At 42.5% G+C, this 116918-nt stretch overlaps 1 protein-coding gene across 1 annotated transcript; it reads left to right on the forward strand.

Moving 5' to 3' along the window:
* The first annotated feature begins 19505 nt into the window (after positions 1–19505).
* On the forward strand, positions 19506–82336 carry LOC134602921 (A-kinase anchor protein 8-like). Its single transcript, XM_063448397.1, has 14 exons — positions 19506–19630; positions 25319–25354; positions 26566–26598; positions 28329–28428; positions 33964–34156; positions 34913–35054; positions 50761–50807; positions 64065–64101; positions 64217–64289; positions 66514–66721; positions 66806–66887; positions 66963–67093; positions 79381–79476; positions 80274–82336. Exons 1-14 carry the CDS (start codon positions 19615–19617, stop codon positions 80508–80510), a joined length of 1431 nt encoding a protein of 476 aa, XP_063304467.1. The 5' UTR covers positions 19506–19614; the 3' UTR covers positions 80511–82336.
* Positions 82337–116918: the final 34582 nt, after the last annotated feature.

Genomic DNA, 116918 nt, shown 5'->3' on the forward strand with positions numbered 1-116918 from the left:
CTGACACACCCGCTTGAAGACAAGTAACTGCTATTCAATCTATAACAGTGAAAAAAAAAATTTGTTTTTAAATGCACGCTATTTTGACACCAGATATGAGTGGCAATGTGCACTGGCAGAGGTTGGCAGAGTACACGCTGTTGGCCTGACACACAGATGCTTGCAGACAACTAACTGCTATTCAATCTATAATAGTGAAAAAGGTTTTTTGTTTTTAAATGCACGCTATTGTGACACCAGATATAAGTGGCAATGTGCACTGGCAGAGGTTGGCAGAGTACACGCTGTTGGCCTGACACACCCGCTTGAAGACAAGTAACTGCTATTCAATCTATAACAGTGAAAAAAGTTTTTTGTTTTTAAATGCACGCTATTGTGCCACCAGATATGAGTGGTGGCACTGAGCAAGTGGGCACAGTATCCAATGTGAGCCTGACACACAGACGGTTGCAGACAACTAACTGCTATTCAATCTATAACAGTGGAAAAAGTTTTTGGTTTTTAAATGCACGCTATTGTGACCAGGGGTCAAGTCCTGGGGAAAAAAGTGTGGGAACTCACCCAAGATTCCGCCTCCCCCCCCCTTAAAAAAAAAATTACACTCCTATGCATATAGTGCAGTGCAGGATGTGTATAATGAATGTAGTGTGTTTGTAGTGAATGCAGAGTATGGATAATGAATGTAGTGTGTTTGTAGTGAGTGCAGTGTTTATAATGAATGTAGTGTGTTTGTAGTGAGTGCAGAGTGTGTATAATGAATGTAGTGTGTTTGTTGTGAGTGCAGTGTGTGTGTATAATGAATGTAGTGTGTTTGTAGTAAGTGTAGAGTGTGTGTAATGAATGCAGTGTGTTTGTAGTGAGTGCGGATTGTGTATAATAAATGTAGTGTGTTTGTGGTGAGAGCAGAGTGTGTATAATGAAGTGTTTGTAGTGAGTGCAGTGTGTATAATAAATGTAGTGTGTTTGTAGTGAGTGCAGAATGTGTATAATGAATGTAGTGTGTGTTTAGTGAGTGCAGTGTGTATAATGAATATAGTGTGTATAGTGAATGTAGTGTGTTTGTAGTGAGTGCAGAGTGTGTATAATGAATGCAGTGTATTTGTAGTGAGTGCAAAGTGTGTATAATGAATGCAGTGTGTTTGTAGTGAGTGCAAAGTGTGTATAATGAATGCAGTGTGTTTGTAGTGAGTGCAGAGTGTGTATAATGAATGTAGTGTGTGTAATGAATGTAGTGTGTAGTGAGTGCAAAGTGTGTATAGTGAATGTAGTGTGTTTGTAGTGAGTGCAGAGTGTGTATAATGAATGTAGTGTGTTTGTAGTGAGTGCGGATTGTGTATAATAAATGTAGTGTGTTTGTGGTGAGAGCAGAGTGTGTATAATGAAGTGTTTGTAGTGAGTGCAGTGTGTATAATAAATGTAGTGTGTTTGTAGTGAGTGCAGAATGTGTATAATGAATGTAGTGTGTTTGTAGTGAGTGCAGAGTGTGTATAATGAATGTAGTGTGTTTGTAGTGAGTGCAGAGTGTGTTTAATGAATGCAGTGTGTTTGTAGTGAGTGCATAGTGTGTTTAATGAATGCAGTGTGTTTCTAGTGAGTACAGAGTGTGTATAATGAATGCAGTGTGTTTGTAGTGAGTGTAGAGTGTTTTTTTAGTGAGTGCAGTATGAATAATAAATGTAGTGTGTTTGTAGTGAGTGCAGAGTGTGTATAATGAATGCAGTGTATTTGTAGTGAGTGCAAAGTGTGTATAATGAATGCAGTGTGTTTGTAGTGAGTGCAGAGTGTGTATAGTGAATGTAGTGTGTAGTGAATGCAGAGTGTGTATAATGAATGCAGTGTATGTAGTTTGTTTGTAGTGAATGCAGAGTGTGTATAGTGAATGTAGTGTGCAGTGAGTGCAGAGTGTGTATAATGAATGCAGAGTCTATATAATGAATGCAGAGTGTGTATAGTGAATGTAGTGTGTTTGTAGTGAGTGCAGAGTGTGTATAATGAATGCAGTGTGTATAATGAATGCAGTGTATGTAGTGTGTGTGTAGTGAATGCATAGTGTGTATAGTGAATGTAGTGTGTGTAGTGAGTGCAGTGTGTACAGTGAATTTAGTGTGTTTGTAATGAGTGCAGAGTGTGTATAATGAAGGTAGTGTGTTTGTAGTAAGTGCAGATTGTGTATAATGAATGCAGTGTGTGTGTGCTGGATGAAGTGTGTGTGTGGGTGTGTGTGTGTGTGTGCTTAATGAAGTGTGTGTGTGTGTGTGTGTGTGTGCTTAATGAAGTGTGTGTGTGTGTGAGCTGGATGAAGTGTGTGTGTGTGTGTGTGCTGGATGATGTGTGTGTGTGTGCGCTGGATGATGTGTGTGTGTGTGTGTGTGTGTGTGTGCTGGATGAAGTGTGTGTGTGCTGGATGAAGTGTGTGTGTTTGTTTGCTGGATGATGTGTGTGTGTGCTGGATGATGTATGTGTGTGTGTGTGGGCTATGATATGTGTGTGTGTGTGTGTGTGTGCTGGATGATGTGTGTGTGTGTGTGTGTGCTGGATGATGTGTGTGTGTGTGTGTGCTGGATGATGTGTGTGTGTGTGTGCTGAATGATGTGTGTGTGTGTGTGTGCTGGATGATGTGTGTGTGTGTGTGCTGGATTATGTGTGTGTGTGTGCTGGATAATGTGTGTGTGTGCTGGATTATGTGTGTGTACTGGATTATGTGTGTGTGTGTGCTGGATGATGTGTGTGTGTGTACTGGATTATATGCGTGTGTGTGCTGGATTATGTGTGTGTGTGTGCTGGATTATGTGTGTGCTGGATGATGCATGTGTGTGCTGGATGATGCGTGTGTGTGTGCTGGATTATGTGTGTGTGTGTGTGCTGGATTGTGTGTGTGTGTGTACTGGATTATGTGTGTGTGCTGGATTATGTGTGTGTGTGTGTGCTGGATTATGCGTGTGTGTGTGTGCTGGATTATGTGTGTGTGTGTGCTGGATTATGTGTGTGTGTGCTGGATTATGTGTGTGTGTGTGCTGGATTATGTGTGTGTGTGTGCTGGATTATGTGTGTGTGTGTGTACTGGATTATGTGTGTGTGTGTGTACTGGATTATGTGTGTGTGTGTGTGCTGGATTATGTGTGTGTGTGTGCTGGATTTTGTGTGTGTGTGTGCTGGATTATGTGTGTGTGTGCTGGATTATGTGTGTGTGTGTGCTGGATTATGTGTGTGTGTGTGTGTGCTGGATTATGTGTGTGTGTGTGCTGGATTGTGTGTGTGTGCTGGATGATGTGTGTGTGTGCTGGATGATGTGTGTGTGTGCTGGATGATGTGTGTGTGTGTGCTGGATGATGTGTGTGTGTGTGCTGGATGATGCGTGTGTGTGCTGGATTATGTGTGTGTGTGTGCTGGATTATGTGTGTGCTGGATGATGCGTGTGTGTGCTGGATGATGCGTGTGTGTGCTGGATGATGCGTGTGTGTGTGCTGGATGACGCGTGTGTGTGTGCTGGATTATGCGTGTGGGTGTGCTGGATTATGTGTGTGTGTGTGCTGGATTATGTGTGTGTGTACTGGATTATGTGTGTGTGTGTGCTGGATGATGCGTGTGTGCTGGATTATGTGTGTGTGTGTGCTGGATTATGTGTGTGTGTGTGTGCTGGATTATGTGTGTGTGTGTGTGCTGGATTATGTGTGTGTGTGTGCTGGATTATGTGTGTGTGTGTGTGTGTGCTGGATTATGTGTGTGTGTGTGCTGGATGATGGGGGGGATGCATTTGCTTTTTAACCTTTATGTTTTTATGTTTTTTTTTACTTTACTCCCCCCTCCCTGCTTCTTACCTTGTCAGGGAGGGGGGAGATCGCCTGGTGGTCCGGTGGAGGGTAGCAGCCGCTGCACACAGGGGCCATCACACGCGGCGTTCTTCTCCAGCTCCCTCAGCTTCAACTCTCGCCTGTGCGGAGCGTTGCCATGGCAACCCGTGGCACCGCTCTTACAGCTGCGGGTCTCGCGAGAGTTAGAGCTGGAGAAGAACACTGCGTGTGATGGACCCTGTGTGCAGTTAGCAGGGCAGGTCCTGCAGGACTGGGAACGGCGTTCCTGCTTTGGAAAAAGTGCAGGAACGCCGTTCCCATGCGTTCCTGCAGGACTCGAGCCCTGATTGTGACACCAGATATGAGTTGCAATGTGCACTGGCAGAGGTTGGCAGAGTACACGCTGAAGGCCTGACACCCACTTGAAGGACACTGACTGCTATTAGCTTACAGTAAAAAACTTTTTTGCTTTTTAAAGGCACGCTATTGTGACACCATATATGAGTGGCAAAGTGCACTTGCAGAGGTTGGCAGAGTACACGCTGAAGGCCTGACACCAGACGCTTGCAGACAACTAACTGCTATTCAATCTGTTACAGTGAAAACATTTTTTTTTTGTTTTTAAATGCAAGCTTAAGCTATTGTGACACCAGATATGAGTGGTGACACTGGGCAAGTGGGCACAGTATCCACTGTGAGCCTGACACAGAAGCTGGCAGGCAGGCAACTGCAATTACATTACAACGAAAAAAAAAAAGCAGACTGATGTTCTAGCCCTAAAAAGAGATCAGATGAGTCCTTCAGGACTGTAGTGGACACTGAATACACTAGCCTAGCTATCAATTTCCCTATCAAATCAGCAGCAGCTACACTGTCCCTACTCTCATTAAGAATGCAGCTTCACAATGAATGTAAAATGGATGCTGTCCAGGAGGTGGTAGGGTCTGGGAGGGAGGGTCTGCTGCTGATTGGCTGGAATGTGTCTGCTGACTGTGAGGTACAGGGTCAAAGTTTCCTCAATGATGACGAATAGGGGGCGGACCGAACAGCGCATGTGTTCGCCATCTGTGGCGAACGCGAACAAACGATGTTCGCCATGAACTATTCGCCAGTGAACAGTTCGGGACATCACTATTTATGGTGTCAAGGTTAGCAATCACTGCTATAGACACCCACGCCCCTTAATTTTAATAAAGCAGTCTTGGTTCCTAGTCCCTGTAGTTTTAACCCTGCAACTGAAAGCATTGCAATTTTGCAGAATGACAAAGTTTTCATTGCATGGGTAGCATGTCTCTAGTAGCGGTCTTCCTGACAGCCACTAATAGTGTTTTCACCCCAATAGTCAAGTTAAAGAATAGGAACTTTGTTAACCCTTGAAGAACAGTGCCAATTGTCCAAGTTCTGAACCAAAATTAAACCCAGAAGTTGTGCTATGTCTTTGTTCCAACATAATTTAAGGATTTCTCTTCAAGTGTCTTTAAGTGCCCTCATACGTTATATATATATTTTTAAAAGATAAAGGGATTTCTTTTAATATCCTATATGTATACCTAACAATATATAAAGTGTGAATAAAATGTTAAAAATGGGGATTTTTTAAAAAAAATTCTTATAATAATTTTACACATCCAGTGCAACTAAATATAAACAACTCAAAATAGATTAAAGTATGAATCTTAATTGTAAAATTCCTAATATGTCAGCGATCCAAATTAATGATTGGTAGTTAAAGGACCACTCTAGTGCCAGGAAAACATACTCGTTTTCCTGGCACTAGAGTGCCCTGAGGGTGCCCCCACCCTCAGGGACCCCCTCCCGCCCGGCTCTGGAAAGGGGAAAAGGGTTAAAACGTACCTTTTTCCAGCGCTGGGCGGGGAGCTCTCCTCCTCCTCTCCGCCCCGTCGGCTGAATGCGCACGCGCGGCAAGAGCTGCGCGCGCATTCAGCCTGTCGCATAGGAAAGCATTCATAATGTGGTGGAATCTCCGTAAAAATAAATTTAGTAGGCCAAGATTTCCACGTGGCATATGTGTATGTTGGTGTATCAGTTAGTCAGTTACACGTAGCTAAGATACAATCAACAGTGTACTGAGCAAGTGTAGGAATACAGGATATACGAGTATTTCCCCTCCTCCATTGTGCTGGGCAAGCCATGTGGTCAAACAGGAATTTAGTCTCTATTCGGTTGATGGATAAGAGTATGTGTAGGTTGAACTGCTTATGGGAGGAGCTACATGCCTATATAAGGGACCTACACTGTATGATCAGGGCTCAGACTTTGCTGTTTTTTGGTGACATTAGTCCCTCTGAGTCCCGGTCGGTGAATCGAATAAAGAATCTCTTCCTTCCTGAAGAAACCTGTGTCCATCTCTCTGTGCTCGGCTTCCGTCAGTTTCTCATTTGGTGCATTGGTCGGGAAGCTCATCGTTCAACGGTAGCTGAGAAGCAGAGGCGTGAGACGGTCTATCTTTGCCCACGCTCTCTACGGCTGCACCCCTGAACTTCTGCATGGACCTCCCTTCGTCTCGGCGCCACTGGTCTGTTGTCCAGGAGATCATCGGCCTCTACGTAGTAAGTGCTGGGGTGTCCCCGTCGATGAGTGTGAACTCAGGTTCAGGAACGAGGAGGTAAGACGACCACTGTTTTAGACGGTGGACCCACTAGGGGTATTGGATACTGATTGTGCGGTAGGCCCATTAGGGGTTATTTGTGTATGGAATCTGCCCCCTCTAGTGGAGGGAAGGAGCGAAGGCGCACCGCTCAATTAAACGCCCTGTAGTCAGCCCGTTTAATTTTGGTTTGGAGTCAGGCTGGGTTCTGTGTAAATAGCCCAAGCCGGACACCGGTGTCTTGTCTAGACTAGCGTTCTAGGGTGTATATTACATTCGCTAGGCCGGAGGGACCGGGAGACTAAGCGGCGTCTGTGTAAATTCGGTCCGCTAGATCTCAACCTATCTTGGCTAAGTGGGAAGGCGTGTAAATTTGGAACCCACTAGATTTTTGATAGAGTATATAGACTAAGAGGGTGCTGTTGTAAATTCCACCCTCTAGTTCGCTATATGTGGTGCTTGGGCAGCGTGGCTAACCAAAACGGATGTAAATAGTTTTAGGTAGTCCATCGAGGTACTGGCCAATAGATTAGTTGGGAATTGTAAATGTGTTAAAGATTGTTGTAGTAGTGTGTATATCTTGCTAGATAGCGTGAGCTCTGCCGTCTAGCGAGAGTGTGAATAGTGTGTAACTGTATTATAGCGCACGGTACCATAACCATGTATAATAACTACTGATATTGTAAATAACTACTAATAACTGTCGTCTATGTTGTATGTTTAACACCATAACCACTACTAATTGAACTGTGACTTTAAATTGTACTCTAACCAATGCTAACCGTACTATAACTACTGTTTGTAAAGACGATGTTACTGGGGTATGTTATAGACGGGTAATTCAGATATAGGGAATAATAGCGTGGGTGACTGTATAGTTTCGCCAAAAGGCACAGTAATAGTTATTTAGTGACTGGTGTAACAGCTGTGTGTGTACGGGAATTCCCTGAGTGTTTTGTTGTGTGCGTTTCACCTAGTAACTGTACCACGTGGTGCTGTTGCCAAGGGAACGGGTGTGACCGTTGGAAGTGTGTTTGTTTAGTTTCTGTTGGAGACGACGCTTCATTGTTAGTATGGGTGCGTCAGATTCAACGGTTATGGATCCCTTAGGATGTATGTTGAAAAACTTTAAAAAGGGATACACTGTGTATGATTTTGGGGTAAAGATGTCTCCAACACGCCTGACTACTTTATGTAGTAGGGAATGGCCTACTTTGGTGGCTGCATGGACACCACGTGGCAGTTTGGATCCTAATCTGGTACAGCATGTACACGTGGCTGTATCAGGTAGGCCTGAACTTTACGGCCAGTTTCCGTATATTGATTGTTGGAAGCAGGCCGTAAATGACTTGCCAAAATGGATCCGGGTATGCCACGAGGAACAATGTCGCCTCATGGTGGCCAGAACTCGCTTGTCCACTAAGGCTGTAATTACGCCCATTTTGGACACGCCTCCTGAATCCGAGATCCCCATGCCGCCCCCTTACTCCTCCTCCACAGGAAGAGGAAGAGGAGGTGCTGTTGGTAACGCTACTCCCCTTGCCCCATTGTCCCCACCTACCCCCTCCTCTAGCTCAGAGCCCAGCCCTCTTGTTTTAAACCCTCCCCTTCCGGTACCTACCTCCGTTAACCCCACCTATCCAGATATGACGTCATATCTAGTTCCTCGTCAGGCTCCTCCTAGCCCGGCCCGGAATATTTTACTCACTGATCTCCCCCTCAGTAAAGCGTCCCCTTCCCCTCGTCTTACTACCCCTCGACCGGAACCCCTAACTGACATTTCTAAACGAAGCCCCATACTAACCCGACAACTGACCGGTACCCTCCAACCCCGACATTATCAAATGCCTCTCCAACTGACACCAGGCCCGACACACATTAACGGTGACGGCCAGTTACAACACGCTGATCCTGTATTCGTCTATGTTCCCTTCACTACTACTGATCTATTTAACTGGAAGACCCATAACTCCTCATACACCGATAAACCTCAAGCCATGACGGATTTGTTTACCTCCATAGTCCAGACACATAATCCCACTTGGGCTGATTGCCAGCAACTGCTTATGACCTTGTTTAACAAGGAGGAAAGAACACGGATAAACCAAGCGGGAATTAAAGCGCTGGAAGAAGTGGCCCGTACACAAAATCAGGCCAACCCAGTAGCATGGGCCGCAGCACATTATCCAAATACTGATCTGGAGTGGAATGTCAATGGCGCAGATATGGCCCATTTAAAAGCATACAGGGACGCTATTATTGTTGGCATGAAAGCCGGAGGAAAAAAGGCGATTAATATGTCTAAGACGGCTGAGGTATTGCAGAAATGTGATGATTCGCCCAGTGCCTTTTATGACCGATTATTGGAGGCATACCGTTTGTATACCCCCTTTAATCCAGAGGCTCCTGAGAATTCCCGAATGGTTAACTCTGCCTTTGTCAGCCAAGCCTACGGAGATATAAAACGCAAGCTACAGAAGTTAGAAGGGTTTGTAGGGATGTCCATAACCCAACTAATGGAAATAGCAAATAAGGTCTATATGAATAGGGAGAAAGAGACGAAGGAGGAGGAAGAGCGAAAGATGCGTAGGAAAGCAGATATGCTAGCAGTAGCTATCGCAGGCGTAGATAGAAGGGAAAAGGAAGTATATAGGGGAACAGATAAAGGTGAGAATAAGTGGAATGGGGAACCTTTGAGTAGGAACCAATGCTACCCTTTTGCCACAACCTACTGAGAGTCAACATGATTGCCTGGAGGTGATGGATGAAGTGTTTTCAAGTAGACCGGACCTTCGTGATTTTCCCATCCAGAACCCTGATGTCCAGTACTATACGGACGGCAGTAGTTATGTGAAAGAAGGGATTCGCTATGCAGGATATGCAGTGACAACCATAGACAAGGTGATAGAAGCTCGGCCATTGTCAAAAGGAACATCGGCACAGAAGGCAGAACTAATCGCACTCACACGAGCGTTACAATTGGCTGAAGGTTTAAGGGTGAACATCTACACGGACTCCAAGTATGCGTTTTTAACCACTCATGCCCACGGAGCCTTGTATAAAGAAAGAGGACTACTGAACTCAGAGGGTAAAGAAATCAAGTACGCAGCTGAGATATTACAACTACTGGAAGCCGCGTGGGAACCGAAAGAAGTTGGTATCATACATTGTCGAGCGCATCTGAAAGGTGATGGTGATGTAACAAAAGGAAATCGGATGGCAGATAATGCAGCCAAGCGTGCCGCTGAATCAGGAAAACAGGAGTATGTGGAACGTATAGCTGCTCTCATACCGACCCCTCTGTCTCAATGGACTCCAGTTTATGCAGCTCAAGAAGAAGAGTGGTTAAAGACTGAAGCTGGGAAGTACCTGGAGAACAATTGGTATCAGTTAGAAGATGGAAGAATAGTTATTCCAGCATCGCTAGCTGTAGAAATTGTCCAGAATTATCATAACGGGACACATTTCGGAAGAGATAGCATGGAAGAATCTCTTAGGAAGCATTTCTACATACCAAGATTGTCCAACTTGACTCAAGCCATTGTACGAAGATGTGTGATATGTGCCAAAAACAACGCAAGGCAAGGTCCAGTGAAACCACCGGGAGTCCAGTATATGGGAGGACTCCCTATGTCCGATCTCCAAATAGACTATACGGTAATGCCTAAATCCGGCGAACATCGCCACCTACTAGTAGTTGTGTGTACCTACTCAGGATGGGTAGAAGCATGTCCTACTCGTACAGAGAAAGCAGGAGAAGTTGTGCGATTTCTGTTGCGAGAAATAATACCCCGATATGGACTACCATGTTCTATAGGATCGGATAATGGTCCAGCCTTTGTTCACCAGTGCCTACAACAACTGACTCATATGCTTGGTATTAAGTGGAAGCTTCATACGGCATATAGACCTCAGAGTTCTGGGAAAGTGGAAAGGATGAACAGAACTATTAAGAACCAATTGGCAAAGATGTGTCAAGAAACTCAACTTAAATGGAATGTTCTTTTGCCAATAGTTTTGTTACGCATTCGTAGTACACCTACCAGAAGGATGGGTCTCTCACCTTTTGAAATTATGTATGGGCGTCCACCTCCTGTACTTGGTAACTTAAGGGGGGATTTAAGTCAGTTGGGAGAAGGAATTACCCGGCAGCAGGTTGTAGAGTTGGGTAAAACTATGGAGGAGGTACAGAAATGGGTACAAGATAGATTACCTGTGAATATTTATCCACCTGTCCATTGTTATCATCCAGGAGATCAAGTTTGGATAAAGGAGTGGAACAGTGTACCTTTGGGGCCAAAGTGGAGGGGTCCTTATGTTGTTCTTTTGTCTACCCCTGCAGCTATAAAGGTGGCTGAAGTGACTCAGTGGATTCATCACTCCAGGGTTAAACCAGCAGCAGTAGATTATTGGCAAGCTACACCAGATCCAGAGAATCCCTGCAAGATCCGGTTAAAGCGTGTAACTCAGTCGGAGCGACGAGGAGATATTGGGACTTCTAGAGTAATCAAAGAGATCAGCAAGTAGGTGTTTTGACGGCCATAATAAAGCCTGACCACCTACCCACGTTACATAGCCAGAGTGTCTTGGAGGGACCTCTGTGAAGGGAAGAGAGGACTTGAAGGACTCCATTCCTTGCAGCCCTTACATCCTGGAAGCTGAGGTGCCATCGCACGGACGAAGAATTAGGATAAAGATGTCAGGAGAAATGCATTTGATAATGTGTATATTTGTGTTTTTAATTATTCAGGAAGGTAGAGGTACCGACACACCTGGCTGTGAGGTTTGCATTAAGACTACAAAAACAGGTAATCATATTTCCCAGACCCTTATTTGGCATTCACAATATGAGTGTATACTCATACTTAGGGATACTTAGGTATAGATTATAGTGTATGCCATTTAGGAGTAGGAGAACCTAAGTGTTTTAGTCCAGAGTATCAACCCCGTACAATTTGGTTGACCCTTCAGAATGGAGACTCACAGGGGACCCTAATAAATAAGACAATACTAGAAACCGTACATTCTTCGGGTGTTCTGCTATTTGATGCATGTAAGGCGATATCAAGTGGTAGAAAACCGTGGAATGTATGCAGGGATCTCAAATGGGAAAGAACGTCTGGGTCTAATGATAAGTATATTTGCCCCAATAGTAAGAACAAGTATATAGATCCAAAATGCCCAAATAAGAATTATAATTATTGTCCATATTGGTCTTGTGTAGGGTGGGCAACTTGGGGACAGACAGTAGATAAGGATATGATTGTTACTAAGTTGCCTACCAAACCATATTATAAGTCTATGGAGTGTAACCCAGTCCATATACTTATTAATAATCCTGAACAGTTTATAGATAGGTTCGGAAACTTATTTGGGTTCCAGATATATGGGACAGGTTTGGATCCTCGGACAATATTATTTATAGGGATAGAGACCGATACTGTGGCAGCCCAGACTCATCAGGTTTTCCATTCTTTCTACGAGGAGATGAGTGTAGAGAATAAGATCCCCCATAATGCTAAGAACTTGTTTATTGATCTAGCCGAGAGTATTGCCGGTAGTCTTAATGTAACCAACTGCTATGTGTGTGGAGGTACTAATATGGGAGACCAATGGCCCTGGGAAGCAAAGGAGGTAATGTATTCCGGTTCTGAGACAATTGAACAGATAACATCTTCTCAAGCTGATTATCAAATGAGTGTTAGAGGTAAATCTGAGTGGCGATTAAAGACCTCCATTATAGGTTATGTTTGCATAGCAAGGAAAGGAATAATGTTTAATACATCTGTAGGAGAATTGACTTGTCTAGGGCAAAAAGCTTATGATGATGATACAAAGAATACAACTTGGGGCTCCCTAGTCTGCGTCAAATTACATGATGTAAGAAGAGTGCGTCAGTGTCCAGTTATCCCGTGAGTTGAAATGATCACGGCGGGGCCTGACCTCTGAGCAGAGCAGCCGCACGGTATCACAGCTCCTGCTCCCGGGGGCGGTTTTTACCCACTTACCGACCGAAACAAGCTCCCATTGACCCAAAGCCTGCTACCGGGAACCAAGGGACAGCATAAGCTACCCACTCATGCCAAACACGACAAATTTCTAGCCGGCTCCTACCACGCGGCCTTTGCGGCCTACAAGCCTGGCCAGCGCGGGAGAGGCGGCCGCTCTCCTGCCGCTGCAACCAACGAAGACTCTCGGAAAGGGCACCCGTCCCCCCCCTCAGACCGGTGGGGGTTATCCCGGTCCACACGGAGACAAACAAACTCACCACACAAACTTGCTCGGTTTAAGCAGCACCCATGCGGTACAAGATGGCAGCCAACAACCCAGTCACTCAGCGGGGTGAGGGGGTTCTCGCCCCTGACTGGGAGACTCGGTTCCTGAAGAAATTTGACGACATCTGCCAGCAGTTCTGGAGGAGAGTGGAGGCGCGGAGTCGGCAATCGACCATACCGGCTCCCAAGACGCAACCGACAGGCAGAGCTCTGGAGCGGCGCCCTACTCCCAAACGGAGGACAAAGTGGCCCCGAGCATCAGCCTGTAGACCGCATAAGCGGAGGATTCACCGCCGCCCGAGATCACGGGACTTTCATCCCAAAGCGAAAAGTCGGCGGATCCCTCCAAGGACAGCACATCATCCCAGCATGATCCAGGGTGGAGAGGGTGAGAGAGCATGGAACAATCAAAGGCCCACTGGGTCTGGCGGCAACACCCCTCCCAACTGCCTTACACTACCACACTTAGGGGTAGATGTGCTCCCCCCTGCAGGTATCGGCTGAAGCACCCGGCTGACAGACAGCAGGAACTCCACGGACCTAATGGTCTCATGGGACAATACCCTGCCGGCACTACACTCTGGGTCGGACTCTGACTCCAACTCCTATGACTATCGACCAGCGGCCAACACACAGAGTATTGGTTACTCCTTGGCCCCCACAGGGGTGTCTCACACAGAGTCGAACTATATTAATCTTTGTTTTAATCTGGATCTTGCTTAATAGCTTATGGCACCTCATGTATTTACCTACCTAGCTTGTTTGCTCTGCCTAGTCTACTACATATGACAAACTACTACTCCCACCATACTAGCTTGACTCTAAACTTTGATCATTAACCCTGATAGCACGACACTCGTTTTTATTGCAAATGTTAGCAATGATGTTTTACGTGTTAGGTTGTATATAATGTTATGATATCTCAGGCCACACTAGAACGCCCGCCTTGTACGGTCTACACCTACACCGAGCACCGAGTAGCGTTTAGCGGAGTGCGAATATATAGCTGAACCTGCATGTCTTGATATGACACTACTCTACTCTAACTAAACTACTAATCTCAGAAAAGCGAATATATATAAGCGTCCTAACTAAACTACTAAGCTTAGAAAAGCGACTGTATAAGTGATCTAACTGAACTACTAAGCTCAGAAAAGCGACTTTACACATGACAGTAACACAGAAACCATCTTGATGATTAAGCGATGACACTCTACATAATCACTATCTATAAGCTACTGTTACTAATCGACAAATTAATTCCTTATGACAAATATAGTCACCCAGCTTGCGCCTAGATTGTATTAATATATATGCATATCTCTCATTTACTAACGATTTAGACATAAACCTGTTTGCTAATTTACCTTTAAAAAATGTGCAATGTTAATCTCTATTGCCATATGTTATCTTATGTATATCACCGGGTTGCACCTGCTGTTGTGGCAGTGCCAAACCACATGTTTCACCTTTGCACAAACAAAATAAAGAATTAAAAAAAAAAAAAAAAAAAAGAATACAACTTGGTGGTCAGCTTCAAATGTCTCAGAACCACCTAACCCGTTTGCAAGTTATACCAATTTAAAGGATGTGTGGTTTGACCTATCTGCTACATCGAGTTGGAAAGCCCCAGCAAATTTGTACTGGATCTGTGGTAAGAAAGCCTATTCGGAGTTACCACAGGACTGGGAAGGGGCATGTGTGTTAGGTATGCTCAAACCATCCTTCTTCTTGTTGCCTATTGAAACCGGATGTGAATCATGGAAAGAAAAGGAGACCCCTAGAGATAGGTACCTGGGAAGATAATGAGTGGCCTCTCCAGCGTATTATAGATTATTATGGGCCAGCTACGTGGGCAGAGGATGGTACTTTTGGATATAGAACCCCAATATATATGCTCAACCGTATTATAAGGTTACAGGCAGTGGTTGAGATAATTACCAATGAAACATCGCAAACGCTCAATCTCCTAGCGAAACATAATACTAGGATGAGGACAGCCGTTTACCAAAATAGATTAGCCTTGGATTACCTATTGGCAGTAGAGGGAGGTGTATGTGGGAAGTTTAACCTAAGCAATTGTTGTCTTCAAATAGATGATGAAGGGCAAGCAATAGCTGAGCTTACTAGCCATATGGTTAAACTAGCGCATGTGCCTACCCAGGTATGGAAAGGGTATAATCCAAGTAGTTGGTTTGAGCAGTTTGGAGGACTTAAGGCATTGATAGGTGGAGTCATGCTAATCTTGATGCTGTGCCTTCTCCTACCATGTCTGATTCCTTTGGTAGTTAGGTCTGTGCAGAGCATTATAGAGAATATAGCAGAGAGAAAGGCTGCTGCACAGATAATGGCTATATATAGGTATGAGGCTCTAAATCAGGGAGAATTAGTACAGGAAGAGGAATGTTGAGGGATTCATATCGTTAGGGAGTCGCAAAGTCTGGTCTGGTTCATAGCAACCTGAGGTGTAAGCAAACTATGGTTAAGTGATGCATCTGGAATTGTGAAATATCAGAAGCATCAAAGGGGGGAATGTGGTGGAATCTCGGTAAAAATAAATTTAGTAGGCCGAGATTTCCACGTGGCATATGTGTATGTTGGTGTATCAGTTAGTCAGTTACACGTAGCTAAGATACAATCAACAGTGTACTGAGCAAGTGTAGGAATACAGGATATACGAGTATTTCCCCTCCTCCATTGTGCTGGGCAAGCCATGTGGTCAAACAGGAATTTAGTCTCTATTCGGTTGATGGATAAGAGTATGTGTAGGTTGAACTGATTATGGGAGGAGCTACATGCCTATATAAGGAACCTACACTGTATGATCAGGGCTCAGACTTTGCTGTTTTTTGGTGACATTAGTCCCTCTGAGTCCCGGTCGTGAATCGAATAAAGAATCTCTTCCTTCCTGAAGAAACCTGTGTCCATCTCTCTGTGCTCGGCTTCCGTCAGTTTCTCCGGTATCAATAATGCTTTCCTATGGACGCTTGCGTGCTCTCACTGTGATTTTCACAGTGAGAATCACGCAAGCGCCTCTAGCGGCTGTCAATGAGACAGCCACTAGAGGATTAGGGGGAAGGCTTAACCCATTAACCCCTTAACGCCGTTACGACGTTCCATGCCGTCGCGCTTTAAATGGGCTTTAAAGCCGTTGCGACGGCATGGAACGCCGTAACGGCTTGCAGCCCCAGGCAGTGGTGTATCCTGGTTTTGTGCTGCCCTAGGCAGGACAAAACTCAGGCGCCCCTTTCCCCCCCCCCCCCGCGACACCCCCACCCAACCCTTCCCCCCCGTCCCGCCTTCTAAATACACACACAAATTCACTGACAGATACGCATACACTAGCTAACAGACACACACACACACAGTCAGACACACACACAGTCAGACACACACACTGACTAGCAGACACACACACACACACTCACTGTCAGACACACACACTCTCCGTCAGACACAGACACTCTCATATATATAATATATAATATAATATATAATATAATAATATATAATATAATAATATAATATATAATATAATAATATATAATATAATATAATAATATATAATATAATAATATATAATATAAAATAATATATATAATATAATATATTAATATATAATATAATAATATATATAATATATATATAATATAATAATATATATATATATACAAATGGAAAGAGTGCACTCGAAAGGTCTTCGTAAAAATATAAACAATTTATTGTGCCAAACTTCAAAGACATATAAGTCGACGTTTCAGTCCTCGTAGGACTTTTTTCAAGACCATATATATTAATATTTAATATATATATAATATATAGAATATATAATATATATATAATATAATAATATATATAATATATATATATATAATATAATATATATATAATATAATAATATATATATAATATAATAATATATATAATATAATAATATATATAAAACATATATAATATAATGATATATATAATATAATATATAATATATATAATATAATAATATATATAACATAATGATATATAATATATATAATATAATAATATATAATTAATTTAACCTACCCCCCAGCCTCCTTACCTTTGGGAATGCTGGGGGGAGGTCTCTTTCTCCCTGGTGGTCCAGTGGCTGCCGGTCGGGCTGATGGGCTAGGCGGGCGGCTGGCGAGGGAGCTCTTCCTCTGAGCGCTCTGCTCAGCTCCCTCGCGCCGCACAGTGAGGCTGGGAAGCGGAGCCGGAATATGACGTCATATTCCGGCTCCCAGCCTCACTGTGCGGCGCGCGAGGGAGCTGAGCAGAGCGCTCAGAGGAAGAGCTCCCTCGCCAGCCGCCCGCCTAGCCCATCAGCCCGACCGGCAGCCCAGTTAGCCGCAAGGCTAACAAGGTATTTGCCCCAGGCATTTGGGGGCGGCGTTTTTTGCCGCCCCCTGGAAAATGCCGCCCAAGGCAAATGCCTTGTTTGCCTTGCGGCTAATACGCCCCTGGCCCCAGGAGGAGAGGTGTACTTACCTCCGCCGCGATCCTCTTCTGGGGGGCTGCCTGACAGCCCAGGCAGCCCCCTTCCGGCAAATGAGGCCCCCGGGGGCCATGTGATCGCTCTCAAAGAGCGATCACATGGCCCCCTATAGCTGGCTGTGGATCTGCCAGCAGGGGGACTGTTTGAAATATCAGACAGTCCCCCTGCTGGTGGGAAGTATAAAAAAAAATATATTAGACATTGTGTAAAAATAAATTAAATATATTTTTATATATATATATAATATGTATATATATTATATATATAATATATATACATATTATATATATGTAACGTCATACAACGTGTATTTTAATATTAATATAAGTATATATATTAATATTAAAATACACTTAGAATGACGTTACATATATATATAATATGTATATATATTATATATATAATAGATGTACATATATATATTATATATAAATACGTATAATTAAAATAATAAATAAATAAAATAAATAAATAAAATATTGAAACAAAATTTAATATAAATTATATATGAATATGTAATTTCATTCTAACTCTATTTTGTTATTAATATATATATATCGGTAACAAAATACACTTAGAATTACATTCTATATCTATCTATCTATATATAAAATACAAATAACGCAAATATATATATATATAGATAAATACATATAATTACATAAAAGATTACATTAGTATACACGTAGAATTTAAATACCTATAAATGCATATATATTAAAATTCTACGTGTATATATAAATAATCTTTTAACGTAATTATGTGATTAGATTAATAAAAATTTGATTGACATGCCTGACAACACAGGGAGAAAGTGCAGAGAATTTAATTTGCAAGCACTATATTTGACCCTGTAACTCTCCAAGACACCATAAAACCTGTACATAGGGGGTACTGTTTTACTCGGGAGACTTCGCTGAACTCAAATATTAGTGTTTCAAACTGGTAAATTGTATTACAACGATGATATTTTAAGTAAAAGTGACGTTTTTCACATTTTTTACAAGCGAACTGCACTTTTATGGTCTATATTATTGTTGTAATATGTTTTACTGTTTTAAAACACTAATATTTGTGTTTAGTGAAGCCCCCTGAGAATAACAGTACCCCCCATGTACAGGTTTCATGGTGTTTTGGAAAGTTAGAGAGTTACATATAAGGCTTGCATTTCATTTTTTTCACATTGAAATTTGCCAGATTGGTTATGTTGCGTTTGAGAGCGTATGGTAGCCCAGGAATGAGAATTACCCCCATGATGGCATACCATTTGCAAAAGTAGACAACCCGAGGTATTGCAAGTGGGGTATGTCCAGTCTTTCTTAGTAGCCACTTAGTCACAAACACTGGCCAAATATTTGTTTTTTGCTTTTTTCACACAAAAACAAATATGAACGCTAACTTTGGCCAGTGTTTGTGACTAAGTGGCTACTAAAAAAGACTAAACATACGACACTTTCAATACCTTGGCTTGTCTACTTTTTCAAATGGTATGCCATTATGGGGGTAATTCTCATTCCTGGGCTACCACTCCGTCTCAAAGGTAACATTACTAATCTGGAAAGTTTCAATTTGAAAATGGAATGTTCTATATTTGACCCTGTAACTTTCCAAAACAACATAAAACCTGTTAATGGGGGGTACTGTTGTACTCGTGAGACATCGCTGATTACAAATATGTGCAGTGTTATGACATTCACAGTTAAAATGTCAGACGGAAATGCAAATTTAAAAAAAAATCTTATTTTCTCACATTTTTTTTAATTTTATTCATAATAAATTATGTTCCATATATGAATAGTTAATGATAGATTAAAGCCCTGTTTCTCCTGAACAAAATGATATATAATTTGAAAGAGGGGAACTACGGGTGAACAGACATGTAGCGCAAATTCCAGTTTTTGTTTACGTTTTGTTTTGATCAGAACGTGCACTATTGACTCCGTCCTGAAGGGGTTAATAAACATAGCAGTTTCTCTGAAACTGCTATGTTTATAAAAAAAATGGGTTAACCCTAGCTGGACCTGGCACCCAGACCACTTCATTAAGCTGAAGTGGTCTGGGTGCCTAGAGTGGTCCTTTAATGCTAACCGTTTATCAATCCCCTCTAACACTACATCAGCCCTACCCCTGACCAAATGCTTAGTACTACTCTAACTGTATAAGTGCCCTAACCTTCTCGATTACAAAATGGAGTCGCTTAGCTTTGCTTTACTTTACCGCAAGAGAAATGGCGTCGCCCTCTCTCTTGCCCTTCTTTGACGTCACGTCGATCGCTGAGCCAATAGCGTGCGAGCTTTCATTAATTCGCCGCTTAGCCCCGAGCGAGCAACCAGCCAATAGAACGTGTAGCGGAAGCGACGAGGCGTTCCCCGTGTGTGGCTCTCAGGGTGGAAGACTCGCACCGCTCACTTGTCACCCGGAAAGACGATGGATTGTTACAGGGGTGAGTTATATAGATTGTAATGAAACCTTCCGCCAGGCGTGTGGATAACCAGCGAGGGCGGGGCTTGATGACCTGGGAAGAAGGATGTGAGCTCACGTTGTGGCAGCAAGGCGCAGAGCTCTTTAAATCCCTGAACAACTGAATGCAGGAGAGCTATGCTATCAATAACTGTATGCAGGAGAGCTATGCTATCAATAACTGTATGCAGGAGAGCTATGCTATCAATAACTGTATGCAGGAGAGCTATGCTATCAATAACTGTATGCAGGAGAGCTATGCTATCAATAACTGTATGCAGGAGAGCTATGCTATCAATAACTGTATGCAGGAGAGCTATGCTATCAATAACTGTATGCAGGAGAGCTATGCCATCAATAACTGTATGCAGGAGAGCTATGCTATCAATAACTGTATGCAGGAGAGCTATGCTATCAATAACTGTATGCAGGAGAGCTATGCTATCAATAACTGTATGCAGGAGAGCTATCCTATAAATAACTATGCAGGAGAGCTATCCTATAAATAACTATGCAGGAGAGCTATCCAATAAATAACTGTATGCAGGGAAGCTATCCTATAAATAACTGTATGCAGGAGAGCTATCCTATCAACTGTATGCAGGAGAGCTATCCTATAAATAACTGTATGCAGGAGAGCTATCCTATCACTGGCCCTATAACTGTACGCGGGAGAGCTATCCTATCACTGGCCATACAACTGTACGCGGGAGAGCTATCCTATCACTGGCCATACAACTGTACGCGGGAGAGCTATCCTATCACTGGCCATACAACTGTACGCGGGAGAGCTATCCTATCACTGGCCATACAACTGTACGCGGGAGAGCTATCCTATCACTGGCCATACAACTGTATGCGGGAGAGCTATGCTATCAATAACTGTATGCAGGAGAGCTATGCTATCAATAACTGTATGCAGGAGAGCTATGCTATCAATAACTGTATGCAGGAGAGCTATCCAATAAATAACTGTATGCAGGGAAGCTATCCTATAAATAACTGTATGCAGGAGAGCTATCCTATCAACAACTGTATGCAGGAGAGCTATCCTATCACTGGCCCTATAACTGTATGCGGGAGAGCTATCCTATCACTGGCCATACAACTGTACGCGGGAGAGCTATCCTATCACTGGCCATACAACTGTACGCGGGAGAGCTATCCTATCACTGGCCATACAACTGTATGCGGGAGAGCTATGCTATCAATAACTGTATGCAGGAGAGCTATGCTATCAATAACTGTATGCAGGAGAGCTATCCTATCAACAACTGTATGCAGGAGAGCTATCCTATCACTGGCCCTATAACTGTACGCGGGAGAGCTATCCTATCACTGGCCATACAACTGTACGCGGGAGAGCTATCCTATCACTGGCCATACAACTGTACGCGGGAGAGCTATCCTATCACTGGCCATACAACTGTATGCGGGAGAGCTATGCTATCAATAACTGTATGCAGGAGAGCTATGCTATCAATAACTGTATGCAGGAGAGCTATCCAATAAATAACTGTATGCAGGGAAGCTATCCTATCAACAACTGTATGCAGGAGAGCTATCCTATCAACAACTGTATGCAGGAGAGCTATCCTATCACTGGCCCTATAACTGTATGCGGGAGAGCTATCCTATCACTGGCCATACAACTGTACGCGGGAGAGCTATCCTATCACTGGCCATACAACTGTACGCGGGAGAGCTATCCTATCACTGGCCATACAACTGTACGCGGGAGAGCTATCCTATCACTGGCCATACAACTGTATGCGGGAGAGCTATGCTATCAATAACTGTATGCGGGAGAGCTATGCTATCAATAACTGTATGCGGGAGAGCTATGCTATCAATAACTGTATGCAGGAGAGCTATCCTATAAATAACTGTATGCAGGAGAGCTATCCTATAAATAACTGTATGCAGGGAAGCTATCCTATAAATAACTGTATGCAGGAGAGCTATCCTATCAACAACTGTATGCAGGAGAGCTATCCTATCACTGGCCCTATAACTGTATGCGGGAGAGCTATCCTATCACTGGCCATACAACTGTACGCGGGAGAGCTATCCTATCACTGGCCATACAACTGTACGCGAGAGAGCTATCCTATCACTGGCCATACAACTGTACGCGGGAGAGCTATCCTATCACTGGCCCTATAACTGTACGCGGCAGAGCTATCCTATCACTGGCCATACAACTGTACGCGGGAGAGCTATCCTATCACTGGCCATACAACTGTACGCGGGAGAGCTATCCTATCACTGGCCATACAACTGTACGCGGGAGAGCTATCCTATCACTGGCCATACAACTGTACGCGGGAGAGCTATCCTATCACTGGCCATACAACTGTACGCGGGAGAGCTATCCTATCACTGGCCATACAACTGTACGCGGGAGAGCTATCCTATCACTGGCCATACAACTGTATGCGGGAGAGCTATGCTATCAATAACTGTATGCAGGAGAGCTATGCTATCAATAACTGTATGCAGGAGAGCTATCCTATAAATAACTGTATGCAGGAGAGCTATCCTATAAATAACTGTATGCAGGGAAGCTATCCTATAAATAACTGTATGCAGGAGAGCTATCCTATCAACAACTGTATGCAGGAGAGCTATCCTATCACTGGCCCTATAACTGTATGCGGGAGAGCTATCCTATCACTGGCCATACAACTGTACGCGGGAGAGCTATCCTATCACTGGCCATACAACTGTACGCGAGAGAGCTATCCTATCACTGGCCATACAACTGTACGCGGGAGAGCTATCCTATCACTGGCCATACAACTGTACGCGGGAGAGCTATCCTATCACTGGCCATACAACTGTACGCGGGAGAGCTATCCTATCACTGGCCATACAACTGTATGCGGGAGAGCTATCCTATTACTGGGCATATAACTGTATGCGGGAGAGCTATCCTATCACTGGGCATATAACTGTATGCAGGAAAGCTATCCTATCACTGGCCATGCTGTCTACCTCCCTGATAACATCATTATTAGTGCTGTATGTAAGAGAGCTGGGTGGCCTCTCTCTCTCTCTTTTTTTTTTTATTAGAATGTACGTATATGAGGATATGGGCTCTGCTACACAGATATGTAACTGGATATGAGCAAAATGTGTGGGCATCTATGCCATAACTGCAAGAAACGAGGCTGACTGGATCTCTGCACTGTTTAATCAAATACAAGTATAAAGGTGTGTAGGCACCTGACCCCTGTCCTTTCAATGACACTGAGGGAACAGATTCCTTAGGGTTGCTTACATCCCAACTGTCCCTATTTAGGATGCAAATCCCTTTGTCCCTTCTTTCTAGGAGCTCCTTACTGTTTGTATGTCGTGTGTGTGTGTGTGTGTGTGTGTATATATAACAGAGCTCCACAGCAATAATACTGACAGTAATGTGTCTTTAAACTACAATAAATGTGCATAGAAATCAGTCTGTGTAAAACGATACATTGTTCTTGTTTGCAATTACATTTTAGTTGCATAAAAGATTATTCACCTAATATTATACAGAACAGCCATGCCCCAGGCCACAACCCTAAAATTAAAGTGTCCCTCTTTGTCTGTTTGGAATATCGGAGGTATAGGATTGGGTTTTGGGATATAATGGCCACCGGAAGGCTACCATATCAATCGACCAGAACTGCCTGTATACAGGAAGAGCATTTGAGCAAATCGTCCACAGGCAATAAACCACTTCTGTATCTGTGTTGAAGTGTCTTGTCTATAGGTCCGGGATTTGGGCCTGAGATGCGCTAACTAAGTCTGCAGCAGAATAGCTGAATACTGCCTGTATTCACAGTGTGGGGAAATATGTTTGTACATAATGATATTTTTAAAAAAAGCACTTTGTGGGTTTTCCACCCGTGTGCTCCAAGCATCATCAAAGTGTCTCAAAGGCAACATAGGCCCAGCAAACCAATCTGGAAAATTTCAGTGTGCAAACATGGAAAAGAGAAAAGTACTACATTTGACCCCTGTAAGTTTGCAAAAACCCATAAAACCTGTATATTGGGGATACTGTTGTACTCAGATGTTGCCGAACACATATTGGGGTGTTCTTTGTCAGTAACACATAAATGGAAAAGTTTGACAAAGACTGGTGGTAGAATTAGTGCATGGAAAGTGTTAAAATACCACCACTTGAAATACCCTAGAGTGTCTACTTCTCAAAAATATATGGTTTGATGGGGGTAAATTACATTGGGCTGCTTCAAAAATGTCCCCAATAGGACATGGCTGCATGATGACCAGCTGTGAAAATTCCAAGTTGGAAAACTGGAATGCGCACCCTCCAAATAAGGTCTTTTACACCCCAGAGAACCCGACACACCTTTACATGGCTGCTATCGCTGTACTCCGGAGATGTTGCTGAACTCATATTGGGGTGTTCTTTGGCAGTAACCCTTAAAGTTCCTAGTACATGTATTTTTTAGTTATGTGCGTCAAAAACATCACCAATTATTTTATTTTTAATTTGGCCTAAATTGGTGGTAAACCGCATGAAGAGTCAAAATACCCCAAGTTTAATACCTTAGGTTGTCTTCTTTTAAAGGACCACTACAGGCACCCAGACCACTTCAGCTCAATGAAGTGGTCTGGGTGCCCGGTCCATCTAGGATTAACCCTTCCTGCTGTAAACATAGCAGTTTCAGAGAAACTGCCTCTAGTGGCTGTCTCTTTGACAGCCGCTAGAAGTGCTTCCGTGCTTCTCACTGTGATTTTCACAGTGAGATAATGCCAGCGTCCATAGGAAAGCATTGAGAATGATGCCGATGATGGGGGAAAAGAGGCGGAGAGTCCCCACTGCCGGGGATTAACACCTTTCTCCCCCTAGAGCCCGACGGGAGGGGGACCTAGAGACCCTATAGTGCCAGGAAAACAAGTATGTTTTCCTGGCACTTTAGTGGTCCTTTAAAATAAATATATAGATATATACACATGTGAAGGGTTATTCAGGGACTCCTGAGAGATAGTGTTACAATGTAACTTTAGTAAATTATGGGGAAAAAATGGTTTGGAAATAGCAAAGTGCTACTTGTACTTATTGCCCTATGACTTGCAAAAAAAAAAAAAAGAAACATGTTAACATTGGGTATTTCTAAACTCAGAACAAAATTTAGAAACTATTTAGCAAGGATGTTTTTGGCAGTTGTAGATGCGATGCGCAACAGATTTGGGGGGTCAAAGTTAGAAAGTGTGTTTATTTTTTTATTTTTATAGTCCATGATATCTGATGAAAATAAATGGTATCTTTAGAAAGACCATTTAATGGTGAGAAAAAACGGTATATATGTGTGGGTACAGTAAATGAGTAAGAGGAAAATTACAGCTAAACACACACACACCGCAAAAATGTAAAAAGAGCCCTGGTCCTTAACGGTAAGAAAATTGGAAAACGATGTGGTCACTAAGGGGTTAAACAAAGTAGACTAAGCGCATACTCCTGTAAAATGAGTATTGCACATTCAATATTATTGTTCTATGGAAGCTGTGATTTATTATCCAGTATGTAGAAAGTTTCTGAATGTATTGAATTATTCTGCTACTGTTTAAAATGTACCTCTCATGTCTTTAGAGTTTACAATGCTATCTGTGTAGACTCATCAGCTAATACTTTTTTTTTTTTTTCTTTTTGCATGTTTAGGGTTTGGAAAGTGGAACACTATGGTGCATCCACAAGGTAATGGGGACTATGTCTTAAAATTACAATTCAAGCAGAATAACTACTGCACATGTTTTGTTATGGTGCAGTGAAGTTGTCAGTATAATCACCGCATATAAATGTTTCTATTTTTGGCCTTGATTTAATACTTTTGCGTAAGCTTTTAAAATGATTTAGTATTTTTATATCCTCTTAATTTCCTTTCTTCTGGCACTAAAATCATTAAAGCAGCTCTGTCAATTAAGGGGGTTGCAGAGTTTGCTTTGCATCCATTGTACAGCACTACGGAATTTGATGGCACTATATAAAATAATAATATGCCCACAAGTGGAACACTTGTGCTGAGGTGATTGTGGGAGTGGGGCAGGAGGTGCAAAAGGTAGACACTTAACTGAAGCTCTGCCTTGCACTTGTCTGCCAGGAGGCCTGTTAATAGCATTTATTTTTACATATGAGCAAGAGTACAACACATATGTCTGTGGAGGATAATATAAGTTGTCCTAATACTCTAATGTACTGGGGGTGTACCAGTTTCTGAACCAGTATTGCATCTTTCCAAGATTAAGACAGCCCAGCTATTCGAGAGCAAAATAACGCCTAAATTGTGCATAGAAAAAAAACAATATCTTTGTTTCCTGATTTAAAATTTGTGGCTGGGGTTGTACAACAGAGGGAAGACACTACTACAATGATGGTTAAGCATTTTATGTCTCTGATGAAATGCCTGTGAATCCTTTAAGTGGCATTTGTGGTGCTTTGTTTATTTTTTTTATTTATTATTATGCATAGTTTTTTGGGTGTTTATTTTCTCTCTGATTACTTGGTTGTTTTAATCTTGGGTCTGTTGAGGGGGGCCACAGCATTCTCTATAGATCAACTCTTCTGATGTGGGAAACAAGACATTTTTGCACAAGCGTTCCTATAGATGACTGTGGTGATTATGAAACTTAACAGTGGAGGCAACAGTTGGCAACTTAAACTTTGAACTTAAGACAAAGCTGTCCATGCTTTGTCTTCAGATATCTTTTGATTGTGATGGAATTTTAGTCAAATTGCAATACATTCAATTTGAGTATTTCGTAGAGTTTTAGACTAAGACTTTGGGAAATGTTCAAAAGTGACAGCCACTTTAAAATGACACACAGGCTGTGCATAGTCCATCACATGTTATATTATGACTTGTTTACAAAGTTGCTAATGGTATTTTTATTTTTACACTTTTTTTTTAGCATCTTATATGGAAACTTCTGTGCGATGGCAAGGTAAGAAATTACACATTTCATACTGCATTTGAAATATATATAATTCAGACCTACGAAAACACAGAGAATAAGTGTAAAATTATTTATTAGTCTGGACCAGGATTTAAGTGATTTGCAGTAGCAGTATGGAGAGGAACGCTTGGTTGTTATGATGATAGTTGCAAAAAGGGCCATTGACAGATTTATTTAACCAATTATTGTTAACAGGACTAGTCCCAGAAGATTGTAAGTTAGCGAATGTTATGCCCATTCACAAGAAAAGGTAGTAGGGAGGAGTCGGGCAACTAAAGGCCAGCAAGCCTTACTTCAGTAGTGGGGAAAGTAATGGAAACCATGTTAAAGGATAGGATTGTTGAACATCTAAAAACACATGGATTTCAAGATCAGAGACAACATGGGTTTACTTCAGGGAGATCATGCCAAACTAATTTCATTGATTTTTCTGATTGGGCAACTAAAATAATAGATCAGGGTGGTGCAGTAGACATTGGTTACCTAGATTTCAGTAAGGTTATTGACACTGTTGCACACAAAAGGCTCATCAATAAACTGCAATATTTAAGTTTGGATTCCAATATTGTTGAATGGGTAAGGCATTGGCTGAGTGACAGGCAACAGATGGTTGTAGTCAATGGAGTATATTCCAAGCAATATCTAGTTACCAGTGGGGTACCTCAGGGATCTGTACTTGGACCCATTCTCTTTAATATTTTTATTAGTGATATTTCAGAAGGTCTTGATGGTAAGGTGTGTCTTTTTGCTGATGACACTAAGATATGTAACAGGTTTGATGTTCCAGGAGGGATAAGCCAAATGGCAAATGATTTAGGTAAACTAGAAAAATGGTCATAGTTGTGGCAACTGACCTTTATTGTGGATAAGTGCAAAATAATGCACCTTGGATGTAAAAACCCAAGGGCAGAGTACAGAATATTTGATAGAGTCCTAACCTCAATATCTGAGGAATGGGATTTAGGGGTGATTATTTCTGATGACTTAAAGGTAGGCAGACAATGTAATAGAGCAGCAGGGAATGCTAGCAGAATGCTTGGTTGTATAGGGAGAGGTTGGCTGAGTAGAAATGCTCATGCCATTGTACAGAACATTGGTGAGACCTCAGTTAAGTTGAGCATGCGTGGGATAGGCATAAGGCTACCCTAGCTATAAGATAAGTCCATAAACTAATGAAAGTATTTATAAAATTGTGCAGACTAGATGTGCCGAATGGTTCTTATCTGTCTTCACAGTCTGTTTCTATATGATGCTTCTCCCCTGTTGGGAAAGGGATGCGTAGACAGAAATGGATGTTTTTGGTTTAAAGAGATACTCTAACCACCAAAACAACTTAAGCTTAATAAAATGGTCTTGGTGTATACACCATGCTTGTCCCTGCAGTCTCATTGCTCAATACCCTGACATTTAGGAGTTTAATTACTTTTGTTTCTGTCCATGCAGCAATAGCTACACCTCTTTTATAAATCATGTTTTATTGTAATGCAATTGTCAACTTCATAGCAGTTTTGTTTAGTTACAAAAGTCATTGGTACTTCTGACAATACAACACAAAATGAACAGAAAAATTACAGTTTATCAGAAAGGAAACACTAACATACCAAATCACTCCTATGGAAGACAAAGGTAAAATGCTGTTCTCCATATAAGCTGCCTCTTATTATTGTGACGGCTGATTTGTCAACATTTTTGTGTTTTCTCTCCTTATTTCTTGTAAGGTTTTAATCTCCCTCCGTTTGGAAATGTGAATAATTTTTCATGGAGTCAAGCTGGAAATTTTGGAATGCCAGTCCATGACAATAGATACTCTTCAGACAGGTCAGTGATCAGTGGCTGGGCTTTGTAGACCCTGCATCTTTTTTGTTCTGTATTGTTACTTTCTTTCTCATCGTATTATAGATTTATTCACCAAGCAGTACATTTTAGGACATGAGGATAAGTAAATCATAAGCCAGTGGTTTCCAAACCAGTCCTCATGGCACACCTACCAGTCCAGGATTTAGCGATTACCCAGTTGTGTGAAGGTGTTGTTTTTTTGTTTTTTGTTTTTTCTCTCTAAAAAACACCTTGGGGGGGCGGGGCCGGTCCGCCGAGCTGGACGGTCGCAGCTTGAGCAGCTCCTGAAAACTACTACTCTCTCACCCTAAAAAAACATGTTTTTCTCTCGAAAACACAGACCGGCAGCATGGATCTCCGGAACAAAAGGGGCACTGACCCCAGGGAGAGGCTGGCTGCCCGAGCTACAGTCCCCTGGGGGAGAGGACTTCGTTCCCCAAGATGGGGCCTTCTCAGGCGGTGAGCGGAGCGGACGGCCGCTGCCCCGCTATCCTGCCCAGCAGCACCCGACCGGAGGTCCGGATCGGCGCAGACCTGGCCCCGTTCCCCCCCCTCTGGGCCGGGGGGGTGATCCCGGTCCAGTGGCAACAACAACAGGCCACCCAAGACCTAGTAGCTTCACCACCACAAGCTGCGGCCTCAACCTTAAGATGGCGGACGCCACGCGCGCCGACAGCCTGCAACAACCCAGTGCCCCAACGCGAAGCACTCACAAGCACATGCTGGCCTGTCACCCACTGCGCCCAGAGGTGAACCCGTGCTCAGGCGCCCCGACGGGATAGCTAACCTCTGTGCTCTGGGGCTCCGACCCAGCTCCACGGCGGGTCTGAAACCAACAAAAGAGAATGATGCACAACAAGCCAGTACCTGCATTGCCAGGGACCACACGGACGGCACACGAGTAAGCATAGCCACCTCAGACGTGCCGAAGAACCAATTTCCCACACGGAGAGCTATCCATGCCGCAATTTACACCATGACGGAAGACGCTGTAAAGCATACAGACAGCCGGGCTGCTACTCCAACACACTGCCATCACCACACCAGTGGAGTACCCAGAATTAAAGGACTGCTCTATCGTGGCGAAGTGTGGCAGGGGCTAAAAGCAACAACAGAGCTCCCTGATGCTAGACTCTGTATCTGTATTTCATCACACACAGACCTTCGCCTGGCCGACGTGGAACCCACCTAGGGTGGACATTTTACAGTCTAATCCTAAGTGTTAAGGCTGCTTTAGAGTTTAATATAGCCACTCATTCACTAGCTCTAGCCCAGCATAACCTGCAACCACTCTCACTAAGTTTAGGCAGCCAAGACAGATGTTTACTCATTATTGCAGTCAGCCTCAGAAGAGCTTAACAACTAGCATGCAAAACTTTATCACTAGCAGTTATCAACTACTTGAATGGTAATGTGGTATTTAGCGGGATAAAATAAGCATACTTATTTACTGCAGTCACTAGTATGTAGCATATGTTAGCTTAAACAGTCAGTAAGCTCAATAACGACGTAATGACAATCTACTTAAGTCTGTATAGTCTAATTAATCTATATAAATGCTGCTCTAGTACTGCAAGCGTGACTTTTTAACTCACCTATAGTTAATCTATGTACACCCGCTGGCTATTAACAGAATCTTTTCACTCTATGTTCTCCATGAGGGTTCCAACTCTTCCACCTCACATGAGATACAGATGTGCTAGCCAAATGATGTCTTTAGCGTTTTTACTGCTCTTCGGGTATTTAGCTATGTTGCTGCTGACCTGGTCAACAGGTGAGACAGGACGGCTTGCAGGATACATTTACACTTGAATTGACGCATTAAAGTTACACTACTTAAGCTTGTTAGCTAAAAACACATCTCTGATTCATCTCTCAGCAAATTAAGAATATTCACACTTGTGCATTGGTCTGTGGGTCTCTGTGCAATCTTTAAATCTACGTACAATTAAACGCACACCACTTAGAACAAGCATAGTCGTTTAAAGACTCAGGCATCATGACTATACACGTAGGTTATACCAATCCAACTTGCAAAGTGTCGTGAACAGCTAGTTTAATTTACTATGTATGTGTGGTGAAAACATGGCAGGCGAATTCTGTCTCATTGTTATCTATCATAAGTTAAAAACTTGTTGATTTTACGTGATGCCTCAAGCTAGTATACTAATTTTGTTTTATTTTTATTCTAATGTTTAACCTCTGCATGACAACGATATCAGGATGCCGTAAGCAAGCTCGAACACAAACAAATAGATATCGTTTAGACATGTCTGCATAGCATGTTACGTTTAAAAACCTAAAATTGTGCAAAATCTTCCAAGCCACTGTTTAATCTATGTTTAAATATATCTGTACGCTGTTGTGGCGTTTAAATGCGCTTTGTACCTCCATGCACAACAAAAATAAAGAATAAAAAAAAAAAAAAACAAAAAAAAAAAAAAAACAAAAAAAAAAAAAACACCTTGGACACAATTGGGCATCCCTAAATCCCGGACTGGTAGTCATTCCTTTAGGACTGGTTTGGAAACCACTGCCTTAAGCCAGCTGCAAGTACTGTAAGGGTCTCTGGTGAAAGTGTGTAGTACATTTTACTGTTCTGTGAGCAGCTTTAATGTTATCTTGCATTCCTGAATTAGGTCTCCTTTAATGGCCTTTTTTCATGCCGGTAATCAGCTGGTATTGTTAAAGGACCACTATAGGCACCCAAACCACTTCAGCTCAATGAAGTGTTCTGGGTGCCAGGTCCATCTAGTTTTAACCCTACAGCTGTAAACATAGACGTTTCAGAGAAACGTCTATGTTTACATTAAGGGTTAATCCAGCCTCTAAACAAAGAAGCACAGGGCGCCACAGTCACTATATGAATAATATATATGGGGGTAAAGAAGGAAAAATTAGATCAAGAATTTATTAAATAAAAAATCCACAATTCATAGCACAAAACATGTGCAATTAGAATGTATATATAAATGCCACAATAGGCCAGAGACCCATAGGTATAGCAGCTTAACACAATAAATACTGGACTGAATACACAAAGTAAAAGTGCAAATAGAAATTAAAGTGCATAAGTTGAACCACTTCATAATCCAAGTAAAAACACAGTTCAGATAATAAAGCCAGCACTTGATAATCCAAGTAAAGACACAGTATTGCACAAATAGTAAGGCCAGCACATATGCTAAAAAAACGCTGATACCAAATTGCAGGGCCTCCTGATATGCTCAACGCGTTTCGTCTTGCGACTTCCTCAGGAGCATCTTCTCTCTTCAGAATCCTTTTCCTTTTTGAATTCGCCGGTCTGGAAACGTCATTCTCAATGCGCGCGCCGCATCACGTGCGCCGTCATACGTCATGACGCACGCGTGATCGGCCTGCGCATGTGCAACCAAGCACAGTCGCACAAAGGACGTTCTAAAGAAAACGTCCATAAATGATGCAGTCTGAGTGTACAGATCCTGACTACCCCCCCCAGCTGACCCCTAACATTCAGTACTAACAGCCTAAGGGGAAGTATAAATAATACCAGTTAAGGAAAAAAGGAGAAGAATATAAAATAAATAAATCCTTTTTTATGAAGTAATTTTTATGCATGTTTGTTGTTTTGGGGTCGAGAGCAATTGATGCCTTTTTATACTGTTATGTATATATATTTTTATATATATATTTTTTTTATACCGTATATACTCTAGTATAAGCCGACCCGAATATAAGCCGAGGCCCCTAATTTTACCCCAAAAAACTTATTGACTCGAGTATAAGACTAGGGTGAGAAATGCAGCAGCTACGGGTAAATCTCTAAATAAAATTAGATCCTAAAAAAATTATATTAATTGAATATTTATTTACAGTGTGTGTATGAGTGCAGTGTTTGAGTGTGTGATGCAGAGCCTTGGTGGGGGTGGGCATTTTTATTATTTTTGTATTTTATTTTAATAGTTTTTTTTGTTATATTAATTTTTTTTAAATTATAATTATTTTATTATTATTATTCATTTTTTTTTTCCGTCCCCCCTCCCTGCTTGATACATGGCAGGGAGGGGGGCTCTCACTCCCTGGTGGTCCAGTGGCATTGGCAGTTTAGTGGAGGGGGCTGGCCGGAAGCACTTACCTCTCCTGCAGCTCCTGTCAGCTCCCTTCTCCTCCGCGCCCATCCATGCAGCTCTTCTGTCAGCTCACAGTGTAAGTCTCGCGAGAGCCGCACTATGACCCCGCGGCTCTCGTGAGACTTACACTGGGAGCTGACAGAGGTGCTGAACGGACTGGCGCGGAGGAGAAGGGAGCTGACAGGAGCTGCAGGAGAGGTAAGCGCTTGCTGCCAGCCCCCAGTCTGTATTATGGCAATGTAAATTGACATAATACAGACACTGACTCGAGTATAAGCCGAGTTGGGGTTTTTCAGCACAAAAAATGTGCTGAAAAACTCGGCTTATACTCGAGTATATACGGTATATACATTTTATATTTGCCTTCATTGTTTTCTTGTTCATTCATTTTGTTCAGTTAATCCTTGTAAGAAGGAATATTCATGTGAAAGATGACTTTCGTTAGTCTGAAGATTCTTCTATGGACTTTGATGTCCCTTTATACGATGCTCTTATTGTGTACCGTTATATGTATACATTTTTTTAATGTCTCTACCTTTGATGTATTTATAGAACAATTAATGTACTTTGTATGTTTTTGTGTTACCTATTGGGAATATAAATAGACTTCTCTTCCACCCACCACATGTATCTATTTACATTCATGTATATATTTTTATATTTATTTTATATTCTTCTCCTTTTTTCCTTAACTGGTATTATTTATACTTCCCCTTAGGCTGTTGGTACTGAATGCTAGGGGCCAGCTGGGGGGTAGGCAGGATCTGTACACTCAGACCACGTCATTTATGGACGTTTTCTATAGAACGTCCTTTGTGCGACTGTGTAAAGTACCAATAAAGATATTCTGCGTTCCAGCTTGGTTGCACATGCGCAGGCCGATCACACGTGCGTCATGACGTATGACGGCGCACGTGATGCGGCGCGCGCATTGAGAATGACGTTTCCAGACCGGCGGATTCAAAAAGGAAAAGGTTTCTGAAGAGAGAAGATGCTCCTGAGGAAGTCGCAAGACGAAACGCGTTGAGCATATCAGGAGGCCCTGCAATTTGGTATCAGCGTTTTTTTAGCATATGTGCTGGCCTTACTATTTGTGCAATACTGTGTCTTTACTTGGATTATCAAGTGCTGGCTTTATTATCTGAACTGTGTTTTTACTTGGATTATCAAGTGGTTCAACTTGTGCACTTTAATTTCTATTTGCACTTGCACTTTGTGTATTCAGTCCAGTATTTATTGTGTTAAGCTGCTTTACCTATGGGTCTCTGGCCTATTGTGCCATTTAAATTCTTCCCTTGAGTTATTTTCCTGTATGTTTATGGGTTGGCAATCTACAACTGGGGAAAAAAAAGAGCAAAAAAAACATTTTTTTAAGGTGCCTCTTATAATCCTATATTTTCTTTCTTAGACTTCCATTCCACTCAGGTTTTGAAGCTTCAAATGGATTTGGATCAAATTCAGGATGTGGTATACCTCCCAGTCTTCTTCCAGCGCCTAGAAACTCCACTTGGGATCCAAACTCAAGGCCATCGTTGGCATACACGAGACACAAAGCCATTACCCAAGATAAAAATTGGTCAAAAAACTGTTCTACCGAAATGGTATTTGCTAGTGTGTGTTAAGTTTTTATTGGTACTCTGCTAGCTGCTCGACTGCTTCTTCTCCAGAAGCCAAAGTGTGTTTCTTTTTTTTTTTTCATTTCTTTTTCTGCTGTAATGATGGGGATTTGGAGACACATTAAAGATGTACAGTGCACTATATCTAAGATGAATATAGAAAATATATGTGAATAGTTGTTTTAATTTGTGACATAAAAATAGATGCATTTTGTAGTGTGTGTGGAACTGCACTCACTCCCATCAGTCTGAGCCAGGGTGCTTGCTGTACCGGAACCAAACACCAGATTCCCAATTTGATAGAGTAAAATGAAAGAGGTCCAGGCACTCCTTGGTTCAAGACAGGCACTTTATTGGAACCACAACAGCTGTTGTGGTTCCAATTAAGTGCCTGTCTTGAACCAAGCAGTGCCTGGACCTCTTTCATTTTACACTATAAAAATAGATGCAGACTTTCGCACAGTAATGACTGGCATATGTTTAATGTTAGGCATAGTGTATTTACACTTTCTTACCCTAGTCCAGACCTTGACAAACAAACGGTTTGATGCTGCATGATTTGTTCACTAAAGCTGGAATTGGGAGAATTGACAAGGTAGTTGCAAAAACAGCTATTTTTACATAATTCTTGAAACTTCTGCAACATTTTCTTTCTGATTTGAGATTAAACGTGTAAAACACATAAAGAATTAAGAGTGTAACTAAAAGCAACATGAATAACCAAAAACTTCTTTCTTCCAGGGAAGTAGTGGTGTACCTATAAACACCATAACAGGTCAATTTAAGAAGAAGTACAGAAAGAAGAAGAAGAAGCCACTTTCCATTTACATAAACGCATCGTATACACGGTCATTTGAAGAAGCAAAGAAAAAGGACTCACCTGGTATGGATATGTGTGTGTCAATATACAAAATATATTGATATAATAATGTGATCTGGATTTTCGGATCTCCAAGGTCACAAAAAATTATAAATGTTTAAATGTGAACTCTGCATAAGAAGTGAACTAACCTATATACACTTGTAAGCCAGGGTCTCCTTCTTTCAATTTGCATTTTACAGCCCTAGGCGGGAAACCAAGTGAGTCATTCCAGTTCATTAATTGAGGCAGAGCAAATGAAATATGCATATTATCTGTCTCCGCTTTACAGATTCTTCAATGTATCTGCCCTTTTGCTGTAATTGTAAGTCTCTTAAAGAACCACTAAAGTCACCTACGCTACTTCGTCTCTATGCAGTTGTCTGGGTGCAGTGTCCCCTTGACCATGCAATGTAAAGCAATCCATTATTTTTTTTTAGAAACTGCAGTGTTTACATTGCATGGCTAAATCATCCTCCTAGTGACTGTCATACTACCAGTATAGAGATGTTTCCGCATGATGGGGGAACCCTTATATGAAAGCATTGATTCAGTGTTTTCCTATGGGGAAGTTTGGATGCACGCATGGTGCTTGCCATGCATTGAGCCCCCAATGCTCCTCTATGCCTCCTCCATGGTGTTGCAGAAGGCAGAGAAAAAAGCAGCGCCCAGGAAGCCTCGATGCTGGAAAGGGGAGGGACGGGGGACTTTTTTTTTTTTTTTAATTGGGGTTACTAAAGTGTTTGGCACACATGTAGGTAGTGCAAACATACATAAAATGTAACTTTTAACCCCTTAAGACCGGAGGGCGTACCATTACGCCCTATTTTAAGCGTCTCTAAGCGCCGCCGGGCGTAATAGTACGCCCTCCGTTTTTTTTTTTTTACTTACCCGGTCGCCGGCGATCGCGGTTGGGGGGACTCCCAGGGAGCCCCCCGCGGCACGTCCGTCCTCCAGCAGCCCCCCCGGCCATGTGAGAGTGAGGTCCTTGTGAGGCCGGGTTAGCTGCCTGCTGCATTGCCAGCAGGGGGGCTGCCTGTAATGACATAAATAAAATAATGGAAATAAATTAAATTAAAAGTTAATCAGTGTTAAAAAAATAAAATATATATGTATGTATGTGTATGTGTATGTATGTGTATGTATGTGTGTGTGTGTGTGTGTATGTATATGTATATATATATATATATGTATATATATATATATATATATATATATATATATATATATATATATATATATATATATATATATATATATATATATAAATGCAGACAGCTCTTGCACTCTTCACTATTTGTAAAGTACCTGGTGCTCTGGTAGCTCATGCACAGCAATAGAAAAAATATACCAGCACTCCTAGGATTTTCAAATGAAGTTTTCCTTTTATTCCAAAGTACAATATCGACGTTTCAGCTCTCCCTCAGAGCTTTCATCAGGACATATACAAAATTCTAAAACATAAACAGACTTATATAGGGAGCTAAAATCAAGGTAAGTACTCACTTTTACAGCTGATTGTCATTTCCCATTCCCGCCCGATTGCTCAGGTTGCCTGTGCATGTACTTCCGGGTATGGTCATGTGACCACCATAAGGAGTTCCGATTCGCCGAGCACATCACGTTTCCTGGGCAACCATGGGCATATTACCTCATTGGTTAATCCCCCGTGTACTGGTGCTGTCAAGGCTCAAAATACATCATTGCCACGGACTTCCTATTTACACGTCACCATGGTAACCTGATTGCAGCCGGGCTGATTTTCTGGGAAGGGAAATGTACAAAGAAACAAACAAAGGGGGAACACACTTATTTATATGTTAATATACCAGGGCTGTGTGAAATCTACTCCTAGAATGTGCATATTAGTAAGGATTATCTACTTAACTGTGCACAATAGTGTGTCTTATACAAAAAGTGCAAATTTTAATCTGCTCATACAAATAAATGAGAAACAATCAACATATGTAAATATATTACAAAAAATTAGTGAAAATATGCTAAATCACTTAGCAAATGTAAATATGTGAAAAAAACGTGTTTAACAAATGTTGCATGAGTTGTTGATAAATGTGATTACATTAAATATGAGGAATTATTATGTGAAAAAAATTGCAAGTGCCACAAACTATTTTACAATCCCCATATTTAACAATTAAGTGTCTGATGTTACCTCTATGAATGAGTCATTATTATATTCCAAGAAATCCTGCTTTTGCGAGCCCACCTTGAATCATTATTTAAAAACATTATTAATATGGAATTCTTAGTTAACAGTAGTAGTAGTATATAACTAAGTCTAAATCACGTCACATATTAAATCACCCCAAAAAAACTGTTAAGGAGTATTTTTCGTTCAGGCCCTTGGGTGCCAAGGTGTTCAGTTGTGTTATCCAATATATTTCGCGTTGCATCAGGAATCTGCCTCTGTCCCCTCCTCGGGCCGATATAGGTATATGTTCAATTGCCACACATCTCAGGGAAGATAGTTGATGTTGGTGTTCCAAAAAATGTCGGGCCACAGGTTTGTCCGACTTGCCATCACGATAGGCAAGCCGGATACTAGATCTGTGGCCCCTAATTCTCTCGCAGAGTGCCGTCTCTGTTTTACCTATATAGTTGAGGCCACAAGGGCATGTCAACTTATAGATAACATGATCCGTCCTGCAATGGATTCGTTGTCTGATTTTATAGATTTTACCAGTGTATGGGTGACTGAAGGTTTTGCAAGGTATGATGTGCCCACAAGTGACACATCCCAAGCACCTAACGCACCCAACATTCTTACTCTCTTTGGCTGCAGGATTATAACAATGTTGCGGATCAGTTCTCACCAACAGATCACGCAAGTTTTTGTTCCGTCTATAACAGAATAACGGTTTTTGACGTAACTCATCTGGGAGAGTGGGATCAACTTCAATTATATTCCAATTTCGACGTATGGATGATGTCAATTCCTTAGATGCAGTGTTAAAATTCATAGGAAAAATGGGTCTGGTGTTAACCATTTTTTTATTAGAGGATGTTGGTGAGGACAACGTCGTTTTAGCCTTCAATACAGCCTTATCAAGGATACTCCTAGGGTACCCGCGTGCCTGGAATTTCTTATACATGTCCCCCAATTGTAGGTCACCTTGGAAGCTTTGAGAGTTGTTACGTAATACCCTTAGAAATTGTGTATAGGGCAAAGACTCTTTAAGATGCTTTGGATGAGCACTTTCAAATCGCAGCAAAGTGTTGCGATCCGTGGATTTAGTGAACAGTTTAAATTCCAACTTCTTATTGATGTTCATAATTTCCACATCCAAAAATTGGACACTCCTCTCATCAATGTTGGCGGTCAGTCTTACCGGTGTAGGTAGCTCGTTGAGATTTTGTACAAACTGTATTGCTTCATTTTTAGAGCCTCGCCACAGAATCAAAATATCGTCGATGAATCTAAAATATTTAACAATTGAATGGCCATATTGTTGAAAGATGTGTTTCATCTCGTATTCATACATATACGCGTTAGCATACATGGGGGCCATCGCTGCCCCCATGGATGTTCCCGCTATCTGGAGGTACCATTGTAATTCAAAACGAAAATAATTGTTCTGTAAAGCAATCATAAGCAATTCCAAAGCAAACTCAATTGATGGACCTTTGTAGCTTGAAGAATGGGTGAGGAGGTCCCGCATGGCCTGCACACCTTCCTCATGTGGGATGATCGTGTACAGGCTCCCTACATCCATTGTAATGAGAACCCCATCGAATTCCTCAACTTGCTTAAGTTGTTGCAGCAGATCAGGGGTATCTCTAATGCAGGTGCTGAGGGACGTTACAGGGTCTTTGAAGATGTAGTCAAGGTACTTAGCTATGGGTTCCAGCAGGCCTTGTACTGCAGAGACTATGGGACGACCCGGCGGTGTTTTTAAATTTTTATGTATTTTTGGTAGTGTGTAAATTATCGGGGTTCTGGGATGTTTCTTTTGTAGGTATTGGAACAGGACCAGATCAATGTGTCCAGCTTGTAGACCAAATTGTAGTGTTTCACTGATTCTGTTGGCAATTAGAGTTGTGGGATCACTGTCCAGTGGTTTATAGGTATCAGTGTCCATTAATTGTTGTTTGATCTCCTTAGCATATTCAGAGTAATTCAAGATCACAATCCCACCACCCTTATCCGCCGGTCGTATTACTATCTCAGGATCCATAGCCAAGTTTTGTACCAATTCACGTTCTTTCTTTGAAAGGTTGGAATGCGTCTGTTTGTGTTTCTTCAACATAGTATCAGTTTCATTTTGGACCGTTGTTAGAAAGGATTTAATGGCCACCTGAGTTGAAGGAGGGTCAAAAGTGCTAGGTGTTCTAAATCTATAAGGTGTCCCAGTAGTTGGTGAGGGAGTCAGAGATTTTGGTTTCTGAAAAAAATCTTTCAGTCTGATAGTGCGACCAAAATTAAACAGTTCTATGTCCCATTGAAAGTGGTTGGGGGGAGTGGTAGGTATGAACGACAGACCTTTACTCAAAATATTCACCTCTAAGGGTGACAGTTCCCTTGTGGATAGGTTGAAGATTGGGATCATTTGCGTATCGGTGGTTTCCCTTTTTGACCAATGGAGACGTCCCTTGCATCCACGTCTGGTATTTGTCCTTTTGCATTTTTGAATTTGCTTCTTGTGACCGTTGTCGGTTGTTTCTCCGCACTCGATTCCCCTTCTCTGTCTAAAAAATGTACAGAGGGTCCTCGTTGACTGCCCTCACCCTCTGATGCAGACTCACCAGATGTTATATCGATGGTGGTGATATTCGGTTTCACTATTCTCTTACGGAACCTTCTCTGTTTCCCCCTCTGCTCACCTGATAGCCATCGGTAGACTGAATGTTCTTGATAGTCCAGTTGCACCCTCTCCATCTTCTGTCTCTTAAATTTGATCAGCTGGTTCTTATATTTGAGGATTTCTTCACTCAATTTCAATGCCGTATTGTTACCCTCCTGTGTATTGAGAAGTAATGCATATTCAGATTCAACATTTTGTATTTTCCTCCGAATTTCCACCAGATCCTCCTTGACATCCTGTATAGTTATAAGCATCAGGTCTAATGAACACTTATTAAGGACTGCTGTCCAGTCCCTGCAAACTTTTGCTTTTACTCTCCCAATTGTAGGGATGTTCCTCACGCGGAACCCCCTTGGTACTTGTTTCGCTCTGTGGTAGTCGGAGAGAAAAATTCCATGGAGGTCTAGATCAACCTCTTTTTTCTTCAACTTCAGAAGTTTGAAATATACATCACGTAGTGTGGTAGTGGTGGGTAACTCTATGCTGGACGTACTCCATAGTATTTCCTCAGCCTGGGCATCGCTGAATTGGAGCGTGGTGGCTTGTGGGGCACATGCCCCTGATTGCTGTAAGAAATCCTCCATCAGCTTATATATTATATTCCTAGCGAACTTGTATCAGATGGTGTGAGCACCTCCAAGCCTCTTCATATGGACGCAATTCAATATAAAAAATAACTTTTATTAGTATGCCTTAAAAAATACTGTTGCTTTAAGAAATGCCAAAATTAAAACAAAATGCTACCGGCAAAATACAAGTGTACTGCCGTTTGCAAGAAAAAATGTCCCAAAAAAGTACAGTCTTTTCCCTTCAATAGTGGGGAAATTTTGCAGTTATTTGCAATAATATTAGTGGGTGCATAGAGAGAGGGATAGCCAGGCCCTCAATAATAACATAAATGCAGACAGCTCTTGCACTCTTCACTATTTGTAAAGTACCTGGTGCTCTGGTAGCTCATGCACAGCAATAGAAAAAATATACCAGCACTCCTAGGATTTTCAAATGAAGTTTTCCTTTTATTCCAAAGTACAATATCGACGTTTCAGCTCTCCCTCAGAGCTTTCATCAGGACATATACAAAATTCTAAAACATAAACAGACTTATATAGGGAGCTAAAATCAAGGTAAGTACTCACTTTTACAGCTGATTGTCATTTCCCATTCCCGCCCGATTGCTCAGGTTGCCTGTGCATGTACTTCCGGGTATGGTCATGTGACCACCATAAGGAGTTCCGATTCGCCGAGCACATCACGTTTCCTGGGCAACCATGGGCATATTACCTCATTGGTTAATCCCCCGTGTACTGGTGCTGTCAAGGCTCAAAATACATCATTGCCACGGACTTCCTATTTACACGTCACCATGGTAACCTGATTGCAGCCGGGCTGATTTTCTGGGAAGGGAAATGTACAAAGAAACATAAACAAAGGGGGAACACACTTATTTATATGTTAATATACCAGGGCTGTGTGAAATCTACTCCTAGAATGTGCATATTAGTAAGGATTATCTACTTAACTGTGCACAAGTTCGCTAGGAATATAATATATAAGCTGATGGAGGATTTCTTACAGCAATCAGGGGCATGTGCCCCACAAGCCACCACGCTCCAATTCAGCGATGCCCAGGCTGAGGAAATACTATGGAGTACGTCCAGCATAGAGTTACCCACCACTACCACACTACGTGATGTATATTTCAAACTTCTGAAGTTGAAGAAAAAAGAGGTTGATCTAGACCTCCATGGAATTTTTCTCTCCGACTACCACAGAGCGAAACAAGTACCAAGGGGGTTCCGCGTGAGGAACATCCCTACAATTGGGAGAGTAAAAGCAAAAGTTTGCAGGGACTGGACAGCAGTCCTTAATAAGTGTTCATTAGACCTGATGCTTATAACTATACAGGATGTCAAGGAGGATCTGGTGGAAATTCGGAGGAAAATACAAAATGTTGAATCTGAATATGCATTACTTCTCAATACACAGGAGGGTAACAATACGGCATTGAAATTGAGTGAAGAAATCCTCAAATATAAGAACCAGCTGATCAAATTTAAGAGACAGAAGATGGAGAGGGTGCAACTGGACTATCAAGAACATTCAGTCTACCGATGGCTATCAGGTGAGCAGAGGGGGAAACAGAGAAGGTTCCGTAAGAGAATAGTGAAACCGAATATCACCACCATCGATATAACATCTGGTGAGTCTGCATCAGAGGGTGAGGGCAGTCAACGAGGACCCTCTGTACATTTTTTAGACAGAGAAGGGGAATCGAGTGCGGAGAAACAACCGACAACGGTCACAAGAAGCAAATTCAAAAATGCAAAAGGACAAATACCAGACGTGGATGCAAGGGACGTCTCCATTGGTCAAAAAGGGAAACCACCGATACGCAAATGATCCCAATCTTCAACCTATCCACAAGGGAACTGTCACCCTTAGAGGTGAATATTTTGAGTAAAGGTCTGTCGTTCATACCTACCACTCCCCCCAACCACTTTCAATGGGACATAGAACTGTTTAATTTTGGTCGCACTATCAGACTGAAAGATTTTTTTCAGAAACCAAAATCTCTGACTCCCTCACCAACTACTGGGACACCTTATAGATTTAGAACACCTAGCACTTTTGACCCTCCTTCAACTCAGGTGGCCATTAAATCCTTTCTAACAACGGTCCAAAATGAAACTGATACTATGTTGAAGAAACACAAACAGACGCATTCCAACCTTTCAAAGAAAGAACGTGAATTGGTACAAAACTTGGCTATGGATCCTGAGATAGTAATACGACCGGCGGATAAGGGTGGTGGGATTGTGATCTTGAATTACTCTGAATATGCTAAGGAGATCAAACAACAATTAATGGACACTGATACCTATAAACCACTGGACAGTGATCCCACAACTCTAATTGCCAACAGAATCAGTGAAACACTACAATTTGGTCTACAAGCTGGACACATTGATCTGGTCCTGTTCCAATACCTACAAAAGAAACATCCCAGAACCCCGATAATTTACACACTACCAAAAATACATAAAAATTTAAAAACACCGCCGGGTCGTCCCATAGTCTCTGCAGTACAAGGCCTGCTGGAACCCATAGCTAAGTACCTTGACTACATCTTCAAAGACCCTGTAACGTCCCTCAGCACCTGCATTAGAGATACCCCTGATCTGCTGCAACAACTTAAGCAAGTTGAGGAATTCGATGGGGTTCTCATTACAATGGATGTAGGGAGCCTGTACACGATCATCCCACATGAGGAAGGTGTGCAGGCCATGCGGGACCTCCTCACCCATTCTTCAAGCTACAAAGGTCCATCAATTGAGTTTGCTTTGGAATTGCTTATGATTGCTTTACAGAACAATTATTTTCGTTTTGAATCACAATGGTACCTCCAGATAGCGGGAACATCCATGGGGGCAGCGATGGCCCCCATGTATGCTAACGCGTATATGTATGAATACGAGATGAAACACATCTTTCAACAATATGGCCATTCAATTGTTAAATATTTTAGATTCATCGACGATATTTTGATTCTGTGGCGAGGCTCTAAAAATGAAGCAATACAGTTTGTACAAAATCTCAACGAGCTACCTACACCGGTAAGACTGACCGCCAACATTGATGAGAGGAGTGTCCAATTTTTGGATGTGGAAATTATGAACATCAATAAGAAGTTGGAATTTAAACTGTTCACTAAATCCACGGATCGCAACACTTTGCTGCGATTTGAAAGTGCTCATCCAAAGCATCTTAAAGAGTCTTTGCCCTATACACAATTTCTAAGGGTATTACGTAACAACTCTCAAAGCTTCCAAGGTGACCTACAATTGGGGGACATGTATAAGAAATTCCAGGCACGCGGGTACCCTAGGAGTATCCTTGATAAGGCTGTATTGAAGGCTAAAACGACGTTGTCCTCACCAACATCCTCTAATAAAAAAATGGTTAACACCAGACCCATTTTTCCTATGAATTTTAACACTGCATCTAAGGAATTGACATCATCCATACGTCGAAATTGGAATATAATTGAAGTTGATCCCACTCTCCCAGATGAGTTACGTCAAAAACCGTTATTCTGTTATAGACGGAACAAAAACTTGCGTGATCTGTTGGTGAGAACTGATCCGCAACATTGTTATAATCCTGCAGCCAAAGAGAGTAAGAATGTTGGGTGCGTTAGGTGCTTGGGATGTGTCACTTGTGGGCACATCATACCTTGCAAAACCTTCAGTCACCCATACACTGGTAAAATCTATAAAATCAGACAACGAATCCATTGCAGGACGGATCATGTTATCTATAAGTTGACATGCCCTTGTGGCCTCAACTATATAGGTAAAACAGAGACGGCACTCTGCGAGAGAATTAGGGGCCACAGATCTAGTATCCGGCTTGCCTATCGTGATGGCAAGTCGGACAAACCTGTGGCCCGACATTTTTTGGAACACCAACATCAACTATCTTCCCTGAGATGTGTGGCAATTGAACATATACCTATATCGGCCCGAGGAGGGGACAGAGGCAGATTCCTGATGCAACGCGAAATATATTGGATAACACAACTGAACACCTTGGCACCCAAGGGCCTGAACGAAAAATACTCCTTAACAGTTTTTTTGGGGTGATTTAATATGTGACGTGATTTAGACTTAGTTATATACTACTACTACTGTTAACTAAGAATTCCATATTAATAATGTTTTTAAATAATGATTCAAGGTGGGCTCGCAAAAGCAGGATTTCTTGGAATATAATAATGACTCATTCATAGAGGTAACATCAGACACTTAATTGTTAAATATGGGGATTGTAAAATAGTTTGTGGCACTTGCAATTTTTTTCACATAATAATTCCTCATATTTAATGTAATCACATTTATCAACAACTCATGCAACATTTGTTAAACACGTTTTTTTCACATATTTACATTTGCTAAGTGATTTAGCATATTTTCACTAATTTTTTGTAATATATTTACATATGTTGATTGTTTCTCATTTATTTGTATGAGCAGATTAAAATTTGCACTTTTTGTATAAGACACACTATTGTGCACAGTTAAGTAGATAATCCTTACTAATATGCACATTCTAGGAGTAGATTTCACACAGCCCTGGTATATTAACATATAAATAAGTGTGTTCCCCCTTTGTTTGTTTCTTTGTACATTTCCCTTCCCAGAAAATCAGCCCGGCTGCAATCAGGTTACCATGGTGACGTGTAAATAGGAAGTCCGTGGCAATGATGTATTTTGAGCCTTGACAGCACCAGTACACGGGGGATTAACCAATGAGGTAATATGCCCATGGTTGCCCAGGAAACGTGATGTGCTCGGCGAATCGGAACTCCTTATGGTGGTCACATGACCATACCCGGAAGTACATGCACAGGCAACCTGAGCAATCGGGCGGGAATGGGAAATGACAATCAGCTGTAAAAGTGAGTACTTACCTTGATTTTAGCTCCCTATATAAGTCTGTTTATGTTTTAGAATTTTGTATATGTCCTGATGAAAGCTCTGAGGGAGAGCTGAAACGTCGATATTGTACTTTGGAATAAAAGGAAAACTTCATTTGAAAATCCTAGGAGTGCTGGTATATTTTTTCTATTGCTATATATATATATATATATATATATATATATATATATATATATATATATATATATATATATATATATATATATATATATATATATATATATATATATATATATATATATATATACTTAGATCATGTATATATATTGTGTGTGTGTGTGTGTGTGTGTGTATATATATATATACATATACACACTCACACATACAGTCTAAATATATATATATTATCAAATTACACGTATACTGATTAAATATATATATTTATATATAATATAAAAAATATGTAAATACGTAAAAAAAATAAAAAAAATAAAATCTATAGATGTGTTATTTCGTTTTAACTGTATTGTAATATTAATATATATTTATATCAAAATACACGTAGAACGAAATAATATATATCTATATACATAAATATATACGTATATATTTATGTATATAGATATATATTTCGTTCTGTGTGTGTGTGTATATGTGTGTGTGTGTGTATATATATATATATATATATATATATATATATATATTTATATACATACACACACACACACACATCCGTGTGTGTGTGTATATATATATGTGTGTGTATGTGTGTATATATATATATATATATATATATATATTCTACACATATATGTATGTAATATTTTTCATTAATTAGGTATCTTGATTAATTACAATTAGCCTGACAACCCATGCTGAAAGTATAGGGAATTTAATTTACTAGCACTATATTTAACCCTATAACTTTCCAAGACACCATAAAACCTGTCCATGGGGGGTACTGTTCTACTCGGGAGACTTCGCTGAACACAAATATAAGTGTTTTAAAACAGTAAAATGTATTACAACGATGATATCGCCAGTAAAAGTGATGTTTTTTTCATTTTTCACGCACAAACAGCACTTACACGGACGATATTATTGCTGCGGTACTTTTTACTATTTTGAAACACAAATATTTGTGTTCAGCGAAGTCTCCCGAGTACAACAGTACCCCTCATGTACAGGTTTTATGGTGTTTTCAAAAGTTACAGCGTCAAATATAAGGCTTGTGTTTCATTTTTTTCACATTTAAATTCGCCAGATTGGTTAAGTTGCCTTTGAGACCCTATGGTAGCCCAAGAATGAAAATTACCCCTATGATGACATACCATTTGCAATAGTAGACAACCCAAAGTATTGCAAACTTTTTTTAGTAGCCACTTAGTCACAAACACTGACCAAAATTGCCGTTTTTTGTATTTTTCACTCACAAACAAATACTAACGCTAACTTTGGCCAGTATTTGTGACCAAATGGCTATTAAAAATGACTGGACACACCCCATTTGCAATACCTTGGGTTGTCTACCATTGCAAATGGTATGCCATTATGGGTGTGAATTTTATTCCTGGGCTACTATACAGTCCCAAAGGCAACGTAACCAATCTGGCGAATTTCAATTTCAAATGTAACGTGCTGTATTTGACCCTGTAACTTCCCAAAACACCATAAAACCTGTACATAGGGGGTACTGTTTTACACGTGAGACTTTGCTTTTACTGCCATAAAATACACATATTTGTATTCAGCAAACAGTATTATGACATTGACAGTTAAAATGTCATGTAGAACTAAAAAAAAAATAACAAAATGTCTTATTTTCTCCCATTTATATCATATTAAATTATGTTTCATAGCTAAATATTTGAAATTAAATGAAAGCCCTGTTTCCTCTGAATAAAATTATATATAGTAAGGGGGGTGCATTTAATATGAAAGAGGTGAATTACGGTTGGACAGACATATAGCGCAAATGCCAGGTTTTGTTTACGTTTTGTTTTGTTCACAACGTGTACATTTGGCTCCGTCCTTAAGGTGTTAATCTCTACTATGTTTATATATACCATGTTTGAATACACAAAACATAGTTATTTAGTTTGTTGGCATTTAATTTTGTTAAATATATACCAATTTCATACAAAGAAATCCTTCAAATATGCTATAAACTTCTAATGTCTCAAACTATTGCGTCAACTATACTGCAACTTATTGATAATGATTACATCTAGACAAAGCAATTTTTCCCAAGAGAGAATTTAGAATAGGGCTCCCACAGCAACCTGGGTGCCATGGTCAAGCTCCTACAATACCTAATAGTTAACCACCATCCAGCATCAATTCAAAGCCCAGCAGCTAGAATCAAGAGTAATCCACTAAATATTGTATTCACCAAAACTAGAGAATGGGAAACAAACACTGTCGACATCTCATACAAACAACTATCTCTTATCCAGATAAATATTTCTAACAGAAGGTTTGTAAATAAGTGAGAAAAGGACAACAGGGTAAAGTAACCAAACATAATGAAGGAAAATAGTAATGAGCTTAAGTCTGCAGAAAGAGAATACCGAAGCTCCTAACTGCATCTGTCTAAAGATACCACACTAAGCTCCGTCTAGGCTTGGCCCCAATGCGCATTCCACCAATCTCAAGGGGTCGGATCAGGTTTGTGTTCCTTTGACTTCTACTTCGTTTGTGATATTAAGTTTTTACCATGCCATCCATCTATTATGCTAAAAGCCGTGTGCAGACCTGCTGGTTGGCTGAGAGCAGTCAGCTGATGCTCTCAGCCAATCAGTGAATCCCATTTAAACAAAACTGGCTTGGAAAGAAACATACCTTTTTTCCAAGCCAGTTTAGTGAATGGGGAGTCTCTGATGGGTTGAGAGTGTCATCTGGCCACTCTCAGCCATTCAGCTGCACTCCCTTAATCTTAAATTTCAGAAGCCAGGTGCCGCCAGTGGGAGGGAGCTGAGATCGGCGCTAGAGGCGATTTTGGGTTAAAAATGTTTAACCCACTGAAGGTAAGAATGTGCCTGGGGCCTCCTGGCACTAGAACAATTTAATTTATTGTCAATCTTTCTTTTATTGAGGCATAAAATTGCAAGGATACAGAATGAAGAGAGGGAGATGATACAGTAAATACATGTAGGGGTCATAACAGCTCAATATATATCACCTCAGATAGTCTTCTGCCTCTTTTTTTTATATATTAAATAGATGGATCAATGGCTCACACGTGACTGCATAACAATAATATAGAACAATAGAAACAATACAAATTTTGTGTAACTAGTAGATACGTAAGGAGGATTAGCCAGGCAACAAGTAGTAAGTAGTTAAGCATTAATCCGAGTTGCTGCACTTTTTATAATTAAGTAGAAATGTTTCCGGGTCTTAGACCTATGTGCAGAGTGACAGAGAATTACATGTTTAGGTTTAGGACTAAAGATAAACTGTAAAACATTTAGACCACTGGGCCCAAGGACACAACAATAGATCGAACAAGCTGGCACCGCCACAGCCACTGGTGCAGGCAGACACCCTGATGGATTTTAACAGTCGTATGGCATAGAATAACCGTGCACATTTTTAGTATTATACAGAGTAGGTGACAGGTTGAGAGACGAACAGGCTTATATATTTTACCTTACTGATAGCTTAATGGTATGCTTGCTTGCTCAATGACAGGTCAGATTAGCCTATGCGAGAGTAGACGGGTTTTAAGCAGTATATAGGCATGCAGCAAACCTTCTACAGCAGTGATATCAAATGGTGCTCAGTGGGAAGTACTTTTGAGGATTGTGCATTAGATGATAACATTGACATTTCTGTGTATGGTTATAGCGGGTTGGACTTAGCATGCTAGGTACAACTCCCAGGCGCACAATAGCATAATATACGTTATATTATGGTAGTCTGCTCTACTGGCATATCCCGCTAGTAATTGCAGAGCTAGCCTACCCTAACCATCATTGGCATACAAGTCAACCTTTTATTAGTACTGCAGTTAGGCTTAAATATTTAGGCATATATGTGTAGGACTAGGTAAGCTAGGATCTGTACTAGTCTACAGTAGTGAATAAAAATCCAGAATCAAAAACAAAACATATTAGCCATATAAATCACTGTAGCCCTATTAACCCATACGCTACTGGCATTGCAGTTTAGGGCAATCCCTTCAACGTTTAGACTTGTAGGATAAGGTAATGAAAGATAAGAACTCAAGTCCAAGTTAGTGCTGTGCTAGGATATAAATGGCACATTAGCATACGGTGTCTGTGTAGTCCAACTAGGCAACAGTCTGGATAGGAATGGGGGCCAGACCTGCAGTTTGAGTCCAGTTTCAGCCGACGCCAGTGCGTGGGAGCCCGCTGAGGCAGGTATGGGGCATCGTGAGACAGGCGCAGAGCTTGGCATCCCTCCAGCCCCAGGCTCTAAGGAGAGCTCGCATCTCATTGCCACGGAGTCGGTTGCTCACGTTTGAGTCCGGATCCTTCCTCTGGTGGGGATAGCTTGAGCTCCAGGTGTTTCTATGCCGCCTGCGGCGTCTGGGCTTCAGCTGCTGTGGATGATGCTGGGAGATTGCCTCCCTGTGTGCTCCCTGCCCGGGTGGGCCTTTGAATGCAGGTACTCTTTGAGGCTTGATAGTTGAGCCCAGAGGGGGCCCGCTCTTCCCCTGCCTCTCTTCGCTCCGCTCACCTCTCCAGTCCCGGGTTGATTCTGCCACGGTGCGAGCCTCCAGTTTGGCCCAGAAGCGCTCGAAGGCTGCGTCTATACGCTCAGCTAGGGAGTCTATTGTGTTCCCCTGGGTCGCTGCCAACAGGGTGGACTTGTGTTGGGCCTGTTCAGCCGCCATCTTGCGTGTGGGTGCTGTGGCCTGTGCTTGTGTCTTATTACCGGATTACTGTGTGCTCGGGTCTGCGTGATGGGCCAGTGGGGACCGGGATAACCCCCGCCGGTCCAAAGGGGGGGGGGGCAGCTTCAAGAGGGGGCCACACCTTCAGCCCTCGAACCAGGAGAGCGGCCGTCTCCCCTCGGCCCGAGCGTGGGTAGGCCTCTAGCCTCGTGACGGGTAATCCAGCGGGAGGGACCCTTACATCGGGTATCCCCAGGTGCAGTGTCGTCCCGTGGGTAAGAAGGTTGCAGGCTGCGGGTTGCCAGAGTGAGTGGACATGGATTAGTCCCCGAAAATTGAAGCTTGGCCCGGGAGCTCTAGCTGAGCACGTCCAGGCAGCATGGCAGTCAAGCTCCGCCCCCGAACAATTTAATTTAGATGAAGTTGTTATAGTGCCTTATAATTCCGTTTAAACAGTGTTACTGCAAAAGTATGCCATAAAGCTGTGTTGGCTAGAAACCTTTAAACCTGACTAGCAGATAATAACTTGACACTTTTAACCTCTCCCTGGGAAAAAAATACATTCTCAGTTCTTACATGTTTTCTACTTGCCTTTCTTTCTCTTTTAGCAGAACAAAAGATACTGGATCAGTCAAAGACACAGAACAAGACAGCTGTGAGTATTATGCAGGAGTAGCCAAAATGTTCCACTGATTATTTAGACTGTAAATAGAGGCATATTTAAATGTGGGTCTTCCTGTTTTATTACATTAACACATAGTCAAAAGTGCTTATTTGCTGGGCAGTTTTTGTAAGCCATACAAGAATTTATAGTGCACTTGTCCATACAATCTGTGTGAGTACCACCTAGTCTCGCACATTTGTGGATTACATGTCATCTTTTCTTAATTGCTACGTGTTCATATTTTGTTTTCCCATTATCGTATTACTCTTTTGAATTACTTGCAAGTTAAATACATAAATATATCTTTAAAGATGGATTCTAAAGTATACTTAAAGGACCACTTCACAGGCAAAAACATGGGAAAACAAAATAATTGCAGTTTAGTAGCTATAATCCAATGAATGCATACATACATGTATTCATTGGGTGTATATCTTACAAAAAGCTGCAGTTTTATGAAGCCTTTGCAAGCCCTCCCCTTTAAAAACCAATCAGAGTTCATGTGCCTGCTTGTACACGTGTGCAAATAGTGTTCAGAAAGAACACTGGTCTGATATTGGGTATGAGAACAACTATGTGAGGGGAGGCATGAATACTGAAGTAGAGCGCTCCTTCCACTTCCGTTAGCTCAGGGGAGCAAGTGGAAGTTGGAAGGAAAACCAGGAGGGTGTTCCATTTTTTAATAATAGAAGGTCAAATTTGTCCTAGAACGCCTCACTTAAGGTGGATCTTTAAACTGTTGCTATAACCAAAAAACAGTGTTTTAACAAACTATTCCTAGCCTGAGATCCAACCTCAATCCAGCACAGCGTTGTCCTCTCAGTCCAATCTTCCTCTGCTGACATCTTTTCCGTACGTCGCAATTGACTGTCCGGCACCAGCATGTCTTGTGCCAATTTTGCACAGGATTGATATTGGGCAGCCCAGAACTTTCAGACTGGCTAATGATGCCCAATGATGCCAGAGGTGACGTTGCACTTCCAGAATCAGAGGGGTTGCATTTGATGCAAATCCCCAATAATTACATAATCACCATTGATCTATGTCTTACAGGAAGTAGCTTAGACAATTAGAACCCTCCCAGTTTGGAATCTTAACTGTTGCTGGACTTGTTAGAGGAGGAGAGCGGAAAACTATTAACACACTGCTAAAATGCAAATATGAACTACCTAGCAATTATTTTAACATAATGTATAGATTAAATGTTATGTTCCTTTCAGTTCAGCTTAAATTTGTGTACTCCTGGCAAGTGCACATTAAATAGGTAGGCAAAGATATTGGGATGCTGACTAATTCACAGCAATAATTGCAGCAACAAATGTAAAAAGGGACATCTCTAGTTTGTTTGGTGTCAAAAATTTTATTGAATTGTGTAAGATGTGGCCACACCCCGGATGTAGTTAGCGCGAGACGCTAGCGGGCGATGGCAGAGGTCGGTCGAGCAGAATGAGATGCAGTCTGATGGCGCAACACCAGGCCTCTCTGATTAAACGCCGCTGGTGAAGTGAGACTCGTGGAAGTGTTCTCTGATGCCGCCGCGAGCAGAATTGGAAAAAAGAGAAGATTAGAGGTTAAAAGTGTGAAGAGGAAGCAGGCTCAAAAAGAATTAAAGTAAAGGTCCAGAGGAAAAAGAAGGTTTGAACTAAAGAGAGCAAAGGAGCAAATGAGAATAAAACAGCCGGTGAGAAAGTTCCGATAAAGTAAAGCACGGCATTGAAAGTGGAGAAGTGAGAGGGGGTAAGACAAAGCAAGAGGAAAGAGAGCAGAAGAGAGGGGAGAATACCCCCCAATTATCCCCAACTCATCATTCCCGATATCCAGCTAAGAATTAATATCTCATAAGGCTCATTATTGCCTAAGCATCGTTGCTCTGCCATTCCTTATGTCCGCCGACCGCAACAATCTGCAGAGGGAAACGTGGGTGAGACCGCTTCAGTATATTATATACATATTTGTTTTCTATCTCCTATCTGTTTTTTGGAGAGGTGGTTCTGAAATGATTCCTCAGTATTGCTGTTAAGCTCTGCGAGGTCAAATATCGCCTAAATATTGCCAGAGGGGATAATCTGCTATGTGGGTTATTTTATACCCTGAATCTAAAGGCTGGTATAAAATAAGCAAATGAGTGGTTTTTTTTTTGGCTATGAAATTGGGACATCATTGGAGCTTTTTTTTTTTTTTTAAATTTGTCACTTAGTCTTGATACGTTGATACGTGAAAGATTTGCTTCCTGGAATTCTTTAAACAGGACCCACTTTTTTGACTGCTTATGAAATAAAAGTGGTTTAAGGCTTAAAGTACAAATAGAATATAAGAACGAATTAAAGGGCCAATTTTGTCTTACATTTGGATATGCATCCAGTCTCCCTATAGAGCAGTGTTTCCCAACCCAGTCCTCAAGGCACACCTACCAGTCCAGGATTTAAGGATTACCCAGTTTTGTCGAAGGTGTTTTTAGAAAAAAAAGAAAAAACACCTTAGACAAAACTGGGTAATCCTTAAATCCTGGACTGGTAGGTGTGCCTTGAGGACTGGGTTGGGAAACACTGCTATAGAGAACCCAGACATCTGAGTGATCAGTATATATACATAATAAAGGTCTTGTGACTGAAGTTGGCAAAAGGTATAATTTAAGGTATAATTGGAATATAAGAACTGATCGAAGGGACAACTCCGCTTCAGGCTCTCATATTTATCCAGGTTCCTACAGAGAATTGAAGACCTAGTATACATAAATAACAAGGGACCTGTGGCAGAATTTGGCAGAAGCCGGTTGTAATACAGCATAACCGGGGTTCTCCCCTCCTCTTTTCTTTTCTTTCTTTTTTTCCCCCCAACTACTAGTGTATATATGTGCTTTATAGTGTTTGCAAATTGGGATTTTTTGACCCTCTCCTCTTAGTACTTTATAACCACTGGTAAAAGAGGGAACAAAATGAAAAATAAGCATAATCAAAGCATAAGGGGTAAAGGGAAAGGTAAAGAAAATGGAAATCCGACAAGGAATCTTTTCTATCCAATTAATAAACGTAAAAACTCTGAGGAGTTAGTTTTAACATCAGGATTGCAAAAAAATTTAGAACATTCAGACAGCCTAATGACATTAGCTGAGTCATCATTAGTAGATGAGCCAGGAGAGGTGGAGAGTCAGAGGGAGGAACATCTTACGATAGCCAATCTGAAAGAAGTAATGATCGACCTATTGAAAGATTTAAAGAGCTCAATTGTACAGGAATTTACAAAGGAGCTTGCTAAAAACATCTTAATACTTTATCAAAGAAAGTAGTAGAGTTGGGTACCCAACAGGACTCTGTAATAAAATCACAGAATCACTCCAAGTTGGAAATACAGAAATTGAAAGAGGAACTTTTAGACCTGAAACAGAAATATAGTAGATTGGATAATTTCTCTAGACAAAATAATATTCGTATAAGAGGGATACCTGAAACAGTAGGGCAGGCGGAACTCCATAATTACGTGATAAAATTTTTGAACTGTCTGGTCATCCCAGAATTCAAGAGGGCCCACATGCTAGACAAAGTCCATAGATTACCTCTTTAACGTAATGCTTCAAGGGAATTGCCTTGAGGTGTGATAGTGAAATTACATTTTTTTACAGTCAAACATAAAATATTACAGAAGACCTTTGAAAGTAAAATCTTTGAGAATCCATATGAGCAATTGAAAATTTTCCCGGATATATCAGGAGAAGTGATTATGGAACGTAGAAAATTTAGAACGATAACCAAAGCATTAAGGGAAAAAAATATTTCTTACAAATAAACTAATTATTAAAAGTGAAAGGGAGATTAAAGTAATCAACTCCCTGCAAGAGGGGGAGAGGTTTCTTAAAGACATAGATCCTTCGGTGAAGTCTTAAGATATAGCTAAATGGAGAAAATAGGGAGAAGGGACAGAACCAATATAGAGTTGTGTCAAGATGCTCATCTTGAAGGAGGTGTAACTGGGGTTAAGATGAAGAACATTTTGGCTATTTTGTTAGAATGTGGAATACTTTGGGTTAAAGGAATCCATTTATAAGTAGATAACACTGGTGAATAGGTATTTTTTTACATTAGGGTGCTTTTTTATTAATTACATTTGTATAAATTAGCTATAGATGACTTTTTGGATAAAAATATAAGGTTATCTATTATAATGCTATAATACATTTGGAGGATTGCACAAAATGAAGTGGTGTTATTGGATAAATGCTTATTTAAATTAAAATGGAGGGTATTAGATAGAATGAAGTGATTTTATGATAAGTATAGTATTGGTGAATATGCAAATGAATGAGGCCAAAACTGCACAATGTTTGAAACAAATGTTAATGGAATGGCCATATAGGGCCTTGTTTGATACAATGTTAAGATTATATTTAATGTTGGTGATAATATTAATTGCTATATTGAAACATTGCACAAAATGGGATATTCTGTATTGGATAAATACTTGTAGTTAAAAGGAGAAAATATAGAGGTTTTTTGAGTAAGGATGACACAATTGACAAATCACACTAAGGGTCTGTATTGGTTCACAAAGAATGTTATGCTTATATTAATGATATTAATTGTTATATTGAAAAATGCACACAATAGGGAATCTTTATTGGATAAATATTTATGGTAATAAAAGGAGGATAATATAGGATGTCTTTAAGTAATAAAGATATATTTTATAAATTTCACAAAATAGATAATAAGTAAATGGGAAATTGCACAAAATAGGATATTCTCACAGGGTAAAGGTTTGGGAGATTTAAGAGGCTTTATTGTATTATAGAAGTGATTTAGGTAATGAAGGTAATTCACATTTCCTAACATGCTGAATTGAATGTTCAGAATAGGGAGGATAACAATCATAAAGCACTCTCTCCTATCTCCAATTGCTTTCTCTATTTAAAGTAGTAACAGGGCCCATAAGATTGGGAAAGTTAAGTGGAGCCTATATAGGGGGCGATAAAATAAGCTTATATCTTGGGGCGGCTACACTTAGGGATTCTTTTTTCTTTCTCTTTGAACATCCTCCCTCCTCTGGTTCTTGGATGTTTGATTTCATGCCCATGGCCATACCTTTTTCTTTTTTTTCCTTTATGGGTCTTTGTGGGCCCGTATGGATTGCTTACCCATACTACTCTATTAATTGACTTTGTGTTATAGATAAGAGAGGCCTTTTAGACCTGGGCTGTATTAGGTTGTTTAATATAAAGACCATTGGAATGCTCAACTGGTGACCTCCGCCAAGGTTAGTTTGAAACTTAGTTTGATTCTCCACTTTTTGGGAGGTAGAGGGAGGAGTGGGAACTTTCTAAGTAGGTAGATCTTCTAAAAAGATGATATCCGTTTCTTTTAATGCTAAGTATGAATGGTTGTGAATGTGTTTGTCTTGTTTTGTGGGAGGGAAGGTGCAGATGAAGGTGGATTAGAGGGTCCTCAGAGTCGTGGCTGGATTGGTCTATGTCTCTGAGGATTATTAGCCAAAATGTTAAGGGGTTAAACACAGTAGGGAAACTGAGTATAGCATTTAAAAACCTGTCTAGGGATAAGCCGGATGTAATTTGTATCCAAGAAACTCACTGGCAGACCAATAAAATTAATTTTTTTTGGTAAAAGATATTATTTTTTTTTTTTAATTCTTTATTTTTGTTGTGCAGGTAGGTACATTGCTAGGTCAAGCGCCACAACAGCGCACACATTGTATACATGGTAAACAGTGGCAGGGAGTATATGCACATTTTTTGTTTTTGATACTTAAACAATCCTATCTTTGTGTTATTGAGGCATGTGATAAAACAATACAGGTTGTTAAACAAGTGAGAGCAATTACACAGATATTAGACAAGGTATGCAAGGTATGTGCACTCTAGCGTATATCAGCCTCTTTTTTTTTTTTTTTTTTTTAACATGAGATACCAATGCTGGTTGGACTACCAGTGGTGGTGGTAACAATACGTCTGTCTAGGTACAGGGGAGAACAGAAATTACAAGAATAGAGAAATAACACTAGTTACTGTACTCCCTTTCAAGCATGTAGGTTGCTATGTCATTATATAGGTGGTAGTGTTGGTTGGGCAACTTGTGTGAGAGGGTCTCTTCGGTTCTGCGTATACGAGAATGGGGTGGGGTGAGGAGACTATTATTAAATGGGTCCCCGCTGTGCCTTTTAGTGATGGTGTTGTTTTCTCCATGAAGTGTTGCCGTGTGTGCTATATATGCTTCTCCGGGTATGTGATGGCTACGGATCTTGAAGTGGGGCATGCTTGGACATATAGGGGGGGACAAGTGCATGTCGGAGTGATGTGTGTATGACCTCCTAATCAAAGGGGGCCAGGGGATTTTCAGTTGATGGTGATTCTGTTCGTGAGGAGTGCTTCACTCTCCCAAGATTTAGTGGAGCTGCCGTTGATGGGCAGGTGTGTCTAGTGTACATGTGCTCAGTTGGGTGGTGTGTGCAAACACTGCGAGAAAGTAACGGCTGATGATTATAACAAAAACTTAACAAAACCTAAATCAGAACTGTGAGGTTATTGCTAATCAGAGGTACTCTGACATGTGAGTCTCTTTTGGTGACGATCGTTCAAGTGTTGGCTCCTGGGTTCCCTCTCGTACGGGGGACAAAGGGAGCAATTTGTGCTGGGTCCCAGTTGGACGACGTGGTCTGCGTCTCAGGAGTTGCGGGTCCCATTGAGATTCCTAGGGCTTGGAGAAAGGCATCAGCATCGGTCAGTGACTGGCAGCGGGTGGTAATGCCATTTTTCTCTACTATGAGTGCTCTTGGTTGTGACCATCTGTACTCCAATCCTGCCTCCCGAAGTCTCTGGGTGACCGGGCCAAGGGATTTCCTCCATATTAAAGTGTTCTTAGTTAGGTCCTGGTAAAAGCTTAATTGTGCCGATTCAAATTCCAACGTGTTTTTTCCTCTGGCCGCAGCCATGATGCGGCTTTTGTCAGCAATGGATTGGCATCGGACGATCACGTCCCCGGGTGCAGCTGTTGGTGCTTGCCTGGGCTTGCTAATACGGAAGCAGCCTCTTAGTGTGAGTTTTTTGGTTATCGTGTGGGGTAGTAGGGTGATGAGAAGGCGTCGGAGGTAGTGTGGTAATTCAGTAGGGTCAATCGCTTCTGGGATGCCCCTGATCTTTATATTTGTGTGGCGGTTTCGGTCGTCATCTCGTTGTGGGCAGCCTGTAGTTGCATTACTGTATCTCTTAGCCCCTTTACCTCTTGCTGTACGTCCATGATGTCCTCCTCTGGGGCCTGGACTCAGGCAGTCACAGCTTGGACTTCCGTTTTCATTAAGTCCATCTCTGCTGGTGACATTTGCTTTAACTCCAACAGCAGGTTTTTTATGTCCAGCTTAGTGGCTGGGGTCAGATCATCCGGGTCTGTAGTCATTGTGGTGGCTGTCTTTGGGTTTGCAGGTTCCCCCTGTTCTCCGTAGGCAGAGTCCGAGCTGCTGGAGCCCGTCTCATGTTCTGGCGGGGCCGCCATTTTGTGGGCCGGCGGGCGCTGCAGCAAGGTTCCTATGGCTTGGGAGTCTTTAGTCGCGCTGGCCTGAGCCTTTTGGGATTTTCGGCCCATCGTTTTCCCCACTGGGGGGTATGCCTTCTGGCTTTGTGTGGGTACAAGTCTGCTTCGTCCGGGAAGCCGAGGAGGACTGATGCAGCTTGTGAGGCCGATAGCGTGCTAAAGGCCCCGACTCTGCGGCGTACTTTCCTGCCCGTTTGTGGGAATAGAAAGGGCATCTGGTCTCTGCCTGTGCCACTGGAGTGATGGGGTACGTACCCTAGTGTATTTGTAGTAGTCTGCCTGCAGCGGTACACCGATATTCCGTGATTTTTGTCGTATTTGGCAGGAGCTCGGAAGATTTGCGTCCGTCCAGTTCAAGCGTTAGGCTCCTCCTCATAGATATTATTCTAATCCTTATAGTGCTACTTATTTGAAAGGTAAATCGAGAGGGGTTTCAATAATATTTAATAAAGTATTATTAATAAAAGAAGAAATTATCATAAAAGATAAAGAAGGGACGCTATCTTCTTTGGGCAGGTTTGATCAATTCTCAGAAATTTACAATCTTAAATATGTATGCCCCCAATAAAGGGCAAATGAAGTTTATCAGTGAGACATTTTTTGCAGGTACTTTGGTTGTATACAGAGATTTTAATTTACCTTTGAATCCATCTATGGATAGAAACTCTATAGGAGCAACAAAAGCTGACCCCCAGTTAGTCCAAAACTCTAAAAGGTTTTACAAACTGCTACTTAAATACCGGTATATATTTTATTTTTTTTCTCATAAAATGTACAGTAGATTGGATTATATTTTTATGGATGGCCAGGGCATTTCTGAAATTAAATATGCAGAAATAGGAGTGATCACCTGGTCTATTCATGGGTTGGTGGGAGTAACTTTGGGCAATGATCTTTCTGCAAAGAAAAGTATGCTATGGAGATAGATTTATTAAAGGACACGGAAATATTAAACAATTTAAAAAATGAAACGGCAGCATTTTTTTTTTAAGTAATGACGGCTCTTTAGATTCAAAACAAATGGTATGGCTCTCTTACAAAGCTTATATAAGAGGGATAATGATAAAATGGCAGTCAAGGTTAAGGAAGCAGAGAGACAAATCACTAAGAGAGTTGCATATAGAACGTATTGTAACCGCTGGCGGTTCCCTTATTTACCACTATAATGTCTTAAAGCATAGAACTTAGTAGGGCTAACCATACAGATATCTTAGCCATAATTTTATATAGTTAGTAAGAGATCCTCTATTTAACATATATAAATAATTGAGAATACAATATAAAATAAGGATTGTCTTGGAAGCAATAGTTTTGTCTTTTAGATATTTATTATATAAAAATATAAATATAGACATATAAAATCCATTATAGCAGAGTTTATAAGATGAAATTAAATGCTTGCAAATATCATTAATAGGTTAACATACCCTTCTGAACATGTCATCATGTCAGCCTCTCAGTCATTTTAAGATGGAGCAGCGTCTGTCTCCAAATCTCTCCTCTGTGTCTTAACATTTAAAAAGTACACCTATTTATTTAGGTGTCGTCATTTTACGGTCACTGTAGTTCATATATGAAAAAGTTACTTTTCTACTTTAAATCAATTTAGGACCTCCCTTTAGATACAAGGTCATAACTAAAAGCAAGTGCACACGTCATGGGAAACTCCCGGACCTGGGGAACTTCCACCAACTTGGGACAAGATGGCTTCCCAAAGTCTGAATAGCTTATCTGTTGTTTATACTAAGACGTAAGTGCACAGTCGTGGGAGATTCCCGGATTTGGGGAAGTTCCATTAACTTGGGGTTACCACAGTATATTGTGTACTGAAAGAGTCGTAGTATAGCCTTGAAGCTTGTTTATGCATTATTGTTATTGTAATTCGTCTGGGACAAATTGGCGCAAACATATTATTGCTTAAAGAAACATCTATGAAAAACAATATGTTCCATTTCTAACACCTTGTCAATTTGCAATATCTCTTAAAGACAAAGTACACAGTTTAAGAAATACAACATTTCATTCTAAAACTTGTAATATTTGCATTTGCCCATAACAGTATTATATTAGATAGAGAAAATAAAAAATCTACTTCTGATTTAAAGATAAATAAAATCCGAGAAATACAATTACAAATTAAAAGAATTCAACAACTTCTGGTGGATAAATCTGTATGGGCTATGCAACAAAGATTATATCACGGTCAAAATAGAGCAGGGAAACTGATGGCCAACAAGTTGAAACAAAATTTAAATAAGCGTAGAATAAATAAGTTATTATATAATAAAGACATTTTTGTTAAGCCGGGAGATATTGCCGCATGTTTTGAAAAATATCACCATGATCTCTATAATCTACACCCCCCAAGTATGGATAATGATGGGGAAAAAAAGAAAAATAGCTGACTTTTTGGATAAAAATTTTCTTCCTAAAGTTTCCCAAATAGAGTTGATAAAGTTAAACGAAGATATTACAGAACAAGAAGTTAAGTGGGCAATCTCAAAATTGAGAACGGGCTCAGCGCCTGGCCCAGATGGGTTAATCAATTGTATTCACTCTGCAAAGAGGAGATCGCTAACTATTTGTCCCAAACATTAAATTAAATTAAGAAAGCAGGCCAAGCACACCTGTAGTTGTTCGAAGCACAAATAATTACAATTTCTAAAACAAATCAACCAACGCCAGAATGCAGTGACTTTAGACCTATATCTCTGCTCAATGTGGATATAAAGCTAACATTTTAGCGGAGAGATTGAATCAATATATCCACAAACTGATTAATTTGGATCAAACGGGTTTTATTCAGGGGAGATTGGGTTCAGATAATATCAGGAAATTATTAAATGTAATCTCCGTGATCAAATATAATAGCAGCAATCTTTGTAGGACTTGACGCTGAGAAAGCTTTCGACAGGGTGGATTGGGACGTTCCTCAACCTGTCTAAATATGGTCTAGGTGAATTTGCCGCCAAGGCGATAGCTGCATTATACTCTTCACCGACTGCTAGTGTTATCGGCCAAAACTTTCGTTCAGGGAGGTTTGGTATTTCAAATGGCACCAGGCAAGGTTGCCCACTATCTCCATTAGTCTTTGCCTTAATCATTGAACCATTGGCGATTACGATTCGAGAATCTCCAGATATAACAGGAATAGAAGTAAACCAAAGGCACCATGTAATTTCCCTTTATGCGGATGACGTAATATTAACACCAGGAAATCCTGAAAAATCAAGATATTATAACAGAGTACAGTGCAGTTTCCAATTATGAGTTAAATGTAAAGAAATCTGATGCATTGTCCTTTCATATGAGGCAAATTGTGAAAAATGCATTAATTCAATTTATATCCATTTAACTGGCAACATTCAATAACTCATTTAGGGATAACTCTTTGTTGAAATGAAAAGAATACTGACCGTTAATTATCAATTAGTTTACTCTAATGTAATGCAAATTTTGGCTACATGGAAAAACCTCAAAAAACTCCTAGTCGGGTAGAATAGCAGCGATTTGAGATGACAATATTACCTAAGATCATCTATATCATGCGCTGTATACCCTGGCAGTGTCCCGTTTATTTGCTTAGTAAGCTGCAGAGGACGATTGATCTATTTATCCATCAAAATAAAAGCATGCGAATTAAGATACCGATTTTAGTTAAAAAAAAAAAAAAAATTCTAATGGAGGGTTAGCATACCCAGACATTAAGAGATATCAGGAAGCCGCCCTACTGGCACACATCCTGAGATGGGAGGAAGAGGAAAAGAACAGTAATTGGATGTCGATAGAAGCGTTTTTTTTGTTTTTTTTAACAAACACATCTGAACTCAATCTATTTAGAGGATGTATCTGGTGTCCTAATGCATAGTAAAGATTCGACAACTTGGTATATTGCTAAATGTTGGCTGAAATTGAACTGTAAATATTCTCTGATTCCATTACAAAGCCCTATTACTCCTATTGTTTGGTTGTGGGAACATCTTCAGTCTCCCTTGCTTGAGAGGCTGTGGAAACTGGGTTGTAGACACTTAAAGGATTTATATGTTAATAATCAATTTTTTTCATTTGAATATCTACAATCTAACTTTAAGGTCCCTTCTAGTTTATGGATGGAATATAACCAGTTGAAGTCTAAGATTTCATCCTCAAGTTATCATGTAAAGCAGTTTAGACAATTGACAGCTTGTGAAAAAATAATAAGCTCAACAAATAAGAAGCACTTGCTGTCAACATGTTTTAATATTTTAAGAGCTAGGGAGTTGGATACTAAATCTCTAAGTATAAGAATTTGGGAAGAAGAATTAAGTCAATCCTGGCCTATAGAAGTATGGGTGGGAGCCTTCACCTCAACCGATAAATTAAACATGTTTCATATAGGGAAATGTACTTTAAAATCTTAAATAGATGGTATGTAACACCGTTAAAACTTTGGAAAATAAAGAAAGATGATGCATATAAATTATGCTGGCGGGGCTGTAATCAAGTAGGCTCAGCAATGCATATGTGGTGGTCCTGCCCCTACATTCAAATCTACTGGCAGGAGGTAAATATTGGGATATCTTGAATTGCAGGTGAAAATATTAACTTAACGCCAGAACTGACTTTATTCCATCTTTTACCTAGCCATTGTATGAAAGAACTAAAATCCCTTCTAGAGTCTATCGATTTCGAAATGGTTAATTGCTGTAAATTGGAAGGGAGGAGAGCTCCCAAAGTGGTCAGAAGTAGAGAGGGTGATGCAGAGAAATAGAACATTAGAAAGAGAAGATGGGCACTTAGGGGCTTCTATAGACCCGAAATATAGATGGGCAGTCTGGGATGATTGTTTGACCCTTGGATAAAACTTATTATAGTTATTCCTCTTCGTCAGCCCACCGTCCCTTTAGATCCTAGGAACAATGACTGCGGTATGTGTGTGGTAGTTTAAGTATAGGCACCCAAAGATACCTCTTGGGATTTGTCTCATTCCTAGGCTTAAAGTTATTTATTCTTTTTTTAGTTATTTATTTATTTTTATGATCTTTTTTTTATACTTTTCTATTTTCTCTATATATTTATATAGTGTCTCCTCTTTTAGTAGGTCATATCTTCAGTTTATCCTCTTTTTAGGGTATGGGTGTTAAAAATGGATTAAGATGGAGGCTTGGGGAATATGTTTGTTATAGGGGTAATTGCGTAAGAGCCGGGATGAGGACAATATGTTAAAGTAATTGACAGTTATAGGGTAATACCTGTACTGTGTTATAATAGTATAATAATATATTGTTAACTGACAGGTCGATTGTTTTGTATGTTTTATGTAACATTGTGTCAAAGTGAAATTATTGTGTTTATTGTGTAATTTGAGTTTTATGTATTTTGTGATCAAACCAATAAAAAAATATTTAATACTCAAACATTTTATTGAATTGGAAGCTGAAAGTTATGGTTTGTGATTATGATAAACTAAACTATTGCAAGGGACCCACATGTGGAAAGTATCTCCTAATCACTCAGAAAATAAATTTAAGAGGTTGCTTATGAGTCTGAATTGTTAGTAATTTGTTTTACTCCACAATAGTAAAGAGAAATACTTCAAGTCAACTATAGTTTTAGTTTGGCTTTTAAGGGCCAAAACTCTGTACAATTTACAAAATACAGTGTGTGCTATCACCACCTCACAGTCTGTGCTCGCGCTCTCTGGTCCCTCGTCTTGACACTTTCTGTTTTTGTGTAGGAGACAACCGAAGCTCAAAATGGAAGGGAAAATAAAGGTGAGTTCTGCCAGTGGGACATCATTGAATTTTGTGACTTGATATTCCTGCTACATACTCTTATGTTAGAACTATAACTGTACAATATATTAAGTTGTTCTATCTTTTATTTTAGTTAGTATGAAAAAAGAGAAACTGAAAAAGAAGAAATTAAAGAAAGCACAGGAAGCTGCTGCTCTGTATGACAAGTAAGGAGAGTTTCTGGATTTTAGGACTAGATGTAACCAGTTAAACCCTTAAGGACGGCGGGTGTTCTATGCCGTCCTAAATGCAGCAGGATGGCATAGAACATCCCCGCCGTCATTTGTACTAATCAGGTCCACGCAGATCCCCCGGGACTGCCTGGAAGCTTCGGCGCTCCTGGGCCATGTGATCACGGGGCACTCGCGATCACATGGCCTGACTAGACAGCTTATGCAGTGCCGGTAATAAGTTATAAAAGCGTTCATATATATATATTTGTGTGTGGGAAAAATTGTATAAAAACAAATATGAAAGCTAATTTTGGCCAGTGTTTGTGACTAAGTGGCTACTAAAACAGACTGGGCATATACCACATTTGCAATACCTTGGGTTGTCTCCTTTTGCAAATGGTATGCCATCATTGGGGATAATTCTCATTCCTGAAATCCAAGCCTTAAATTTTACTCTGTAACTTTTAAAAACACCATAAAACCGGTACTGTTATACTCAAGAGACTTCGCTGAACACAAATATTGGTGTTTCAAAACAGTAAAACGTATCACAATGTTGATCTTGTCAGTGTAAGTGCCGTTTGTGTGTGAAAAATGCAAAAAGGGTACTTACATTGACAATATCATCGTTGTGATACGTTTTACTGTTTTGAAACACTAATATTTGTGTTTAGCGAAGTCTCCCGAGTAAAACAGTGCCCCCCATGTACAGGTTTTATGGTGTCTTGGAAAGTTACAGGGTTAAACCAAATTCTCTGGACTTTCTGCCTGGGTTGTCAGGCAGGTTCGTCAAATTGTAAAAATAAAAAAATATATATATATATCTCTATCTATCTTGAAAAAGACTCTTAGGGGCCGAAACGTCGATCAGGATAATTTGCACGATGTTGTAAATATTGGCACAATAAATACACGGCATTGAAGACCTTTTGAGTGCTCCATTTTTATATATATATATATAATTTTTTTTTTTTTTTATCCAGTGGCGGGTGATCTGCGGCTATCTGATAAGTGGGCAGGACAGCGTTTAGGACCGGGCCACTAAGTACAGCACAGTGCGCCTACCGTCCTTACGGGGGTTAAATGTCACACACTGCCATGTTTATGATAGTGCTGTACATTGGAAGAGTAAAAAGATTTGTATCCCTATGAAGATAAAGATTTGTATACGCCATATATATGAAATGTTGTACGGTCACAGGTTACATACTGCACGATCACAGTATTTCATTAAACATAAATTAAAAAATTTTAGAAAAAAAAAATGCCATTTGATATAGGAGTCTTGTTTTGTAAATTTCTTGTCTGTAAATATCCTGCTGGTGGAATATACATTATTTTACAATATACATAAATCAAAGTATACTGTTGAAGAGTAACTGTTACTTCCCAAGATTTAAAAGATTATGTTACTAATACCTTTAACTAATTTGTATTTGTGAGCCCTTAAAATTAAACATGGAAATCTACATAACTGTAACTCTATAATTTTAACGGAGTGCTTTCACGTTGCCTCTGTCAATCAAGCTCTGCCAAAACCCTGAACTCATTTGTAACATTAGTTTCTAGAATTGTTATATACAGTTTATAGAAAACACAATATCATAAAAAATTAAAGGAACACTGGAGTCACTATACCCATTCAATTTCATTGAATTGGTTATAGGCCCTGGAATCCCCAGGAACTGTCCCTCCCTTTACTGTTAAACCATTTTCGTGCAATTTAACACCAAATGAGGCTTCACAAGCCCTGCCCCCACTAGAGGTGTGGCTAAGGCTTGACTTATTGCTTGACTTATACACTTCCTGATGGCCATACCATGTACTGTGATGGGGTGAAAGATGTAGGTTGACACTCACAGCCGCCCATTGCTACTCAGGCTAATGACTCTTCATTTGCCTGGGCAACACAGAGGGGATGAGCATCTGGGGAATCTCAGCTTTAAAATATAAAAAAAAAACGTTTCACACAGAACGGAAGGATGGTGCCAGGAAACTGCAGCCACTTCAATTAGATGAAGCAGTTACAGTGCCTACAGTGTTCCTTTTAGCACAAATTATATTATATATATTTTTTATTTTTTTCGATGTTTTATTCAGTGATGTAATTTCCAAAAAAGTGACAGTTCCCCTTTAAGCCTATTAACCAGCTAGTGGTTTGATTTAGATTTTTTTTCATTAAAGGAAGCCTTTTCCACCACTCATCTTTTCTTTACAGACAAACTGTTAAAGACGAACATCCAATGCAAGGAAATAAACCTAGCTTCAGAGCCCTCCATTCTGGAACAGTGTTTACATGCAGTTTGTGCAGGTTCCGCACTGAAGATGAAGTAGAACTTGAGAGGCATTTTAGGACTTGTCAGCATAGAGACACAGTGAACTACCTGTATAACCATTTACCCCAGGAACATGTAAACTTTATAAAGGTAAACTTTGAGAAATGTAACTTTCCACTTGCTCATACCTCCTAACGTGTAGTGACGTCTGTTTTTTTTTTCTCTGTTCCGTAGAGTTATTTGATTAGCACCAACAAGAGTGTCTCTCTTGAACGGCAAAGAAGAAATCTGAATTCCAAGAATGATTCATTCAAAGGTGGGGATATGGTTTCAGTGTGAATGGTTCACCAGAACATCTGATATGTTTACAAACAGGTTGTCTTTGTCTTAGGTATCGGACAGGAACATTTCATGCATCGGGTTGATGCGGTTCACTGCTTTGCTTGTAATGTCCTGCTTCATGATAACCCAGCAGATCTGGAACAACATGTTAAATCACAGAAGCATAATCTGAAACGTAGGGTAAGTTGTCTAACTTTTTGCTTCACTATTCCATATTTAAATAATTGTGATAAAAGGCTATGTATTATTGACATATTTGACTATCACAGCCTGTCGCTGACCTCTCTGTCCTACAATGTGTAAGAGCTAGCAAGCTAAGAGAACAAGATACAATCCCTGACCCATAAAACTTGATTCTTTTTTTTTTTCTTTTTTTTTAAGTGCACCTGTCATGATCAGAACTGACTTGGTGTCATGTAATCGGAATCTGCATATAATTTGTAGATTGTGCTAGCTGAATTTCTAAGATTTATACAGTTTTTGACAAATTCAAAGAGCGTTTCAAACATTTGGTGACATTATGCAAAGAACCCAGTTATGCACTTTTCAGTATACCAGATGGACTCTATGCTACCTTTTTGTTATTTTTTGAGTTCTGAGATGCCATAGATGGTGCCAGCTGCAGCTCACTGGTGGTGTGAGGAGCAGCAGCCAACCGCTCCTCACAATGCTCAGGATTATCCCGGTGGCCGACACACTGTTAATGGACAGAGAGAGCATGGGACAGGCTAAACAACCACTACCGAACATCGAGGCAGCTGCTGGTAATATGAGGTGTGTGTTTGGGTCAGATAGTGAGTGATGGTGTGTTATCGAATACATGTGGCAGTGTGTTCGCACCGTTCGTATTCCATGCACGCACATGGCGCACACATACAACACACACATCGAGTACACACTATGAGGGGGAGATTATTGGAGGGCAGAGTGTAAGACAGAGTATGTCACAAGACTCCAAAGGGCAATACTGAGGCCTAAATCGTCGTGTTATGACTAGCAGAGTTAGAAATTTTCTTCAGATCAGCTATATTGCTTACAATTTTTTCATATATATTTTTTTTGTGAAAAGTCAGATTTCAGCAAATAGCCCTGTCGGTGTTCAACGCTCTTGGCAGGTGCCCCAATCTTATATAGTTTTTATTTATTTTTTAATTGAAAATATTCTATGTCCGGGTGGTATTCTCAGATGGTCCCTTGATATAGAAAAATGGGATATACCTAGACCTATAGAATAAAGAAAGAATACGCTCATAGGGGATTAACGTCAATTCACAAGTGGCCCCTTATTTATATGTTACACTCACAAAATGGAAGTGATTTTCAGGCTCATCAACTTAGTGGATTCTCACGAATTCCTCATGGTTGGTATTGCATGTAAAAGATAAAAATATCGGGGGAGGGGCTTGACCAGCATGGCGGACGGTCGCAACATGCAGGAGCTCCCTACTAATCTACACTTTCAAGCAACTTGCCGGGACTCCTGCCGCTCACAACCTGACCCAAACGGGTACCCACCTGCCGCAGACAACGGCTGGAGTGTCCCGGTGTGGAAAGCCGAGACGCTGACCGACAAAAGCCATGTGGAGCGGTTGCGGCCTAGCTGGGGCTACGGGCGGGGGAATCGACCGATCTCCCGTCCCTCTCCTCTCCTACTAACGAGACCTCACAAAGTCCCGTTTCCCCCCCCCACAGGTCCGGGGGGGATATCCTGGTCCACCATGCACAGCATGGGGTTGACCCCGACCCATATACAGGTGACCATACTAGCCGCATGGAGGACGGGGGAACACCAGCCACGTGGAAGCCCGATGAAGAGTTGGGCGAGCTGAGATATGAAGCGAGGCTGGAGAGAATATTCCAAGACTTTTGGCGCAAACTGGAGGTAAAAATGTCCCATCCAGCCCAGACCCTCCTGAGGGCTGAGCCCTCACACCACCGACTGCCTTATTCACGGCAAATCAGCAAGCAACCTGTCACTAAAAGACCTCCAGCATGGCGGTGGTATAACGAACGCCAGACTAAAGCAGACAGCGAGAAGGGCCAGCCATGACCTCACATGTCAAAGGAATCTCAAACGCAAGCCAAAAGGCCTAACTCAGTCAGCAGTATCCCAGCCAGGCTCAAAGTCTTACCTCAAGGCCCAAAGCTTCACCCATAGCAGCAGGGGCGAGGTACTAACACACTACGACAGACCGCCCAACAACTCACTCACTTACCAGAGGCTTCTACCATGGGCCGCCGACAACGCCTTCCCAGGCCGAAGACCACATGGAGTCAGACTCCTAGACACTGACCACACCGCCGGAGGTGTGCCCGCCGCTGGCGGCAGCAGAACACCCGAGCCCCACATGGCGCCCGACGAAGGGACGACCCGGCCTCTCCGAGCAACAGAGTCGGTGGAACACAGGTGAAGGCCTTCATAATGACCTGGGGCTGGCCGACGGCCGACACCAACTCGCACCATGCCGCACCCCTGTGGCTTCTACTGAACGACGGTGCCAACTTCTCCACCCTACCCAGCAGAGGTATAGGCTGAACTGGCCCCACTAACTGACAGTCCCATCACCACCACTCTCAGCCAATGGCTGCAGTGACCTAGCTTGAATGACCCACATGGACTCTCCTTGCTGGACTCCCACTTGTAGCTATGCTTACCACGTTGCCTACTGGTATAACTTTATATTATTTTTTATTTTTATTTTATTTTAATTTTTATTTTTTATTTTTTTTTTTTTGTTACCCAAATTTAGAGGGTTGGAGTTTGGCCTGGCATGCTTAGATCTGTATTGCTTTTCTAATGGGCGTTAAAATTATGCTTAGCATCCTAGGACCTGATATTTTACGATACCGACATATAATGACCCCTAAGACGCAACCTGCCTTTGACAAACGCACTAAGCTCACAGATGCACATAGGATCGCCCGCAGGTTTACTCCAACTTGTCAGTCAATTTATAAATGTTTGGCCAAAAAGCCACTGGAAGCAAGGGACTAGGATTAGTATGCCTTGTGATGCATTAAGTCGAGTTTGACACCCTCCAACAAGATAGTGAGCAACTAGTCATACTGCAGATATTGTAAACGTTTCAATGATATTTTCTATACACTTATCTACACAAAGATTTGTTCCATTACTTGTCACATACTACTAAAAAGCACTACTAGATTATCTCTTGATTTTAAAAATGTGTAAACTAGCAGTAGCTCAAACTGTAGAAGCATGTTCAACACTCGAATGTGCTATGTTAGCGATGCCATACCAATGTTATTATATGTTTACGAATTTGTCTGCACCAGCTGTCGTGGCAGTGCAAACGTAGGTGTTCTTATTATGCACAAATAAAATAAAGATTGACAAAAGCTTAATTAGAAACACAACCACTAAGTTAAGCCACCTCTGTTAACCCCTAAATACTGTGGCTCCGCTATTGATCAACAACAAAAGTTCAGCATAAAGAATGTAACTCATGTTTAAAACCACCGTCTCTTACCTAGTGCCAACCGTTAATAACATGTCACGAACACTTTCAACGTAAAAGCTGTCTTTCCTAACGAAGCAAAGCTACATACATATTAGCTTTGTTACATACACGTTTTAACCTAGCATGCTAAAATCTAATTCAATGATGTTTAATAGCCTGTTATCCTCTTGTTATATATATAAAAAATGTGCGGTCTCAACTGCCACACTTTGAAATGTTTTGAAAAATGCCTGCAGATGCTATCGTGGCTATGCACGCTTGTTGTTACTTTTCGCACGAATAAAATAAAGAATTAAAAAAAAAAAAAGGATAAAAATACCATAGTACGGGGGGGCGTGGCTAGCCGTGCATGGAGTGAGTCTCACACCGCCGGAGCTCCGCAACCTCGGACCACAAAGCCCCATATCAATGCCTCACTACACCACTAAAATGGGTAAAACAAAGCGCCAGGGCACCCCAGGACCCCCTTCGGATCCAGCCCACAAAGGAAAAACGCCGGACCACTGGACGATTTCATCACTTATCCAGACGGTCCCAGAACCGCGAGACACGCGGACAAGATGGCGGCCGCATCCCCAGGGGCTGAGAGTAACGCAAGCTCGGAGCCGGGCGCGACAGGAGGTGACCCTCTATCTCAAATCACGGCTGAACTGGCAACCATTTCTGCAAATATGCTCTCAAAGAGCGATAAGACTGTCATGGTAGCGGAACTGAGGTCGGCGATACGAGAGGAGATACAGGAGGTACGCAGGGACCTTACGGCACTGGAGGAAAGAGTCACAGAGCTGGAGGGGGAGAACCTCAGGGCCATACAACACTCCCAATCTGCAGATCATGCCACAGCAAGGCAAGGCTCAGTGCTGCTTGAGCTCCGCAGGCAGGTGGAGGACCTGGACAACAGGGGGCGACGTAATAATATTAGAATTAGAGGCCTGCCAGAAGTTGAACAAGAACCTAACTACAGCCCTCACGCAGTTATTTACCCACATCCTGGGCGAAGATGCCCCAGAGGACTTCCAAATAGAACGCGCCCACAGGGCCCTGCGTCCCCCCAGGAGAGACTGCCTACCACGAGATGTGATCTGCTGCCTCCTGTCCTTTCAACTCAAGGACGCCATCATGAGACAATCAGACAACCACCTTCCATGAGGCCACTATCTCGCTCTACCAGGACCTGTCCACCCTCACATTGGACGCACGAAGAGCTCTAAGGCCTCTCACGCACGTCCTCCAAGAAAAACGCATTCCCTATAAATGGGGCTTTCCCTTCAGCCTCCAGGCCAAACGGGGGAACACGTGGTGCACACTGAGGTGGCCCAACAACGTACCCAGTTTCCTGAGGACAATGGAACTGCCACCGGTTACCATCCGCAACTGGATCTTGGATCAGCCTCCGACACGTCCTGAACACCCTGAAGTGCCTGAACCACTCCGCAACCAAGCACGGAGAGACACACAGCCTACACGCTGGGGAGGCCCCGACGGGCCCGAAGAATAGGTTGGTCCACGCAGACTCCGGCCCCGGCGATTCCCTGCCCTCCTGCATAGACCTAACCTGCTGAGGTTACCCCATGGCTTCCACGATGACAGCTAAGTACTCACACTTATATCCATAGGGGTAACGCCACGTTTACCATCACAACTAGGGTATGGGGGCCCGGGGCCTACAGCTGGGGACACCACGGGTATCCGGGGAGGGCCTGTACTCTATACTTTCTGAATGTCTCTTGGGTGGGGTACGGGAGCGGGACTGAACAATTATCCCCCGGGTCGACCAAGCAGCAGAATTCACCTAACCAGGGATGGAGAGGTGCGGCGCCCCGGTTCTGCCTCCCTCACACGAAGTGCCGATGCCCGGGACCCTACCCATGGTCCAACCTAAAAAAGGACTGCTTCGCCCTTGTGTTTCGCTGACCCACACACCAATTAACGCTGCTCCACATGCTGACCCACACACCAATTAACGCTGCTCCACATGCTGACCCATTAACTGGTACCGGGAGAACAAACACTAATCCCAGGCTGGGTGGCGGGGAGGTTGGGAAACTTGGGGGTTATTTGCTTGGGATGGAATGTCGCATGGTATGTGAAAAGTAATCTGTTCTGTTAAGTACAAGCTAACCCGCCGTTTGTTAACCTTATTGTATTGGGGTCTTAGCTTACTCAGCCGACATGTTTGCCACGTTACCGCGGCAATTTAGCCCCCAGATACCAGCTGCCCCCCACGCTTAAAGCGGGACACCCCGTATGACTCCTTAGCCGAGATGGGGGAGGGGGGGGCCCTGGGGGGGGTCTGGACTAGCCAGAGTATTGTAAGAAGCATGAAATACTACCAGTAATGTTATGTACCAGTTAACCTGCTCACCTACACCCATATTGTCTGTTTTCCTATATATGCCCAAATGCTATGTTTGCCATGCTACCGTTGTATTTTCGTTCCCGGGACCCTGCGGGCCCCCAGACTAGTGCTGGGATGGCCCGCATTGGGATGTTTGAGGGGGTCGAGGGACCCGGGAGTGGTTAAACTTAGCAGGAATATTGCAGGAAATGTACAACTTTATTAGATATGTACTGTGTATGCAAACTTAATCTCTTCTATCTGTATGTTATGCATTCTTTAGGCTTGTCCAGCCGACGCGCTCGCCAGGTTAACGCAGCTGTATTGATACTGGATGCTTTGACTCTGGCCTCGCCACCCCAGACGGCCTGGTAACGGCCCATGAGCCGGGAAGCGAGACCACTCGCTGCGCCTTACCCTCCACACAATAGTTGAACCGCCCCTGCCGTTGCTGCCCCCCTAGAGACATGGCAAATGACGTTACACCCCCCCGGCCCCCGTTGCCCTACTGCTCCGACAAAATTGACGCCTCAGAGGATCCTTAATAATTCCGCCAAGACCAAATAACCTGCCCGCCCACGCCGCAATACCACAGAGACCCTCGGTGGATGTACCAGCTAACCTGAGACGTGGGCCGAGGGTCTGCGGCCCCCGATCTACTCCGACAGACCACACCCGCCTGACTTCCGTGACCCCCTGCGACCGGCCCTCTTGTAAATAAGGTCACCCTAGCACGACCTAGGGCTACGGTTGCCTATACTCCTAGGCCCCTTAACGGGCGAACACCCTAACCTACCCAACTCCCCTTACCCAACCGTCCCTTACTACCCTCAGTATCCCCTATCTCCCCCCCCCCCCCCTCCCTACCCCGGGTGCTCCGCTCCCTCCGCACGTACGGTGCCACTATACGGCCATGGCATCGGGCTTCCGACCCTCGCCTCTACTCCTAAGGACACATAATGTCCGCGGCCTTAACTCCCCCGATAAGAGGCGGCACCTGCTACGCACACTCTGGTCACAAAAGGTCTCAGTAGCGTTTCTACAGGAAACGCATCTAAAAGGGGGTGATGCCCCACAGGTCAAAGACAGGCGATTTCCATTAGGATACTACGACAATCACCTCCACGCTAAACGTGCAGGGGTTGCCATCATCTTCTCCCACAACACCCCATTTCTTAGCTCAGCCACACAGGCAGACCCCATGGGCAGGTTCCTATTTGTTAAAGGCACGGTAGCTGAACACAAGTACACGTTCGCCACTGTATATTGCCCCAATAAAGGACAACACCGATTCCTAGCAAAAGCCCTTGCGAAGTTAGAGAGATTCCGGGAAGGAACCTTGATCCTAGCTGGCGACCTCAACATCCCCCTGGACCCCCGGATGGACTCATCCGCGGGCACCAGCACCATCCCCCCCACACTGTATCCGACAGGCCAAACAAGCCCTGTCCAGATCGGGTCTGGTAGACTGCTGGAGGATGGCGCATCCTGATGATAAAGATTTTACATGTTACTCCGCAGCACACAATAGGTATAGCAGGATAGACTATATTTTCCTAGCCCAAGAATACCTCCCCTTCCTGATGTCTTCCTCAATAGGGATCCAGCACGACTCGGATCATGCACCGGTCTGAGCCACACTTAAATCACCGCTTTTCAAACCCAGTGAACGCCACTGGAGACTAAATGAAAACATACTGACGGACAACAATGTCACCACACAAATAGCCCAAACACTGACCCAATACTTTGAAGAAAATGTCAGGCCAGATACTGCACCCCTCACAATATGGGAGGCGCATAAATGCGTAATACGGGGACATATGATTAAGCTATGCACCCAGCGGAAAAAGGAACACATAGCCAAAACACAGGAATTGATACACGAAATAGCCACCCTAGAGACAAGACATAAAAGTGACCAGACGGACGATACCTACCGACGCCTCACAGACGCACGTAGACAGCTCAGGGACCTGCTATCCCAGAATTTACTCCAAACCATACGCAAGTCCCACAGACACTTTTATGAGTTCTCTGACAAATGCGGTAGGACACTAGCCTGTACCCTGAAGCAGAGACAGAGGCAACATCGCATCCACCAGATTAAGGGGAAAGATGGGACACTGAAAAGGACACCGACGGATATTTTGCAGGCCTTTAGGCTCTTCTATGAGGAGCTATATAACTTAGACACCACCGCGCGACGTTCAGACGGACCCCAACACCGACGTAACATAGATGCTTTCCTCACAGAACACGTAGGCCGAACGCTCCCAGAGGAGCTAGCCGAGGAACTAGAACAACCACTTACCGGGGAAGAACTCGCCGCCGCACTTAAAAGTGCTAAGTCCAATAAGGCACCAGGCCCCGACGGTTTACCGGTCTCATACCTGCGGAGGTTCAAAGACGTACTGCTCCCACATCTGTTACGGGGTCTCAACTCCTTGTTGGAAGGAGGTCGGTTCCCGACAGACTCCCTACACGCCACGGTCACGGTCATACCAAAGGAGGGGAAGGATCCCACTGACTGCGGGAGCTACAGACCGATCTCGCTCCTCAATGCTGACCTCAAGCTCTTCGCCAAAACTATAGCCATGAGACTCTCCCGCGTCCTCCCCACTCTGGTCCACCCAGACCAGGTAGGGTTCATTCAGGGACGAGAAGCTCGAGACAACACCATCTGAGCCCTACACATGGTCCACTCTGCCCGGTCGACAAATAGAAGCCTAGTCCTGGTCTCCACAGATGCGGAGAAGGCCTTCGACCGGGTAGACTGGCAGTACCTCGAAGCCACCCTCTGTCACATACGCTCATGGATCCTTGCCCTATATACTAACCCGACGGCCCGCATTGGGATTAACGGCGGTCTCTCTGCCCCCTTTACCATTCAGAACGGAACCAGACAGGGCTGCCCCCTGTCCCCCCTCCTGTTTGCCCTCACTCTAGAACCTTTCCTGGAGGCGGTCAGACGAGATGGGGGTATCACCGGGTATAGGCACCACCACACAGTGCATAAAGTGGCCGCCTATGCCGACGACATGTTATTTTTCCTAGACAACCCCACAATCTCCTTCCCCAATCTCCTCCGAGCCTTCAGAATCTTCGGTGAGATCTCCAACCTTAAGCTGAACCTAAGCAAATCGGAAGCCGTGCCGATTTCACTTGCCGCTGAGAGAGTCACGCATTTAAAATCACAGTTTCGCTTTTCCTGGTGCGACGCTAAACTCAAATATCTTGGCGTCTGGCTGCCCAGTGACCTAACACACCTGTTCCGGCTAAACTTCCTTACCATACTCTCGGTCTTACAGGCGGACCTACATCGTTGGAAGGGCCTCTACATCTCTTGGTTCGGCCGAATTAATGCCGTAAAGATGAATGTGCTGCCGCGCCTTCTATATCTGTTTCAAGCGATCCCCATAACTATACCCAGGTCATTCTTCCAAACACTAGACACGGCAATAAGGCAGTTTGTTTGGAGGGGTAAAGCAAGCAGAATAAGTAGGAAGCTCCTAGAGCGCCCTAAAAGTAAAGGAGGTGCGGGTCTCCCATCCTTCCGGGGATACTACCACGCAGCACACTTACTCAGGGTAATAGATTGGCACGCCCGTCCCACAGCCAAACTATGGGTTCCCATGGAGCAGGCACAGGCGGGGGGCACACTCCCCTCCCGTTTATGGCTCAGCTCCCTCACTCTAACGACACTGCGAACAGGTAATCCCCTGACCGATGCTACGCTACGGGTCTGGTGCAAGTTACGGTTCACACACCAACTCACCACCACTGACTGCCCCCTTACACCCATCACACATAACCCAAAGGTGGGAGGGGAACTTACGCCCTCAGATTTACGCGCATTCACGGACACTGGCTGGCTTAGCTTCCGACAGCTACTGCGGGGAAACCAACTCAGACCTCTCAGACATAATGGGGGACAAGACGCCTACCGGCGTAGATAACTTTCATTACGCCCAAATACGAGCTTATTACGCGGCCTTCCCGAAACAAACAATGCCTGAACAGACCACCCACGCAGTTCGAATCCCTTTGCACAGCCCAAACCCACCCGGAAAGGGGAGTCTCGCTGCTATACGCGACCCTTCTCAGCAGCGAACACCAGTCCCACCCGAGGTACATAACAAGGTGGGAAATAGAGACAGGGACCATGCTCACAGAACAGGAATGGGACAAGATCTTTATACTGACTCACAAATGCTCCATCAGCTCCAAACTCCAGGAGACAAGCTTTAAAATCCTCACACACTGGTACAGGACCCCAGACATCCTACACCGTATAGACCCATGAATACCAGATGAGTGCTGGAGATGCGGGGCCCCAGACGGCTCTTTTATCCATATCTGGTGGAGCTGCACTGACATCGCGCCCTTCTGGACAGCGATCAGGGAGACCATCCGTCTCATAACGGATATCACCCTCCCTCTCCATCCCCTCACTATGCTTCTTCACCACACAGACATGTCCATCTCCACATACAAAAAATCCCTACTCAAACACCTGCTATCTGCAGCAGCAGCGATAATCCCAACTAGGTGGAAACAGAAGGATACGCCTACCCTCCGGCAGTGGCTGGACAAGGTGGGAGAGATACACCATATGGAATCACTCACGGCAGCGCTTCATGGGAGGCTAGAGAAATGTGACCGCACCTGGGCACCATGGCTGTGGTACCTCATGATGGACGGAGCGGGGAGCCGGGGGCCTTCTCCCCCCCTCCTCTATCCTGTCCACTTAACTGAACAATGGGTCGGAGTTCCTGCCGACTGAGTACTGACTAACCCCAACCCGCTACCACCCACTCCCCCAAGACAGTTCCAGTATTGACCACCACACACGTCCTTACTCACCTCGAACCCTTCACTTACGACCGCACACATCTACGGTCCTGAGACAACATGGCACTGAAACTAGAAACGCTGACTATACACAGGCCCGAATCCCGAGACCCACACACACGGTCCCTGACGTAAGACCTACACCCAGACGTGGAACCGACCTGGAACCCGAAAAATGAACCTCTACGACCGGACCTACTAAAGTAGAGCTCCCAAACACACTACCCTCTGGCAGCGGACCAGCTACGATTATGCAACCAGGCCGGTCTACGCTCACTAACTGACTCAGAATCCACCTCCTTGGTCATATGCAGCCGGGTGACCAAACACTCCCTCCGAGGAACTATCCTCCTCACCCAGCTCACGGAACGTCTTAACCCCTGGCAGAGGAAAGTCCATATACGCTCCATTAGGTAGGGACGCCCCAATTCCCCTCTTCCCTGTACGGTTACTGTCATCCACATCTGAAAGGTGATAAACCCAGTTACATGATTTAATGTATTTGAATGTTACCACTCACAAACAGCATGTAGTTCATTGAACTTGTTATCCACAGGTTCCTGTTGTACGCATCACCTAACCATTTTGTCTTCTTTAAATATCGTTATGTGTATAATTGTAACACCCTTTCGACATATGTCAAATATAAAACAAAAATAAAGATTGTCTAAAAAAAAAAAAAAAAAAAAAAAAATCATAGTACATTACTGTCATGAAGTAAAAAATCAGCTTTAATGGTTGCACTTACAATATAAAAGAGGTAAAAAGGCCCATCAGTACAAATCTGTGTGTCCCATCAGTGTTGAATAGGAAGATTCTCGCAGAAATGTAGGCAGGAAAAGCAAATAAAAATGAAATAAAATCACAAAATTACAAATAACTCTACGCGTTTCGTCTGTATTCTAAGACTTCCTCAGGAGTAGTAAGGTGCTTCAAATCTTCTGGGAGCTGTGGCTTTCTTTTAAAGACCCTCTCGTCTGGTTTTCTCCAATCAGCTGTTTTCAAACAGCTGTACTACGTTTGCTCGTTTCTCACAGGTCCCTTGATATAGACCTGGCCAGCACACTCTGACCATTGAGGGGGCACAGCGGAAACAAAGAGGCACTCAGTCGACTGGGAAGGAGATTACTCACACTGACACAGTGGCAAGGTGGAAACCAAAAGCTTGATATGTATGGTTGACAAAATTATATCAAGATGGCATGCACACAAATTTTAACACATTTTAATCATATAGGTTATTCTTACTGCAGACCATGAATCAGCATATTTTATTAATTTCTGTTCCAATAATTTTCTAACATTTTCCTAAAATGGTGGCTTGGTGAATTGTTTCTGTAATTCTTATCAAGCTATCTTCTAAACATGTGCAATATGTAGTCTTTAAAAGCCCTTTGGCACTTACGAAGACTCTTATCGGTTTACGCCACAACACTTCTAAACCTAAAATGGAAGGCACAGAATAGTGAATGTTTATTCACTGCACAGTTTTATGGATGAAACATTTATTTCATCAGGTTAAGTAGATTGTCACAATGGGCTAGTAGATTGGGCTACAACTTATTCCACACCCTTGCTGGCTATTTCCCTCTTTTCTTTGGCGAAATATTTCTGGAAGATACTTGCAAGCAAAACCTTCTTGATGTATTTGTTTAATAACTAGTTGATGCTTATTTGGCATTATATTTCTAGGCTGTTGGTACAGAAAGTGGTCAAGAGTATCTGAGTACATAAGTGCCGCCTTGAAGTGACATACTAGAATGCTATATGCTAAAAAAATTATTTCCCAACAGGCTCAATCCAAAGGTATCAAGAGTAATTGTGTCAATGTTGCAAGGGCACTTTTAAAAGATGAGAGAGTCACTATATTGCTTGACCGATATGTCAAGGTAGGTGTGACATTGTCTGAGAATATATGTGACCTTTTTTTATTTATTTATTTTTTAATGTAAAATTCTGCTTTATAAAGTGGAGTGCACAAGGATGAGTTTTTGATGGCAGTTCGCAGTATAATGAAGGTACATGATTTGAAAGAGGAAACTTTAAGGGATACTGCCTGAAAACAGACTTAAGGTTAACAGTTCCAATTGATTGTGACCAAGTATATTTGGTCTTGCCATTTTGTTAAAATTAATTGGAGCTGCAAGTTACGCTAATGCCAAACCCTTAAGTGTGGAATACCTAATCCTTAACCACTAAGTTTCACTTTACATTACTTCAACTCTCACTAATCACGGCTCACCCAAAGCAGGTAGCCAGCCAATGCAGGTCTTTCCTGCAACAAGGCTCTATCCCAGGGGTAGGCAACCTTTGGCACTCCAGATGTTTTTGATTGCATTTTCCATAGTGCCCTAACGTAATGCTGACAAAGCATCAGTGGACACGTAATCCACTACATCTGGATTACTGAAGGCTGCCTACTCCTGCTCTATCCAAACGTGTTTCCACATGTATATCCGCATAACAGACTCATTCTTGCTGCCATCAATTCTGGGGGGTCTACACAAAGAGAGACCCCACCCTGACCCCCTCTGTAAAATTCCAGTTTGATGCCCTTATTTCTCACTTTTTTCTTTGTGATTGCATCTATGCCCCTTTTCTCACATAGCCAGTGTTCTAATTATTCTGTGTGACCATTTAGTCTCATAATTGTCTTGCATCATGGCTTATATTGTGCTCATTCCAGGGTGATAATCCATTCGGAGAGACAAATGAGGATGAATTAGCAGAACTGGAAGACCTTGTAACTGGGGAAGATGAGGCATCCGAACTCACCAGTGATATTCCAGACTGTGACATTACCGGGATGAAAAAAGAAAAACCGTGTGAACACAGCCCGCAGAGGGATGAGGGGCTGGATAAAATGCCCAATGATGGGGTGTCAATTGGTGGCAAAGAAGAAGATGCTGCAGAAGCTCCATGAATAAATGACAGTTTGGCACATGGATCTCTTTTGGGCTATCCAAGCTAAAGTTCCTGTCATTAATGCCCATTTAACTTTTGCTCTCATGTTTTACAAGTAAACCTGACCTGCTGGCTAAGGAATTTGTCTAACAAAAGAAGCGCCTAAAGCAAGAGTGTCTGTTTTCATAATTGGAACGGTTTTGGTAATGTATGAGAAATGTGTGCATACGCGCTTCAAAATTCCTGCACATCCATCCATACATAAAGTGACTGCAAGGAAACAACTTGGTGCGCAAAGTCCAGAATCAGGAGTTTTTGATGCTGCTTTTGTTAAAATTTTTATATCAGGGGCCAAAATTGAAATTGTGAGGGTAATAGCCGAACCAGATGTACGAGCTCTGGAAAAGGCATAAATGCTTAGTATTGAAAATGAATACAAGATTTCAGTTTGAATATCTGTGTTTTGCAGATATGATATGACCTTCTCTGCCACTTATTTTCTTTTCAAATTGGTTATTATTAAAGTTTTACAACAAAAAAATAATGAATAGCAAAACATGCTATTCGGGGGAAGGCAAGGGAAGGGAACGGAAGGGAAACTTGGAAAAAAGAAAGGGGTACACCCATAATAACAGTGAACATAGTATTGCATTTACATTCTATTGTGTATCACATAATCATAATAGCAGGTGACCGTTCTAAACCATAGGATTCTTTAACACTGTTTTCCCATTGATCCCAACTGTATTAAAGTTTCACAAATAAACTGGAACTTTGTCTATGTGACATTTCGTGCATTTTATTGTCCAAAACTAAATTTAAAATTTCTTTGAGTGAAAGGGTATTAGGTGATTTCCAGTATCATGGCAAATGAGGTAGCAGCAATTAGGATGTGGCCTATGATTCTTTCTATTTTGGCAACAGACTCCGGGAATTGTTTGAATAATGCTAGTTCGGATGATAGGATGGGTCTAATTTCATAATTAGTCTATGTATTCCTTTCAATATTCAGACAATTTTGGGCAGAACCACCAAATGTAGGCCATGTTACCTACACCTCTGCAGTCCCTCCAACACCGGTCAGAGTATTTGTCATTCATATTGTGTAGACGGGATGGAGATAGACACCATCGATAAAGAATCTTGTAGTGGTTCTCAAGATGGTTTGTGCAATACGTAATGCCCTTAAGAGCTGTAAAAAAGTTAAACCATTCCTCCAGACTGTAATGCGTACCCATATCTCTCTCCCATGATATGTGTCCACTTATTTTCTGTGTGGACCTGAGAGCAATGTTAATAAGTAGCTGTGCAATAGTTCAGAAGAAAGCATGGCGTCAATGTGCAACTATTCACCAACTGCCACTGTTTCTCTAGCTGGTTCAAGCAAGCATTGAGCACCTTAATCACCATCACTGCTTAGCATTATGACTCCTATGATACCCAGACAGCCTGTGGCTAAAAAACCAGGAGCCACCTTCCACAGCAATGTCTCTTTTGGCCTTTTATATTTTGCCTTCATCCAAGCTTGATTTCTTCTTTCTCTCTTTTGAGTAAACATCAGTTTAAACTGGGTGTAACCTTCTACAAAAGATCTAGTAATCCTATCACTGGAAAATTGGTTTATAAGCTACTAAAGTGGCAGTGTGTACTGGCGACATTTTAGAAGTAAGGTGATCTTGAAGAACCATTTTTCCAGGCAAGCAATGTTTTCCCTCCCAATATCTGTCAGACACAGCACCCCTAAATGGCATTTTAGTTTGGTATTTGTTTTATATTGTCTGAACTGTTAAATGTTAGTGTATTAAGATGTAAATAGTTCAATTTGAATTAAAGATATTTGCCACACTGACTTGTTTTACTTTTTTTTTTTTTTGAGATCACTGCATTTTGGTTTCCATCAAACAGTTTAGTTATGTGAATAAAAGCAAGATGATCTTACTTTATTACAAACACAAATCTAGCAGAATGTACCTTGTTCTAGTTTTTAGATACGACTAGCTTAACTCACTTTTTTTTTGAATTTTTTTCTATCCGAATGACAGTTCAAAACATGTTGTATATTTACTTTCCTGAAGTACATTTAAGCATCTATTTAGTAAAAAGTTTCCTCCTTTAAAAGCACCAAACAAACTTTGGGTTAATTAAGCAGTTTTGGTGTGTGTGTATATATTATTATTCCACTATTTATATAGCGCAATCAGATTCCGTAGCACTGTACAATGGGTGGACTAACAATCATGTAATTGTAACCAGACAACTAGATGTACAGGAACAGAGAGGTGGAGGGCCCTGCTCAATGAGCTTACATTCTAAAGCAGGCATAGGCAAACTTTGTCACTCCAGATGTTTTGGAATACACCTCCCATGATGCTTTGCCAGCACTATGGGTGTAATACATCCATAGGTTAAAACAGGCAAGAAGAAAGAAGACGTACCACAACAATTAGTACTATGTTCGACTCCTTTTAGCGCAGGGAGACCACCCAGTAAAAATAATCATCCCAGTGATGTCCTGTATCTGCCACTATATTGTTACCTATGCTGTGTAGTTTATTGGCAACTATAAATTATTTTCTCTAGTGCATGCAAAGAGTGGTTAATGATAGCTAGATGTTTAGCTAGGTGGTCCGTATTGTTGACACTGTTAATTAAGGATTGTAGAGAAACAGAGTATCCAAATCAAGAACTTGTGGGTGCCAGGTGGAAGTTATGGTTAATTCTGCATCCGGGATGAAGGTAATCGTGTCATTGAACTACTTGAGCATTGTACGGTTCTGAAAGCATCCTGCAAACGGCGTAGGGACTCTGGCTGAGAACATGTAAGGTAAATCTACAAAGGGGCAAGTTCCATATACATGTCTATCGGACCAGGGGACACTGTCCAATCACACACTTACAGAATGTTGAAACATACAAGGCTCCTCTCTCTTAGAAGTCTGTTTGCAAATTAACCCTTGTGAGGACTGAAAGCAATGGGAACTATGGTGGGTTACATTATTGGGGTCAATCAGATCCCCTAAAAACGTACCCTGCCCAGTATTGGACACCTAAAGGGGTGGACCAAAGATAACTGGAAGCATGAGGAATTTACACATTATATTGTTTAATACTGTAGGCCAGGGGTAGGCAACCTACGGCACTCAATGTGTCTTCCCACAGCACTCAAGGCTGCTAGAGCCAAACAGGCTCTGGCCTATCAGGAGTCTCAGTGAAACTTCAGATATCTGCGAAGTAGTGAAGGACAATCCTCAATTTATGCATTGCAGAACGTAGAGGAAGTGATCTCAGATCAGTTCTTCCCAGCACTTGTGAATGGGAACCCACACTGTAGTAGAGCATCCTGCAGCTCCTGTCCTTGACCTGTACCTGGCCAGCCTGGTCCCCACTGGAACCCAGGGAAGCCACCCACACTGCTAGATATACACAGACCTGCAGAATAAGCCTCCCCTCATACCAATAATACAAACAGCATACACACAAACATAGACACAATCCCCACAAACTCAACACCACTAACAATCCACATAAATGCACACAATTCCACATGCAGCCTCACATGCAATATCCCAAACAGCCCCCACACACTACCAAACACACAATGTGATATATCCATCCACACACAAAGCAATTACAGTAAAAATAACACAAGCAGAATACGGCCGCATACACACCTCAATTTAAAAAAAAATAGGATCAGCACGCTACGGGACATCACAATCCTATATCGGCACAGTGCTGCTAAAAGGTTGCCTACCCCTGCTGTAGGCAGTAAAACTGCCTATGCACATTGTATCATTACAGCTTTGTTGGTTAGTATCAATTTTAAGCCACATATCAGGGTTACTACGTTTACCAAACATATTGCATGCAGTGAAAGCCTGTAGATTTAGGACGTTCATTTGTGCAGTGTCTTTCTGCTGAAGCATGTATATGTATTGCATTCTACAAGCAGTATACTTAATGTATTCAGTGAGATTGGTTAGTATTTGCTGGGTTGCATACACACTCATGTTAAATAGCTGAAGGGCCTCGTTGTTGTAGGATGTGGTATAGACTTTAGGGAGAAATATGGAAGGCATCTATTGGGCTTGTAACTTGAGTGCACTGTCTACATCTCTGCCTACACCTGCTATTTTATTTCTCACGACCTCTAGATCCATAGCATTTAGAAACCCTGTAGCTGTTCTTGTAGTCCCTAACAACGTTTCATACATACCATTCTCTCTTTGGTCTGGAATGGGGCTTACATTTATTTTTTTATTTCTGGGAAGCGTATTTGATATCTAACATGGATGAGGCCCACTTGGGTAGAAACATTCTGACCTGTAGCTGGCAGACGTACCAGATTGTCAGCAGAAACCCTTGGCTTCATCCCCATATTAGTTACAAGTGACAACCATATCTGCCTATCATGTATTACTGAATTGTTAGAAAATGCAAAGGTGTGGAGGTGAGTCATGTTCACTGTCAGGATATTTCTATTGGCAGACATTTTGTGCTAAAATAGAAATTAAAAGTGTATATTGCCTGAGTCACTCAGAACAGAGCAGACTCCATTTTGGATTTCAGGCTAACAAAGACTCATAATTTCTTCTTGCTTTCTGAGCTAAGGAATGCATTATATAGACAAGCTAAGTGATAAGCAATGAAGCAGGGGGATGGAATGCTCTGTTTAAATGTTAATAGAATAGAAATAATTTTAAACACAGACACTAGTGACAGAGAAGACTAAATAATTTTACTTTCTAAATTTTACAATGTCTCATTGTAAGTAAGGGGTGAAATTGAGTTTAGACATGTCAATTCTAGAAATTACGATCAAAGACTGAAGCAAACGATTTGAACTGACAGCAAATTTAAGTTATGGTAGTCATTTTAGATAAGCCAAATGACGTCAAAATCGGCATCAGGAAAAGTTCTCTCTTTCCTGGATAGGAAGGTTTAGTGAGGCGAGACTGCCCTCTATGGACCAAATACCTAAATTGCAATCTGCAGGTTGACCACACCTTCAGTTTCCTATTGGCCTTATCAACTAATGACGTACAGAAAGTCTGGCCCTTTAAAAAGTTAGGACAAAGGGAAGAGAGAGGTTAGTTTGGGCTTTCAGATTCGGACATTCAGAGAGATCCAGGGCAGATATTCACTCTGGGACCAGGGCCGCCATCAGGGCATGACAACCATAACAGTTGTCATGGGCGCGGCGGCCCTGGGGGGCCCGGCCGCCCGGGCCCCAGGTGTGGGGCCCATCGGGTGGCCCACACACTTAGGGCCACCGATGAGCCCCCTTCTTCAGGGGCCCGGTCAGCGCTATGGCCGTTGTATAGCGCGACCGGGCCCCTTTAAAAAAAAAAAAAAAAAAAAAAAGCAGCCGCAAGTGCTGCTGGGAGGAAGTGCTCACTTCCTCCCAGCTCACTCCGCGCGGGAGGAGCGCGCCCGCCCGCCCGCCCAGCCGTAAAGAGGGAGAGCCCAGCAATGAAGAGGGAGCAGCGCCGACTCCCATTATCCCCAGCCACCCTCCTGCAAAGAAAAGGTAAGAGACAGGAGGGTGGTTGGAAAATGAGCTGTGTGTGTGCATGCATGTATGTGTATGTCTGTCTGTCTGTGTCTGTGTATGTCTGTCTGTATGCATGTATGTGTATGTCTGTCTGTCTGTCTGTGTCTGTATGCATGTCTGTCTGTATGCATGTATGTGTATGTCTGTATGCATGTCTGTGTGTCTGTATGCATGTATGTGTATGTCTGTCTGTCTGTATGCGTGTATGTCTGTCTGTATGCATGTCTGTGTCTGTATGCATGTATGTGTATGTCTGTGTGTCTGTATGCATGTCTGTGTGTCTGTATGCATGTATGTATGTGTATGTCTGTATGTATGCATGTCTGTCTGTATGTCTGTCTGTATATGTATGTATGTCTGTCTGTCTGGATGCATGCATGTCTGTCTGTATGCGTGTATGTCTGTGTGTCTGGATGCATGTATGTGTATGTATGTCTGTCTGCATGTCTGTATGCATGTATGTATGTCTGGATGCATGCATGTCTGTCTGTATGTCTCTGTCTGTCTGTATGCGTGTATGTCTGTCTGTATGCATGTATGTCTGTGTGTCTGGATGCATGTATGTGTATGTATGTCTGTGTATGTATGTCTGTCTGCATGCATGTATGTCTGTCCGTATGTCTATGTGTGTATGTATGTATGTATGTCTGTGTGTATGTCTATGTATGTATGTCTGTATGTATGTATGTCTGTCTGTATGTATGTATTTGTCTGTCTGTATGTATGTATGTATGTCTGGATGCATGTCTGTGTGTATGTCTGTGTGTATGTCTATGTCTGTCTGACTGCATGCATGTATGTCTACGTATGTATGTATGTTTGTGTATGTCTGTATGCATGTATGCCTGTATGTATGTGTATATGTATGTCTGTATGTCATTATATATGTATGAATGTATGTCTGCATATTATTATGAACGTAGGTCTGTGTGTATGTGTGTATGGATGTCTGTATGCATGTATTTCTGTCAGTATGTCTGTATATATGCATGTATGTCAGTCTGTATGCCATTATGAATGTATGTGTGTATGGATGTCAGTGTCTGTATGTATGAATGTGTGTGTGTGTATGTGTATGTATGTATGTCGGTGTCTGTATGTATGTGTGTCTGTCTGTCACTATGTATGCCTGTGTGTATGTCTCAGTATGTGTGTGTCAGTATGTATGCCTGTATGCGTGTATGTCTGTTTCAGTATGTGTGCCTGTTAGTATGTATCAGTGTGTGCGTTTGTGTCTGTGTGTGGACCCAGTGAGCCGTATTTGGAGGCGGGCCCCAGGGGGCCCAGACCCTGAGCTGAGTTAGGGGCCCCAAAATTTTTGGTGGCGGCCCTGTCTGGGACTGACCCAACTCAAGAAACACTCCTTGACACTTCCTTTTTACTATTACTTACATACCTCCATACAACCAATCATACACGCATTCAAGTTCCTGGGACTACCTACTCATCTGATGAGAATATCTACTTAACTGGTAATTATGCTGGTTTTATTTAATTAATCTAACTTAATTAAAAATCTAATAGCATGATATATGACTGGATAAATCACGGTCAGATTTCAATATTTAGATGGTTCCAGGATATTGGATGGTTCCAGGAAATGATTAATGAGCTGGTTTGAATGTTATGTTAATTGAAAATTACATGAGAATAGGATATTATATGCCTAGGAGGATCTAGCCAGCATTGAAAGGGTAACTCAGTTGATCGAACTGTTAGCCAAGGTTTTATGACTTTTCGCTGGGCTGTCTGTGAAGTACCCTCATAAATCTTGTCTTGACAGTTGATGCTGTAGCTTTGTACTGTGTATTGCCATTGTATTACATACTTATGTTATACTAAATATTCACTGATTATTATCATGCATGCTGCCTAATATTATTATTATTTTATTTGTCACAATAAATTATATCTATTTTTATAACAAATTGTGATTTTATTTGTATGGAATACATTTCACTTACATGATAACGATCTCTAAGATCTAAGAGAATTGAAATAGTGGGCAAGTCTCGACTGTTTAATATTATCATCCCATAAATATCCCCACATCACCACCATACTAGCACTCAGTCACTGGTCGCTCTTTCAAACATCTCACTACCTTAGTCACTGTTTTTCCATGACGGTCTCCCCAATCAATCTTTCATACATGAGCTGTTGATGAACCCACAAGAAACCAAGATGTTTTGGAGCCATGTCATATTGAAAGTCATGTCTTTACCTAGGTACAGTCGATTGCGTTCCACCCCCTATACCAATGTCTATTATGTTTTCTGATGCTAGCCAGTCTGCAGCTGGGGAGGGATATGTTAAGGCAAAGCAGGTGTAATTGTTCTAAATTCTGTTTGAATTTGTTATGTTCCAGCTAAAAATACAGTGTTGTATGAACGGTCTGTTAACTTAGTTCCAGGGGTAATACAGAAAGTCAAGGTAAGTATAGCAGACAAGGATATGAAAAGTAACTTCATTCTGGATCAGGCACCAATTTACAGTGACTAGTGTGAATCCAAGTAGATTTTTCCTTCTAGCTTTATGGATGTGGCAGTAGTCAACAGTACTTGGAAAGGACCATCAAATCTGTGTTCCAGACTTTTTCTCCCATGTCTCTATCATTACCCAATCTCCAGGCTGAAGCTTGTGGATAGAGGAGTCACTATTCGGATCTGGAATAGAATCAAACACCCTGCCTAATCTTTGGTGTAAGACGTGTACATAGGCAGTCATGTTGTTGTGTTGCAGCTGGAGGGTTTGGGGGAAGTAGAGTCCTGTCTTGGGGGCACATCCAAACAGTATTTCAAAGGGGGACAGATGTGTTTTACGGTATGGAGTAAATCTCATTGACCTCACAAAGGACTTTCAATGACCTCAGGTACCCCGTATCTACATACCAGTTCCTTCAGTAGCTTATTTGCTGTTGCCTTCGCTGTGACCTTTGATACTGGTAGACTTCAGGCCAACCTGAAAAGAGATCAATGCACACCAACACATATTCATACACTCCTATCTTAGGCAGTTGAATATAGTCTATCTGCACTCTGGAACGGGCAAAGTGGCCTTGGCATGTGCTTGGAGGGTGTTTTAATCACTTGACCTGCATTATTCCTAGCACAAATCATGAAGCTTTTAGTATGTTTCACAGCAATTACAGTGAAACCTGGAACAATCTAATGTGTATTTACCAAACTGATCATGTTCATTTTTGACAGATGCGTAGATCCGTGAGCCACCTGGGTCAGCATTGGGTATAAAACCTTGGGTAGACAAAAATTCTCACCTTTCTTCCACATCTTGTCAGCGTCCTGATATACTGCTCCCAGCTTCTCATATTGTTCTTGTTCTTCCATGCTTGCCTGCTTCTGTAGGCTTTGCAGTATGTCATATGACACAGTGGGCTACTGTCATAGTCTGTAAAGGAGTTTTACCTGCAAGGTATGATAGCTTGGCAGCCTGCTTAGCCGCTACATCAGCTCTGTGATTACCTCGGGATGCTTTATCTGTGATCTTCACGTGAGCTGCCACCTTGATGATGCCCACATGCTTGGGTAGCAGGATAGCATCTATTAGGGCACTCACAGCTTCTGAGTTCTTAATGGGGGTTCCTGCAGATGTGATAAAATTTGGGTCCAAAGTCATGGGCTATGCCAAAGGTGTACCGAGAGTCAGTATAGATAGCTGTCTTACCTGAGGCCAGTTTACACGCTTCAGTGAGAGCCTTCAGTTTAGCCTCCTGTGCAGAGCAGTGAGGAGTGAGTGGTTCTGCTTTAATTACCTCGGGTGCAGAGACAACAGCATATCCAGTATGGAAGTTTCCCTTCTCATCTGCAAATCGAGAACCATCTACAAAATACTCAAAGTCTGGATTAGACAATGATGAATGACATGTGAAAAACCTGCAGTTTCCTAAGCCATTAAGGCTGCACAGTCATGAGGTACCTGGGTCTCAGCTAACTCATCAGGTGATAAGGAATTCATAAAAAGGTCTGTGCCACTCCCCTCTTTTAAATCCATAGTAAGCAATGTAGATGGGTTTAATACCATGCACCGCTTTAAGGTGACATTGGGGGGCATAAGTAAGGCACACTGCATTCTGAGGCCTTGCAGTATGTATGTGCTTGTGCTGAACCTGAGACAGAATGCTGTTAATGACATGAGGAGTGTAGATAGTAATTGGATTGTCTAAAACAATGTTTGTTGCTTTGTCTTGCAGAGCAGTGATAGCAGCTACAGCCCTAACACAGGAAGGGGCACATCTAGCAACAGGATCTAACCTGGCTGAGTATTAGGCAACCGGCTTTTGCATCTGCCCATGGACCTGGGTAATTCCTGCTGTAGCATAGCCTGCCTGTTCAGTACAGAACATGGAAAAGGGCTTTTGGTAATCTGGTAGACCCAGTGCTGGGGCTGAGGTGACAAGCAACTTAAGAGTGTAAATGGCTTCTTCTGCTTCAGGGGTTAAATGGAAGGGGTCAAGGGTGAGGTAATAATACAAGGGCTGCATGTAGATTGCTGCAGAGCAAAGCCATGGTCGACAATAGGAGACTAGGCCTAGGAAGTTACGTAGCTTGGAGGGGGAATCTGCGTGGAGGTCGCATCTTTTGCACTGCAAGCTTCCTTTCTTCTATGAGATGCTTTGTAGTTTGTACCATGGGAAATACAGTGTCCCAGAAAGGTAACAGTGGAAGCACATGCCTGCAGTTTGGCCTTGGTAGCTTTGCACTCTGCTTAGACAGGTTGTGCTTTGTACTTGATTCCTGGTCAGGGCAACATAGAAGCAAATCATCAACATATTGTAACAACACAACATCATTTGTCCTTGGCCAAGCTTCTAGAATTTGGGCCATTGCCATGCTATACATAGTAGGCGAATTCTGAGCACCTTGAGGCAGCATCGTCCATGTTTATTGTCTGTGCTTGTGTGTGAATGCAAAAAGGTATTGACTGTCTGGGTGCAATGGTACAGAAAAGAATGCGTTTGCCAGGTCAATGACAGTAAACACCTTAGAGGAAGATAGAATTTGTGACAGCAATGTATGAGGTTTGGGAACATTAGGAGTAATCAATTCAGTTACAGCATAAACAGCTCTTAAATCATGCACCATGTGATATACCACTGGCTTGCCTTTCTTCTGTTTCTTTTTAACAGCGTACAGAGGAGTATTGCAGGTAGAGGTGGTTGGTACAATTATGCCAGCCTGCAATAACTCTTGGATGTATTGAGTGATAGCATCTTCTTGGGCTGGCCTGAGAGGGTATTGCTTAAGGCAAGGTTGAGTGGCATTCGGCAACAACTTAACCTGTACAGGAAGGACAGCAAGTCATCCGGTATCTGTCTTTCTCTGTGCCCACAAGGAGTCAGAGACTATTGTCAAGTCAAGAGTAGGTTCTGCCATAGGGCTGCACAATTTAAAGGGACACTATAGTCACCTGAACAACTTTAGCTTAATGAAGCAGTTTTGGTGTATAGAACTTGCCCCTGCAGCCTCACTGCTCAATCCTCTGCCATTTAGGAGTTAAATCCCTTTGTTAATGAACCCTAGTCACACCTCACTGCATGTGACTTGCACAGCCTTTCCGTATAAACACTTCCTGTAAAGAGAGCCCTATTTAGGCTTTCTTTATTCCAAGTTCAGTTTAATTAAGATTTTCTTTTTTTTTTTTAATTCTTTCTTTTTCTGTGCATAGATATACAGTTGAGCTTGCAGTGCCACAACAGCGATAGCAAGAGCATCATAACACACAGTGAAACATTTGTGTGGTGTTTTATCGTACTGCACAATTTTATAGTTTTATGAAGGCAAACTAGATAGGTATGTCTAAACTCATGGCAATATCTCCAAAAGAAGTAACAAGCTGTAGGTGAATATATTAACTAACAGTAAAATTATAATAATAGACAACAAAATGCATGGTTAAGCTAAATTGCAAAGTGAGGCCACATATATGGTTCTGACACATTCTATATGCAATGTATATGCTATCAGCTCATAGAGCAAGGATTAGACATTACACAGTGGCGGATCCAGAGCCTGATCTCGGGAGGGGCACTTGTAGATTATTTAAATAAATAATCCAGACACAATAACCACTACAGCTCAGTGTAGTGGTTATTGTGCCAATAGTGCCGAGACCCCCTCCCAGAGTAAGTAGTCAAACTGTTTAAGAACAGTTTGACAACTTACCTGAGGTCCTCTGGGAAATGGGGCTGTAGTAGGGCAGAGGAGCAGTGGTATGTGTGAGTGGTGCAATGTGTGAGGGGTGCAGTGTGTGTGTGTGTGTGAGGGGGACAGTGTGTTAGCAGTGTGTGTGTGAAGGTTGCAGTGTGTAAGTGAGGGCGGCAGTATATGTCAGGGGTGCATTGTGTGTGTGGGTCAGTATGTGTGTGTGACAGTTACAGTGTGTGTGTGTATTGCAGTGTGTGTGTATGTGGGGGCAGTGTATGTGTGTGGGGGCAGTGTATGTGTGTGGGGGCAGTGTGTATGGGGGCAGTATGTATCTGGGGCAGTGTGTGTATGGGGGGATGGGGCAATGTGTGTGTGTGTATGGGGGGCAGGGGCAATGTATGGGGGGGCAGGGGCAATGTGTGTGTGTATGGGGGGGCAGGGGCAATGTGTGTGTGTATGGGGGGCAGGGGCAATGTGTGTGTGTATGGGGGGGCAGGGGCAATGTGTGTGTATGGGGGGGCAGGGGCAATGTGTGTGTGTATGGGGGGCAGGGGCAATGTGTGTATGTATGGGGGGCAGGGGCAATGTGTGTGTGTATGGGGGGCAGGGGCAATGTGTGTGTGTATGGGGGGCAGGGGCAATGTGTGTGTGTGTGGGGGGGCAGGGGCAATATGTGTGTGTATAGGGGGCAGGGGCAATGTGTGTGTGTGTGTATGGGGGGCAGGGGCAGTGTGTGTGTGTATGGGGGGGCAGGGGCAATGTGTGTGTGTATGGGGGGGCAGGGGCAATGTGTGTGTGTGTATGGGGGGGCAGGGCCAATGTGTGTGTGTGTGTGTATGGGGGGCAGGGCCAATGTGTGTGTGTGTGTGTATGGGGGGCAGGGCCAATGTGTGTGTGTGTGTATGGGGGGGCAGGGGCAATGTGCGTGTGTGTATGGGGGGGCAGGGGCAATGTGCGTGTGTGTATGGGGGGCAGGTGCAATGTGTGTGTGTATGGGGGCAGGGGCATGGGCGTAGGAACCCCAAAAAATCTGGGGGGATAGCATTTTTACTCGCCGGGTATATTCTTATTCCGTAAACTAGGAGTTGTTTATCCCATTGTACAGCGCTACGGAATTTGCAGTCGCTATATAAATGATTAAATAATAACATTAAAGGGTCACTACAAGGAAGGGGTTTTACTTACCGTATACAGCGCCGGGATCCTCCTGATTAGAACCACCCCTACCCTTCCCATGAATATTAGAACCACCCATACCCCTTCCATGCACAAAAGAACCCCACCTACCCCTTCCACGCATTTTAACCCCCTACCCCTTCCATGCATATTAGTACCCCCCTAACCACTTCCATGCATATTAGTACCCCCTAACCCCTTCCATGCATATTATAACCCACCCTACCTCTTCCATTCATATTAGTACTCCCCTAACCCCTTCCAATAATATTTCTACCTCCCCCCTCCTCCCATCCATATTAGTAGCCCCCCCTAAACCCTTCCAATTATTTTTCTACCTACCCCTCTCCCCCTATCCTTATTAGTAGCCCCCCTAACCCTTTCCAATTATTTTTCTGCCATGTTAACTAACGCCAGTGCTGGAGTGCCGCCGTGTTTACATTAAAAGGTCTGCAGGGACAGGCTATAGACACCAGAACCACTAAATTAAGCTGCAGTGCTTCTGGGGACTATAGTGTTTCTTTAATGTGAGGTAAATTAGAGATTAGTGCCACGAATAATATGCTAGATTTCCTACTTACAACCAGATGAGGATGATGATGGGCTCTAGCTGCAGTCTGGCTCCACTGGTCTGGTGTAGAACAGGCTCTCTGGAGGCTGTTTGTAACTGTGGTCCCAAAAATCAATGTTCTGTGAGAACGGGAATCAGCTCCATTTTTTGGGGGCCCTTTACACAGCTCAAGGTCTGGGTCCCAGGGTCCACCTTCACGTTCCACCAATGAGTTTGTTCACAGGGGGTGGAGTGTGTAGGGGATGTCCTGATATGTGTGTAAGGAATGCATTGTGTGAATCTGTGTTTGTATGTGTAAGGGCTGCAAGGTGTGATTCTGTGTATGTACGGGATGCAGTGTGTGCGTCTGTAAGGGGTGCATTGAGTGTGTGTACGGGGTGCATTGAGTGTGTGTAAGGAATGCATTGTGTGTTTCTGTGTGTGTCAGGATTGCATGATTGTGTGTGTGTGCACGGGGTGCATTGAGTGTGTGTAAGGATGAATTGTGTGTTTCTGTGTGTGTAAGGGTGGCATGATTGTGTGATTGTGTGTGTGTGTGTGATGGATGTCAATCTCTCTCCCTCGTCACTCTCTTTCTCCCCCTCCCTTGTCACTCTCTCCCCCTCCCTAGTCACTCTCTCTCCCCCTCCCTTGTCACTCATTCTCCCCCTCTCTCCCTCCGTCCCCCCCCTTGTCACTCACTTTCTCCCCCCTCCCTAATTCTGTCTCCCTTCCTGTTTCTGTCTCCCCCCTACTCCCTCCCTGTTTCTGTCTCCCCCCTACTCCCTCCCTGTTTCTGTCTCCCCCCTACTCCCTCCCTGTTTCTGTCTCCCCCTACTCCCTCCCTGTTTCTGTCTCCCCCCTACTCCCTCCCTGTTTCTGTCTCCCCCCTACTCCCTCCCTGGTACTGTCTCCCCCCTACTCCCTCCCTGTTTCTGTCTCCCCCCTCTCCCTCCCTGTTTCTGTCTCCCCCCTCTCCCTCCCTGTTTCTGTCTCCCCCCTCTCCCTCCCTGTTTCTGTCTCCCCCCTCTCCCTCCCTGTTTCTTTCTCCCCCCTCTCCCTCCCTGTTTCTTTCTCCCCCCTCTCCCTCCCTGTTTCTTTCTCCCCCTCTCCCTCCCTGTTTCTTTCTCCCCCCTCTCCCTCCCTGTTTCTTTCTCCCCTCTCCCTCCCTGTTTCTTTCTCCCCCCTCTCCCTCCCCCTCCCTGTTTCTTTCTCCCCCCTCTCCCTCCCTGTTTCTTTCCCCCCTCCCTGTTTCTTTCCCCCTCCCTGTTTCTTTCCCCCTCCCTGTTTCTTTCCCCCCTCCATGTTTCTTTCCCCCCTCCCTGTTTCTTTCCCCCCTCCCTGTTTCTTTCCCCCCTCCCTGTTTCTTTCCCCCCTCCCTGTTTCTTTCCCCCCTCCCTGTTTCTTTCCCCCCTCCCTGTTTCTTTCTCCCCCCACTCCCTCCCTGTTTCTTTCTCCCTCCCTCCCTGTTTCTTTATCCCCCCTCCCTGTTTCTTTATCCCCCCTCCCTGTTTCTTTATCCCCCCTCCCTGTTTCTTTATCCCCCCTCCCTGTTTCTTTATCCCCCCTCCCTCCCTGTGTCTTTATCCCCCCTCCCTCCCTGTGTCTTTATCCCCCCTCCCTCCCTGTTTTTTTATCCCCCCTCCCTGTTTCTTTATCCCCCCTCACTGTTTCTTTATCCCCCCTCCCTGTTTCTTTATCCCCCTCCCTGTTTCTTTATCCCCCCTCCCTGTTTCTTTCTCCCCCCCTCCCTGTTTCTTTCTCCCCCCCTCCCTGTTTCTTTCTCCCCCCCTCCCTCCCTGTTTCTTTCTCCCCCCTCCCTCCCTGTTTCTTTCTCCCTCCCTCCCTCCCTGTTTCTTTATCCCCCCTCCCTCCCTGTTTCTTTATCCCCCCTGCCTCCCTGTGTCTTTATCCCCCCTCCCCCCCTGTGTCTTTATCCCCCCTCCCTCCCTGTGTCTTTATCCCCCCCTCCCTGTTTCTTTATCCCCCCTCCCTCCCTGTTTCTTTATCCCCCCCTCCTTGTTTCTTTATCCCCCCCTCCCTCCCTCCCTGTTTCTTTATCCCCCCTCCCTCCCTGTTTCTTTATCCCCCCTCCCTCCCTGTTTCTTTATCCCCCCTCCCTCCCTGTTACTTTCTTCCCCCCTCCCTCCCTGTTACTTTCTTCCCCCCTCCCTCCCTGTTTCTTTCTCCCCCCCTCCCCTACCTGTGTTGTAGCGTGGCCGAGCTGTGTACAGTCCGCGGGTACAGGGAGCTTTTGTTTCCTGTATCCGGCGGACTAACAGGAAGTGCACACTCAGTGTTCACTTCCTTTTAGTCCGGCCGGGTACAGGAGACAGATGCTCCCTGTACCGGCGGACTATACAGGGCTCGGCCACGCTACATTGAGGGAGTGACCGGAGGGAGCGCTGAGCGCTTCCCTCCTGTCAGCCCCTCTCCTCTGGCTGCGCCCGGGCGGTGCGCCCTCATGGAGAGCGCTCGGGCGGCTGCAGCAAAAGGGGGGCCGGCGGAGCTGGGGGGGATTTCCCCATTACCTGTCCCCCCCGCATGATTTGCTGGGGGGATGCGTCCCCCCCATCCCCCCGGTTCCTACGCCCATGGGCAGGGGCAATGTGTGTGTATGGGGGCAGGGGCAATGTGTGTGTGTGTACGGGGGGGCAGGGGCAATGTGTGTGTGTGTATGGGGGGGCAGGGGCAATGTGTGTGTGTGTATGGGGGGGCAGGGGCAATGTGTGTGTGTGTATGGGGGGGCAGGGGCAATGTGTGTGTGTTTATGGGGGGGCAGGGGCAATGTGTGTGTGTTTATGGGGGGGCAGGGGCAATGTGTGTGTGTATGGGGGGCAGGGGCAATGTGTGTGTGTATGGGGGGCAGGGGCAATGTGTGTGTGTATGGGGGGGCAGGGGCAATGTGTGTGTGTATGGGGGGGCAGGGGCAATGTGTGTGTGTGTATGGGGGGCAGGGGCAATGTGTGTGTGTGTATGGGGGGGCAGGGGCAATGTGTGTGTGTATGGGGGGAAGGGGCAATGTGTGTGTATGATAAGGATGGGGGGGCTTATAATATGTGTTTTTTTTAAAAATTTAATTAAAATAAATATATTTATGTCCCCCCTCCCTTCTTACCTTTACTGTGAGGAGGGGGGACATCTTTCTTTCCCTGGTGGTCCCAGTGGGGATTCATTGGTGGTCCCAGTGGGGATTCCCTGGTGGTTCCAGTGTGGAGTGAACTCTAGCCCGCGCTCCAGGGCTAGAGTTCACTCTCGGGAGATTTGGAGCGTTGCCGTGGTTACCGCGGCAACGCTCCAAATCTCGCGAGAGGAGGACCCGGAGGAGCTGCTGGCTGAGCTTCCGGGTCCTCTCTCCCTCCCCTGCCGGCTGTCAGCACAGTGCCTGCGGACCGGGGAGGGAGATCTCTGATCTCCCCGGTCCGCAGGCACATTGCAGGGCCGGCACTTGGGCAATGCCAGCCCTGCACTAGCCGGCAGGGGAGAATCTCGGGGGGGGGCAATTGCCCCGTTGCCCCCCCCCCCTGGATCCGCCACTGACATTACAAGAGTTAAGAGTATAGTCACACATGTCTAAACAAGGAGCAAAAAGTGAGCTAAGATGCACATCTGTGTAATTTGGACATGTATATAAGCACAATTTTATATTTTTATAGTAGCTTGACATTTGTAGGAACATGCACAATTTTAAGGTTTTGAGGGTGACTCGTGGGTTATATCGCTTAAATAAGCATAAACATGAATATAGATCAAGCTAAGATTGTCATACTTCAGGCTTGGTCTAAGCAGGCTACACTTACTCTTAGAAGTCACTGTAGTCTGGAGCTGCAATGTGTTAGCGTTATTACATCAATATTAACTAAGCAGTGCTAAAGCCTTATTAATACTTGGTAAAACAGTACCTAAGCATATCAAGTCAGGCGTAGTCGATAAAACAGAAAATGAGTTAACATTTCCGAGCTGAGTCACCATGTCTAAGTAGGCCAAAAGCTAAACGGTGGTGCCTGAATAGTAATATAGACAATATGGATCTTAAAGAAAAACAAAAGGAAAGAAAACAAACATATGAGAGAATACCACTGGTGAAAAGGAACTGGAGAGCATATATACCCCTAGTCCATGTGGCTGACAGGCTGCGGAGTCAGTTCAGCCTATACCCGACAGGTAGTGTCCTGAAAGCCAGGGAGAGTGACTTGTTCTTCCAGGCTTCAGAGTGGGTTGTAAGGCAAGGCCACTCACCGGGGTCGATGTCACCTCCGTTACCTCATTTGTGTCAGCTGGCTTAATTGTCGACAGTGACCGCTCGCTTGGCGCCCGCAGCTGGAATTAAGATTTTCTTATCCCCTGCTATGTTAATAGCTTGCTAGACCCGGCAAGAGCCTCCTGTATGTGATTAAAGTTCAATTTAGAGATTGAGATACAATTATTTATGGTAAATTATATCTGTTTGAAAGTGAAACCATTAACAAAACCTTTCCCCATCAGCAATGGCACGCGACAAGGTTGTCCCCTGTCCCCCCTCCTGTTTGCCCTCTCTCTAGAACCATTCCTGGAGGCGGTCAGACGGGACGGGGGCATTACGGGGGTGACTCTGGAAGCAGAGGTACACAAACTTGCCGCCTATGCTGATGACATGCTGTTCTTCCTGGAACAACCCTTAATCTCCATCCCTAACCTCCTAAAAGCGTTCCGCGATTTTCATCGAGTCTCCAATCTGAAATTGAATATGACCAAGTCAGAGGCCATGCCTCTACTCGATAACACCGAGCTGGTTGATCGGCTGAGCTCGGAGTTCGCCTTCTCTTGGCGACCAGATAGACTGCGGTACCTAGGCACGTGGCTACCGAGAGATCTCACACAACTCTACCCGATGAACTTTCCCCCCCTACTCGCGAATATCCAAAAGGACCTCCTACGTTGGTCCCCAATGTACCTCACCTGGTTCGGCCGCATACAAGCCCTGAAAATGAATGTCCTCCCCAGACTATTATACCTATTCACGACATTACCTGTCGCGATTCCGCAATCGTTTTTCCGTACACTGGCCAGAGACATCCGTAACTTTGTATGGAACCGCTCCGCTTCCCGCATTCGCAGAGCCACCCTGGAACGCCCAAAGTCAGCAGGGGGAGCCGGATTACCTTCCGTGCAACGATACTACCAGGCCACACATCTACAAAGGGTGGTGGACTGGCACGCGAACACAGGTGCCAGGAGATGGGTGTCCATGGAGGTACAGCAGTCCTGCGGTACGATCCCTGCTAGACTCTGGCTTGGCTCCCTTACATATTCAGAGCTTCGACTCCAAAATCCCCTCATAGACGCCACCCTTAGGGTATGGTGCTCACTACGCTTCACGTGCAGGCTCACCACATCACCTAATCCGCTCACCCCGATCACACATAACCCGACTCTCGCGGACGGTCTCGCCCCCGCGGCAATGCGAAATTTTCTCCAGAAGGACTGGCTCTACCTGCATCAGTGGATTGCAGACGGAGCCCTTAAACCGTTACCCGATGTCATATCGACCCAGCGACCGACCCTGATGGACGCGTTCCACTATCACCAGGTGAGGACATACTACACAAATCTTCAGGGCAAAGACCACATTCACAGACAACTGACTGACTTCGAACAACTTTGCACTGACAGAAAGCATTTGGATCACGCTATATCCCACCTCTACGTACGCCTACAGACACCGGACAATGAGTGCACACACGGACAAGTGGGAGCGGGAGACGGACACGCGCTTGACTGCCCAGGAGTGGGGCAAAATCTTTCTCCTAACCCACAAATGCTCCATTAGCTCCAAATACCAGGAGATGAGCTACAAATTACTCACGCAATGGTATAGAACCCCGGAAGTGCTCAGACACATGCACGGTGCAACCTCTGGCGACTGCTGGAGATGCCACTCCGCCCTGGGCACCACCCTTCATATTTGGTGGTCTTGCCCACGCATAGCTCCATACTGGCACATGATACGCGACAAAATCAAGGAAATCACAGACACAGACCTCCCATTATTGCCACTGACAATGCTCCTTCACCACACATCCATGCCCATTCAACAGTACAAAAAATCTCTCACGATACACCTGCTCTCTGCTGCGAAAAGCCTCATCCCGCTGCTCTGGAAAAGCCAGGCAGTACCCACTTACAAGCAATGGGTTGACAAGGTTGAGGAGATCCGTGGGATGGAAATGCTAACTGCGTCCCTGCGGGAGCGCTCGGACAAATGCGCCCTCCAATGGTACCCCTGGACGTCCTACACCGCACGGGAACGGGCCTGACCCCGTATTCCTGGCCCCCCAGGAGACGCCTGATACCCTTACCTGCTACCCCGACCCCTATCCCTTTGACGAAGGGAAGTTCCCAGACCCAGCCACCCCCTTCATTACCCAACCTTTGACTTACCTGACAGCTATGGACGCGCCTGTAATACATTTTACACCCGAGGAAAGTGCCCCACATCGCCAACCACAACCCGCCTAGGCGGACACGCTGTACATTGATTGTGACAATGTCATTGGTGAAACATTATACTCAACTATGTATTAATGCTGGGCTCGATGTACTGAGCCGATGTATGTCATTCTTTGCAATTTGATGTTTGTTTCCCCCGCTCCTCCCCTCCCTTTTTTCTGTATCCTTCCCTTACTTGAAAAATCTTTCATAATTAAAGAATGTCTAAAAAAAAAAAAAAAGAAAGTGAAACCAGTTTTTTTTTTTTCATGCAGGCTCTGTCAATCATAGCCAGGGGAGGTGTGCCTAGGGCTGAATAAACAGAAACAAAGTGATTTAACTCCTAAATGACAGTGAATTGAGCAGTGAAATTGCAGGGGAATGATCTATACACTAAAACTGCTTTATTTAGCTAAAGTAATTTAGGTGACTATAGTGTTCCTTTAAGATACCGTTATCTTCAAGGGGCAAAGTCACTTTACCAGTGGGGCTGAACTGTATGTTGGCATTTATGGCAGATAGAATAATGCTGCCAAGTAGATTTACAGGAGCAGTGGGACTGACAAGCAATCTAGTGACCAAGGCAGTCAAGTCATGATTGTTGGCTTCAATACCTTTGGCAACTTTTACAAGGTCAGAATAAGTTAGGCTACGCCACTCAGGCCTAGCTCTTTCAAGGGCTGCGCTGAGTGGGTGATGCAAGCCATCTATGAAACAGTTAACCAGCTGTCTAGTGGACAGGGGGTCCCTTTCTGAATATCCGAAATTCTTCCACCCGAGGTGTAAACTGGCAAAGAATTTTTCAACTGACTCCCCTTTCTCTTGGGTAAGATCTGTGAGTTGGGATGAAAGGTCGGTGAACCTGGACTGTGCCCATTTTTCTAAGGCTTTAATGTAAGGTTCACCAGAATCATATTGTTTCAAAAACAACTGTTGGTCTCTGTTATGTGGGGCAGTTTGTAATAAACATGTGCAATTCATTTCGTTCCGAATGTTAATTCAGATGAATTTCGGGCAGTTCGGACATTCGGATACATCCGAATAGCTGAATTGCTGAAGTCCTGAAGTTCCGAAAGTGCTGAATTTTCAAAGTTGCCGAAGTTCCGAAGTACTAATATACCTACCCAGTGGAAGAATGAAGAATGTTACACTGTATACAAGTTTAAATAAAAAAGTATACAAACATAGCCAGAATTCAGTTGTAAGCATTTCAATACTTACAACAATCAAGTAACACACATTCATATAAAATGTAGGTTACTTAGCCTGTCAATGGAATGACAGGAATGAATAAGAAGATAACTCCCTAATTCCCATGGTATTAGGGAGCTATCTACTAAAAGGCTGAAAGACCTAAATTGTTTTTTCAGTCAAATTTACTAATACTAAGTAAAATTTACTTAGTATTAGTAAATTATGCCCCTACTTGCTATACCGCGAGTATGTCTATTAACCCCTTAAGGACCGAGGACGGTTCAGGACCGTCATCGGCATTTTTGCATTGCCGACCGAGGACGGTCCTGAACCGTCCTAACGGTCCAATGTACTTACCCGATCGCCGTCGTTCCCCCGGCGGCGATCGGCGGTGCTCCCGTTGTGGGGAGACTGCCTGCAGCCCAGACAGTCTCCCCATGGCGGATTAGGACCCCTGTGGCCATGTGATCGCCCAACAGGGCGACCACATGGTCACAATAGGTGTCCATGTCTCTGCCTGCAGGGGGACTGTCTGTGCTGACAGGCAGTCTCCCTGCTTAGTGTAAAATCATAAAAAAAATAAAGTTTAAAGTTAATAAATAAAAATTATAATTATATATGTGTGTATATATATATGATATATAGACGTATATTATATATATATAATATACGTCTAAATATCATATATATAATGTCATACTAAGTGTATTTTTATATTAATATGTACATATATTAATATAAAAATACACTTATAATTAAATTACACACGTGTATATATATATAATATATATATAATAACTATATATATTGTGTATATATTATTATAAACTACAAATAATAAGTAATTTAAATTAAACTAAAAAAATTAAAAATAATAATAAAAATTTAAAAAAAAATTATATATCTATACGAAATTTTATTCTAACTGTATTTTGATATTAATATATATATATTTATATCAAAATACACTTAGAATGAAATTGTATATATATCTATGTATATATAAATAAATAAAAAGAATACGAACTATTCATATGTCCATATACAAAATTACATAAATAATTATATAAATATACACGTAGACTTCAAATATATAAATATGCATATATATTTAAATTCTACGTGCGTATTTATGTAATATTTTTACATAATTAAGTTATTTTATTGATTGCAGTTTAAGGGACCTGCCTGCCAACCCAGGCCGAGAGTACAGAGAATTTAATTTGCTATCACTGTATTTTACCCTGTAACGTTCTACGACACCCTAAAACCTGTACATGGGGGGTACTGTTTTACTCGGGAGACTTCGCTGAACACAAATATTAGTGATTCAAAACAGTAAAACATATCACAGCGATGATATTGTCAGTGAAAGTGACTTTTTTTGCATTTTTCACACACAAACAGCACTTTTACTGATGATATAATTGTTGTGATACATTTTCCAGTTTTGAAACACTAATATTTGTGTTCAGCAAAGTCTCCTGAGTATAACAGTACCCCCCATGTACAGGTTTTATAGCGTTTTTGAAAGTTACAGGGTCAAATATATGGGTCATATTTTTACATTGAAAATGGCCAGGTTGGTTACGTTGCCTTTGAGAGCGTATGGTAGCCCAGGAATGAGAATTACCCCCATGATGGCATACCATTTGCAAAAGTAGACAACCCAAGGTATTGCAAATGGGGTATGTCCAGTCTTTTTTAGTAACCACTTAGTCACAAACACTGGCCAAAATTAGCGTTCAATTTAGTTTTTTACTTTTTTCACACACAAACAAATATGAACGCTAACTTTGGCCAGTGTTTGCGACTAAGTGGCTACTAAAAAAGTCTGGACATACCCCATATTGAATACCCTGGGTTGTCTACTTTAAAAAAAATATGTACATGTGGGGTGTTATTTAGCGATTTATGACAGATAATAGTGTTACAATGTCACTATTGATACATTTTAAAAATATAGGTTTTGAAACCTCAATATCCTACTTGTACCTATAGCCCTATAACATGCAAAAAAAATAGCAAAAAGCATGTAAACACTGGGTATTTTTAAACTCAGGACAACATTTTGAATCTATTTAGCAGTTTTTTTCATTCGCTTTTGTAGATGAGTAAAAGATTTTTTACATAAAAGTCAAAAAACATGTATTTTTTTCAATTTTTCATCATATTTTTTCATTTTTTAAAAATTAAATTACATGAGATTATATAAATAATGGTATGTAAAGAAAGCCCATTTTGTCCTGAAAAAAACAATATATAATTTGTATGGGAACAGTAAATGAGAGAGCGGAAAATTACAGCTAAACACAACCACCACAAAAGTGTCAAAAAGATGCCTGGTCGCAAATGTACAACATCGCAAAAAAAGTCCGGTCCTTAAGGGGTTAAACAGTGAGCCTGTGGCTGCTAACTGTAAAAAAAAAAAAAGTTAGCGTTCATATTTGTTTTTGTGTGAAAAAAGCAAAAAACTAATATTTGGCCAGTTTTTGTGACTAAGTGGCTACTGGACATACCCCACTTGCAATACCTTGGGTGGTCTACTTTTGCAAACGGTATGCCATCATGGGGGTAATTCTCATTCCTGGGCTACCATACGCTCTCAAAGGCAACATAACCAATCTGGCAAATTTCAATGTAAAAAAAATGAAAGGCAAGCCTTATATGTGACTCTCTAACTTTCCAAAACACCATAAAACCTGTACATGGGGGGTACTGTTATTCTCAGGGGGCTTCACTAAACACAAATATTAGTGTTTTAAAACAGTAAAACATATTACAACAATAATATAGTCCATAAAAGTGCCGTTTGTTTGTAAAAAATGCAAAAAACGTCACTTTTACTTAAAATATCATCGTTGTAATACAATTTACCAGTTTGAAACAATAATATTTGAGTTCAGCGAAGTCTCCTGAGTAAAACAGTACTCCCCCATGTACAGGTTTTATGGTGTCTTGGAGAGTTACAGGGTCAAATATAGTGCTTGCGAATTAAATTCTCTGCACTTTCTCCCTGTGTTGTCAGGCATGTCAATCAAATTTTAATTAATCAAATCACATAATTATGTTAAAAGATTACGTACTTAAATATACATGTAGAATTTTAATATATACGCATTTATAGGTATTTAAATTCTACGTGTATACTAATGTAATCTTTTATGTAATTGTATGTATATATCTATATATATATATATATATATATATATATATATATTTGCGGTTATTTGTATTTTATATATAGATAGATATATAGAGAATGTCATTCTAAGTGTATTTTGTTACATATATATATATATATATATATATATATATTAATAACAAAATACAGTTAGAATGAAATTACATATGAATATATAATTTATATAAAATTTTGTTTCAAGATTTTATTTATTTTATTTATTTATTATTGTAGTTATACGTATATATATATATATATATATAAAATATATGTGCATATATCTATTATATATATAATATATATATACATATTATATATGTAACGTCATACAAAGTGTATTTTAATTCTAATATGTGCTTATATTAATATTAAAATATACACTTTGTATGACGTTACATATATATAATATGTATATATATATAGTAGATATACATATATTATATATATATAAAAATACTTTTAATTAATTTTACACATGTCTAATAATATTCTTTTTATTCTTTCCACCAGCAGAGGGACTGTCGGACATTTCAGACAGTCCCCCTGCTGGCAGATCCACAGCCAGCTATAGGGGGCCATGTGATCGCTCTTTGAGAGCGATCACATGGCCCCTGGGGGCCTCGTGATCGCTCTTTGAGAGCGATCACATGGCCCCTGGGGGCTTCATTTGCCGGGGGAGGGCTGCCTGGGCTGTCAGGCAGCCCTCCAGAAGAGGATCGCGGCGGAGGTAAGTACCTCCGATCTCCAGGGGCTCAAAGCCGTTATGGCGTTCTATGCCGCTGCAACGGCTTTAAAGCCCACTTAATGCGGGACGGCATAGAACACCGTAATGGCGTTCACGGGTTAAAAGATGATTGGCACAATAAAAGGTAACCAAAAAATCTTTAATGAATAAAATACACAGTATAATAAAATACACAGTAAAAAATATCCACAAACGCATTTCGCCTACAGGGCGGTGGGTGGGGGCCCTAAATTAGAATAAGGAGGGGAACCTAATGTCCTCCCCCCAGGCCCCCACCCCGAGCGGTGGGTGGGGGCCGTAAATAAAAATTGAGGGGGACACACCTAATGTCCTCCCCCCCTTGCCCCCACCCCTGAGCGGTGGGTGTAGGCCCTAAATAAAAATTGTCGGGGGACCTAATGTCCTCCCCCCTGGCCCCCACCCCTGAGCGGTGGGTGGGGGCCCTAAATACCAATAGGGGGGACCTAATGTCCCTCCCCTAGCCCCCACCCCCGAGCGGTGGGTGGGGGCCCTAAATAAAAAACAATTCGGGGGGGTACCTATTGTCCTCCTCCCTCGCCCCCACCCCTGAGCGGTGGGTGAGGTCCCTAAATAAAGATTTAACCCCCCCCCCAGGTGACTAGGGGTCCCCAAACCCCTAGTCACCCCCCCAAAGAAAAAATAACCCCTACCTACCCCCCTCACCCTAAAAATAATGAGGGGGGACTTTTAACTAAGTACCTGTAAAAATAAAATAAAACTTACCATTTGATGTTTTCTTTCTTCTAAAATCTTATTTTTTCAGCCCCAAAAGGCCAAATAAAAATCCATAATAACCGACGCACTTAAAAAAAAAAAAGAATAAAAAAAAAAATCCATCTTCACCCAAGGAGGGCTGCGCGCAGACTGAGCTCTGCAGGGTGGGGGAAGGCTTATAAAGCCTTGCCCCGCCCTGCAATTAGGCTCAGAGCGCTCTAACAGAGATTTGACTCATAACACTCTGATTGGTGGAATAAGTAACCAATCAGAGTGTTAAGAGTCAAATTACACAGCGTGGGAAAATTCCAAAGAACTTTCCCACACTATGTAAAATGACACAGAACACTCTGATTGGTGGATTTTATGCTAACCAATCAGAGTGCTGTGACAGGTAAATGTAGAGACTTACCTGTCAGTCTCTTCATTTACCTGTCAGAGCACTCTGATTGGATGGCTTAAACGCACCAATCAGAGTGCTCTGAGCCTAATTGCAGGGCGGGGCAAGGCTTTTTAAGGGGGGGACCCCTAGTCACCTGGGGGGGGGTTACATTTTTATTTAGGGCCTCCACCCACCACTCAGGGGTAGGGGCCAGGGGGAAGGCCAAAAGGGCCCCCCCCTAATTGGTATTTAGGGCCCACACCCACCGCTCAGGGGTGGGGGCCAGGGAGAGGACATTAGGCCCGCCCCCCCCCCCAATTTTTATTTAGGGCCCCCACCCACCGCTCAGGGGTGGGGGCCAGGGGGGAGGACATTAGGTCCTTCCCCTTATTCTAATTTAGGGCCCCCACCCACTGCTCAGGGGTGGGGGTCAGGGGGGAGGACATTAGGTGTCCCCCCACAATTTTTATTTAGGGCCCCCACCCACCGCGCAGGGGTGGGGGCCAGGGGGGAGGACAGTAGTTCCCCCCGTCATTCTTATTTAGGGCCCCCACCCACCTCTCAGGGGTGGGGGCCGGGGGTGGGGGACAATAGGTCCCCACCCCCTCATTGTTATTTAGGGCCCCCACCCACCACGCAGGGGTGGGGGCTGGGGGGGGGGAGGACAGTAGGTTCCCCCCCCCCCTCATTGTTATTTAGGGCCCCAACCCGCCGTTCAGGGTTGGGGGCCAATAGCTTTTTATTTATTTATTTATTTATTTTTAATTTACAGTGAGCAGCCACTGGCTGCTCACTGTTTACTAGACATGCCCCTAATCGCGGTATAGCGAATAGGGGCTGAATTTACTAATATTAAGTAATCTTTACGCACCAATCAGAGTGCTCTGAGCCTAATTGCAGGGCGGGGCAAGGCTTTTTAAGGGGGGGACCCCTAGTCACCTGGGGGGGCTTACATTTTTATTTAGGGCCTCCACCCGCCACTCAGGGGTAGGGGCCAGGGGGAAGGCCAAAAGGGCCCCCCCCCTAAGTGGTATTTAGGGCCCACACCCACCGCTCAGGGGTGGGGGCCAGGGAGAGGACATTAGGCCCCCCCCAATTTTTATTTAGGGCCCCCACCCACCGCTCAGGGGTGGGGGCCAGGGGGGAGGACATTAGGTCCTTCCCCTTATTCTAATTTAGGGCCCCCACCCACTGCCCAGGGGTGGGGGTCAGGGGGGAGGACATTAGGTGTCCCCCCACAATTTTTATTTAGGGCCAGGGGGGAGGACAGTAGTTCCCCCCGTCATTCTTATTTAGGGCCCCCACCCACCACTCAGGGGTGGGGGCCGGGGGTGGAGGACAATAGGTCCCCACCCCCTCATTGTTATTTCGGGCCCCCACCCACCACGCCGGGGGGGGGATGGGGGGGGAGGACAGTAGGTCCCCCCCCTCATTGTTATTTAGGGCCCCAACCCGCCGTTCAGGGTTGGGGGACAATAGCTTTTTATTTATTTATTTATTTATTTTTAATTTACAGTGAGCAGCCACTGGCTGCTCACTGTTTACTAGACATGCCCCTACTCGCGGTATAGCGAATAGGGGCTGAATTTACTAATATTAAGTAATCTTTACTTAGTATTAGTAAATGTGGCTGAAAGACCGCAATGAATAGGATCGGAGTTTCATTCATTCAAATGAAATTGCGATACGAACAAGTCCCGAATTGCGTTCTAATTGCGTTCTAACACGAATGGAGAAACTGTTCTCATTCTGTTAGGACGCAATTCGGCAGTTTTGTTAAATGCTTGTTGATTGGCTGCCCTGCAGCTTTTCAAATCACGCAATTAAATCGCCAAAAAATCGTAATGTTCGGTACGAACCCTAACTTTACAGTTCGGGTTCGCTCAACTCTAGTCAGCAGCCGTGTTGTGAACACCCGGAACAAGCGTACAACATATGAAGAATTTATGAGTCACCGCTAGCCAAGTTAAGCGTCCGACACAACTCATGATAACGAGAGAAGGGGAGCGGCCTTTATTAATGATATGACACGTCGCCTGATTGTCAGAAAACATTGAACAGTTTGTCCCAACCAAAATTCAACTAACCCAGCAATGACCTAAGTGCTCGTGACTACAGTGACCCAGTCATAAGTAATCATCAATAGATGCTAGGATATGTCCAATTTTGTCCCTTGGCAAGCTGGATTCTATAGCCACTGAGTAGAGTTGAATACCCAGAAAACTGACTATGGTGTCGGGACCCTCTGTTTTGGTAGGCGAACCGGGACGCCCAAACTTTCAAATAGTTGTAAGGCATCTTGTAGGAGGACTAGTATTACTATGTATGTACGGTGAGAAATTCGTCCAGATAGTGAAGTACTGATGGACATCTACATGAGTTAAGGAGTAACCAGCATAAGGCCTCGGCAAAATTGTAAAAACATTTTTGGGGCTAATTTTAGCACCAAATGTTAGCCTATTGAAAAGTAATTAACTGGTTTCTTCACTTAATACCATGGAGATGCCATAATGAAGGGTGAGCACAAAACCAGGATACACCACTGGGTGCAATCATGAATGTATCAATCAGAGATATAGGGACAGCTGCATTACCCTGTAAGATAGTCGTAGCATCTGCTAGAGATGTAGCATCAGACAATGTCGGGTTTATGAGAATTGAAATTAGGATCTCGTCTCCAGGGCCTATTTACCACAGAATGTAGTGGTGGGATGTTGGCCTCTCTGTGACATTAAGAGAACATATGATTGGGTGTGACAAGTGAGGCCCTCTCTATGTAACTTGCGAGGCGGTTAACTATGCGTTAGACCGATGGCCGAATACCTCCGAGAATGAGGATGGGTGTTGTTGGCCTCGCGGGACCCCTAGTATGATGCATAGAAAGCCCGAGAAAGCTAAATATGGCACCTACTACCCTAATAGCCAGTAATATCACTAGTCTAAAGGACCGATAAAACAGGGAAATACCCATATAACCTAATGGGCGAAACGTGTTTGTCTGTACTGAATTGAATGCCGAGCGTTTGATGTATTGGTAATTATTCGAGCTCCTAAGGGTATGTGGAAAGGGGAATCATGTCCGATTCAGAAAATGTAATCGTAATACAATTTCCCTCATAAAAGTAATGGCCTCCCTGATAGATTTTAGACAGAACTGAACATACAGTTTTTACAAGTTCTCAAGCATGACATATCAATTGTAGTGGCTGATACATGGGCAGAGTCACTGCAAGACCCTCAAGTCTAAAATAATTATGAAAACATGCTATGAGACACAGTTGTGTATCCTGGTTTTATGCTGCCGGCTCCCGGCATCACTCTGCAGGCGGCGCACGAGGGAGCTGAGCAGAGAGCTCAGGGGAAAGTGCTCCCCGCCTGCCTGGACTGTTAGCCGCAAGGCTAACAAGACATTTGCCCATGGCATTTGGGGGCAGCTTTTTTTGCCGACCCCTGGAAAATGCCGCCCAAGGCAAATGCCTTGATTGCCTCATGGCTAATACATCCCTGATGAGACATTATATTTGAGTCTGAATAGAAAGAGAAACAATGCCGTGCTTTTGCCTAGAACACCAAAGTGGCTGAAGTCAGTAGTGATACCTATCTGTTGTATATACCAAAGGTATATGTAGTACTTAAAGATTTGGGGAAGGAAGATTATCCGAAGATTAGATTGCAAGTAGCGTCAAAGTGACACGTTATACACCTTTAGCGTGCCCTGGTATCTTATGTAACCAAACCGTAAGTGTAAATATGCAGGGAGTCATATATCAATATATCTATAATAATCCTAAACGCCCACTCGCGGCCCTACATTTGTTACCACAAGCGTGTTTGTTAAGTGAGCGAATGCAGCTTGGTACGTGCATTTAACAACTCTACATGCTTAGTTCTAACACTAGGAAAACTACTGGACCTTGAAACGCAACTGTATCACGAATTGCAGACCTATAGAGCCTGGGGTGATGAAACGATAATGCAGGGTTAACATGACTATGGCTGTAATGTTCAGGAGCTATGATGCTTATAACAGACCTCATAGTTAATTATAGTGAAGGAAAACCAGAACTACCCTTATTCAGGAAAAATTAACACACAAACTTAACATATTTTAAAGTACAGAAGTTAATGCCTGTAATTGTCTAACAAGGCCACAAGGTGGCCATATCGTATAGTAATCTGAACATAGTACGAAGGCTGAGACCAGCCTAAGTAATAGTAAATAACGGAATACACAGGTTTGAGTTTCCCTGACAGCATGTAGTGAAGTGCCGAACGTGGCACACAGACAGGAAACTTAAACAGAATAGCCCGTGCGTATGGTGAGGTGTCATCCCTAACTTGAGAGGTTTAACATGAACCTGGGCCGTGTAACGAGCCCAAGGGACTGCCGGTACCCGCCGTGAATCTTGTTCGTGGGGGGGTCTCTTCCTTGGGGCTACTGAGTGGTACCTTGGCACTTTTGCCCCAGACTTGGCCCGCACTGTTAGTGAGGGGTTAATTGTCGACCCCCTTGTTCGGCTAAATGAAAGCCGGTATGCGGAAAGTATCAAGGGGATCCCTGCACACGCCATAAACCCTGTGTGTTCGTGGGGGGTCTAACCGGCGTGTGAACTCGTGCTGGACAGTCAGAGGGTTTCCTAGCTAATGGTACAGACGGTGTGCTTGAGGCACCCGTCTGTCAACTTACTGTTAGGCAAGGAGACAGCCTCGTGGAGCAGTTAGGCGCCCGACAGCGGCAGGACTTCGCCGAACCGGCACATATAATGAACCCCTGGGAAATTACTGCACATAGTAAATGGCAACTGATGCCAGTTATGCTACAGACAATGTCCTAGCGGTACTATTACCGCGGGAAACTCTCTCGTGGAGCGGCTGCATGACCTCCGTGAAGCAAACCGGCTTACAGACAGGTTACCCCGAAGTGATGTCACACGAAACAATAATGAGGAGGAGTCTAGTGCTGATAGGGGAGTTCTTATATCAGCACTAGCCCCTCCCACAACTCCAGGCTCCGCTTTTACACACACACACACACACACACACACATTCTATAGATATTTAACTATTAAACTACATAATTATTTGATTTTTAAATAAGTTTGAGGGACCTGCCTGTCAACCAAGGCAGACAGTTCAGAGAAGTTAATTGGCAAGCCGTATATTGAAGTTTCCAAAACATCATAAAACCTTTACATGGGGGGTATTGATATACTAAGGAGACTTCGCTGAACACAAATATCACCAGTAAAAGTGCAGTTTAAAAAATAAAATAAATAAAATAAACGCTAACTTTGGCCAGCTTTTGTGACTAAGTGGCTACTACAAAAGAATGGAAATACCACATTTTGAATTCCCTGGGTTGTCTACATTTGAAAATGGTATGCCATGATGGGGTTAATTCACATTCCTGGGCTACCATATGGTCTCAAAAGGCAACATCAATCTGGCCAACTCCTATATTGACACTGTAACTTTCCAAAACACCATAAAACCGGTGCGTGGGGTGGGGTTAATTTTCATTTCAGGGCTGCCATACCATCTCAAAGGCAACATAGCCAATCTGGCAATAGCAATTTACAAAAACAGAAATTGGCAAATCTTATGTTTGATCCTGTAACTTTCAAAATCGCCATAAAACCTGTACTTGAGGGGTACTGTTGTACTTGTGAGACATTACTCTACACAAATATGAGTGAGTGTTTTAGTGCAGTGTTTTAGGGTGTCTACTTTTCAAACATATATGGTTTGATGGGGGTAAATTACATTGGCCGGCTTCAAAATAAAAATGGCCCAAATAAGACAATGGTTGCATGATGACCACCTGTGAAAATTCCAAGTTGGAAAACTGGAATGCGCACCCTCCAAATAAGGTCTTTTAGCCCCCAGAGAACCCGACACACCTATACATCGGTGGTATCACTATACTCAGAAGATGTTGCTGAACACATATTGGGGTGTTCTTTGGCAGGAACCCTTAAAGTTCTCAGTACATGTATTCTTAAATTGCTGTGTGTCAAAATCAGTTATTATTATTATTATTATTTTAATTTGGCATAGAATGGTGGTAAAATGGTTGCATGAAAAGAGTCAAAATACCCAACTTTAATACCTTAGGTTGTCTTCTTTTAAATAAATATATACATGTGAAGGATTATTCAGGGATTCCTGACAGATATCAGTGTTACAATGTAACTTTCCTTAATTTAGAGGAAAAAAAATGGTTTGGAAAGAGAAAAGTGATACTTCCAAAAAAAAAGCTAAGAGCATGTTAACATTGGGCATTTCTAAATGCAGGACAAACTTTAGAAACTATTTAGCACGGTAGTTTTTTGGCAGTTGTAGATGTGTAACAGATTTTGGGGGTCACAGTTGGAAAAAAATGTCATCATATTTTATAAAAACATTTTTTAAAGTAAATTATATGATATGATTCAAAATAATGGTATCTTAGAAATAACTATTTAATGGCGAGAAAACTGTATATAATATGTGTGGGTACAGTAAATGAGTAAGAGGAAAATTACAGCTAAACACAAACACAGCAGAAATGTAAAAACAGACCTGGTCTGGTAAAATTTTTTTAAAAGCGGTCTGGTCACTAAGGGGTTAATAAGATGAAGTGGTTTGGGTGCCTTCAGTGTTCCATGAGCTGTTTTGGGAGATGAACCTAACTTCATTCATTTGACAGTTTACTTATTAAGCAAATACAGGAATCCAATGCATTTTATTTAAATAGAATCTACACAGCTTTAGAGAAAAATTCTATTTATTTCTTAAATTCAGACAGACTTTTATAAGAACATGGTAATACAAGCCCGTGATACATTTGTAGTTTGATATAAATTTGGTATTTTCTTTATTTTTATTTAAATGTATGTAACCTTGTATGTGATGCTCTGCAGACTGCAGGTTACCTGGCCATTAGAATAATAATAATAAAAAAAATATATAGTAAATTAAAATCCCTCTTAACTGCACTCATTGGATAGCAAATACTAAGACAAGCATCTGTAAGTATACTGGAAATGTGTTTATATTTAGAAATTTAAAACAAAATAAAACATAAAATTGGTTTATTAGACACACACTGCGCTCACAGAGTTAAATACGGTTTTCTTTTGGATATAGCAGTGTATAAAAGAGAAACTATTAAACAGAAAGAACAAAAGAAAATCTTACAGACCTTTTAAAATACAGAGGTGGTGGAGACCTGGCTTCTTAAAGGGAGCCACAAAACACAAAATCAAGGCTGGTCTTGATTTCAATCAAGGGCAGATAAGGAATAATATGTTTAATACGGACCCAAGGAGAAAAACACTGTTCATATTTTACATGTGAAACTATACAGGATGGCAAATATCAGAAGCTAACATTAATTACAGATTGGACAAGCAAACCATTTCCTGCTTTATATTTAAATTAAAATTTTTGTTGTCATCTGGAATTTATTTTCATGAAATCAAAAAAATGGGACTAGTTATATTAAAAAAAAAAAAAAAAAAATGGATTTGAAACACAATAGCTGTTCTAGATTTTAAATAGTAGGTTTACGATCATGTTACCTGTAAGAGATTATACAAAGCAGTATTGTCACAGTCCTTTAAACAATATTTAAACCCTCAAAATACAAATGTCATTTCAATACTAGCACTCCAGTTATAGTACACCATAGTCTGCAATGAAAACAAAAACGTTGAAAACCATAAGTCTTGAAAGATTTGCAAAATGTCAAAATGTATTATCTGTATTTTCTAAAAGGGAAATATATCTTTTAACAAAGTGATCTGCATGATTTTCTTTAACGCGTGTAATGTCAGCGCTGTGGAATTTGTTGGCGTTTTATAAATAATAATGTCATCCGCCATTGTTTATTGTACTTTTTTTACATTGCATAATTTGCTCAGTTTAGGATGCTTGGTGAGGTTGTTCAGATCTCCAAATCAAAAATAGTTTATCAAAAACCGTATTTTACCTTTTCAACTAATTTACAGCTTAATTATTCACATATCTATCAGACTCGGTCTTGCCTGCATATAATAGTTTGGCACCTTTTTCTTTTCTTTTCGTAAATGGTCTATCTAGATTACCAAAGTAATGTAACCTAATCCCTTTTTCATAAGAACAGATAGTCCTTTTAAAAGGTTATATGCAGGTTATATATTCCCTATTTATATTATGAAATGAATACATGAAAACTAAGTGGGATTGCATTTATTTACAGCAATCTGTATCTGTACTGGTATTTATTTAGTACACAACTAATCTACACTGGTAATCTCTGTGCAATATCTAGTGGTATCTGTCCAGCATTGTCAACAGACATTTGTGAAAACATTTTTTTTACGATATATACAAGCATATTATATTACAATCAACCAAAATGTTTTGCTAACACCCCTTCTATTTAGCTTTTTTTGAAGGGATTAAATCATTGTGTCCACAGACAGCAGCTATTCAAATTTTCACAAGTGAGTTTTGATATATTTTAATAAATTGAGTAATAATGTTTATTATTGAAAATAAAAGAAGCCACACGTAAGGTGTGTCATTTTGTAATGCTTCTGTAAAAAACAAACAAAAAAAACACCTGTTGCATTGGGGGGTTTGGGCGTTGCCATTTTAAAGTTCTTCCTTGGTCAGAAGCACTGCATATCCAACTGAAGACCATGCAGGTAACAGATCCATATGCAGGACCAGAAATCACTAACGTACACTGCTAACCACTTTCAGTTGTTCATATTGCACAAGGTCTTCAATTGGATAAGCTATCCTTCCAACCAAGGAAACACAATTATGAGCTACTCTTATGTACAGGGCAAGTTGGGATGCATGTTTACTTCAAAGTATGTATTACACAATGATACCCACAGAGGCTGAAGTACATGTAATCATATTTTCAGTAATAAAAAGGTGCTTCCCTCAATGCATGCAAAGTCTTTGCAATTTTATAGAATTTGTGGTTTAGTGAAACACATCACAATAGTCAGTTGTGAGCAGAATTCTAGTTTAACAAATTTTCTTTGCCCTATCACCTGCCTGCTCTCAGTTACTGGCTACAATTTACCTATTTCAAAGTCACAAAAATCTGATGAGGTTTCAATTGTTCTAGGTATCGCCTTCTCTCTTTATGAAGACTGCAATTTTTTACAATTACAGCTGCATACATTAGATATAACTATTATATATGTTGGACCTTTTGGTTGTCTAAATGGACTCTTTCATATAACCTTCAAAATGAACTATGGATACACCAAGGAATCATGTGTTGCTACACTCATAAACAAGCAAAACGTTTGAATGAAACTAACAGACTTAACATACCCTATTCATTACAAAAGGATGAAAGATAGCATTGCATACCCCCCAAATGACACTGTTCTTGCCATTGTAGGTATTAACTGAAGTTCAGCTTTTGAGTAGAACCCACATTCAGAGAATGCAATACATTTTGCAGCTGAATCATGCAGAAACCAGTCACACATGGTTATTGAACATTCTGCTTATTAATGTGCAGAATAGACAGGTGTTAGAGTAATACTGAGTTTTCACATGAATGCTCAACTAGCATTGAAGAAAGGTTGATTTAAGGGACTCATTAGGCCAGAAGTGTTCAGAGTAATGTAATCTAGCTGGACAACAAAGGCTGGATAGCTCTTGTTCACATCGATCTGAAAATCATATTCTATTAACGACTTATCCATATAAAACACTGGAGTGCTGCCCAATATGTTGGCACTATTGTGCATTTCATTGTTCCAAACACAGCCTTTCTTGGTTCTGTGACACTAGAACAGGTGGGTTACAAGGAACCCAGACATCTTCTGGATTGCTCATGGAATGTAGCCCTGTTTCCTCATAAGGACAAATGCCTGAATTTTGTAACATAAATACTTTGTTATAAAACACGAAGACAGCCTGAAACCGTTAATGTTAAATTGACACTGGCTGACTGCCTGCATTGGAGGTTCCTTCAACTATAGTGCACATTTCACCAGCAAAGTCTACACTCTTTTATTAGAATGGGCTGATCCTTCTGGTGGTATTGACTGTGTGACTTTTAAGTAATCATGTTTATGTTAGCTAGAGATCTGTCTATTTGCATTGGCAAACAATGAATAAATGAAAAATTCATGTAATGCATCCTACTTGGCTGTACAGAATTACCCACCCATGTTAGAGGAAGCAACCATAGTCCCATTTTTCTCTTCAGTCCTCTTACATGTGATTATGGTCTGATGGCTGTGAGTGTTCTAAGAAGGTATTTAATTCACCATA

This window comes from Pelobates fuscus, chromosome 3 (genome assembly GCF_036172605.1).
Source record: "Pelobates fuscus isolate aPelFus1 chromosome 3, aPelFus1.pri, whole genome shotgun sequence".
Lineage (NCBI taxonomy): Eukaryota > Metazoa > Chordata > Amphibia > Anura > Pelobatidae > Pelobates > Pelobates fuscus.

Bases quoted from the DNA above. Each gene is read 5' to 3' on its own strand.
- LOC134602921 (XM_063448397.1), top strand. The intron at 67,094-79,380 runs GTAAGTTGTCTA...ATTTCCCAACAG, and splicing joins AGCATAATCTGAAACGTAGG to GCTCAATCCAAAGGTATCAA. The intron at 79,477-80,273 runs GTAGGTGTGACA...TGCTCATTCCAG, and splicing joins TGCTTGACCGATATGTCAAG to GGTGATAATCCATTCGGAGA.